This window comes from Sebastes fasciatus, chromosome 15, assembly GCF_043250625.1.
Source record: "Sebastes fasciatus isolate fSebFas1 chromosome 15, fSebFas1.pri, whole genome shotgun sequence".
NCBI lineage: Eukaryota > Metazoa > Chordata > Actinopteri > Perciformes > Sebastidae > Sebastes > Sebastes fasciatus.
Genome location: NC_133809.1, coordinates 31,290,557 through 31,399,107, shown reverse-complemented (window position 1 = coordinate 31,399,107; position 108,551 = coordinate 31,290,557). Strand labels below are relative to the sequence as shown.

Sequence of the window (108,551 nt, the reverse complement as noted above, 5' to 3'; positions counted from 1 at the left end):
GTGCTTTGTGGACGTTATTTACCTTAAACAGGGGAAATAGTGAGAGAGAAGGATGAATGAATCACACACGCAGCTCTTCCCTTCACTCGTCTCTGTATTGAGTGAGGAAGAGGAGCGCGATCCCCCTACTGGAACCCCGAGGCATTACCAACAGATCAATGCAAAATCAACCCACACACACAAGGATCTGCATCACCTATCTGCATTATTCCTCTTTCTGGTTCACTGCATATGTGCTGCAGTCTCTACAGTGACCAGTTTTTATGCATATTTACATCCAAAAATTAAATGACATGTCCTGAAAATGATACAGTAATAACTGAGACAACAAAGAAATTAGCTTTTCTCTAAATAAATGAATTATGCCTGAAAAATTAATTATTCTTGCATTATTCTTGCCTGTCACATCGGCAGACGACAGAGCGAAACAGTTTCCAATCTTTTACGGACAAAGAATCACTCCATGTTTCACCCTCTGTATAACCATCACATGCACGAGTCCGTACAGACAACATAACACGACCATCGTGATATTTAACCGTATAAACATACCCGGTAACCCCCTCCAACTCTTTCTTTAATTCTGACGGCGCCCCTGTTGTCAGACCATTCCCCCGACGTTCCTTTTTGCGAGGAGCCCTGTCCACGGCCACCTCATCGTTGTCTGTCACCCTACAGAACGTATCTAGTGAGTCGTTGGTCTTGGTGGGATCAGGGAAGCCGATGAAAGCCAGAGCCATGGTTATACAACAGTCCTCTCGTGTGTATAGAAAACAAGTGGTGGATAATACTCAGCTGAATGGTGAATATATATAGTAAGCGTAGGTAAACACACCCACACTAGGTGGAGCTAATCTCATGCACCCGCATAGGGGGCGGAGCGGGCGCGCACGTGCACACCCACACACACTTCACATGCACGCGCATGTGCGAAAACCGCAAAGTTATATCTGGTGAAGCCCGTCTTGCAAAACAGTGTCAACTCTTCCTGCTCCAGCCCCCCGACCACGGCCAGAAGACACAGGGGAGACGTAGCTTTGGTCTCCAGGGCTGGAGTCGATGCTCCGCTGCCTGCTTGCCTTCACTCACACACCGCGCGTGTTCTCGCGCTCCACTTTTACGTGCATGCGCGCTCACTCCACACTGCAGAAGAGTTAGTTTAGCTCTGAGAATATCTAGTGAATGTACAGTGGACGTTTGTGCAGAAATAACTGCTGCAGCTCCTCCAGACCAACAGAGGTTTCCCGTATCTTGTGAAGTGACGGGGCTCCGCAGAGAGAAACGTTATCGTCTCCGACCAAAACTCCGGTGTCTCCCCTGTTCCTGGTCGGGAGGCTGAAGCAGGAAAAGCCAACACTAGGATCAGCAGTGATTCATGGAGAGACCTTCGTCTGGTCAGCTGAAATGAGATGAGATGCTCGTAACCTTTAGACTGAAATAGCTCCAGTATTGGCTTGCTTGCTCTAGACAACAGATCTTCATTAAAATCTCCACAAACTAAGATGGGATGATGATCCATTATTTCCAGTGCATCCAAGAGGTTTTGCAGGTTCGATAAGAATGAGAGGACGCTGTAACCTGGAGGTCTGTAGACTGCAGCTATTAGCGCTTCGATTGGAGCTTTGAGCTTGACAACTGTGAACTCAATATCGGTAGCGTTCTGTATGTAGTGCTTCTCATGGACTCTGATATGGTTTTTCACATAGTTTGCAACTCTGCCACCATTTCTGTTGGCCATGTGAAGGTTGTTTGTGTACGAAACGTTTCTATTGCGTTTAAACATGTTGTAGCCCTCTAAATGGAGACTTTCGGAAACAAAAGATCCTCGTAGGTGAGTTTCTGTTAGACACAAGACGTCTGCGAGATGCAGTTTATGGTGACTTTTGATGTCAGTGATATGAGATGGTAGACCTTCTGTGTTATGGTGGACAATTGTTAGAGAGTCTGGCCTGTTTAATGTTGCCGTGACGTGAAGTAGAGGCATTACATGTTCCAATGAAGCGTGTGTCTTATTAGCGAGAGCTGTGTTCATTTCTGGGTTGGCATATATTTTTTTTCTCTTCCATATCGAGAATGTTTAGTCTGCTGAGAGAGGTTACTCTGCTGAGCGCTACATAGGCCATGCCATGTTCAAAGATGTTTTTCAGTGATACTACTGCTGAGGAAGTTGTCATACCTTGAACCTTGTGTGTTGTACATGCAAATGCAACTTTTATGGGAAACTGCCTGCGCACCACTCCCTTTTGTTTTAGATTCTCCTCCTCTCTGTCTATGTAGAAATATTAATGGTTGCACTTGTATTACTTCTACTGACAAGTTCTAGACCAAGTTTACTGACGTGTGGACCACTTTCACCAGTCACTATTTCTGCAATTAGTGCAAAAGTTCTGTTGCACAGACCTGATTGCACGTTAATGTTTACCTTGGAAAGGTATAGCTTGTCTCGCCATTCTACCAGTTTTGGGATCTTTTTTATAGTCATCTGCATCGATATTTTTGATGTCTGAGTGAAACAGAGCTAACGTTGCAGAGTTGTGTGCATCAACCTGTTTATTTGTAGCATAGACATGCAGTACGTCCTTGGGACAGTGTGCCTGTTCAGTGATAACCTGTGAAAGCAAAGCTCTGTCTTCCTCTGACAATGCATCAGACTTTTCTTTGACATGGATTCAATATATCATCTCGGCAAAAGGGACATCATCTTTCTGATGCATTATCTATAATGTTATATATATATATATATATATATATATATATATATATATATACTGGAAAAACAAAGTTTGGAAACTTGTGTTTGGTGGATTATTTCTCTGTTGTTATAATGCTAATGGTCATTGTATTTTACATCGTTGGAAAGCCTGTTTATTGACCTTCGCAATGATGTCCCACTTGTAAGGATCATGCATTTGTGGGATGAGCAGCACAGCTGATTATGTAGGTAGCGCCCAAGAAATATTTGCCAAAATGCTCCGTCAATGGTAAACAGTGAATTCTCCTGTTGGTGTTGACTCTTGTTTTGAGTTGTTTGGTGGATTGGATGATTGAACTCTCTATCAGTAACAAGGAACAAACAAGACATGGCTATTTTACACTTTATTCATTTAATACACCATCAGGAGCCTCAATAGCGGTGGAAGATCCATACGCAGCCACAACAGCCTGGCACCTCCTCCTCATGCTGGTCACCAACCTGGTCACACGTTGCTGTGGGATGGCGTTCCATTCCTCAACCAGGATTCGTTGCAGGTCAGCCAGCGAGGCTGTGTTGGTCACTCTAACACGTACAGCACGCCCAACCTGATCCCACATGTTGAATTGGGTTGAGGTGTGGACTCTTGGCAGGCCGTTCCATTCTCTCTCCTCCCACATTGTGGAGGTAGTCTGTGATAACCCTGGCTCTGTGGGGGGGGGGGCGTTGTCATCTTGGAGGATGAAGTTAGGTGCCAGATTGTGGAGATATGGGATCGCCACTGGCTGCAGAATCTCATCCCGATATCTCCCTGCATTGAGATGGCCTTCAATGATGACAAGCCTTGTTTTGCCAGTGAGGGAGATGCCGCCCCACACCATGACACTGCCCCCACCAAAAGCTGTTACTCCATCGGTGCTACAGTCAGCATAGCGTTCTCCGCGTCGTCTCCATACTTTGACCCTGCCATCCAACTTTCGCAGACAGAACCTGGACTCATCACTGAACATGACATTCCCCCACATGTTCAGGTTCCATTGTCTGTGTTGTCGACACCAGCGCAAACGGGCCTGACGGTGAAGGGTAGTCATTGCAGGCTTCCTGGTAGCCTTATGAGAATACACTGTTTAGAGCATTTTGGCAAATTTTTCTTGGGCGCTACCCACATAATCAGCTGTGCTGCTCATCCCACAAATGCATGATCATTACAAGTTGGACATCATTGCGAAGGTAAATAAACAGGCTTTCCAATGATGTAAAATACAATGCCAATTATCATTGTAACAACAGAGAAATAATCCACCAAACACAAGTTTCCGAACTTTGTTTTTCCCGTTTATATATATACTAAAAAATGCATTTTCTTTTCTTTAGTCAGTCAAGTGAAATATAAATTCTCCAGGCAGTGTGTGCCTCAATCACATTTTAGTAGAAAGTAAACACTTCTTATGCAGCGTGTTATATCATTATAGGAAGAAGCAGAAGTAAAGATTGTCCTGTGGAGGGAGGCCAACTTGACCCAGTTGGCTACGGGCATGTTGATCCGGGTCACCCATGTTAAAGGACGACATTTGGCTGCACAAGGGTTCTCCCTTAATTCAAGTAATTTTACAAAGATTGAAGTAAATTACTTTAGGGTGGGTCTTTTACTGGACATCCAATAGGCTGGTCCAGGCACCAATTAATACATTAATTTTCTATAGGTTCTTTCTGGACTTAAACATATTAAGCTTAAGGGTCTGAGGTTACTCCCCAACGGAGACATAGAGGTCCTGGACACTCTGGAGACTGACTGTGCTGTACCAGCAGATGAGTGGAGCGCAACTTTCCAAGAGCCACTGTCCAAACCCCCGGAATACCTGACCCTCGAATATGAGGAAGAAGAAGTGCGGAGTGTAACAGAGACCCTTGAAGAGGAGGAGTAACCCCCCCCGCACACCCCCACACACACACATTAGTACAGCATGAGTTTAATTAATTAATGATTTCTTGTTCTTAATTACATTTAATTTATATCAATTTTCATTACCAATTGATCAGTTATCTTTTAATCAGTTAAAATACATTTTGTCCAATTGCATTTTTTTTCTAAATCAGTTCAATTAATTAGTTCAAATTACATAATTAGTTAGTTTGTTTAATCGTCCAATTGTTAGGATTACTATTTTCTTACTTAATTTGTTTCTTACTTAATTACTATTCTCTAAACAAGCATCTTATATTACAGTATTTGTTTGTATTTCATTGTCTTGTTCCTTTGTACATATGTTTTTTTTATTATCAAATTATTTGAATAAAAAAAACATTGCTTAATCTGGTGCTCTGGTCATTGGTCATGGGGGCCGGTAACAGTTGGTTTATACATTCCTGCTGGGACACATACATGTATTTCTCCTATACTGTAAAAATGTATTGGTTGATTTATCCTGGGTAAGATAAGTCAGACAGGCAGCTGAAGGATTATGAAGAGTTGGAAAGATAGGATATGGTGATGGTAACTGCTGATGGTGGAATATAGTGGAGGACTGGCCTGTGAAAGAAAAAGCCTTGAAAAAGAGGAGGCCTCTGGTGTTTCCCGTCTAATGGCTGACATCCTGCCTTTAATTGGTAAACAGAACTGCAACTGCTTTTGCAGAACTAAAAAATGTCAAATGCAAGACATGTCAATAGGTCAACATTACATTAGCCTATGCATAAAAATACTTTTTTCATATAATAGCTGACTGGTGCAATTCCAGTTTAGTTCACATTCTCAGTATAAATATCTCTATATATATATAGATATATATATCTATATATCTATATATATAGATATACATAGCCCTTTTTAAAAAAAAAAAAAATTTTAAGTTGTAAAACGCACTAATAGCTGAATCCAGAGTTATTTCCCTTCCTCCGTTCATGTGATAGAGACCGAGACCGAGGCTGGAGCGCCAAGCCGTGACGACGGCGTGACGTTGGGACCCCGTGACCAAGTCATGTGACCGAGCGGACGCCACTCAGCCAAGATCCGGGTACTTTTCCAGACGGAAGTCGAGCCATTTAGGCTTCATGCACCAATGAGCAACTCTCATAGGAATGACTGGGGCACCGCCTCCACCGCTGGATCCAGTTCTTTTAATACATCCATGGTTTAGACGGAGCTCCTGAGGCGACGCTACTTTCAAATTATGCTAGCCTTCCAACATCGTCGACCCTATCTTTAAGTACGGAAGTTGAGTGACAAATAAATCACCTTTGACTTACACCAGTCTCCTGGGCGGAAGTCCAGTGTTTTTTGGCCCACCCATCCACCAAGACCTCCTCCCTACACGGTGTTCGCCGCTCTTCATACTTCTGGGTTCACAATTATGTGGTTTCCATACAAATTGCATTCGTGCTGACCATCAAACAAGACTCGGTCCAAACCGAGTATATAGTTGGACCGGATATGGTCAGTGTGTGAATTTGTGGCTAAATTGTTACACAAATAGTCAGTGGTCATGTCTATCATGTTTTGTGAACAGTTTTTTCCACTTATATCTTAATGTTTGATTGAAAGACAACTTATAATGAAGCAATAATAGTAATAGTAAATGGTAACATTTACTAGTCAGTATATTATACATTTTATACAAGGTGAAAAGGTATTAGCATGACATACAGTATGCAGGGTTAAAAGTATTTCATTATCAATGCAGTATCAATGGCGTTCATCATATAAGTGCTGTGTAACAATATACACATACGTAGCAAAATGTTATCAGCGTTGAGATTCTCCCGCTGTCATCACTGACGTTATTGCTGCCGTATTTATTCCTAGATGGAGTGTTAATAGCAGCTACAATGTTAGCATAGCCTGGCATTGATCGATCCGAACTCCATTCAGAAAACAAGCATTTTAAACGTTGTTTGCTTGTTGTGTTGCAGACAGACTTGACAAAGCATGAATTCGGTCTTTTTATAAATCAGCATCATAATGTTGTTATTTCGGGATCATTTTGATCCGTTTATTGTAATTAAATCACAGCACAGTCTGTTTATTTTGGGTTCATACCGCAGTAGTGACGTGTGGCTTGCTACATACAATCAGTTCAATGGCGCTGTATGTGAATACTACTCGCCGCAGGGTGACGCCAGGAACCCAGACACGACGGCGTTTGGTTTTCTTACATATCTGGGACTTCACCAACATGTACAAAGCAGCAACAGTGGTTATTTCTTCCATGGTTGATGGAGGAAAACGAGGCAAAAATTTGCCTCGCGCTTGGTGTGAATGCACGGTTACCCAAGACGGAGCACAACATAACGTAACTTAAACGAATATAAACAATAGCACATGCACAAGAACAGCACTATGTAATGATACATTGAACCACTGACACGCTCACCAGAAAACCTAAACACAGAACTGTTCCCCCCCGCCTTTTCATTTTGAAAGAGCAACGACCAATGAGGAAACTCCAACAGTCGGCCGACCAATCCTGTAACTTCATCACTCAGTCAGTCACTCGCTCAGTGACAGACTTTTGCGTTTGTAGGGCTGGCCCTCTGCGGTCCAGCAAAAAAGTCACTCACTCCAGCTGCAGCTGACTGTCTTCCTGTCTCCTGTCCTCTCCCCTCACTGATCACCTGTCTCTCTCACCGGCCTCCAAAGATTTACGTACTTTGAGCTGCTGACAGGTGTTTACAAATGCCAAACCACATCAGTGACTGTAATGGACAGCAAGCTGTGAAGGTCCTCCTAATTCGTGATATCATTAACTAACTGCAGTTTTGAAATATATGGCCCCTTTGCCTCTGTCAGCTTCTCTTTATATGGGTATTTGTCTTTCGCACATACTTTATACATTTCTGATGATGAACGGTTGACAGATGACAGATAGACCGGTGACAGATAAGGATAGTCTACCGTAGCTCTGTACGCTACACTTCAAAAATGTCTGCGCCGACCCAGAATGCTCCGCGATTCCCGTTCCCTATAGCAGTGTCCGTTGTTAACGTTCATAATGATAATTTTGTGGGAGTAGCTTTGCAGGGAGGCCTGAACAGACGGACTGTCACTGTTGCCGACATGGCAACTTTCTCACTAGGTTTAGTGACTTTTGGAGCTAGTGCTGCTAGCTACTTTCATTGGAAAAGAGTTGGCAACACTGCCCTTGGTTTTTCAGTTGGATACTTTCAAAATCCAACTTACTCTTGCTGGTTTCTCCAATGCTGCCAACCCCAGCTTTAAATGGGCTTGTTTTGATACCAGTGTCCCCAATATTGTTACCGGTTCATAGAAATGCAATTGATTGCTAATGAGCAAGCTACTCACTAGCTTGCAGGGTATGACTTTTTTAGCTTCGAAAGGGGACAGAAAAGGTTTGAGAACAACTCGTCTAAAATAAGAGTTTAATCTGTCCCATCACTGTGATCTGATTCCATATATACATACATATTTACATAGTAGTAGTAGTAATATAGCCTTTTGACTATAATGAAGAGTTTATTGTCTCTATATGCTCATAATGCTGTCTCAGATATTTCCTTCACCAATAGCAAACTTGAAAAGGAAGCAGTGAATATTATTATTATTTTGGATATTAAAATCCACAACTCTGGCTAGCAAAATATGTCAGCTTCTTTTTTAAATCAGAATTTTGAACCCCCCCTCCTGTCACACATACACATCACTGGCTGTCAGTGGAAGAAGTGAGCTCACCGTAGTCTGGCCAGTCCGTGGTGTACGGCGGTGTACAGTGTCACACGCCAAAACACACAGCTCATAATACATCCACTGCAACTCTAGAGCTGATGCCTGTTGAGTACCCCGTCAACATGTTTAGTGACGTACACGTCCAAACAAACTGAAGGGAGAGTTATTATCTTCATTGAATGTCACTCTGGGTGTAACAGTGTATGGCAGAACATTTGAGACTGACAATGATGTATTACCACCTAACATTTCATAGTTTCTGTCTAAATTGGAGACATTCTAAGATTTCTTCAAAAAAAAAATTATTCATTTATGCTGCAATTGAAGTGCACAGTGTCTGTGGCAGCTGCAAAATAATGCCCTCTTCCCTTTCCCCATTTGAGCAATTAAATGACAAGGAAGTGGATTTAGATGGAGTCACTGAAGAGCTCTTAAGAACGTGACTTGTAACTGAAACCTTAGGCTTAGGTGTGCATTATACACCAGTCATTTCCTGCTCTGACCATATCGTCCTATATATCCACCGTCCCAGATCAGATAGCCTAAGTGGTGAATATTTTACAGGAGGCTTCATCTGACACACATGTTTGGAGGACTGTTGGTCAGATCAGGTCCAGTCAATTGTATTTATGCCCAATCTCACAAATTTGCCTCATACATAGCATACAATACAACGCCCTCTTTAACAGGGAAAGAATGGTAGAAGCCTCAGGAAGAGCAACAGATGAGGAATCCCTCTCCCAGGACGGACAGACATGCAATAGATGTGTGTACAGAACAGACCAACAATAAAATGACAGAATGGACAATCAGGATGACAAAAATGTAGATACATCATAAACATGTGGCGAATGGATCCAAGAGGATGTCGAGGTGTTGCCAGACAGTTAGGAACCGAGCCACACAAAGCTCCCAGGAAGAGCGCTTGTCGTTGAAGCCAATTTTTGTAGATGCCAAAGGGTAGTACTACAACTTCCGTGTCCGTCACATGATGCCATTGGGCCCAAAAATATTTTTTCCCATTGACTTACCATTTAAAAGCTGTAAATTCACTAAAAGCTCAATCCAGAGTTATCTCCCTTCCTCAGTTCATGTGAACCAGAGGACATCATATCATCGGGGGGTACAACACATGAGCAGTAAAATCTGGTCTGCGCCTGCCGAAATTGAGCCAAAAGCAAAGCACCAGCTCCAGTTAAACTGCGCATCTGTCACACCAAATAGTTCAAGACCCTGTCCCAACTTCAGTAAGCTTTGCACATGTCATAACAATGACATGATGGAGTAAGGGTCAGTCCAGCAGATGGCGGTAAAGCAACACTTATGGATGGCAACCATCATAAAACTCCACAGAAAAAGAAGATGAGGTAAGGTAAGGCCCGAAAGATGTCTCATATTATTTTCAGGACCATTTCTGCCAATGTTCTTCTACGTCATCAGCGGAGTCTTGTGATTGGTTCGCTTGCTCGTGAAAGCATCTTTCGTTAGACGGCCTTAACCCTTAAGGCCCAGACACACCAACCCAACATCAAAGTACTAGCGGCGACGAAGGCCACCAATTGCGTCGCCTCAGGTTGCCTTTGTCTTTGCCAAAAAGTTGCACTTGAACACACCGCAAAGACTGCAGCCAACGGCCATCTACCACGTACGTTCTGCACCTGCATGAGAGGAAATAACTCTCAACACCAGCAGGTGGCGGTAGTCTGTATTCGTCATTCAAAAAGTGAATCCGGAAGGCCGAGGACTGTGGATATACAAGCCCTTACAATACGTACATGAAACAAAGCGGCGTTGGCCGACCATTTACACACCACTCTCATTCACCACTTAGCTTCATTCCAGATGTTCATGATGCTGTGAATATATCCGTGTGTTGGAATGATCAGATGAGATGAAGATGAAACATGAGAGGAGCCGTCTGTGTTTTTCCTCTTGACTTTACTCGTTGGCTTGTTTTCCTCACTTCCGTTTCTCTTCTCGTGCACTGATTCGTTTAAGCTGAACAACCAATCAGAGTGATTTCTCTCAACGATGGGCTCCGCTGCAGATTCAACATTCTGAATCGGTCAAAAAAATTCGGACATGGGCAGTCAAGAGCTGACGGTGCGGGACCCAAACTGTCCGACGGTGAACTCTCAACTTGGTGTGTCAGGGCCTTTACGTGCTTGACCCTGCAATGTTAGCGCTTTCATTCACTACACAGCAATACCTGTATTTCCCCTGAAATGTGACGAGGTCTTGAGGTGGGAAATTGGCGGTACAGATTACCCTGAATATCGATCCCTGCTCCCATTCACACATGACCCCATGAAGGGACCGATCCTAAACATTTCAGGGATAGATTGCATATGTAAAAGGGACAGTCAAACCTCAACCTCTCCATAGACATAAGGAACTAACACTGACATCACATGAAGGATTCAAGAATGGTTTTCCTTTGTGGGGTTGTGTGTGTTGCTGATCTACGGCTCTCACCAATAAAGGCTAATGTTACAGATCAAGTGACTGCTCAGGGTTGTGTTGGTCTGTAAGTGTGTGTGTGTGTGTGTGTGTGTGTGTGTGTGTGTGTGTGTGTGTGTGTAGTGGGCGGGGTCTTGAAGGCACAGAGGCAGTATAAAGAAAAGCTGACAGTCAAGTGGGTCCATGTGTGTCAGAGATGGATCCGTTTTCCTGACAGAGGGATGCAACAAGCTGTTTGAAGCTATGAAAAGTTCACACCCAGTTGTCCACAACAAGCAGGATCGGTCCGATTTAAACAGGAGCAGAAGGTCCGGTCGATGGGGATTGAATGGTATTGAAAGAAGAAGTCGAACTTTGGAGATCGGCATCCAAAGGATTGGTATACCAATTGTTGCAGACATTAAAACGCGGCCATCCATTTATCTCCAAGCGGCTGCAAAATTCGCCGACACTGCACACGTCCTTCACGGGACAAAATGTCTCGGGGGTCTGTCTAAACCAAGACCAACGACAAGCATCCCTCTTCCACCTCTCAGCCGATCAAGAACCATCTCTGGCAAAGCGGAACGCACTCATGCTCTACCGGCACGCAGAAAGGAGTCAGCCAAACCAAAAGGATATAGCACCCATTTACCAACTGGTAACATGATGACAGAAAATACAGTGTTTCATGTGTTGGTTACACAATGTGGGAAAGTAAATCAGGAGTCTGACAAATATAGTAAAATCAGAGTTGCTCTTGCAGCAGGAAACAAAGCAGCCGTCCAGGATACAGAGACTAGCAGCAGACTGATTAAACGGACCTTTGATGGTCAGCCAGCTGCAACGTTGACTCCAGCACCGGTGGACCCTCTGGTACGACAAAAGAAGAATGACGTTAGTGATCCCGGTGCCAATGACAGCCGTGCGATGATGCCAGTCACGGTTAAACATGATGCCAGTCTCTGCGAAGCAAGGCAACAAAAGGATTTCCGCTCCGATGACTCAGCTATTGAAACAGAATCTGAGGGCTCTGAAGACAAAGGTCGTCTGGAGAGACTGAAGGAGGACAGTGATGATGAATATTACAATAACCAGAGGATCACAGAATGGGTCCTTAAAGTCAACTCCAGCTTCTTATCAACAGGAAATGATGAGGTGAAAAGCTCAAAACCTGCAGAGGAGCAAGATGTGGCGACTATAAAGATAATCTACAATGGAGACTGAACTGATATGGTATTCGTATTTTTGACAAAATTATCTTAACTCAAGTTCCACTTAGGCCTACTAGCTTTTTGTTTATCTTCCAACCGCATGAACACTATCTTTATCAGTGGATGGAATCTGCTCTTTGTGTTGAACTTCCATCACATGATTATCACGTATATCGGGGAAAATAAACTAGTAAGTGGACCTCAAGTTTTTTGTCAAACTACTGTCTATATTTACACTCAAGTATAATTATTGCTATTGACTGTTCATTGATGCATGGTTGCAATACCACAGTTTTATTAGGACAATATTAATTTAAATAAAAGTATAGAAGACTTTACATGAAGTTGTCACATGGTCGCAATTTTAAACCCGTGGTTAACGCTGTGAATTCAAACCAAGATTCTTGGTAGGTTTAGGAAAAGATCATGGTTTGGGTTAAAATAAGTATGTTTGTTACATAAATTAAGTTGTGTACGTAAGTGAAGTTGATCCGGAAAAAGTAAGTCACGCTTTCATCTTAAAGGTCACATATTATACTCCATTTAAACTAGTTATTATAGGTCTCAGACACCTCCAAACCATGTCTCTGAAGTTTTTTTTTCAAAAAAACAATCAGATCATGCATTCCAGCATGTCTCTATAACCTCTGTTTCAGCCCATTTCCAAAAGTGCTGATTTCTGTGTCTGTAGCCTCTGTCTCCTCCCACTCTGCTCTGATTGGTCAGCGTTTTCTGTCAATCAAACGTCCTCAACAACACAGCGTCACCCTCCCCCTCCCTCCCGGAGAGGCTCTCTCTCTCTCTCTCTCTCTCTAAAACCACTTTAAAGTTTATAAACCAGAAACTTCACCCAGCGCACGTTACCGGAGGAATCTGATCAGAAATCGGCGACACATGATGAACATCTGCGGTCCAGATTCCAGGTTTTCCTGATGGTTTCTCTCAGGTAAATAATGCTATTTATATCTCTGTTAGTTAGCTCAGTGTTTACCTCATGCATCAACTCTGTAAACCGTAAACATACACTCTGTTTTACGTCTGTCTTTACAGATCCATCTGTGAGAAATGACCGACAGAATCATCCCAGAGGAGAGCAGACAGCTGAGAGCAGATGGCTCTGTTTACATGGAGATACAAAGCTAACCCGGTAGCATGTAGCTAACCCGTTAGCATGTAGCTACATGCTAACGGGTTAGCTACATGCTACCGCTATGACACGGTGTGTAAACACAGCGACCATCAGGGTGGAAAATAGAAGATGTGAAACAGTAGTCAATTCATTATTTCTGCTAAAAGATAAATGTATGGAAGATCAGAGTAATGGTATATTATTTACAGTAGTAGCTGTCTCTGTGTTACCATGACTACAGACCACCGGAGCTTAGCTTACCATAGTTTACCAGAGCTGAAGACTTTCTCCTGTACCATGTTAACATAACTAACAGGTGAGATGATTACAAATGCTGTGAATAATTAATATTGTCATCTGTCTACTCAAATAAAGTTTGACTGTGAAACAGAAATGTGTTGTGTTGCTTACAAGTCACTATTTACTACCTGTACTCTGCTACATGCATGACATCAAATATATATAATATATAAATATCATCTGTTTAAACAGTGTAATTACATAAAGCCTTTGTGAAAGAACATGTTATATTTAGATGATGGGAGTACATGAAGCCTGTTCTGCTGGTTCTTGCAGACTAACTGTAGGAGCTACTTTGCTCAAGTTAGGTTGAGGAGGAGAGACAGTGACGCGCTGTGGGCCGGGGTCAGCTACTGAAGGTTCTCTCTGGTTCGACCAGGAAACCCTCACGTGGCTTGCATTCTCTAATGACGTCAGAATACAAGGAAAAAAGCGAATTTTTTTTCTGCACCCATTTCCGGACAAACGGAGGAGGAGAAAAAGAGAGAGGATGGTCTTTTATGATACTATGGTGGCCTGTAGACACACTGGGGACAGATATTGATGTTTAAAAGACATGGAAAAGTGCATTTTGCATAATAGGTGACCTTTAAGATTTGACTACTGTAACTCCCTCCTTTCTGGCATCAACCAAAAATCACTCTCTCGCCTCAAACTAGTTCTGAATGCACAGCCCTACTCACGAAATTGAATGTACTGATTTGTGTACCTACTGTAGGCACACATTTTTTGAGTAAAAAAACACAGGACTTTTGCCCATAAGACCAGTGTTCATGTTACGTGTGAAACCAGAAGTCAAAGTTGATTCATTTGTCATGTAACTTCCGTATTTAAAGGGACTGTTTGTAACTTCTAACACGTACAAGTCATTGCGGGTCGGTGTCCCATGCGCGCTTGCGTGTGTCTACGCTGTTCAGACTCGGACTCCAACAAAAACTCCAGTGAAGCACCAAAACCTCTTGGTTGTATCTTGTGAAGCCCGTCTGTTAAACAGTGTTGGCCGCAGTCGGAGGACGCGGAGGAGACCGTAGCTTTGGTCTCAAGGACCGGAGTTTCTGCTGTACTCTGCTCCTCTGCCTGCCTTCACTCACACACCGCGCTCATTCTCGCATGCATGCGTGCACACTCCACACTGCAGAAGAGTTAGTAGCTCTGAGAATATCTAGTGAATGTACAGTGGACGTTTGTGCAGAAATAACTGCTGCAGCTCCTCCAGACCAACAGAGGTTTCCCGTGTCTTGTGAAGTGACGGGGCTCCGCAGAGAGAAACGTTATCGTCTCCGACCAAAACTCCAGTGTCTCCCCTGTTCCCTCCGGCCGCGGTCGGGAGGCTGAGGCAGGAAAAGCCAACACTAGGATCAGCATTGATTCATGGAGAGACCTTCGTCTGGTCAGCTAACATTACTGCCAAGCAGCTGAACTATAGAGTGATATTGTGCTTTTAGCTGACGTGTGTCTCCTCACTGTGTTGAGTGATGCTCCTTGATGTCTATGTAGAGCGAGCACAAGCGCAAGCAACAGGACGCTGACTTTCGTTGACTTAACGGCCACAGGTGTAGCTGTTAACAAGACATTTCTGATTCTTACAAACAGTCCCTTTAAGTTACAGCACTTCCGGAGTTATCTTAAGCCAAATCACTATCTTTTCCTAAACCTAACTAAGTAGTTTTGTTGCCTAAGCCTAACCGAGTCGATCTATTCCTAAACCTAACCACGTAGTTTTATTTTGAAAAGACTGCAGCGGAAATTGACACATGCTTCACGTGTTGCTGGATATTCATAGGAAAAAGTACAAAAAATATGTCATTGAAAGTCATGCTGAGCGTCACCCAAAAAAAATCTATGTACGCGAATCAGATAGATTAAATTTCATGACTATTTCACAAACTGCCGTGGGACTGTGTTGGAATGCAGCAGTTAGGCTTCTCACTGGTTTTAACAGATGACATCACATCACCCCAATCCTGGCTTCTCTCCATTGGCTCCCTGTTCGTTTGAGAATTGATTTTAATTATTATTATTTTTTTCTGATCCCATGTAGCTGTTTCAAAGTCGAGGCTTGGATCTAAAGGTGACCGGGCTTTTTTTTATCAGGGCCCCACTGCTTTGGAACGACCTGCCTGAGGATATACGGCTCGCGGAATCAGTCATTTCTTTTAAATCACTTCTTAAAACTCATTTTATAGACTTGCTTTATGTGATGTTTTCCTGTTATTGTATTTTTATTGTTTTATTGCTTTTTTTCTTATTTATTAATTGTTTTTATCTATTGTACTGTTTTATCTGTCTTGCTTTTGTTTGGCCTCACAGTTTGGCTTTCTGTTGTCATATTGCCCTGTATCTTGATTTTGCTTGCTTTGTCTGTCACTGTTTTAAAAGGTGGAATATAGGCTAAATAAAGTTATTATTAAGCAGTGAATGTAAATGCACGGTAACAGTTTTAAACACGTGGTTAACACTGTTAATTCAAACAAATCTACTTTGTTATGTTTAGCAAAGGATCATGGTTTGAGTTAAAATAAGTACGTTGCGTAAATTAAGTTACAGAAGCAAGTTAAGTAGTCGATGTAAATAAGTCATCATTGATTTTTGGTTTCTCACGGGACACAAACAGCGACCTCCTGGATGAAAGTCATGTGTTTGTTTGAACCATCCATCCACCCTAACCTCCCCCCTACGCGGACTTTCTTGCTCTTTATACTACGTCACCTGACTTTCTGGAGCACTTGCTCTGAGCGCATATTTTCATAGTGATAACACGTGAAATGACTTAAGAAATTGGCATGTTATTCATAGGCCTACACCATTTGGTGATGCCAGGCTGTAATTGAAGGTATACAACTGTGTGAACATATTGTCCTATTAGCAATTGAGCTAGCTCAAAGAGCTTTCATACCCCTTCAGTTATTGAATGAATGATGTAGAATCCCTAAGAACTAAATACCAAGGGGGACTAAATGGCCCAGTAGCCTACAGAGCAAACAGAAAGAAGCTTGGAGAGCTACTGTGACTGACTGTTCCCAGCTCTGGCTTGCATGCTAGTGGTTAGCTTTCCAGCTACAGGAGTTTACAGGCACCGTGTCATCAAGCTTCTAGAACCTCATATCTCATGAAGTCACATAGTTTCTTCTGTTACTGATCCATTAGAATGACATATGGCTCCTGAAAGTTGATTTGATTTCTTTTCAATATTAAAATGCTTCATGGCTATCATTCTCTTTTTAGTCATTTTCATTAAAGGTGCTAAACAGGGGATTGGGAGAATTTCTATTGCCTCCAGCAGCTCTCAACATGGCGACAGCGAGCTGCAGCTTGCAGCTAACGGTGCTAACAACGCTAAACAGTGCAAACAACAGTGAAAGTGCTGACAGAAATAACCGGAGGGTGGGTGCTATGCTTCCGCGACCGCTGGCATTATCAGCTGTAAGGCAAGGCAAGGCAAGGCAGCTTTATTTGTATAGCACATTTCAGCAACAGGGCAATTCAAAGTGCTTTACACAAACATTCAAGAACATTGACACACAGTGCAAAAGAACATTAAGACATAATTAAAACAGTCATAAAAAACATTAAAAAGTTAAAGATTAGAAAATAAGAACAGGCTAAAAATTAAAGCTAGGATAGAATCTAAAACACACAAGAGTAAAAGTTATAGTGCAGTATAAGATCATTATCTGGTTTAATAAAAGGCAGCAGCAAACAAGAAAGTTTTAAGCTTTGATTTAAAAGAACTAACAGCCCGGACACACCAGGAACGTCAGGAGCGCGTGGCGGCTTCGTGGCGTGGTGGCTGCATGATACACGCGTCGGGCGTTCACACCAGCTGCATTTCAGCTGCGTGTCTGCTGTGTTTCTGCTGCTGCTGTCAGCCCTTTCTTTCTACATAGAGTTTGCCTTTTAATGGCTATTTAATTTCATTATAAATATAATATATATTTATTTTAGATAGAGGTTAGGGAACATGTGGTAATTTGTAAATAATAGTAATAATTCACAATTAAAACTCCGTACTATATTCATTCATGTTCTAGAACACTGTACGGCACATATTTCAGAATATAAGCCTTGTGTTAACAAATGAAGGAATTCTGTCCATAGAAAAAAACGCTTGAGGGCTTTTATTTTGAAATGAAAGCAGGAAGTGTTGATTTAAACCCCATACTTTATCAATTCATGGGGCTCTCCAAGCCACTGCATGTTCCACAGCACTGACTGCTCATTTCAGAATAAAAGCCTTGTGTAAACAAATGAAGGAATTCTGTCCATAGAAAAAACGCTTGAGGGCTTTTATTTATCATCTCCGTAACATATTCTACAGATAGACATTGAAACTGTAGTAATCTTGCTGGTGTGATGTCAATATACAGTCAGTAGATCATTTTCACTGTCTGTTGTTGCTGTGAGACGCGCGCAGCACGGGTCAAAAATAGGCGAGACATCTATTCGCTACACAGCTGAGACGCGCGTCTCACGCGGGCAGTGTGGCTGCTCTAACTTGTTAACACTGACGCCTGCTGACGTTCCTGGTGTCTCCGGGCTGTAAGAGTTGGAGAGGTCCTGCAGTTTTCTGGGAGCTTGTTCCAGATATTTGGTGCATAAAAACTGAACGCTGCTTCTGCATGCTGTAACGTTTTGTCCACACAGGGAACGTCAAGAGCGCGTGGCGGAATGGAAGGTTTTATTGGACTTTATTAGTTGTAATCCACAGAAGACAATCCACAAATGTGTACAATAATCTCCAAATATTTCACTATCCACAAACATGTATTTTTGTATTTGTGTTGTGTAAAGTCACATCCACAAAAATACAGGGCGATTTGCAAATACGCATAACTTACTCTGTAAATATGTATTTTAAGGTTTACATGTAAAGTGATATATACACATTTATGCATCCATTTGTACACGCGGAATGATATTTGTGCATTTGCAGATTGCTTCCTGTGGATTTATGGGCCTTGTGACATTTGTTACTTCAAGGGTAACAAAAGTATTAACTAAAATATTGGGTATTATATATATATATATTAATATTTGAGGTCTCAGAATGGAGACTCACAGCTAAATCTGAAGAGGAAAAAAATGCAGCAGTGTCTCATGAAACCATTCTTGCTCAGTGTGAATGCCCCGCAGAAAAACAACATCAGTGTGTTCAAGTTCAGCCTAAAAGAACAGAACAGATTATATATGGGATACCATTCAGTATATCTAATGCTAAAACAGGGGTGTGTTATTACAGGTAATAATCTAAATCTTTATTTACTGATTGAAGCATGTTAAGTGAGTCACATCTACCTGAGCTGATGCTTGATTCTTCATTAGTGGTTCCTCCAGTTTGAGGTTGAAGAGACTGGACACCCGACACAAGAGAGTTAATCAAAATTCCACTGTATTGCCAAAAATGTCCTTAGAAAGTTCCTCATCCTGATAAACATGCTGAATATCCTTTCTACTTTTCATTAATGTATTTTTTCAGGCAGTAAAATTGCTCTTTTTAGTGACCTCTGTTCTTTCTATTCTTCAACTATTCCATGTTGTTTTGCTGAGCCTCTCTTCTCCTCACTGAGGAGATTAATATGTGCACCCTCCATACCTGCAGAGTCCGTACCCTCCTTTACCAATCCATCTGTTCCAGCTGGATTGACTAGTTTGGCCAGTGGAGGAACAGGTTGGATCTGAAGGATGTAGCAGTCTGCTGCCACCAGGGGGCGTCATGCCACATGAAGCCGAAAGATGGTGTTATGCTTTATGCTGCCGTAAAGTTGTATCAGAGCCATTTTGCGAGTACATGAGCACAGTATCGAACCCGATACTTGTATCGGTGTATCCCTAATGTACGTATCATGACAATGGCTTGTATATCCACAGTCTTCCGGTTTCCCTTTCTGAATGACGAATACAGACTACCGCCCCTGCTGGTGCGGAGAGTTATTTCCTCTCAAGCAGTATCAGAATGGTCGCGCTAACTGGCCGTCAGCGGTGTGTTCAAATGCAACTTGTAGGCTGAGACAAAGGCAACATGTCGGCCTTCATTGCGTCTAGTTCTTTGATGTCAGTTTGGTGTGTCCGGGTCTTAGTTTTCATCAATGCATGAGTGGCTTAAATTTAAGTTCCACTGAGATTTGAACTCGGATCACTGGATTCAAAGTCCAGAGTGCTAACCATTACACCATGGAACCATAGCACAGTTCAGCCAACAACATGATGTCACCATAATACAGCATACAGCAGCGATAGCACATGACAATACAAGTAACAAAATGGAAAACATAATGACCAAGTGACCACACACATGCAGCACATGAACCTAGCTAATGCTACATTCACAAATTAAATTTCCGGAGGACACAGAGGAACATGATTTTTTTCAGATTACCTGTCTCATGCACTACTGTCAGGATATAATGACCGTTTTATAAAAATAACTTTTTTTAATGATATTTGCTCCAATTCTACGCACTGCAGCTTTAACAGACTTATTAATTTAACAGAATACTCGTCAGATATATTCGTCTAGATGGGGCAGTGATAAATAAATAGCTTTCAGAATAGTTTGGATGAATAGATTATATTTCATTATGCCCTTTGACAAAGATGTGGTGTGTATGACTATTTCAACCTTCTCTCAGCTGCGTCCCCGTCTCCGGCGGTGTGAAACTGATTTGAGAGCAAGTAAAAAAATAAATATAAAAACATGATTCAAAGCGGTAAACATCCACAGCACACAGCCAGCTGTCCTTCCTGCATCTGTCAGTTTAAACTGAGTTGTTTTTAGCCTGGATTATGACTTCTTCATATGTGTGTAATATTATCATACGATATGCTCACCGAGCTCTGATTGGTCAGTAGGAGGTGCTTTTATACGAGTTGATCTCTTATCTGGAACATAACCTGCTCCAGAGCAGGTTGGGTGTTCAGCATCAGTCACCATGGCGATCCACCCCTGTAAGAAGTGAACCACCTTTGTAGGACAGAAAAACCCAGGATTATCCCTTAAATAAGGTCGCTAAGCGCAAATCCTGCTTTGTAGTCAACGTCTCATGTTGTGACTGTAGAGACGGACATATAGTTTGCTTGTCAAAGTTTCCCCAATATCATATTAGTGAAAAATACCAACTGTCAGAAGTGGGATTCGAACCCACGCCTCCAGAGGAGACTGCGACCTGAACGCAGCGCCTTACGCCGGGGCCACACAGCGCGCATCATGCTCGCGTGACGGCAGCGTCACGTCGTGGCCGCGTCATGCCCACCTAGGGTGTTCACACTAGACGCGAGTTACCCACGTCTCGGGAGCGTCCCGGAGCTACCTGTCAGCTGTGTTTTTGCTGTTGCTGACAGCCCTTTCTTTCTACATAGAGTTTGCCTTTTAATGGCCATTTAACTTCATAATAAATGTGATTTATATTTATTTAAGACAAAAAAGGGTAAGAACTGTGTGGTAATTTGTAAATATTATTAAAAACAAGCAAATAAATTCATACATAAATATTAATATATAGCCCATATAAATCCCTCTTTTCTGTCAGTGAAGAGGGATTTATATATATACAATGAGGAGGGATTTCTATGGGCTATATATATATATATATATATATATATATATATAAATCCCTCTTCATTGACAGTGAAGAGGGATTTCTGTGGGCTATATATTAATACAAAAAAATAAATAAATACATTAGTAGTAAGAGAGAGCCTACAGCAATCCCTCTTCACTTTGACTGGCACAGTTTTAAACAACATTTCCAGGGGGTTTCGGGTTCCTGTTCTACAGCATTCCAGGTTGCGGCTTTTATCGAAAACGACTTAATTTACATCTGGGGCGGGACAGCAATTTACATTATAAATGCTGATGTTCCGACATCTCAGGCAACTTGGAGCTTTTCACCACCTTGTTGCTGAACTGCGCCTTGATGGAGAAAAACACCTGAAGTATTTCAGAATGATAAATATAAGTAAAGTGTTTTTTTTATTATTATTATAAAACAAAGCAAAATAAACAGTTTCGTTATTTGTTAACCTTTAGAAAACGAAAATTATTATTAAATATCTTTAAAAAAATTAAATAACACCTCTAAAAGAAAGAACAATAAAGTTACGTGGTGTTTGTTGAGAGAGAGAGAGAGAGAGAGAGAGAGAGAGAGAGAGAGAGAGAGAGCGAGAGAGAGCGAGAGAGAGAGCGCATCGGAAAAATACTGCCAACTATCACCTGATGTTCTTATAACCTATTAACCGAGTCTATTATATGTATAGCATATGTAGGGTTTCTGCTATGACTACTACAGTGTTTACATAATTAAAAGCCTGTACTATATTAACTTGATGGAAACCTGCAAGCAGACAACTGCTTTATTTAGAGTATTTCAGAATAAAAGCATTGTGTTAATGAATGAATGATTCTGTGCACTAAAAACGCTAGAGGACTTTTATTTTGAAATCTAGATAGGAAGTGTAAAATATTGATGGTCAGTGACATATTCTACAGATGTCTAGACATGGAAACTGTAGTAATCTTGCTCATATACTGTCAATAGATCACCTTCACTGTCTGTTGCTGCTGGGAGACGCAGCCGAGAGGTAAGCGGCAAGCGTGAAAAATAGGCGAGCCTTCTATTCTATAAAATAGACGCACGTCAGACGTGCGTCTGACGCCCGTCTGACGTGCGTCTCATGCGGGCAGTGTGTCCACTCTAACCTGTTAACATGGACGCCGAAATAAAAAACAACACGCGACGTTGCCGTCACGCGAGCATGATGCGCGCTGTGTGGCCCGGGCTTTAGACCGCTCGGCCATCCTGACTGTTGCTGCTTATGTTGACCACATAATTTTACCCTGGACTGGATGACTTCCGATCCAAAGCAGGAAGGGACATAGATTGGGGTGTAAGTGTAGACTAAATAGATTACATCAAATGTCTGTCTAAATACAGAGCTAAGACATGTGTTGCAGCAGACAGGACGGCACAGATGATCAAGGCAGCACATTTCTGCCCTGTTAGCATTGTGACCCCTACAGACCTCTGCTAGAAAACAAACTTTACCTGCCTAGAAGCTTTCAAACAAATCTTTTCGGCTGTCCACTTGTGTTCAGATCTCTCAGGATGCATGTTAATGCCTGGTCTGAACAGGGCTTTTGTACCGAGCCCCCCTAAACCCCCTAGGAGAAAATAACCCGTTCCTTCGAGTTAGGTATCTCGAGGGAACGAGATACATACTGTAACTCAAGGGGAACGAGTTACCTAACTCGAGGGAACGAGCTACATAACTCGAGGGAACGAGCTACATAACTCGAGGGAACGAGTTACTTCACAGAGCACTTCTTCCAATCATTCCTGACAGTCCACGCATTGCTGATGTACAGAGCCCCCCTTCATGATGTACTTCGGTAAAGTGTGTACAAGTGTGTATCATAACAACGGCTTGTATCCACAGTCTTCGGTCTTTCGGTTTCCCTTTCTGAATGACGAATACAGACTACCGCCCCCTGCTGGTGTGGAGAGTTATTTCCTCTCACGCAGTATCAGAACGTACGTACTAACTGGCCGTTGGCTGTGGTCTTTGCGGTGTGTTCAAATGCAACTTGTCAGTCAAGACAAAGGCGACATGATGCAACGTGACAGTCTGGCTTCATTGCCACTAGTTCTTCGATGCTAGTTTGGTGCGTCCGAGCCTTAGTTTTCACCAATGCTCGATTCACCAATTTAGGTTCCACCGAGATTTTGAACTCGGATCACTGGATTCAAAGTCCAGAGTGCTAACCATTACACCATGGAACCATAGCACAGTTCAGCCAACAACATGATGTAATCATAATACAGCATACAGCAGCGATAGCACATGAACATAACCTGTGGACTGGATGACTTCTGATCCAAAGCAGGAAGGGACATAGACTGGGGTGTACCTGTAGACTAAATAGATTACATCAAATGTCTGTCTAAATACAGAGCTAAGACATGTGTTGCAGCAGACAGGACGGCACAGATGATCAAGGCAGCACATTTCTGCCCTGTTAGCCCTGAACGAGATACATACTGTAACTCAAGGGGAACGAGTTACCTAACTCGAGGGAACGAGTTACTTCATAGAGCACTTCCTCCAATCATTCCTGACAGTCCACGCATTGCTGATGTACGGAGCCCCCCTAGATGATGTACTTCGGTAAAGTGTGAAAGATATTGACAGATTCAAACTTCCTGGATCAATAACTCATAACCAAAACGTTGTTAAAACACCAACCAAGTGAAGGAGCTAGCATACGGCTTGGTCGTTACTCATTCCCCGCCAAATAGGGAAAGAGAAGTTTACGAGGTTGTACAGTATGACTGTGATGATAGAAATCCCTCTGGATGAGAAACCATCCAAAACACCTGATACATGTTGCTCATAGGTATGCCTGACTCCATCACCACAGGTAGAGAAGGAATGTTTTTCATGTCACTTGCAAGTCGCACGGGGGAATGTGGGCTATAGTGTCTGTGATAATGCATAACCGACAATCAATCATGGTATTAAGTAGTTCCAGTAGGACATACTTGCCTTATTCACAACTTACCTTTTGTTTTCACTGCTTATATTCTATAATATCTACATACAATGTTAATTCACTAGCCTGTGCTACTACTCTGTGAGTGTTGTCAAACAACAGGATGGGGTGTGCAGAGATTTTACTTAAAACCCACTTAGAGGCGCTGAAAAACATCTCCAAATATGGCTAAGGGAAAAAAGCTGGTGAAACAATAGTGTATGGAACGGTGATGAACAGGTTTGGGGTCTGGGGCATGTTCTCCCAAACAAACCCCACAGAAAGAGGAGGTATTACATTTTATAAATGTACAGTATGTCGTTAAACACTGGGTTCAGTCTTAGGTGAGAGGGCTGTGTAAATGTTGGTGTCATCAGCATAGCTATGATAAAAAATCGTATTATCATTAATGATTTGTCTAAATGGGAGCATATCAAATTTGATTAATAAAGGCCATAAAATTGACCCCTGGGGGACACCACAGGTCAAGGACAGTGGTGTTGAGGTAAAAAGCTGTCTGATCCCGGGGACTGCCCTAACTCCCCCGCTAGTTCAGCAAACTTTCTATTGCTGCCGTTACACAGGTTAGACCCAACACTCCACCAGCCCGCTGGGACTCCCGGCGCTAGGGTTTGCGCTGGCTGAATTTGAGTTGCTACAGCCGCTAACTGAAGGTCCATCTCCCAGAGCTGCCACCCGCCCGGAAACATGAGCCGTTTTCTCATTTCTGCCACTTTGGATTTAATCCAATAAATAAACCAACAAAACGCATACAGATCCTTTACCTTCAACGTGATTGACAGCCCTTGGGGAGGCTCTACTTCTTCATCTTCTCATGTTGGACTGAGGACAGACTGGACGCTACAGTGACTCACAAGGAAGAAGTGGTATTACAGGACAGGACAGCCGGGGCTAGCTGGTTAGCATGCTCATTTCAGTAGATATCTCTGCAACACAATACATAGACGTCTCTGACATAATGTCAACACTGTAAACCTTCACATTCTGGTGATAATGTTGGTTCATTTGCTGTATGTTTTAAACTAAAATTCTGTTCGGATCTTAGACATCGCACCTTTAAATACCACACAGTTAAAAATCATTCAAAAGATGACATTTGGAACATAAAGATGAGCTCATCCAAATGAACTGTTCCGCTCTATGTAAAACAGAAACATTTATACCTTATATAAATTGTTATAGATTTATAAGTGAATTTAAGAGACTATTGTAATACCATTACATTTTTTAAAAAAGTAACAGGGAAATTATTTAAAATAATGTACTATTAGCTACACACTTGTAGTCTGACTGGTTTATTACATTTTATCGTAAAAAAAGAGTAAACATTGAAAGCATTTTTGAAAGGGTGCGCTTATGTATTCACAACATTACATGCTTACCGGTATACATACTGTACATATAAACAGATTTTATTTGGCACCAACCTATTTTAAGTTTCTGAAACGGTTTTCTTTACACATAAAAAGAATGAAATTCAGAAAATGCCATTATATAGCAGTTCAATAGAAGTGGACAAGGGAAACATATTTCTGCGTGAACTGAACTGAAATGGTTGTCCTTAAATAAAAGATATTTTTCAGACAAAAACAATGGGCTGGACAATGATAAACTGATGAAAAAAAAAACTGCCTTTTACAGTAACTGTGTTCTCTTTACTATGCTAATAAAAATATAACAGTAGGAAACTTATGTGCTATTAAACACAAAACATGTCTTCCAATCAATATTTAAATAGGACGAGGCAATAACTGAGTTTTGGTTATCCGAGTAGAAGATGAATACGGTTTGCATTCAAATATGACATAATGTGTTTTGCAAAAAAGAAGAGTGCTAAAGGAAGACATTCATTTTACAATCCTCAATGCGTCTGTTAACACTGCCAGTTCAAGTAAATCCTACGTGAACTTTTCAGATTTATGTAAAAGTACACATTCTCAGAATTGGAACAAAAACAGATGTTGGCACAAATGAGTTGCATTCTCTTTCCTATCGTTATCAGCTCCACATCATTGTGTAATGAAGACTTTTTTGAAGAACTGAGAACAATGAAGTGTTTTCCTTTGTCTTAAAAGGTGAAAATGTTCAGATCATTAAAGTTGCTTACGGTCGTGATTTTATGACAATTTGAACAATTTAAAATCATTTAAACATCTGAACTTTTCTGAACCTTTTGCTGTCTTTGCTTTGTGGTACTCATCTCATCCATGTACCCCGACTCAGACCGCTGACTGGAGGCATCCTAGCTGGCAGCGGAGGGGGTAGCTGATTGTGTCCAACAGTTGATGGTGGTGGGAACCCACTGCTCAAACTAGGCGCCATCCCCATGACTGAGGGAGGAGGTGCAAGCAGGTAGCTATAGGCTGAGAGTGGTGGAGTGTGGTAGGATGTGGTGCCTGGGGGGTAGTGGTGGTAGCCCAGCAATGGAGCACAGGCCTGGGGTACAGTGGTATAACAAGAGGCCTCTGTCTTCATCATGGACTGGAGCTTCTGGTAGCCTTCGCTGGAGACCAGGGAGCTGGAGGTGGGGAGGTCCATGGGTGGAGGAGGTGGTGGAGGAGGTGGTGGAGGTGGGCAGTGGGGTAAAGGTGGCAGGGGGGGTTTAGATGGGAGATCTGGGGCTGGTGGGTAGGAGGAAGGGGGTTTATAGTCTGTGGGAGAAGAGAAAAATGCAGTGAAAAAAGTCCAGAGAGGCTACTGAGCTGGAACACAAACGGTGCTTGTTGATCACACATCAATCTGTCTGTTAGTTTACATCTTAAAATACAAGACAGACTTTAAATGACCTGCTAGTCTATCTCACACACACAGCATAGCAGTCTAGTTTTCACATTTGAATTATATATTTGAACAATATGCTGAAAGGTTATTATGGAATTTTTTCATAATGATGGCAAAACATTTTTTAGCTTTTTCTCTTAAAACAGCTGCCTTCAGCGGCTGAAAACAACGCTATGAGAGCGGTGAGAGTGAACCTAAACAGCTAAACAATGAGCTGATGCTCAATATAAAGCATCATAACCCCGGGAGGAGCTGCAGATTCAGCTGATATTTCTATGTACGTTCATCACTACCAGAGACACCTTTCATATTGTCACATTATTTTATACATTTTTAATATACAAATATTGATTATACCTGCTTTAAAGGATGCATTTATTCAAGACCACATATGTTTATATATTTTGAAACATTGTTACATTAAGATTTCTTTCAGCACCTGCAGACATGCTGATTTAAATGTCCTACTTGGTTTAACAGATGTTTTAGTAGAGTAGTGTAGAAATGAGTGAGAATCGGGTAGAATGTCACTGTCAAACTGAAGAAGACGTAGGGATAAGTATTTTCTTAATTGTACTGCGTATGTGAAGTACTCTTCTTCACTGTGGCAAGAATACAAATGACCACCTTTTGAACCATGAAAAAGGTGAAAAGTAAATATAAAGAATATGGGCGAAAAATGTTATTACTGTAGTCAACTATTCAGTCATTTCATCTGTTTATTTATTTGATTCCAGTTTTGTTTTTTCAAACAACTGATGCTGTTTTTAATAGCGTTAAGGGCAGAAGACACTGACCTGGGTTTATGGAGACTGGAGGAGGAGGGGGTGGAGGAGGAGGAGGTGGAGGAGGTTCTAGATTTGTGAGCTCTGGAAAACAAAAAGACAAGATAAAGAAAAACAATGTAAAATGACAGTGTATGGATGAATGAGCTTAAACTCTGTGAGTTGTGTGTTTGGTGTCTACTAGTTAGGCAGGATTTTTACTTACTATTGGACTTGCTGTCATCTTTGGGAGAGGGCTAAAAAACAAGACAACCGATATCAGTCAGAGTCAGAAAGAGCATAATTTAAGGCAGAAAATTAGATGGAACAAACACCCACTCACCTGGCCTAGTCTGGGTGGTCTGGGGCTGGTCTGAGGAGAGGCCTTCTTGGCAGGCGTTGGGGCAGCGGTGGGGGGCAGGATGGAAGGTGGTGGGGGGTTTTCATCAGTCCCTATCCCTCCATCAGGTATCGGCTGCTTGGCCTGAGAATACAAGTCCAGGATCTGGTGGCAGATATCTTGTGACGGAGGAGAGTAGGGAAGGAGAAGCAAAGGAAACAGGAGAATAGAAAGATTAGAAAACATTGTACTAAAATATACTATGAATACTGTGACAGTATTCTCATTACCTTCCAGCACCTCCACAGGCACATCATGGACAAACTGCTCCCACCAGCGCCGGGACGATTGCTTGGAAGTCCAGTCCTGGATGTCAAACTTACAGAGACGTCCAGCCAGATACATGACAGCCACAGCTATGATCTGTGGCTCCCACTGCAAGGCCACCATGGTGCAAAGGCTTGGGAGGACCAAAATGGATACTATTATTATTATTACCCTAGTGCAGATCTGTCAATCTGCTAACATCTTGCAGTCAAACAGAGTTTGAAATGATTCTTTTTAGATTAGCCTGCCCTTCAGAGCCAGTACTAGAACTAGAGTTTACTGTCCTATAATCCTTTCTAAGACTTGATCAAATATGTTCTAAATGTTGAGGCTGTTTCACCATGACAAGAATACAATTCTATGGGAAACAATAAAAACCACCTTTTCAAAACACAAAAAAGGTGAAATGAAATACACTGAATATTGGCACAAAATATTATTACCTTGATCAACCTTAAAATTCCTGTTTCAGTCACAAATACTGGTTTCTGAACTCACCTATCATTCACAAAGGTCCAGGCCATCTGGACCAGCTTCTGCACTTTATTCTTGTCACCTGAAAAACAGTAATAGTGTGTCTGTCAGCTTCTTCCCTCCCTCTGAAACTGGATACTGAACTTCCTAACCAACAGATCCCAGTCTGTTAGGTTAGACAACCACCCCCCACTGACCCTCACCCTGAACACCGGCGTCCCACAGGGCTACATTCTGAGTCCTCTACTCCCTCTTCACCTACAACTACATGCCTGCTCATGGTTCCAACTAGGAATGCACCGATACCAGTATCAGGTATCGGGTCCGATACTGTGCTCATGTACTGGTACTCGTACTCGTACTCGCAAAACGGCTCCGATACAACGGCACCGATACCACTTTACAGCAGCGCGATGTTAAACTCTCGTCACCACCTTTCGGGTCCTCAAGCTCCACGTCCCCGACGGTGTGGGCGAGACGGGCCAGTGGTGCGCCTGACCCCACTGGGCAGGGATCCAACCTCAGCCGGCGCGCGCCGGCCCTCACTTTCATTGCTCTACGGGGTTTTGCTTGCACCCTCTGACTCGCGCATATGTTAGACTCCTTGGTCCTTGTTTCAAGATGGGTCGGGTGGGTTGCAGACATCGCCACAGACCCCTTGCGTCTTTTACGTGGGCCGCGGCACGGGGGAGCAGGGAGCCCCGTCACGGTGTGGCGAGGTCCGGGCGGGGAGCCCGAGCCACCTTCGCCCCGAGCCTTTCCATGCCAACCTAGAGCCAGTCGCGGCACACCGCCTCGTATGCGGGACTCCCCAGCCTGCCGTGTGTCGCTCACACCCTCCAGCTGGCTGTTAACCAGGGTCTTTTGGCACAGAGAAGTACTGGTATCGGTACTCGGTATCGGCGAGTACCCAAATGTAAGTACTTGTACTTGTACTCGGTCTGAAAAAAGTGGTATCATCCCTAGTTCCAACACCATTATCAAGTTTGCAGACGACACAACGGTGGTTGACCTCATCAACAACAACGGTGAGTCGGCCTACAAGGAGGAGGTCCAACGCCTGGCAGCATAGTGCGCTGACAACAACCTGGCCCTCAGCACCAAGGAGACCAATGATCTCATCGTAGACTTCAGAAAGACCAAAGGTGGCACACACACACACCCATTTGTGTCAACAGAAGGAGGTTGAGCGTGTCACCAGCTTTAAGTTTCTGAGTATCCACATCTCCAAGGAGCTCTCATGGACCCTCAGCACTTCGACCCAAGTCAAGAAGGCTCACCAGTGTCTCTTCTTATTGAGGAGACAGAAGACCGTCCATCTGTCTCCCCAGATTCTGGTAAATTTCTACCGCTGCACCATAGAGCATCCTCATCAACTGCATCTCAGTATGGAACGGCAACTGCTCTGTCTCTGACCGGAAAGCACTGCAGAGGGTGATGATTACTGCCCAACGCATCACTAGCTCTGCACTTCCTGCCGCAAGCATCGTCATGGACACCTCTCACCCCGGCAACAGACTGTTTTCCCTCCTCCCCTCTGGGAGGCGCAACAGGACTCTCCATTCTGGTACCATCAGCTTCATCCCCTCAGCTGTCACCTTGCTCTGCACCTCGGTGACAGCAACTCTCCCCACCCATGGTACATGGTACTCTGTGCAATGGCAATAAAGTTGAATCTAATCTAATTCATTCTGAAAATGTTTTTGTAATTGTATTTGAGGGGAATATTGTTTCAATCTTGACACAGATTTAGTCAAACTAATTAATCCTGACACACTACAGTCAAGGTCACATGCAAATTTATGTTCTCCATATTTTTCCCAATATATTTGTTTATACTGGATTTTTGTCAAATGCCCCAAAAGCAGACAAAGAGAAACAGAGGTACCTTTGAGTTGCTTGGCATAGCGCAGCAGGAACTGGTAGGGATGCTCCACCTGCAGGTCAAACTTGATGGTCTGCAGCAGGATGCGCTCCAACACCATGACCTCCTCCTGTTAGGAAAAGGGGTTTTCTTTGAGCAAACAGTGACAGACTTTTTTTATAAGAAATACCCAGCACTCCTTAAATAGATAAAGTTACAGTCCGCAGCTCGTCTGTCAAAATTCTGAAGGTAGAAGAAGAGGCTGTCTGTAACGTGGCAGCAGGAAATGCATATTTTCACTAAATGCAGTCATTGCCAACACAGGGCCCCATTTCACTGCAAAGGTAAGATGATCATAAAACACACATCTTCTTACATTTGAGGGGTGGGGAGTTTCCACAAAGCGTTGACCTAAAGACACTTTTAAAAACATTTGTAGATTGATGAGCATTAAAGGTGTCTCAGGAAGTCTATTAGCTTAAGGAGTAAATGCTAACCAAGGTTTTTGTTAATTTAACGTTTTATGCTTTCATCATGACTACTAATGCTTTCTGTAAATGTCCAAGGGAAAGAAAGGGACTGGAGCACACTGATTGATTTGCACCCTTTGATTGTGCGAACAGACTGCTTGTTTGCAAACTAATTTGTGTCCTCCAGTCTCTTTCGTTCCCTTAGAAGTTTGTTCTCAAACTGAGAAGCACCTGATTCAGCTGCATACTGCTGGAAGATGCGCTGAGAACCCTGTTTCAACTAGCTTTCTGCAAACAGTGTATAGGTAAGAAGGATGCGGCATGAATTAAGAGTTTAAAAAAACATTTTAACCCTTGCGCTTTCCCTTTTTTTCCAAACACTGGTAACACTGGAAGAGAGAGGGGCTTACAAGCCGGAAATGGACATTATGGCTACATCCTGGACCTCTGGCTCAGTACTACAGCCCATGAATTATCCTTACATTATAAAATACACCAGAAAAAAGATATACATATTACTCTGAAGCACATCAAATATATTCACAACTTAATTGTTTTTTCATATTTAAAACAAACTTACAAGAGTAAGGAAATGTGAAATTGATGCAATAACTTTGGAGGATCATGCTCCAATAATACTAACAATGGGATTGGAAATAGAAAGAGGGAAAACATTATGGCGATTAAATAACTCCCTGCTTGAAGATAAGGGATTCAGGGATAAAGTTCAACAAGTTACAAAAAGCTACCTTCAGAACAATGACAATGGAGAAGTGACAGCGGTTGTACTATGGGAAGCAGCAAAAGCAATGATGCGTGGAGAGATAATATCATTTCAACCTGGAAAAAGAAAAACTCACAAAAGGAAAGAAATGCAATCAAAATGGAAGTAGGGAGGCTACAAGGAAACATGAGAATACAGGTGATGAAAATATAAATTAAATATATCGTTAACAGATGAAATAGAAAAAGCTCTCGCCTTCACGAGACAAAAATATTATGATAATAGCCAAAAAGCTTTAAAGCTTCTGGCGTTAAGGTTAAAAAAGCAAAAGGAACGAGTCATGATTTCTAGAATACAAGAGGAATACTCTAGTTACCACATTGAAAAATCAAAAATAGCAGAAAGTTTTTTTTATTAAATATTATCAAAATGTATAAAAGGAAATAGAAAGTAATAATAATGAAAGTAAACTATATCTGACCTCATTGAACTTACCCCAGGTGAATGAGGATCAAAACTCACAACTGACTCAAACAATAACTCCTCAAGACATTCTATCAGCGATTCAGAAAAGTAAGCGGGATAAAAGCCCGAGAAGTGATGGATATAAAAATTAATTTTATATAACATTAAAAGAAGATCTCATGCCAATTTTGTATAATTTATTCAACTGGATTTTGGAGTATGGCCTCCCACATGGAACTCCTCTATTATCACTGTAATACCAAAAGAAGGGAAGGACTTTACTGAATGTAGTTCATACAGACCTATCTCTATTAAATGTGGACCAAAAATAGTTTACATCAATCGTAGCCAATAGGTTATCCAAAATAACTCCTCTTCTATTAAATTCAGATCAGACAGGTTTTATTCAGAATAGATTACTTTCAGATAATGTCCGACGAACCCTGAATCTACTAGATCACTCGATAAGGTTGGAGATCTACATCTGGACGTCGACAGCTGTTCTTTCTCCCCATCCTCGGAAGTCCGCAACCTGGGTGTCATCCTGGACCCAACTCTTTCATTCCAGTCTCACATCAAGTCCATCACCAAATCTGCTTTCTTCCACCTAAAAAACATCCCTCGACACCGGCAATCACTCTCTGACTCCGTGGCAGAAACCCTCACCACGCCTTCGTCACCTCCCATTTGGACTACTGCAATGGAGTTCTGTCCGGGGTTCCTAGCGAAGCCCTGGACAGGCTCCAGTATGTGCAAAACTCAGCTGCCAGGGTTCTGACCCTTACGAAGCCCTGGCAGCACATCACCCCCACCCTCATCCACCTCCACTGGCTCCCAGTCAAGTCCCGCATCACCTACAAAATCCTCCTCCTCACCTACAAATCCCTCAATGCCCTGGCTCCTCAGTACTTATCTGACCTCCTCCACCCATACACACAGTCCTGGTACCTGAGATCCTCAGGCCCGGGTCAGCTCTCCATCCCCCACACAAACCTACCAACTTTTGGGGACAGAGCTTTCAGTGTGACAGCCCCCCCACCCTCTGGAACTCTCTCCCCATAGAGCTCCGCAACGCCCCATCTCTGGACAGCTTCAAAAGACTTCTTAAAACCCACCTCTTCAACAAGGCCTATGGCCTCTAGCTACTGCTATGTTCCGTTTGTTGTGTCTATTTATGTCTATGTTAAGTGTCCTTGGGTTTCTTGAAAGGCGCTATATAAATCCAAGTTATTATTATTATAAATATTATTAAGGTCCAGAGAGCAACTATGACTGTTAACCCTAGATGCTGAAAAAGCTTTCGATCGACTGTCATGGCAATTTATATTTGATACATGTGAAGCTTTTGGATTTGATCACAAGTTTATAAAAATTTTACAAATAATGTACAATCAACTAAATGCAAGAGTCAGTCAATGGGACATTATCTGAAGTATTCAGTCTTAGGAGAGGTACAAGACAAGGTGATCCTCTATCACCACAAATATTTGCACTATGTATGGAACCTTTAGCTGAAAGTATAAGAATAAATAAATCAATAACTGGAATAAAAATGGGAGAAAATGAACATAAATTAACACTGATGATGTGATAGTTTACCTAACAAACATTCAAAAATCTCTATCAGTATTAATAGAAGAAATTGGAAAATGTAGCTTATATCTGGATACAAAATAAAATATTAATAAAACAGAAGCAATGTCAATCGAGAGAGCAAATTAATAAAGAGCTTAAGAGAAAATATAATTTTAAGTGGGAATGCAGTAAATTAAAATATCTAGGGATAAGAATTCCCAGAAATGTGGAGGACCTGTTCTCAATAAACTACTCAAGATTAATAGATCAAGTTAGAGAAGAGTTGAATAGATGGAAAATATTAAATGTATCCATCCTTGAAAATATTAATTAAAATGACCACACTTCCAAAATGTACCTACTTATATAGAACCAAAATATTTTAAGGAATGGGCCAACACCCTTAGAAAATCTATATTGGAAGACAAAAAAACAAGAGTAAAATTGAAAAACTTAAAGCAATTAAAATCCAATAGGGGGTTGGCACTGCCAGATCTAAATACTGTATATATTTCTAGGCAGCCCAGATAAAGCACTTAATGACATGAATGAGTGAAACAGAAAAAACTAAATGGAAAATTATAGAAAAGAGCTCAGTTCAATCATTAGATGCAGTAATATTTGGTAGGAGTAAAGGAAAAAATAGTGGAATAAATAACTATTGCATTTCAAACACAGTAAAAACATGGAGGAGGATTGTTAAGGTAATGAATATAACAGAAAATGAAATGTTTTATTTGAAGGAAATAGCTGGAGATCCAGAATTTGAACCAAATGCAACAGACATGGTCTTTAACATAAAATGGGAAAAGGAGTTTGGAACACAAATAACTGATGAAGAATGGAAACAGATGTCGAGTGAAATACATAACACAACCAGTTCCTTGTTCTGGAGAGAATTCACTTGGAAAATAAATATGACATATTTCTTGACACCTGAAATAACTTCCAAATATAAAAGAAGACCAAGCTCTCAGTGCTGGAGAAACTGGGGTGAAAGTAACGTAAATCATTCACACATTTTCTACACATGCAGTCAATAGAATTTGTTTTGGTCAGAAGTTTTTAAGTTTATAGAAGACATTTTCAAAAACAATGTAAGAGCACGTTACTTATTTAGAAAACTCAGAATCACAGCACTGAAGCAAATAACAAAAGGGTGGAAAAAAAACAAACCCCCTGATTTTATAAAATGGAAAAGTTTAATTCAAGAAGTAAAAGTTATGGAAAAGGGAACTCACAGAATAAGGATGTTTTTTGAGAAGAAATGGAGTCTAACAGAAGGAAAAATATAGCTACATGGGTTAACACGCATGCACATATACTGTACACATGCCTGGAGGTGACCTGATGTGAAGGCGGACGCATGTGTGTGCCCATGTAAATGATATTGCTATATCTCTGCACCCCCCCCCCCCCCCCCCCCCCTTTTTGTTTTCAATTAACTTATTTATTTAATGTATTATTTTTCTCTTTGTATTATTATTATTACATTTTTTATTTTTATTTTATTCTATTTTTTTTTTTTATTTCAATTTTGAATGCTGAAGTTGTTTTCTCTAGTGTACTTATTGTGTTTGTCTCTAAGCGCTCAACTACTTAAAAATTGGTTTATAAACTATTGTAATTACGAACTGTAAATTGCATATACGAAAACAACCTTGATAAAAGGGGTAAAAAAGAAAGTATATAAAAAAAAAAAAAAAAAAAAAATAATAAAATACATTATCACAAACTGTAAACACATATATGATCCTATCCAAGCTAAATAAACAAGAGAACAAGAGAAGGGAAACCACAGGCAAGAACATATTTCTGTGTAAAGGACATCTTAAAGCTAGGGTTGGTAGTGTTCTTCAAAAACATTTGTTATATTTGTTGAATTTCTCTTTACATCCCAAAAGCAACCAATAACTCAAATGCTCTGACAAAGAAAAGAAAAGAATCCAGTATCTGTGGCTGCTGCAGGACTGTAAATAATAAGCCCGTCCAATCATTCTCCTGCCTGCCCGTGCGCACTCTGCCCGTGCACTCATCACGTCGCCAGAGTCTTCCACAAGCTGCTAGCTTGACAGCTGTGAGTACTAACAGCAGCCATGTTGTATATATTCATAATGATAATGTTGGGGGAGTGGCGTTGGAGTGAGGCCTGAAGGGACGGACTGTCAGTGTTGATGACTTGGTGTCTTTCTCTCTAGATAGAGGGACTGTTGGAGCTAATGCTGCTAGCTACGTCCACTGGACAAGAGTTGTCAACACTGGGCTGGGGTTTTTCGCTTTGATAACTTTTAAAATCTAGCGTACTTCTGCTAGTTTCTCAACATTACCAATCCTTGCTTTAAGTAACTTGGTCATGTGCTCCAAATGGGCTTGTTTTGTGTTTAAGTGTATTTTTTTTATATAATTCATGCATGTACAATAATTCTATTGTTTTGTTAACGTAATTTCTGCTAAATATTTTAAAAATATTTGATAATTTTCACATATAATCTGGCTTGTACAGCCAATTAAATTACCCAATTGCTCCAATGGAAGTTTTTCCAGCACCATGGACAGTGACTTTAAGGCACTCTTGACAACATGTGCTGTTTTTGAAGATGCATGTACAAATTTAAGGTTTGCAGAATTTCACTTACAGTCAGAAACACTGTGTACCTCTGGGGTGAAGCGCCCAGAAAAGAGAAAACTAAAGGCTGCTGATTAAAATCATTTCTGCATTATTCTCTTGACTTTTTTGAGTCTCTGGCTACATTCCAAAATCGCATACTTTTTCTATTTACTTTTAGTACATACTGCAGCTGCAAAATAAAAAAAAAAAAAAAGCTTACAAAATATGTATTGTTGTATTGTATGCAGTATGCATACAACTGGGCATTCTACTTCATAACACATACATAACATTGTGCCTTGAACTTTTACCCTCTTGCTTATATATCCGCTTCACAGAGGATTGTGGGTCACAATGTCCAGACAGTCATGCAGGCTTGCATACTGCAAAATGCCATCGGATGTAGTAGGACATCCTGGTATTTTTGGCATACTTCATTTGATATACTATGTATTGGGACATACTAAATCTTTCTCTGGCATATGGTAGTATGGGTATTGGAATGCACAGTGAGTCTCAATTTGGGATCATCTCCAAATTGTGCAAACTGGATGTCGTTGAGCAGACTGCGAGCTGTCTTGATGATATCTTTGCACTTCTTTGGGGTTTCCTCCACTTTGCCTGCTAGGAAAAGGCAGCATCCTCCTGTCACCTACAGGTACATGAACCAGGTTAGAAACTAAATGTATTCCTTCAAAATGTACAGAAGCTTCTGTTGCCACTGCACTGGTTGAGAAATGTATAGATGATGCTATGGAAGATTTAAATAATATGAAAAAGATTAGAGGAGTCAGCCGAAGTGATCTCGTCTAACCAGGGTTGTGTCCAGTGCTTCCAAAACACAGTGCAGCAGTTCATTATTGCAGTCCTGTATTTCCTCTATAATTAATTCTCAGAAAACAACAAAAGCTCCAGTTTAAATGTAGGCTACAGTATGTCTTATGGTGCAAAACAGCTCCAAAGTGCACTAATGGCATTGAGAAACCCTCTAGTGTTGCCATACAGTATATCATAGTGGAGAGATTGAGTTTCATCATACACCCACCATATGGTAGTACAAAGAACTCCAGAAAGAATTCCATACTTACATATCTGGGAAACTGCTTGAAGGAGTGGAACATGTAGAAGCGATGGAAGTAAACAATTCCAGTAGCCAGTGTGTCATAGTGCCTGCAGTCATAGAGGTTAAGAAGACTGACAGGTATTTCGACAATTTAAACAGTTCATTACAGCACATCAATCAGTCTCAAGAAGAACTGCTTCCTTCACAGTGCATAGAACTCCCATACAGCCAATTTTATTACACCCTGTAAGCAGCACCACTCGGTCTTGCTGGACATGATAGTGGTCTGAGTGGATTACTGCTGATGATCACAAGCTGCAGTAGAACTTTAATACATATTCATATTCATTATTCATATTTTGCCAAATTATACATTAGTTTACTCTGTAAGTTTATTTGTTTCTTCTGCATTGAAGGTGACATGTGCACAATGTAGCCTACAGCCTGTAGTAGAACACAACCTAGTCACATGGACCAAGAGGAGCTGGATGTTTCACACACCAGCTCATTAGTGAGACAACAGTGGAGGCTCTGTTACCAGCTGATGGTCAGGACTCAACCAGCCAGTAACCGTATCTGTCATCTCGCTATGGTTCCCAGTAGGTTAACTAGCCATGTGTCCCACTAAAAGGATACAGCCCGAGCCGTGTGCCCACATCAAAGATGAAGCGAGCCCCCTCTCTGCGGTACCGAGCCTCAGTGGCCGGGTCCAGTCCCTCGGACTGGGACGGACTGTGGGCCAGGTCCTGTTTGTCCCAGTACCAGCATGGTTTGATGTGTTCCAGGCTGGCCGCGTCCTTCCTGTCCCAGATTAACAGAGGTCTGATGAGGTCCAGGGTGGACGGACCGGCTTTGTCCCGCTAGTAGCAGGACCTAAAGCTGGGCTGGAATGTTCTTCTACTTTTGTGGATGAAATGTGCATCTAACCTGCTAGCAGCTGGTCCAGCCAGACGGAGAACAACAGAAGAGCTCCTCAATACTATTCCACCTAACAGTAACAGTACCAGTACGTTACTAAGGGACACAACCAGTTACTCAGAACCGAGACACAACATGTTCAACCTGAGCTCTCTGCTGCTTCTACACAATCATGACAGGAATCAGCACGTGTGAAAGGTCTACGAGAGGAATCTCAGTGATGTATAAACAGTTCAATATCCTTCATGTGGAGTTGGAGCCGTTCTGTACTCTAGTTGTGCTGCAAGCGAGCCAAGCCAAGCCACTCCAACCAGACAAAGAGCACTGGACTACACCGGAGCGATATTCATGATTGACACGTCTTTCAACCAATCAGTGGAGCTCAAATATGACCATTTATGGCCATTTTAATCTTTCTAAAAGTAAACGTCCAATTGTAAGGCGTGGTGGGAGCAGGGTGGGAGGGGTATAGTGACATTTACATAAATCAGCTGTTTGGTTTCTGCTTTCAACCAAGGAGGCTGAAAAGAGGAGACGTCACGCGTCATATCATCAGGGTTAAACACATGCGCAGTCAAATCTGATCTGCACTCTAGTTACACTGCGCATGCGTCACATCCCTGAGCTCCGCACCGTGTCCCATCCTCTTTCAATAGGCCCTGGGTTGAACCAGAGCAGCTGTCATGTGCTCATGCCCCGTTAGTTTGCTGCCCTACAACCAATCAGAACGCCAGAATCCAGTGTTGTTTTTGAGGGCGTATTTCACCACTGCTCCAATCACAGCAGCGATCCAGTCAAGGTTGGTTTCAGTGCAGAACCAGAGGAGCTGCTGCTGTCACTTCAACAAGGTAGGAGTGATCAGAGAAAAGGCTGACGGGTTAGGTTTAGTAAAGTTCTGACCTGGTGCTGAGTGGTACTCTGGATGAACGCGTGCATCTGGTTATAGATGCGGGTGTATGTTAGCAGACAAGGCTAGCCAGCCAGTCCAGCAGATTAGCCCCTCTAACACAGAGGCTGAGCCTTTAGCACTGACAGCTAGCAGCTAACAGATAGCAGCTAACAGCTAGCAGCTAGCAACTAACAGCTAGCCTTGTAGCGCTCAGTCAGTGTGGATGAATGGGCTCTGGGCTCTGTTCGCTCCCCTGCCCCGCTCTGCGCTCCATTACCGTCTCTGCTTGGATTAGATGGTTGTGATTCGTCCATGCTAGTGAGCTACCGTTAGCAGCTGGCCTAGTGGGGAACGCTCCCAATGACTGGAGGGCTAACAAGTAACGGTTAGTAAGCCTGAGTCAGTTAGAGGATCAAACCTGGCTGATAGCTCACTTCTGCTCTGTTCTAAATGAAGCCCCGACTCTAACGTTACCTTGCTACAGATATCACGTTACAATGTGTTGACTGTTTAAACCAGTGGTCAGTGTGCTGCCATGTACCGTTAGTTAGCTGTGAGATGTGCCAGAGAGCAGCTGATAAGGGCTACTGGTGACAAACCAGGCTGCTAACTGTGTCATCAGCCTACTGGGTGTGTGGGGTAGAGCCACGTTAAAAAGCGTTATTCTATTTATTCTACTCTCTTGTTATCTCCTGCTAGTTTAGCTATCTCATGAATTGTATTCAGTTAGGTTTGGACAGGAACACAAAGGTTGGAGTGCATGACTACAACCAGTTAACTGCATTTTTAAGAAATAATCTTCTACTTTGTACATATCTGACTGATTTTACAGGTTTCAGAAAAGTAGAGTTGGTTCTGCATCTGCAACCATCTGTGGTTGTCTTCATAACCACATGTTCAACACCGTGTCATTATTGATTTCCTTCCAGTCAGTTCATTTCAATCATTGATGACAGAGCCCAGAATACAAACCTTCTTGAAGCTACTCAAGCTACTTCACTTTTCTGTGAACAAAGCGGTAGTGTTTCCCAACACCAGATTCCCTTCAGAAACCTTCGAGCCCCCAGGAAGAGTGCTTGGCAAATATGAAGCAAATATATTTATTTAATTTTTGCCTTGAAAACTTCCTTTTATTTACAACAAAGAGGTATACAACTAAAACATAATAAAAAAAACAACTACAGGCCAGGGAGTCTGAATTCCATTCATTTAAAGTCCTTTCAGAGTTCAAATAAAATGTATTTCCTTTAAAATATTGAAAGTCTTCTCAGCTTTTTTGTTCTTAACATTTTCGAGTAAGATGCCATATTGCTTCAGCTGTTCAACAATAAAATGATAAAAGCAGGGTTTAAGTCAAACCATTTAGATTTCTGGATGTGGAATTAGTAGCAATAGAAGTCCCTTCCCTTTTGGTGGACCCCATGGACCTTATTTTGAAAAAATATATGTACGGTAGTCAACGGAGAAAGAAAATATTGTTTTGATCCCATTTGAATTTCACCATGAATCACACAAATGTTTGTCAAATAATTATATTTGATACCATAACATCATTTTGTAAGTCAAGAAAGTCACAGTTTGTTGTAATATCATTTAGTTTTGTGTGAAACTGCTCAGTGAACTACATCTCTGCACTACGTCACCAACACAAGCTATCTAGCTAAGATAGCTTATCTATGTTCCACGCACAAATTAAACATTGTCTGACCTGATGTGTTTTATCCAGCGACTCCTGGGGTCTCATTTATAACCGTTGCGTACGGACAAAACAGGGCCTGAAATATGCGTATGCCACTTACCACTCAACAGTTGTGATCTATAAAAACAAACCTGAGAAATTGGCTACACAGATGGTGAGTTGGTGAAGTGAAGCCAGATTGTAGAAATTAAATCTATCATAAATATTCAAACCAGCAGTGTTATTTGTGTTCATGCTAATGAGCCATAACTATTCCATAAGCACCTTTCAATTGTAAAAGATATAAGCCGACTGAATTCTCGAATCAAATTCTGCTCAATATCTCATCAGCGCTGTCTCACCATCACGTTCCCCACCTCCGGAGCTCAGAGGAGAGGGCCGGACTAACGACACTCACAGTCAGCTATGGAGCAGCTGTTGAAATCATCATCGGTTGTAGAAATCCAATATTACATCAAATAGCATAAAAAAATGGAAGAACAGTAGGGGTGTGACGATTCACTCAGCTCTGGATATGATATGATACACGATAATTGGGTTCTCGATACGATACGATATTATAACAATAATTTCAACAAAACTTGAATGTTGAAAATATATGACTGAAAAAATAACCTTTTATTCAAAAGACATACAATGCAAAACAATGCTGTTGTTTCCCCTATAGTTCCATTTTCTATGGTATCAGTCCTTCCTCCGCCATTCCGTTTTTTGTCTCGACGATGCATATCGTCACGTTTTTATATCACGATATTTCGTCACACCCCTACAGAACAGAGAGTAAGTCGTTTTAATAATATCTTCTAATACTGTGCAGATATCCCCAAGTATGATTTTAGTTTTCATAAAGTTGTGTGATAAATCGCTGCAGTGAACACGACTTTATTCATTTATTTCTGGTTTATTAGATAGTGACCGATACAGTATACATAGACAAAATGAAAACCGCTATGTGATGCAAGTATCAGAAGGTCTCTAGTGCGCCACAAAGCACACTGGAGACACCGCGGTGGTTGTCACACACACTCTGCTTCCTCCAGTCACTTCCACCCGGCACATCTTCACCACGTGCACGTGCAGCGTGAATTGAGTGAAGTGTGGAAATAAAGTCAGTGACAGCTCTCGCACAATCGTTACACTCCATATCCTCATTATCATTATCAGTTCTAATCATAATGCAGGACAAGTTCAGCATAAAAAACTTCAATAAATACATAAACTGTGTTCACCTATCAAACTTACATTTTCAAATATCCAGGGTGGGGGATAGAGACCACCTCACCCACAGGCACCGCGATTTCTTTGTCAGAAAACTTGTCTTTCTTGGTCTTCCTTTCGGTAGATGCTGTGATTGACTGTAAAGATCCATTGATCAGCAGGCTCATTACTAGGCAGAAACATTCATGGGGTGCTTTACATCGATCATTCATGGTTGAATGTGGACATGTAAAGGGCAGAATATGAGGCCGATGCAAGTGCGTGGACATTTCCAAGTTGATTGGGATTTATAAAAGGATATTGCATCTTACTTGTAAACTCATCAGCTTGCTAAGACAAAGCAGCTCCTCCTCCCTCTACCACCCCTAACGGTACCTGCAGGCAGTGAATCGCATCAGCAGAGGGAGCAGGACAGAGGACATGAGTAAGGACTGATACTGACTGATGGAGGACAGAGAACAGGAGAAAGGACTGTTACTGACTGATGGAGGACAGGAGGAAGGACTGATACTGACTGATGGAGGACAGGAGGAAGGACTGATACTGACTGATGGAGGAAGGACTGTTACTGACTGATGGAGGACAGAGAACAGGAGGAAGGACTGTTACTGACTGATGGAGGACAGGAGGAAGGACTGATACTGACTGATGGAGGACAGGAGGAAGGACTGATACTGACTGATGGAGGACAGGAGGAAGGACTGTTACTGACTGATGGAGAACAGGAGGAAGGACTGTTACTGACTGATGGAGAACAGGAGGAAGGACTGTTACTGACTGATGGAGGACAGGAGGAAGGACTGTTACTGACTGATGGAGGACAGGAGGAAGGACTGATACTGACTGATGGAGGACAGGAGGAAGGACTGTTACTGACTGATGGAGAACAGGAGGAAGGACTGATACTGACTGATGGAGGACAGGAGGAAGGACTGTTACTGACTGATGGAGGACAGAGAACAGGAGGAAGGACTGTTACTGGCTGATGGAGGACAGGAGGAAGGACTGATACTGACTGATGGAGGCAGGGTCTGAAATGAACTTTTTTCACTTCCTGCCACTGTGGCAGAGAAGTATTTTTTTTTGTCTGCCACTTTTGAAATCTTGAAATGCTAACGCTGCTAACAGCTAATGTTACTAACTCTCCTGTTGATCTCTACACGGGTTTGTTGTTCACAGTGTCGCATTATCAGGGAAAAATAGGATGCGTCCCCTCAGGTATAATAGCCCCACGTTGTTTAGTGCTTTTTTTTTCTCTCCACAGTGTCTCCGGTCCCAAACAAACTGAAACATGATACAGCGTGGGTGCTCGTCATTGTGCAGCGTAACTGTCTGAGCATCAATAAGAGAAATCAATTGTCACGGTGACATGAGATGCCAAGAAAGCGGACAACTACGGTTCTCTATTCCCATCACTAGCGTTTATCCTGCCTGCCAAAGTGGCGGATGTCCTGATAATTTCACCCGCCACTGCCAACAATTTACCCGCATTTGGCGGGTGGCGGGTGCTAATTTCAGACCCTGGATGGAGGACAGAGGACAGGAGGAAGGACTGATACTAACTGATGTTTGTGTTCTCCAGTCTTTATAAACTTCCCTCTGTTGTAAACAATACTGTTGCTGCTCTAGAAACAATATTTAGCCCAGTTATATTTAAAATATTCAATTCTAATCCGTTTCTGAATTTAAAGACAACCAGGCTGACATAAGTATAGCTAATATCCACACTTCAATATTTGTTTATTTATTGCAAGTCATATCGTCATCGCAATATTGAACGACGTTATCGCACATCATAGATTTTCCTCATATTGTGTAGGCCTAGTGTCCCATGCATGGATGTATAAAGAGAACTGGATACAGCGTTGGAGGCGGCCTCCTGTTCATTCCAATGAGAGTTGCTCAGTGGAGCATGAAGCCAAAGCTGCAGAGTTCCAGACGTCTCTTTCCCAGTCTATGGGAAAAAGTATTTTTGGGCCCAATGGCATCACGTGATGGACACGGAAGTTATAGTACCGCTGTTTGGCCACTATGAAAATTTACCTGGAAAGCAAATATCAGTCAAATTCAACCACAGCATTTGCATATAGGAAAGCGTTTATTGCATGGAATCGTAAATTGGTAGGCATTTTGGAGTGGCATTGATTCAATATCAGTGCACGGTTTTCAGAGAACCAAGCCAGTTTTTTGCTAATTGCAAGGTCCATCTTGGCCAAAATAAGCCGCTGTAGTCTGTTTCTCAGATAGTAGTGTGTGACAGCATTTTTTTATGGATTACTTCACTCACTCAAATTACAAAAAACATTATCACTCATTCACTAATTATAGTTTTATTAATCCAGATTTTGAGATTTGTGGTGCCCACAATATTGAAAAATAGTATATCTTTGGTTCAAAGTAGTTCCAATGACAGTTAACAGTGATGTCTGCTCTATATCCAGAATGCTGTTCCTGGAAATAAAAGCTCCTGTTAAATGCACGAACCCCATAGGATGTCACACGTTACACGCGTTTTCTGATAGATAGAGCAGGAGAAAATAAAGAGAAAGATGGTCTGGACACACCAGGGACAAAAGCCATGAAAAAGTGCAATTTTCATAATATGTCACTTGTAAGATGCCGTGTTAACTTTTCTATTCTGTCCTCTCAGCTTTTCTCCATTTTCCACTACACAGCTAATGTTAATAATGGTGTGTCTTCTCAGCCCAGTTGTCCATCTAACACCATGGGAAAGAAGAGTCGAGTGAAGATTCAGAAGTCGGGCTCAGGAGCCAGCACCGTGGTTTCCCCCAAGGAGATGATGAACCTCATCTCTGAACTGCTGCAAAGTATGTTGACCTTGTCTCATGTGCATCCAGTATTTATTTTATAGGCGTGTTGTGACCTAGAAGATGTGGAGCATATATAGAATGTCGAGTTAAAGCCCCCCTCCAGTGTATTTTGGCTTTTCTATGATATTCCATATTTATTTGAGTCATTTCCTGACTAAGTTGATTAGCCACACTGTTTGCCATTTTATTTTTTTGACAAATAACTTCATTTTGTGCTCAAAGTAAAAAAAAAAAGAAAAAAGAAGGTGGTTGGTGAAATGGGGATATGACGTATGACTATAGTAAAAGCTGTAGGTCATACGTCATCCTCCAAGCTTGCACAGGCACACTCATACTCGTTGGCGTCTGAGCAGCAAACCGATAAATCTGTTTATCTATCTGTCAGTTTGTCTTTCTAGTTAGTTAGCTAGTTATCTGCAGTTAGCTAGTTATCTGCAGTTAGCTAGTTATCTGCAGTTAGCTAGTTATCTGTAGTTAGCTAGTTATCTGTAGTCGGCTAGTTATCTCTAGTTAGCTAGTTATCTGTAGTTGGCTAGTTATCTGTAGTTAGCTAGTTATCTGTAGTCGGCTAGTTATCTGTAGTTAGCTAGTTATCTGTAGTCGGCTAGTTATCTGTAGTTGGCTAGTTATCTGTAGTTAGCTAGTTATCTGTAGTTAGCTAGTTATCTGTAGTCGGCTAGTTATCTGTAGTTAGCTAGTTATCTGTAGTTAGCTAGTTATCTGTAGTCGGCTAGTTATCTGTAGTTAGCTAGTTATCTGTAGTTGGCTAGTTATCTGTAGTCGGCTAGTTATCTGTAGTCGGCTAGTTATCTGTAGTTAGCTAGTTATCTGTAGTTAGCTAGTTATCTGTAGTTATCTGTAGTTAGCTAGTTATCTGTAGTTAGCTAGTTAGCTGCAGTTAGCTAGTTATCTGTAGTTAGCTAGTTATCTGTAGTTAGCTAGTTAGCTAGTTATCTGTAGTTAGCTAGTTATCTGTAGTTAGCTAGTTATCTGTAGTTAGCTAGTTATCTGTAGCTAGCTAGTTATATGTAGTTAGCTAGTTATCTGTAGTTAGCTAGTTATCTGCAGTTAGCTAGTTATCTGCAGTTAGCTAGTTATCTGCAGCTAGCTAGTTATCTGTAGTTAGCTAGTTATCTGTAGTCGGCTAGTTATCTCTAGTTGGCTAGTTATCTGTAGTTGGCTAGTTATCTGTAGTCGGCTAGTTATCTGTAGTCGGCTAGTTATCTGTAGTCGGCTAGTTATATGTAGTCGGCTAGTTATCTGTAGTCGGCTAGTTATCTGTAGTTGGCTAGTTATTTGTAGTTATCTGTAGTTAGCTAGTTATCTGTAGTTAGCTAGTTATCTGTAGTTAGCTAGTTAGCTGCAGTTAGCTAGTTATATGTAGTTAGCTAGTTATCTGTAGTCAGCTAGTTATCTGTAGTCAGCTAGTTATCTGTAGTTAGCTAGTTATCTGTAGTTATCTGTAGTTATCTGTAGTTAGCTAGTTATCTGTAGTTAGCTAGTTATCTGTAGTCAGCTAGTTATCTGTAGTTAGCTAGTTATCTGTAGTCAGCTAGTTATCTGTAGTTAGCTAGTTAGCTGTAGTTAGCTAGTTATCTGTAGTTAGCTCGCCCAACTTGTTGCATTAGCTAACTGAGGGTTTCATTTTATTTTGAGTTTCCTCCACCTTACTTTAGTGTGTTTATTTTCATCATCATTAGTGTGTGTGGTGAACGGGTGCAGTCAACTCAGTGAATTACACAAAATCCCACCAGCAGAATGAACACAACACACTGACTGTCTCTCTCACTCGCTCTCTTCTTTACCGTCTCCTCCTGCTGGAGATAAATTAACGGAAAGCAGACGATACCGGAGGTTTGCGGGCCTCTAACAGGTCCGAGCGACGGGGAGCACAACTTTCAGCCCAAGAGAAAAGCATAGAAAAGTCCCGTTAGAGAAATAAATGAATCCCAGTGCAGCCCGGTGCGGTGTCGGTGCTGGAGCTGAGGAGAGAGCGGCCGGTGCTGGTGGACGGTGCACCTCCAAAACGTCCCAAAACGGTATATCAAACGGCGGACAACGGCAACATGTCTATCCCTCCTCCGGTGCGATGTGGCCGGCGTGTGGCGGTGCGACTCCTCGGTTCAGCCCAGCAGCAGGCAGACGGCCGCCTCGCCAGGAGGAGACGGCGAAGAAGAGAGAGAGAGAGAGAGAGTCGGTGTGGTGCGATAATTCTTGTCTCATTTGTGGTCTGATGAACTTAAATTCATCTAAACTGGGTTCATCTAAAATCGGTTGGAAAACGATGCAATCTGGTTGCCATGGTAATGAATTGCGTCTGACTATTAACCACACCCCCATTCTCTGTTTGAGAAAGAACGTTAACCAAAAAACAGGAAGTGAAACTGGCTGCAGGGGGGCTTTAAGTCCAATTCCTCATTTCTTCTGGGAGAATGTATTTGTTTTTACAAACCTAACTGAATTGCAACATGTTTTTCATATGAGATATTTTTTGCTGAACACATTAATAAGGTTGTCTGGCTTCAGTGCTACTGTATGTGTGGTTACGTGCTGCAGTAAAGGAGTGCTATAGGCTAATGAACTTATAGGGTTGTGGTGCTATTAAAGGAGCAATATGCAGAAAACCTTGCTGTAGCATTGTTGTCACAGACACCAGTATTTCAACCTAACCTGTTTGTTTAATATCTAATGACATGGTAATTTTATGATTTAATACAGCAAATATATTACTGCGAGTGTAGGCAGCTAAGCAGCGCTTATCAAATATGAATTAATATTCTGTTACTCTAATGCCTACAGTTAAACAGTACACTAAAATATGTTTCTGAAAACATTTTATGTGAGAAATAGGCATCACAGTAACAGAATATTGATTCATATTTGATCAGCGCTGCCTAGTTTGACCGTTTGATCAGAGTTCGTGAGTGATTGACAGCTGCTCAGAGACGGCAGACTCCAGATCAGCTCTTACTGCTTGTTTTCCTCCGGTCTGTGAAATCTTGCAGATGCCGTTAGGAGCACCGGAGGACACCGGAGGACACAGAGGCACATGATTTTTTTCAGTTTACCTGTCTCATGCACTACTGTCAGGATATAGTGACCGTTTTATAGAAATAACTTTTTTTTAATCATATTTGCTCCATTCTAACCTACTGCTGCTTTAAGATGTGTTTTACTGTGTGTTTTCTTTGAGCCAGAGGTCATTCTTGAATCCCTCTTTCGTGAGAGCAGTAAGATTATGTCCAGACCAACATCAGCCCCCTTATTTATTTCACTGAGGTCACTGCATTGACACAAGTGGGGTGCCCTTACAGAGGGCTGGAGCTAAAAAAAAACAAAGACAATTGTAGAAAAGGGGAAAATAAGCCCAGCCATGTGGCTGGGATGATCAAAATGACTTAAAGTTCACCACCTGCCCATGTCCACAGGGACCGTGCATGAATGCATGTATCCAATAGTAAAAGTCTGTGTGTGCGTTTGCTATTCATGTCTGCAACCTGAAATACCAGAGATGAGGGAAGCAGGAAACATGACAGATAAAGATCCTGGTAGCTGAAAGCACACAGTCTCTCAAGCTAAAAGAACGAAACCCGAGATGTTCTGCACCCTTAACGCAGTTTTACAGTCGGAGATGTCCAAGTATTGTGCATCGGTCGTCAAAGACAATGTAACTGATGTTACATCACACTGAGTTGGCGTTCACCAGAAGTGCAATATACTTCAAAATTTGAAGCAGTAGAAATCAGTGCAGCAACAGTTTTCTGCACTATATGATTTAATATGGATGGTTTAGAAATGTTTTGTGTGTTATTTTCAGGTTAACATGCTATGGTTAAGGTGTGAGTTGTCTGTACAGTTAATTGAAAGTGATGGAGTTGAAGTGTTTATGGTCAGCATGTGCTTCTCCAGAATGCAGCAGTGCAGCACCCTCTGCTGGTAAAGAGTGGGAGGAGCACATCCAGATCAGAGGCCTGGTGGAGAAGATTCGCAAGAAACAGAAGGGTGAGTACATGCAGCTATGCACACAATATGTTTACCCTTTCAGATGAATGATTTTAACCTTTTTATTCCACAGTATTTAAGAAATATTATGTGATAAGCAATATTAGATTTTATGTAATTTAAAGTCAGGGATCAGTTTAGTGGTGAAAATAAAAGTTTTTTCCATTGTTGCTGTGTGTGTGTTGTGTGTGTGTGTGTGTGTGTGTGTGTGTGTGTGTGTGTGTTTTCAGGTATGTCGATAGTGTTTGAGGGCAGCAGAGAGGACTACCTCCCAGACTTGATGTCCTGGGCTCATGAAAGCGGGGCCTCCTGTGACAGCTTCACAGTGACTAACTTTGGAACGGAGGGCTACGGCCTGCAGGCCACCAGAGACATCAAGGTGAGCTCAACCCAGTGATGGTCACTTTTATTTATATAATATATAAGTTTCTACAGTACTTAAACCACTTAATTGAGTCCCAGTGCAATACAGAATCAACCTCATCATTTTACTTAATCCCTTTTTGGGACTGTTTGTAACTTCTTACACGTATAAATCATTCCTGGTCGGTGTCCCATGTGCGCTCGTGTGTGGCTATGCTGTTCAGACTCAGACTCCAACACAAACTACACGGAAGCACAAAAACCTCTTGGTTGTATCTAGTGAAGCCCGTCTGTTAAACAGTGTTGGCCGCGGTCGGAGGACGCGGGGGAGACCGTAGCTTTGGTCTCCAGGACCGGAGTCTCTGCTGTACTCTACTCTGCCTGCCTTCACTCACACACTGCGCTCGTTCTCGCTCTTTTGCTCCACTCTCACATGCATGCGTGCACACTACACACTGCAGGAGAGTTATTAGCTCTGAGAATATCTAGTGAATGTACAGTGGACGTTTGTGCAGAAATAACTGCTGCAGCTCCTCCAGACCAACAGAGGTTTCCCGTGTCTTGTGAAGTGACAGGGCTCCGCAGAGAGAAACGTTATCGTCTCCGACCAAAACTCCGGCGTCTCCCCTGTTCCCTCCGGCCGCGGTCGGGAGGCTGAGGCAGGAAAAGCCAACACTAGGATCAGCATTGATTCATGGAGAGACCTTCGTCTGGTCAGCTAACATTACTGCCAAGCAGCTGAGTGTTCAGTAGTGCGTAAAGGCACTGCCCTGGGCACTGCCTGACTGAAACGGGGGCGATGGAGACAGACAGACAGAAGAACATGTCAGTCTACTGCACCACGCTGTACCGCGAAGCTTCGAATACCTTTGAATATTTCTCACCGAAGTTTCGAAGCCCAAAAAATTGTTTTCGGGACAGCCCTACCATAAACTGAACAGGAAGACGGCCATTTTTAATTTTGACCCTTTTCTCTTTTTTTTTTTTACCATTTCCAGGCACTGTACTTTAACAAACTCCAAGAGATTTAACCCAATCGATTTCAAATTCGGTCAGCATGATGTTAAGACATTCATGATGCCAGACCTCAGAGCTTTTGAGCTTTCGTTGAACGAACTTGCGTGAAACAGTTAGTTGTTTTTGAAGGGCTAGAGATGCTTGCAATCTCGGGGTCTTGTTCGCGAGTGAGGGGACGATGGAACGTGAGATTGGTCGGAGAATCGGAGCAGCAGGGGCGGTATTGCATTCGCTTTACCGCACCGTTGTGACGAAAAGAGAGCTGAGCCGGAAGGCAAAGCTCTCGATCTACCGTTCAATCTTCGTTCCTACTCTCACCTATGGTCATGAGGGTTGGGTCATGACCGAAAGAACGAGGTCGCGGGTGCAAGCGGCCGAAATGGGTTTCCTCAGGAGGGTGGCTGGCGTCTCCCTTAGAGATAGGGTAAGAAGCTCAGTCATCCGTGAGGGACTCGGAGTAGAGTCCTTGCTCCTTTGCGTCGAAAGGAGCCAGTTGAGGTGGTTCGGGCATCTAGCACGGATGCCTCCTGGGCGCCTCCCTTGGGAGGTGTTACAGGCACGACTAGCTGGGAGGAGACCACGGGGAAGACCCAGGACTAGGTGGAGAGATTATATCTCTACTCTGGCCTGGGAACGCCTCGGGATCCCCCAGTCAGAGCTGGTTAATGTGGCCCGGGAAAGGGAAGTTTGGGGTCCCCTGCTGGAGCTGTTGCCCCCGCGACCCGATCCCGGATAAGCGGTTGAAGATGGATGGATGGATGGATAGAGATGCTTGCAAACAAAAAACTTGGCACAAGCATTTTAAGTGCTAAAATCTATTATCTGATATGTTTTTTGTGCTGGGTGTGGCAAGGGGGCTCGATAGCAACCCACAGGGGGTGCGACAAATATCAAAAACCTGTACCTCAAAACCTAGAAGACAGAATCTCATCAAATTTGGTGTAATCTGCGGGCAAGTATTAACCAAGATCTGAAGTGTCATATTGATCGGCGCATGTGGCCGTGGCTTATTAAGCATTATAAGCTATATTATGCCTTCGCTCAATTTGCTGAGCGGGAACGAGCTAGAGACATGAAACTTGGTACCATAACTGGAAATGATGTCATAATGCTTCACATAAAATATGATCCCAATTGGCCTTCTTGTATATGTATTTTGCCTTATTTTTATTTGGCTAATAAAAAATAAGTTCTTAACTGAATACATATCACCATTCAAGTACTGCTATTTTAACATTGTGACCATTCATTTTTATTTTTATAATCATTGATGTGATAGTCATTGTCACGGTTATATTGTGTTTATGAAGACTGCTGTTCATATTGTTGTTAGAGGTAGTTGAGATTAGAAATGGCTGAAGTTCACTGGTCAAATAACTACATAGTGTACTGTACATTCATGAAACAACAGGGAAAGGACAACACAATGCTTTTTGACCTTTTATTTTGTTGGGATCACTTGTCTGCTGGGATCTTGGAGGGAGAAACAAATAGCAACGATTAATACATTGTGTTACAGACATGCTTACAGTGAACATTGAAATGATCACTTACTTCTCTTTCTAATCCCCTCAGTTTGTTTTTAAGTGTGTGCTGTACAGACATCTGACAGTTTGTGAATTCTGTAAAACACATATCAATTAGCACAGCAGGAATTCTGCATGGTGTGGATGTCCTACAGGTAATACTCATTACGTTGCCAGGCTGGCTCTCGGGCTGTACAGTGTCTGGGTCCTGTTAAAAATTATGTTTTCCATGAGCACCACATCACTGACTTCTTATCCATTATGGACTAAATAAGTATTAAAACAAGATTAACAAGTACATCCAGCCTTCCTTCCTTCAAACATACTTATTTCCCTCTGAGATGTAATTGAGCAGATGTTTAAAGTTACATCAAATGGAAATCCTCAAGTTAAGCACAAGTACTACCTTAACATTGTACTTATATACTGTAGGCTGTTTGAGTAGCCTAAATGTACTTAGTAACATTCCACCACTGCTACAGCACAACCTTGTTTACTGGAGCTTCATAGAGTTCTTCATAGATCTAGCTTCTTCGTTTTGCTCTCAAAGTGCACCAGATTGATTCATTTAACTTTAACATGCAGGCTACAACATTTTCTTTTGAAATGCATGATGTTTCCAAAGACGATGAGTAATTATGTTTAATAATCATGATCTCAATATTGGCCAAAATAATCGGGATTATGATTTTTTTCATAATCAAGCAGCCCTAATTACCCCTAGATGATCTGAGATCCACCCACCACAGTCTCACAAAATCCTGAGGGAAACACTTCCATTTCCATTGTGTTGAGTAATGCTTACACTGTTTCTCTCTCTCTGTGTGTGTGTGTGTGTGTGTGTGTGTGTATATGCAGGCAGAGGAACTATTCCTGTGGATTCCCAGGAAGATGCTAATGACTGTGGAGTCGGCCCAGAACTCGGTACTGGGTAAGGACTTAAGATGATAAGTATACATCAAACAACATCAAACTATTTGGGCCCCAATGAGGGAATGGTGCCATTCCAGGAGCAACTAGAAAAGTACATTCAGTAGAGTACAGATCTCCACAGGGATTAATTCCTCTCGTATCGTGCCTATCTTTACTGGCCGGTTAAGAGGAGTGAGGAGTCAGCAGTCAATGATGGAATAAAACAGTCCATAAAATAGCTGCAACCACGAGAGGTCCTTGAGCATACACGTCATAAATGAGCGCAGAAGATATCAGGCTGATGGTTCCAGTAGTATGCAAGATTAGCCGTGGACAGAAAGACAGATACACACATGTACGCACACTAACACATCCGACCAAAAGCCTGGCAGAGATAATTACGCATGATTTAAATCAGGAATAAAACGTCATGTTAAAGGGACTGTTTGTAACTTCTTACACGTATAAATCAATCCGGGTCGGTGTCCCATGCACGCTCACGTGTGGCTACGTTGTTCAGACTCAGACTCCAACACAAACTACACGGAAGCACCAAAACCGCAAAGTTCTATCTGGTGAAGCAGTGTTGGCCGTGGTCGGAGGACACGGGGGAGACCGTAGCTTTGGTCTCCAGGGCCGGAGTCTCTGCTCCTCTGCTCCTCTGCTCCTCTGCTCCTCTGCCTGCCTTCACTCACACACCGCGCTCGTTCTCACTCAGCTCGCTCCATCTCTACACGTGCATGCGCGCACACTCCACACTGCAGAAGAGTTAGTTTAGCTCTGAGAATATCTAGTGAATGTACGGTGGACGTTTGTGCAGAAATAACTGCTGCAGCTCCTCCAGACCAACAGAGGTTTCCCGTGTCTTGTGAAGTGACGGGGCTCCGCAGCGAGTTACTTTATCGTCTCTGACCAGGTGCCGGTGTCTCCACTGTTCCCTCCGGCCGCGGTCGGGAGGCTGAAGCAGGAAAAGCCAACACCAGGATCAGCATTGGATCATGGAGAGACCTTCGTCTGGTCAGCTAACATTACTGCCAAGCAGCTGAAATATAGAGTGATAGCGCGAGCAACAGGACGCTGACTTTCTATGACTGGCCACAAGTTGTCGCTCTGAACAAGACATTTCTGATTCTTACAAACAGTCCCTTTAAGGATATCTGTTGTGGCATATTGTAACTTACTGTTTTAGATGTCTAGGTTACGTATACAGTAAATATTGTTTCAATAGCATTTCAATGAATATTTCAATGTGAAGACTGTCCTAACCACATGTGGAAATATACTGTTGCAAGTTCTAACAGTACGTAGGAGGCTGTTGCATGTCTAATCTCTTCCACCACAGATGTTCTGTGAGATTACCATTTCTTCACTTTCAGAGTGTGCTAATTTCAACCTGTATGACATCAGTAACACAAGATATTCATTCTACTCAAAGTAGCGTTCAGCTAACTGATTGTAACCTCTGTCTCAGGTCCTCTGTATAGCCAGGACAGGATCCTTCAGGCCATGGGCAATGTGACGCTGGCCTTCCACCTGCTGTGTGAGCGAGCCAACCCTGCTTCATCCTGGTTGCCGTACATCCGTAGTCTTCCTCAGGAGTACGACACGCCACTTTTCTACCAGCAGGAAGAGGTGCAGGTGCTGCTGGGCACGCAGGCAGTGCAGGACGTCCTAAGCCAGTATAAAAACACTGCACGCCAGTACGCTTACTTCTACAAACTGATACAGGTAGGCAGACACACAGACACATACATACTGTGCATATAGATATTGTAAATTCATGATTTGTAGATAATACACGGTAAAAATGTGCCAAATATTGAGTGAGCGTTCCTTTGGAAGCCCAGAAAACATGCATAGACGAAAAGAGAAATCCAAAAGTAGACAATTACCAGTTCATACCCCTTCCTGTAGACCTTTTTCATAGAAGACATTTTGACTTGTCACAGCAGGAAAAGCGCTGGTGTTACTAATAATGTCAACGAGCCATGACAGTGATCAATTCAAGGTAAATCTAAATGGAATGAAGCCATTATTACTGTAAGTAATTTCACCTGTTGACTTTTGAACCTTTGTTTTGAAAAATATCTATTACTGTACATAGTTATAGCTTTGAGGTAGGGGTCATTTACTTGTATTTCCATTGTTAGAGACTTCATTCTTTTACCCCAGTGATGGTTGTAGTTACTACAACCGGCTGTGGCTCAGAGGTAGAGCGGGTCATCCACTAATCGAATGATCGGCGGGTCAATCCAGTCTGCATGTCGAAGTGACCCCGGGCAAGATACTGAACCCCAAATTGCTCCCAAAAGCTGAGCCATCGGTGTGTGAATGAGTATCTGGATTAGATCCTGATGGGCAGGTTGGCTCCTTGCATGGCAGCCTCTGATATCAGTGTGTGAATGTGTGAATGCTGACATGTAGTGTAAAGAGCTTTGAGTGGTCGGAAGACTAGAAAGGATCTCTATAAATGCAAGTCCACTTACCATTTACATTCAATATGAGATGGCAGGATAAGCGGTAGATGGATGGAATATGAGATGACATAAAATGTGATTGACATTTAAATGGCATAACGGCACCTAAGGTAGTTAAGACCAGTTGGACTAATTACAGCAAAAAGTAATACTAATAAATAACACTTTGATGTTAAAGGCCCTACACACCCATACGGGCGTTTTCACTTCACTTCTTCACAGCTACAGTATAACGTAATGGTTACTGCTAACTTCACAGGCTACTCACCGTCTCATACACGCTCTCTCTCTCTCTTTCTCTCTCTATTATCTCTATCTCTATTATCTCTCTCTCTCACTAACATTAAGCACACAACCTACACACTTTATTCCTTTAAGGAGTTCTCTACTTGTATAACACATTTTAGTTTAAAAAACATCTTAATAATACGTAATTCCCCATTGCTTAGGCCCGGCGGGGAGTCAACCTAGGGCCGACGGGCCACTTGCAACACACTGGTGGAAATCCTGGTGTGGAATCAATACTTTGAAACAAGACTTCTTGGTTCCAAAAAGCATTCAGGAACCAATTTCCTGAAGCAAGACTATATTTGCAACACCTTTTGCTCTTTATCCTATTTTTCCTTCATTTAATTTAAAGGGAAAATTCGCCGTCTTTTATGTGGATGTCCAATCAGTGCTGATGGTAAATGTAGTCCCCTGAAGAAATCAATTCCCCAGTCCGTGCCGAGAAAGCTGATTTCTCCTGCTGCGGAGCCATGCCGGCTGTGCATAAATGTACCAGGATGCATTGCATGCGAGCGGTGAGTTTGCTACGTTACACAAGCTCTCTTAACTTTTTTAGTCTGTTAGATAAACAAAATAAACTCGCAAAAAGTTCATCATCATCATCTGCAACCGCTTATACCGTTAGGGGTCGTAGAGAGGCTGGAGCCGGGATCTCGCAAAAAGTCAATAACGGAAATATTCTTACACCTAAATAGAAAAATAAAACTACAGTAGGGCTGTCCCCAATACAAAGTCTTGGGCTTCGAAACTTCGGTGAGAAACATTCAAATGTATTCAAAGCTTCGCAGTGCAGCGTGGTGCAGCAGGCTGACATGTCTTTCTGTCTGTCTGTCTCCATTGCCCCCGTTCCATCGCCGGCTGACATGTTTCTACAGTGGCCCTTATGTCTGCACAAACTGAAACTTCCACTGAACATTTACTTGATATTCTCAGAGATAAACTAACTCTGTCTTCTGCTCCACTAGATCACTTGTTCGCTCATACACATTAGCTACCACACAGAGGCCCTGTTCAGACCTGGTATTAACATGCGTCCTCAGTGATCGGATCACAAGTGGACAGCTTTAAGTACGTCTGTTCACACCTGGCATTACAATGCGTCTCCACATGCATCTCCAGTGACCACTTGTGATCCGATCTCACTTCCCCGCTCTATATGTAAATAAACACGTAGTAAACACACGGCTAGTACAGCAGCCGTTGTGACGTAATACTACAGGAATGTCAGTAGTAATATCCTACATATTCATGAATTTTGGTACATTGTATTAACATCAAAATAAAAAGTTATTGAACCGGTGGTACCGGGGCTTCGCGTTGCCAGCACCGCTGCTTTTGCCAGACAACAGCGGGTACAGCGCTCCAGAGAGCCGGGGAGGACAGAGAACAGGCGGTTGGGTGTCAGCTCCGCGCAAAGCAGCGGAACAAAAACACCGACACGTCTCCGACAGTATGATAATAATACACTTCCTGTTCCCAGTCTGATAGTCTATAGATATGTACCCTATAAACAAGATAATAATTTAATAAAATGCAGTTGTGCCGACAGGATACAGTAGAGCAAAGAGGCCGTTTCCATGCTGACAAGCGCCCGTGTCTGCCTGTTTATTCACCTGAGGGGTGCGGTGATCCCAGCTGGACATCAGATGAGTAGGCGGTCCGTAATGTGGCCAGGACGCATTCACTACACACTGCTAAAAGAATGTGGTCATATGTGGCCCAGACCACCTCTGAATGTGGTCTGAAAGATCCGATCTCAATGCGTCCTCAATGCGTCTTTAGTGTGTTCACACCTGTACTTAGAGCTGTCCACTGGTGATCACAGAGGACACATGTTAATACCAGGTGTGAACAGGGCCACTGACTCTGCTATTCTCCAAACGACCTACACTACTCTTACAACAACTCTAGATAGAGCCATTCACGTTTTAGTTCTCCTACACGCTTGGCACACAGGAGAGGTTTCAATCTGCAACCTCACCGCTAGATGTTGCTAAATCCTACACACTGTTCCTCGGTAGAGGAAGTGAAAGCAAAGCTGAACAAACAGATGGTCTGATCTCTTGTCATTGTTGAGCTAAGGATTACGTTTACTGATATTTTTCCTCCTTTTGAATTTTGTCTGGCGTATAAACATCTTCTAATCATAATTTGATGTATGATAGAGTATTTCTATTTAATTTTTTGCATTATGTAATGCTTTAAATGGAAAGTGCTCTTAGTTTTATATGATGTCATGTTTATCCTCTGTACCACGGTCTGAATTCAAATGTAGCTTTCTAGCTAACTCTGGGACAGTTTCTTTCAACTTTTCAGATGATCACAGAAAGACGTTTTCAGTCCAGTGTCCATGTGCCACAAATGGAATCAAATATAAAGACAGTGATTATGGTATATGATGAAACAATGGTTACCAGGCCCAGACAACAGAAAGTGGGAGAGTAATCTCAAAATATGCTAATGTCCCATTATTAATCTGAAGCATGGTGAAATGACAGCTCAGCTTTGATCACAACTCATCACAGTCCTTCTCTCTGAAGTCCCCTTCTATCAAAGAAGCACTGAAAGAAATCATTTTCTAAGAATTCATTCTATTAGCCAGGTGTTTGTTTTAATTAGGGGATTGAATGTTTTGCAGGCATGATGATATCTGTATTTGGCGGAATCTTTTCATTTAGACACACATTTATTAGCCCATCTCACATAGTGTGTTTGATTAGTTTTAACAGAGAAATGCTTTGGTTACTCTTCTTTGAAAATTACTTTACAAAGCAATTTCAGTAGAATCCACTAGGTGGCAGTGTTGTGTTCTAAATGACTTAATGTCAGTGAGATAGAAGAAGAATCCCAGTGCTGGAGGAGCCTTTAGGTACTGGTCATAGTCTCATGCTGTCCATTTGGTTGATGTTGATTGTAGTGTTAATCCACATTCTCTGGATGCCGTGGAGACTCTGACACATGGTCTCTGCTGCTCATTTTCTCAGTGTTGTGGTCCTGAAGGGTTTTCATGTTTCCATACTATCCCATTACGCAAATGTGGAATTTTCTTGGTGTCTTATGTGTATGTTAAATGGACTTGTATTTATATAGTGCTTTTCTAGTCTAAATAGTCATTCACACACCGATGGCACAGCCTTCGGAGCAATTTGGGGTTCAAGGACACTTCAACATGTTGACTAGAGGAGGCGGGGATCGAACTGATGATCCTCCGATTAGTGGACAACACACTCTACCTCTGAGCCACAGCCTGAACTACTAGCGGCCCACCAATTAGCCACAGTGACTTTTGGTTGTGTATGTATCACATACAGCTGACATCCTGCTATAAGGATTAATGATATTTTATAAGTCAAAATACTGATGGGCAGAGATTTGAGCTGGATATGCTAGTGTGTTCTGTGATTTTGTGTGTTCCATTATGTATTGATATACATTGATTGAATGTTGAAGCTGAGTCTTAAACAGGTAAAACAAGTGGAAGACCCAGCTATGTACAAGTTTAAAGGTACCACAGGTTACAACGTAGAGTTCATTGCAAACTAAAAAAGTTGACCTTTCTGACGCAGGTGTCTTTATTAACTTTTGCCGTGGCTAAAGTGTTAGGAAGATGAGAAAAGCTAACCGTTTCTTATTACAGATATTTACACCGGGTGCATTAGTTTTTCATGGTCTGGTATGATGACACCGACATGCATGCTCCGGGTGCTGTACAGTTCCGGTTATTTGGATTATACGAGAGCACACGTGTGATTTTTAGCCTGCATTCACCTAATATGCCAATTGTTGCTGGCACTGCTTGGTTGTTTATCACCAAAAGTTCAAACTACTAAGGTGTGGACAGAGTCGTGTGGACAAATTTTGTGGTAAGCGACTCAATGTGCTGGGCGAAGCTCTACGGTGAAGTATGTTTTTTAAATATAAAAAAACATAGAAAATCAATATGTGGCAGTCGGTGTTGATATTGTGGCGGGCTGCCACAAATACATCAATGTATAGGAAACACTGGTATCAGTCTGTGTTGAACTGTGATATCTGGATGGTAGAGTGCTGTTTTGCTGTATTTGCCCCCCCCCCCCCCCCACACACACACACACACACACACACAGCTCTGTGTTGCACTTGGCTTGAGATGGAGACTGAGCAAGGAGGGCTCGTGGAGGTGTGTGTGTCCTGCCCTCTCATCTTTGATACATCTCCTTTCTTACACACACACACACACACACACACACACACACACACACACACACACACACACACACTCTTCCCTCCTCGTGTAGCCCCTCGCTCCGCCCCGCCCTCCCTCCTCCTCAGATGACCGGGCTGGAAAATTAGCTTGTCACATTGGCTTTGAATTGAATTGACCTGAATGTACCTTCCTCAAAAAACCCTCTCGCTCTCTTTTTCCACCCCCATCCTCGCCTCCCTGTCCTCTGTCTGTCCGTAGTGTTGGATGTATGATCAGCCACACAGACTGATATATTCTGATGTATACTGATGTATACAGACAGGCACAACCACTACTGACATTCCCCCAAACACAGAGCTGTACCTCTTGCATGTAAGCACTTCTCAACCTACAGTACATTAGCGTATGGGTAGCGGGGTGGGCTGTTTAAGTAAAAAAATGTTATCTGTATTTCAGATCTTTAGTGTTATCACTTCAGTTTTCTACCAGAGAATACCCAACCTGGCTTCGTTGTTACTTTATCGTGGCAGTTGCCTTTATTTCTATTTTCCTTTGGTTTGCAAAGTGGGGGGGAGTTATTTTGTCTGTCTTGGGTTCTAGAAATAAGTCATATTCTGCTTAGACCAGGTGTTTTTAAAGTGTGAGACTGTGGGCTTTACTTCTACGACCCTGATTAAAAAAACCTTCGGGACTGTATTAAAAAGCAAATAAAACAGAATGCGATAATTTTCAAATCCTTTTTGACATATATTAAATTGAAAACTGTACAATGACGAGATATTTAATGTTCCAACTGAAAAACTTAAAGGTACTGTTTGTAACTTCTTACGCTACACTGATCCAACACAAACTACACGGAAGCACCAAAACCGCAAAGTTCACATGTTCACATGTTGCTCCAAAACCTGTATGTACATCAGTGTTTCCCACACCATTTTATGAGGGTGGATATCGGACCCTCTAGATTGATGCACACAATGCAGAACCAAAATTCTCAAGCGTGAGTTCCACTCAGAAACTTATAGCCATACACCGCTAGGAACAAGTGCTGAGGTTAGCACAAGAGGATTGGCGTGCGAGTCTAAATGCTGGAGCTGGAAGACCAGCCAGCAGGTTCCCGCCGGTCAGCTACAACAGCAATGGAGAGAGAGAGTTGTGTATAAGACGATGATGGCATCGCTCCACTGTTGTAGGGGATGTGAATGGAAAGTTAACGCATTAAACATCCTAACGCACATTCGATGGCATCTTCCGGATGAGCTGATCACCGGGACGAAGAAAAAACAACCCGGAGCCCGACTCCTTATCCCCGCTGCTTTCAAGCAGCCTTTAGACATAAAAGCAGACCGGGATAAAACAATTAACATTATAGAAGTAATTGGCATTTACATTAGCATACAGCCAATGTGGAACTAATTGAAACACTCCTCTTAATGCCCAAGTTTTATTTTGTATCATTTTATTTATTTAGTCCATTTTGCCTATTTTCCATTACATAGCATTATGGATGCTTTTCAGTTTTATGACCTACTGTGAGTCACCTGTTGTCTTATTGGGAAAATGTTTGTTCAGTGTCTGTACAGTGTCCGTACAGTGTAATACAGACGTGTCAGGAATGTTATTTTTATAAGTTTACCAAAGTTACCAGTGGGCAGAATGCTACCTCAGTCCCAGTAACCTCAGCAGGAGAACTCTGTCTGTCTTTGACACTTGAACTACTGTACTGGGGTATTAGTAATGACAGTGTGCAGTCGGAAGAAGAGACAGTGTACCAATGAAAGTGACAAGAAGTTGAACTTTTTTCTTTTGACTGATGTAGATTCTGGCTGTCTTTTAAAGTTGATAAAGATAATACGTATAATAATAAGTACAGATATTTGTATTATTTTTATTCCCAAAAATATAGTTGGATTGTTAAATAAGTATAAGTATTTGTTCAGTAAGGAGAGAAATTGGACTCCATAACTAGTAGCATACTTTTTGAAGGTAAAATGTTTTATTTTAATTTATTAAATTGTTTTCATATCTTTGTTTCCCTTTTCATCCCTGATGAATCTGCATGCCTATCATTTACTTAGAGCTGATTTACAGCTTATACTCTTTCTCATAGACTCTTATCACTGAACAGTGGTCTCCCTCACCTCTCCTCTACTCCTCCTTACTCTGCCTTCCCTTCCTACTTTTACTTTTGTCTCTCTTTACTCAGTTCTCACTCTTTTCCCCCTCCTTCTATTTCATTTCATTCTCTGTCTCCTCCTTCTCTTCATTATGCAATCCACTGAACTCCTTTCCTCTTTCTCTCTCTCTCTCTCTCTTTCTCTCTTTCATCTCTCTCATCTCTCTCCTGTAAATGGCTCTGGTAGGTGGTGGCTGTGGCTTTATACGGAGAAACCGGTGGCATTGACAGACACGCACTCTCCATCTCACACACACACACACACACACACACACACATACACACACACACACACACACACACACACTCACACTCACACACACCGTTTCAGGCCCAAATTGTTGAGGCAGATTTATGACGGCTACTGGCCACAACAAATTAAGTTGACAGTGATGTATGTGAGTGGCGACTTTACTAACGGACCAAGCACACACACACACACTCACACACACACACATACATGCGGCCCCAGTGGTGGCCCCCTACTCCCAGTCCTTCTTGTTAGGCGTCCCTGTCAGGCAGCCCCCCTCCAGCATACCTGCATAATGTAATTCCTCATTCTGATTTGTGTTTTTTCCTTTTCTCTCCCTCTTTCCTCTCGTCCACCTTCTTCCTTCCATCCCCAGACTCATCCCGCCGCCAGCAAACTGCCCCTGAAGGACAGCTTCACATTTGATGACTACAGGTCAGTGTGTGTGTATAAGTGTGTGTGCAAAATGGGCTTGTATTCAGATTGTCATATCATCTTCTACATGTTTGTGTGTGTCGTTCCTCTAAGAATATGTTCCTAGAATAATTCAAGCAATCGCACAATAAACCAGAATTTATTGTGTGATGGAAGAAGAGTGTTGTTTCCATCCCCCGATCTGCTCAGACGTCCATCTTGGCCACACCGATTTCAAATCGTAAATATTTAAAGCTGAAGTAGGCGAGATTGGAGCAAATATGATTAGAAAAAGTTATTTTTATAAAACGGTCGCTATATGGTGACAGTAGTAGATGAAACAGGTAACCTGAAAAAAATCATGTTCCTCTGTGCTCCTAACGGCATCGGCAAGATTTCACAGACCGGAGGAAAACAAGCAGTGAAAAAAAACGAGAGATTTTACGAGATTTCCCTTTTTTTTTAGTGGGGACTCTTGTTGTTCATGAATGAATCTGTTAGTGTGTGGTGTGCTGTTTTGGCCAGATCGTTGCTCTCCACACACTATAGGAACCAAACTGTTAGATTTAACACACGTTATGTGTGGGCTCTCACATTTTACACATCTGTTAAGATCTGAAACATCTTTTAGTGTGAGCCAGCCTTAACTGAATCGTTTTCCCCCTCACCCCTAGCTTAGATAACCTACATGTCAGCGATAACTCAGATTTCACCAACTAACTTAGTAAGTGCAATGTTCCTATAGCTGATGGAGATAATGGCCAAAACTCCAAAACACAACACCCAAGTAGTAATAAACTGGAATTCTTCACGATGCTAAGTTCTTGCATGCTAAAGGAGGAGAGAAAGTGGGCTGCTGATGAATTATTACTTTAATCTCTTCTCCTCCCTGCATTTCTCTCTCCATCTTCCTTCCTCTTCTTTTCCTCCTTTTCTGCTCTGTTCGCCCTCCACTCTTCTACTCATCCTCCCTCCATCCTCCTTCCTTCTCCCTCCATCCTCATCTGATGCAAGGCTTCTCTCTGCTCGGCAATACCAATGTCAATGAACTTCCTTCTCCTTTATGAAGCAAGAACTGCTATTGTCCAGGATGTCAGTGGAGTAAATGTAACAAGCAGTGATTGGTTGATCGTATGTGGCAGGTGGGCAGTGTCCTCGGTGATGACCCGCCAGAACCAGATCCCTACAGAGGACGGCAGCCGGATCACTCTGGCCCTAATCCCCCTCTGGGACATGTGTAACCACACAAATGGACTGGTAAAATCTTTATCTCACACTCACACACTTGCACACAATATTGTTGTTTTGATGAACATCATCATGTTTAACATGAACAACATGAAGATTGAATTAGTAACAAGTTGTTGATGTGCAGATCACCACCGGCTACAACCTGGAGGATGATCGCTGTGAGTGTGTGGCACTGCAGGACTACAAGGAGAACGAACAGGTGAAGACACTATTACTACTCATATTTAGGTCTGCATTGTCTGTCTTGCTTCTCTCTGTCCGCACTCACACAGACCTTATCAATGCTGTTGATGTTAGCAGAAAAGTAAAAGAAGGAGAGGTAGAGGTAGAAGTAGGGAGGTGAGAGAAACAACAGGAAGGATTTAGATAAGATTCAGCTAGACAGCGAGGTGATCCTGCTGCGAGTGTTGGACCAGTGGAGGAGTTTCCTCCCCCCTGGTCTTATCCCTCTTCTCAGAGGACACATTAGAGAGGACACATTCGAGAGGACACACTTTAAAGTGCCTTTTTATGCTTTAAATGGCAGATTCATTTATTTCTTTGTTTTACAATACGTGTCTTATTTTACAGATTTACATACACTGTGTCTCCTTTTGAGTCAGAAATAACAGCCGTTCTTCACCAAAGCATTATGGGAACTCTGGTGGAAAAAACTAAAATCATACTTAAATAGAAATAAGTAATAGATAAACAGTAGGAGTGACAAAATACAGAACATTTCATTTTTTATTTCATTTTTTCTTATTTTGTTACTTCACTACATACAGTATTCACTACATATTTTTGAGGTTTACAATGTCCCATCAACATGGTCCATTCAGGTCATGAAGTCTCTGACTTTATTTGTGTTTTTCATACAGTATGTAGCTAAGCAAAGTTTTATTTAAAAGAAGCATCTCTTTCATATTTTCTGCAAGTTTTCTTTAAATGGGACATTTCTTTCAGAGAAATCCCTCTGAAAATCAACAACTGCTTATAATCCGTCTTAGAACTTTGTTTCTATTTTCACTTTTATTTGTAGCAGATTTCATAGATGGTTCACACTGCCAGGTATACAATTCTGGTGGAGAAATACTGAATCTTGCTGGAAAGTTATTGGACCTAAAAGTAAAGGAATCAGCCTAAATATCTGAGTTTTTAAAAGTAAAATGTAAACTCTCCCAAGGTTGCTTAAACACTGACGTCAGTGTCTTCAGTTGACAGTTGAAGACTACTACATAGAACATACTCCAGCCCTAACACTCCCCTCCATCCAATCACATCCAGATATTTGCTAAAAAAAGAAAAAAATGTTGGCACATACAGGCAACACATTTCCCCCTCAGCACGTGTTTTCAGGTGTTGGGGAGTGCTACTGCATATGTGAAAAAGTGTCTCCAGAGGGAGCTGTGTTAAGTTGGACAAATGTCCTCAAGTGATTGTCTTCAAAATGTGGAGGTGTGGAGTTAGAAAGAAGTGAGCTTACCAGAGCTCTATAGCCTGCTGCTCATCTCTGCTGCAGGCTAGAGGCTACAGGACACAACAGCTGCTAACTAGAATAACAATTGCATTGTGGGTAATGTAGGTGCCAGGTTTGGACAAGGAAGAGGAATATGTGGAATAAAAAAGATGATATATCTGGTTCTACTACTTACATACTAATTGGTGACATTTTTGAGAAGTTAAATGTATTCTGAAAAAACAACAACAGTAGCATGCTTAGCTAACTCACATTGTGACAACGCCATGAGCCCGCAAATAAAAGGAGTGAAAAGTGAGCGAAGGCAGTCTGTGGTTCGAAGGGTTAACATGCTGTGTATTATTTGGATCTAAAAAGAAACTGTCATCCACACAGGTGATGATAATGGTGTCGAGGCTGATGATTTTTTCTTTCTGTAGATCTACATCTTCTACGGCACGAGATCCAATGCTGAGTTTGTCATCCACAATGGCTTCTTCTTCAAAGACAACGCCCACGACCGAGTAAAGATCAAGCTGGGCGTCAGTAAGAGCGAACGCCTCTACGCCATGAAGGCCGAAGTGCTGGCAAGAGCTGGAATCCCAGCGTATGTCCTACTCCTCTTTTTCTCACAAGGATGTCAAAGACAAACATTCCTCCTCTTTTCTTTCTACTTCTCCACAAATCCAGTGTCTCCTCTCATAGGTGACTGAATCTGCAAACTCAGCTGGAGGCGTTTTACTCTAAAGATTTTAATATGGGTCAAGGAGAGCTTCAGGCTCATGACTAACTCCGTACACCTTTCATATCAGCGCGGTGCAATTTTGTCTTCCAACAGTAGATATTTCAACCAATTAGGCCCCCCCTTTGGCATAATTGAAACACATAATATAAATGTTGCAGCAGGTTTCTTTTCTTCTTTTCCTCCACCCCCCCACCCCACCAAGTATCAATTTATCATCCGCCCCAACACTTTCATCACCAAGAAGCTTAATCATTTTATCATTAGCCCCTTAATTGTATGCAGCATTCTCTGCTTGGCATTTTTAATCAGATGCCTTTTAATCTCTTATTGATGACAGTCTAAATCTCAACAGTGGAAATTAAATGAAACAATCCCCGTTGTTGCCGCGGTGCTCTATTAAACTGACAGATATGCTCGTAGATCATTTTCAAAGGAAACAGCAACAGATTTAGTGTCAGGCCTCACTGAGATGTTGAGCGGCTGCTATCATCAGACTCTCTCTACAACGTGACAATCTCCTTTTTTCTCTCTACTTCGTTTCTGTCTGATAAGTGGAATTAAATGAGCACATTTGACTATTCATTTGCAAATTTGTAATTAGCTCTTCTTGCTACAAAAACACACAGCAGATTAGAGAACAGCATTCTTCTACAAAGAGTTCCCTTCCCTGACCTGGATGCTCTGTAGCTGGAGCAGTGGACAGAGGGGTAATCTAATAGGAGCGGGGAGGCAGCTCTAATGCATTTGTGCGGTGTAATAATGTCGACCCTGTGCTACATCGATCACTTTGCTGAAATACGAGGAAAATATTGTCTTCTTCCAAATTACCTCGGTGTGTAATGTTATGATGGGGAATGAATTCTGCTGAGTCCTGGATCACACTTGTTTTATTTCATATATTTTCGGACACACTGCTGACTTTCACAATCCTGAGGAACACTTCAAACAGCAATAGTATTATTCATGTAGAGACAGAAGACAAGAGTTTGATTTGATAGAATCAGTTGACTTGCAGGCAGAGGTGGTGTCATCAGTCGTACCTTTTATACTTGCTGTAGTGGAATTCAGGTTTATTTGTGTGTAAAGCTTCAGATTTCAGATTTGTTGTTTCTTCTGTTTTTAAAGATCCCTGTACCCCAAAGTACAAAATATAAACTAACTAAAGAAACCAAAAGATGGAATTGGTTTAGGGAATATGTTCAAGTATACAGTTGTTATTGTATAGTATTTGTTTTTCATATCTTCATCCTTCTCATTTCAGACAAAGATAATTTAAAGAAACAGATCAGCGTTTTGAGAAATAACCTCGTCTGCTTTCTTTCTGAGATTTGGATGAGAAGAATGATGCCCATCTCATGCTGGAGTTTAGTCTGCTTTAGCATAAAGACTGTAAGCAGTGGGAAACGGCTAGCCTGGATCTGTTAAAAATGAAAGGAAGGCATACCAACAACTCTATGTTGTCTTGTTAGTTCAACCCATACATGAACAGAAATATCAAAATAAACAGCTTGTAGTTTTCGGAGAAGTTACATTCTGGAATTATTTCTTGGTGGCAGTCTATTAATCCGTCCAGCCCTTAAATGTAGCGTCTCTAGAGTGCCAGGTTCATTGATCTCAATCTTCTCATAAGCCCATTTCCCACAATGTTGATTTATTCCTTTAAAGGGGACATATGAAAAAGGGAGACAGGCGCTAAAACGGAGCGTTTCAGACAGAGGCTGTAAGTATATTCAGACAGACAGGATGAGAAAAAGATTGTGTTTTTGAACATTACAGCATGTAAACATGTTCTAGTAGAAACCCAAAATACAAGTATGAACCTGTGAATGAGCACGATATGGGACCTCTAAGGTCTGTCTGCAGGTTTTTGCTGCTGTCAGTTCAGAATGTTTATTACAGGCTTATTGTATGATTAGTCCTTTATAATACAATCAGATATGTTTTACATGTGAACAATGCACATATTTTCTTTTTGATTCTTGGATGTGTTTATTGATGTATTACTAATACATTGGTTTGTATGTTTTGTTTTCAGGTCCTGTATCTTTGCTCTGCACTGTAATGAACCCCCCATTTCAGCCCAGCTCCTAGCCTTCCTCAGAGTCTTCTGCATGACAGAAGGTAAGACACTGACAGATACACCAATACATACACACACACACACACACTGTGAAATATCAGCAGCAGGACATTCCCTGTGGAACCTCGAAGCCACAAACCTGGCAGCACACCCTAAAACAAAACATGTCACAGTTTCCGACGCGCCTCAGAGAGCGTTGTCAAGCGACAGCTTCCTCCGCACATCGGCAGAGGGTAAGAGACGGAAAGGAGGTGGAGGTAGAGGAGAAAGAGTGGGGAAGAGCAAGGCCTGTCCATTTCTGAGCTGGTTAATTGATCAAGGCAGGCCACCAGATGTGTGGAGGGAGCAATCTCACCAGGGGATTTACAATATTCATCGGCATATATGCAGAATGGCACCGGTGTCATAAATCCCCAACCACACAAGGCCACATCATCTCGTGTGTGTGTGTGTGTGTGTGTGTGTGTGTGTGTGTGTGTGTGTGTGTGTGTGTGTGTGTGTGTGTGTGTGTGTGTGTGTGTGTGTGTGTGTGTGTGTGTGTGTGTGTGTGTGTGTGTTGACATTTCTTAACAGATGTGACATGATGGAATAGTGTGCGCACACAACCAGGGAGCTGCAGTTCTCCTCTTTCACCTTCCCATGTATCGAAGCCATGTTTAAAGGGAATTTTCAACCTTATCTCTATCTGAGTTAGGTATATAGTGTGATGTTCTCTGTGCCTCAGGGGGGCAGCTGCAAAACCTGTTGTTGTTCCGTACCACAGTGACAAGACACTGATGTACTCGGGGTACGGAAGAACTATGAGCTACTTCAGCTTGGATGTGGTCTCCACCTCTGGGTAAACACAGCTGTGAGCCGGGGAGTGTGTTGTAGATGCCGCTTCAGAGCGAAACTTGGACTAGCGGTTTTCTCAACATGTTCGTACTGATTACACTTCCATAGTATATTTCCCCAGTATCACTAAATGTCCCGTTACCAACAATGCCCTATAATATTGGCCAAAAAGATGTCCAGTGTATCGCCACCTGGACTGTATTTGTTTTCTTCCTTAGCAACTTGCAATGATGTAGCAACTCATAACGTAATAACTTCAATATAATAAAAGCTCATAACGTAATAACAGCTTTGTTCGTAATGTAATAACTTATTACATTATGAGAACATCATTACATTATAAACTTAGCAAAGTAAAAAGTAGAATAATGTCATAAATTCAGCGTATAATATAATCATTTTAAAAAGGAGTGCTCTCCTTGTCTCTTACAGCAGAGGAACGTTCTAGTTTTACATGACACAAGTGGAGGAGTTCATTTAAAGCAACTGGACTTTGTCTGTTTGGTCAAGAGGACATTTTCATCAATCGGTTCCATATTGATGAAGCCTCTTGGATGTGAGACTACAAGATATCCAGTGACCTGGACCAATGAGAACCTCTACAGAGATTAATAAACTGCTGATTCTCAGCATGTGAAATAAGAATTCCATACATAATTATTCAGCGAACAGCACTCCGTGCACCTTCCCCGCTGGTGCACGGAGTGCTGTTCGCTGGTTTACTCAGTTTATTATTACTGAACGTGTGGCAGTGTTTCCATGAGCTCCACCATGGGTTTAAGAAACTAGCTGCCTTCCTGTAGGTTCACGTCTCACGGACACATTACCTTTTATAGTCAGTGTCGCTCGCCTTCACTACTTTTCTCTAACGGCTTGCAGTTGTGCTCCGGTTTCTTTTGAAGACATGCTAACATTTGGTTTGATTTCAGAGGAACTGAAGGACTACCTGCTTGGAGATCGTGCCATCAATAAGATCTTCACCCTGGGCAACAGCGAGTTCCCTGTCAGCTGGGAGAACGAGATCAAGTTGTGGACTTTCCTAGAGACCCGAGCTGCTCTGCTGCTCAAGACCTACAAGACCACATCACAGGTCAGTCTGCTGGAATTTGATGTTATGTTGAATGTTGTCATAGGCCGGGTGTCAAGGGTTCAGGATGGTTCAGATGAACTGGATTGTACAAAGGTTCGTCCAAACAAAAGTGTTCATTCTTCTTCTGAATGGCTCCAATCAAATAATCAAATGTGTGATTGTTGGACTGACGATTCCAGAAAGTTACGAAAACTGTAGGATGCAGCTTCCCCAATTCTGAATACAGAAATGTGTGGGGGGAGAGCTTTTTGAAGATCTGACGAGCACTTTGGAGTTGAATATGTCTAGTTTAATTTGTTTGACCTTCTAATGACCTTTAGTCATCTGTCCCTCCCTCTTTATTCTTCTATTCTATTCTTCTATTAACTCTGGCCTGGTCTCTTCTAGGAGGACTGCTCCATGCTTGAGAAACCTGATCTGTCTCTCCATTCCCGCGTGGCGATCCAGCTCCGCCTGGCCGAGAAGCAGATCCTAGAGAAGGCGTCGGCCAGTGGACGGGCCAAACGTCTTCACTTCGAGGAGAAGCTGGAAGAGGGCGCTCCGTTGCCTCGGTACGAGGAAAACGATATCGCTTTGCTGGAGAACACTGACACAGATGCAAAGCTTCCTATTATCCTACGCAACCTGGAGGAGGTGGAAGAAGGCCAGGAGATCCAGGTGGAGGAACACAGTCACCTCCTGAATGGAGAGAAGGCTGTGTATGGTATGGATATGGAGGCTAACGGAGAGCCGGTGCAGGAGGAGACTCAGGAGAAGGTCAGCAAAAATGTTAATTCAGCTTTGGACTCGATTGGAAGTTCAACCCAAAAGGGCCAAAGGGAAGTGGCCGACCTAAGTGCCAGTCGAACTGAAGATAATCCCAAAGAGAACAGTGACTAAATTAATTTCACTTACTGCCACAGCCCATGCTATTTATTTATTTTTGTGTCTGCTAAATGACACAGAAATATAGAAGCTGAAAACAAAATTGAATTGAAAGTGGCAGAACCTTTCTGACTGGACGTTCATCTAGCGTGGCTTTTCTTAGTTGTCCGCAGCTGAACCTGTTTTAAAATGCTGTCAGTGTGTCCCTCAGCCTTCTGCGCAGAACAGCTCTAAAATTAGTTGTTTTTTTAAGTTTGAAACGTAGGTTTACATCATAACAGTTGGAGGCTTACGGCATAGGAAGAAAGCAAAGGGGGACACCACAAACTGATTCCAGCAAATTGTTAGGTGAAGAGAAAAAAAAGAAAATGGAGTTAGGTGAATGTTATTTCCACAAAGCCAAAATGTCTCCCTAATCTCGTGAATTGCTTGATTTATTACTGCGGTTTGCCCCATATATGTCCAGTATGCTTTGGGTTGACAATCATACTCTCTAGTGCATTTTGGGGTGTGCTACTGAGTTAAGACCATCACTGCCCTCTAGTCCTTGTTTTCTGGTTCAAATTATTTCAAGCAAAACATCAAATTATTCGCCCAAGAGAACACTTGTTTTAAATCGCTGGTCACTGTTATGGTTTTGGTATGACAGGTCAAAATGGAAGATGGTTTTTGCTTTCTTAATGAAGAACTTTTTTTTTTTTTTTTTTTACCATCAAGTTGTACATTTCCCGTCATTACGTCGTTACGGCCCTTATTAAGAAACAATGATTTTTGTTTTATTGTGTTTTCAAACGTATCTTTATGAATGTACTCCGTTTACATTGCAGTAATAATTATCTTCAGATGTCTCCAAAAGGAGTGCTGAGTGACCCAGTGATCACTGAGAAAGCCATACGCGCACCACTGAGGACTCAATGAGACAGAAGACGATGACATTATGTGAGTTCTCCTGTTGGGAGCTTTTTGCTCCACTGATTTTCAACATGACACTTTTTGTATGAAAACCACGGAAGCGCCGTCATCACGGTTCTTGCACTCTTTAGCTTGTGTTGACTGTAGGGGTGGGCCCCAATAACTCTGTGCACTGATACAAAGAGCCACTACTGACCGAGTCCCTGATAGTCAATACTACAATCATTTGGCCAAGATTCTTATCAGTTACAACATTTGACCTTATTGTGGTTGTGGGTACTTCCAGTTTAACCCATTTACCTAAACTACCTATTTGGTCGTGAATAAGTGAAGTGAAATTCAAACATCATAACCTAAAATGTCCATTAACTCACTCATGACTTTGTGTAGCTACTTTGTGCTTCAACTCTACTACAGTAAAGGACTTTACACACCGGTAGCGTGACTAATAAACAACATGAAAATGTGTTATACTCGCCTGCGAATATCATATGTCTAGGGCTTTTATTGTGAAAGGTAAGAACGGAAGGAGTGGATCTGGTCAGAGCTGCTTTTGTCAAGCTTGAAAGTAATAATAAAGTTTGTAATGGATCGGACTACGGAGCCTCCATGTTGTTGTTCTAGAAATATCGGCGTAACTCAACCCGTTCCGCACAACATGTTTGCCTTTATTGGCTATGCTAAAGCACCGAAAATCAACCTTGTTCTGGAAAAAAAATGATGATGCTTTTTTGCGTTGTAATATTCACGTTCTGTGTGAAAGTACTCATGACAAAAAGAACAGTTCGAAAAAATATATTGATGTGCAGATTGATCGCACGAAAAAAGCGCTGCCCGTGTGTAAAGGCCTTGATGCAGGGACAGATTGGTTTATGGTGGAACTGGATGTGCCTCAATAGCAGAACAACAACAGTTGCAATGGCCACTATATCAATCATTGATAAAGTTCAGCAAAATCTCAAGTCAAGGTCCACCTACAAGTTGTTGTTTTTTTGAGCTTATAACCACATTTCACGGTCTCCATGGGAACATGTAGTTGTTGGTTAAGGTGTCATCACGTAACCTGGGTCAGGTGATAACAGATGGTTGTATATAGGGCTGCCCCCTAAACGTCCATGATCCTAATCATCAGTCGAGAAGCCCCCCGAGTCCACTCGCATTTAATCCAATCACTTTTTGTTTAGTGGCGTCATTGTTGACGGAGCAACGCGGCAACACAGCATGGCAGACTGTAAACTTTGACAGAGTTTTGTCTCAATGTGACTTAGATACAAAGCTGTGATGGACGTAGAGAGGGGTGATGGAAGCGTTTCTGGTTGCTGCTCTGACGCTCTCAGCTCCTGCGCTGGATGCAGCCAGGTCAGCTAAATGACCTCTGAACCAGACGCTGGTCCACGCTGCTCTTCTGCTGCCGTCCAGTGTGACTGAGTGTTTTGCTGACTGAGCTGTCGGCAGCCAATCAGGAGAGACGCACACTTTTTATTTCTTTGACTGTGTTGAGATACGATGTTCTTGCGGTACAGATGATCAACACAGGCATTCAAATAAGAGTGGTACTGTTAAAACATGAGATTCATGTAGGCTGATGGAGGAGTTTATTGTGGAACTGTACTGTAAGTGGGCGAGGCCATAAATGATATATTTCGGAGACTTATATGTAAGGTGTATTGGATAAGAACAATCTAATAATATATAAAGTATATATAAAATGTCACCTGAGTCTGTGTCGGCCTGAAGTGCAGACTCTCATTCTGACTCTGGCAGGTCTCAGTCGTATATGGGGGAGAAGTCGTAACGTCTTCTGCATTGGATGTCCTCCATCTTTCTCCCGACGTCCACTGACTCCATGACTTTGGCCCCTTCCCAGTCCTCTTCCCAATCAGGGTCAAAGTCAGTGGACGTCTGGAGAAAGATCAATCCCATCTGACACCAGAGGTTACCATCTCCAACCATATGCAACCACCTCGTATCATGCCAATGCCATATTTACTGTAGGTCACATGATGACATCTAAACCAACTTTAGGAAAACTGACCAAACTCCATTTACTGATGAAGACCGTGAGATGTGGTTGAAAGCCCCAGAAAACACTAGTAAGTGTAGTTTAGTTCAGATTATCTTGACAAACGACTGTTCTCAAAGTTAAGAATGAGCTTTAATGCTCCCGACTGATACTCTGGTAAATACTGCACAACCACAGTAGAATAAACATGTTTCACTCTAGTTTCCTTCCAGTTGAACTGGAGTTCAATAGTTCAATAGTTAAATAGGAAGTACGGAGGCCAAACTCACACCAGGAATTAGCTCTGGTACAAAATGGGCTATCTTTCCTGGTTCTGCCCTCCTCTTATCTTAAAGGCGACATATCATGAAAAGGCTTAAAGAGACATGCGCTAAAACGGAGCGTTTCAGACGGAGAGTGAATACAGGTATATTCAGTATGAGAAAAAAATGTAAAAGTGATTTTTGAACATTACAACATGTAAACATGTTTCTAGTAGAGACCCAAAATACAAGTATGGACCTGAAAATGAGCATGATATGTCCCCTTTAAGTAATTCCTTAGATAAATAGGTTAAATGTGCCTTGTTGTCCACTATCTCTACAGTGGAGCAGGTGGGTAATACGTTATCGCTGAAAGAAATTATAGCCAAAACTATGAAAATAAGACAGAAGACTTTCCTAATTCCACGCTTAGTGGGGGAGAAAAGGGACAGTTGTATTCCTCCAATCAGAAACAAGCTGTGATGACACTGACTCTGCATACATATATGCCCTGTTAGCTTGTCGTTCTGCTTTCAAATGACAGAATAAGTCTGCAGAAACGGCTTTAAGGCAGTCTATTTGCATTTTTCCTTCATCTTGCTTGTGCGCATCTTGCAAATATCAAACCGTGACAGAAGCTTGTTTGCAAATGATTGACAGCTTCTTGTTCTCAATGATCAATTACCTTTATCGGCTCAAGTAGTCATTTTCTGTTTTATAGACTGAATGGGAATGAATACACCCAACACATTTAGCAGAGTCTATTTAAATGTATTTTTAATTATAGCAAAATTAACATTTAAAAGATTTTTGTTAATTAAAAAGAAATTAAAAAAAACTTGCAGTAGAGTCATTCTTTGAGAGTGTGAAGAGGTTTATCTTTCTTTTTATTTTGATAATTAATAACATTTATCTACACTGGTTAAATTCATTTCATTTTAAAATCTTGCTTTGTTAAATGTTCTAATTTAGGTTTTACATCTTTTGACACAATACGGCGATCAGTTTGGTAACCTGTTTGCGATCAATTTCAATATTTACATACAATATTACAGTTATAGACATACTTACAGAACATTTTAAGAAAATACAGTACACTTATTCTCTGTATATCCGAGAGTGAGACAAATCCATTGATATTAATCTCCTGCCTGTGCATAAAGTCAGGAGAGAAACCACCTCCAGAGCTCACTAATTCACACGCTGTAACTTGTTTGTTGGATCTGTACTAAATAGTTTTCATTACCAATTCTCTGCCAATATCAGAAAATAGTCTCCCAGAGCTCAAGGTAATGTCTACAAATTGCTCTTGTTTAGTTTTTTTACCTAAATCCTAAAGATATTCATTTTACTATAAAAGACTAAGAAAACCAATGTTGAATGTCAAAAATTGCTTAAGTGGTTAATCGATTATCAATAACTTTACCGATTCATTTTATGTTGATCGACTTATCAATCAATCAACAATAGTCTCATACGAAATGGGAATTTTGGTTTTAGGGGGAGTTACGTGGTGGAATCTAGCCTAGCTTTTTGCTAAGCTAGGCTAGTCACCTCCTGGTTCCAGGTCTATAGTTCTAGTGCATAAACAGGAGAGCGGTATTGATCTTCACATCTAATTCTTAATAAGGAAGTAAATAAGTGCACACAGTGTTGAACTGTTTCTTTAAAGTTATAGCATGACCCCTCGGTAGTTCTGCGCCACATGGTTTTGGAACTTCTCGACAAATTGAAATAAAGCGTTACAACTGTCCCTGGTCTCCCCTACTTGATATTTGCTCTCGCTGGATTTTTGTATTACTTTTGACACATTTCAGCTCGTTATCTGCTCTGACTGTCAGTGAACCTTGACTTTGGCCTGGTAATTTCGACTCAACCACGTATATTGTGAGTTGGGCTCACAGTAGTGGTAGTGAATAATCACTGCCACGGTGTTCCCTCTCCAAGTGGTATGACCAAAACTAGGATCCGTTTACCTTAGGTCAGATGTTTATGACCTCTTTGTACCGCATGATGCTCTTGTTTGGTATCACGTTTGATGTGTCACTTGTCTTTCTGTGACTCTAGCACTTTTCCATCACAAATCTCTATTTTTTATGCAATCATGTAATTTTAACAACCTTATTGGAAACATCTAGTCTGTTTGCTGCTTTTCTAAAAACCTCTGTACCATTGTTGTGTGTGTGTGTGTGTGTGTGTGTGTGTGTGTGTGTGTGTGTGTGCGTGTGTGTGTGTGTGTGCGCTTCCCACACATAGTCTGCTGTCTAGGAGCTCTATGGTTAGAGCTCCTAGCTTTAACCATAGACTCAACAAGTCCTGGGCGGGTACGTTGCTATCCAGCTGAACCACACTCCTCACCATTTCACCGTATGCAGTAGTTGTGGGTTGAAGACCTGGAGTGTACAGTAACGGTAGAGCTGATGAGGAAACTTGTCCTGAAGCTGTCAGATTAAACTTCATCTCACTTCTCACCTCTTGTGTGTAATGTTGTTTTTAAACCTTTTTTTTTTTTTTAGATCAAGCCATCTCCTCCAGAGACACGAGGTCATCAACCATGTATTATTCCTCTTCTTTCTCCTTTTGTTGGGGGGGAAAGGGTTTATTTAATGTATTTTCCCCTACTTTGCCCCCTGGCCCTATTACCAATTTATAAAAGAAACATTATCTTGAATCATTTAATTCGGGGCAATTAAATTTTGAAATGCCCCATTCATAATTCATGGGTCTCTAAGATAAAACCCCTTTAATCCTTGAATATATTATTATAATGGGCATTGGGGTGGGCAGCGGAGAGCGAGGCATGTCCAGTATTGTTAGTACTCGCTGTGTCAGTGCTGGGAGCAGGCCTGGGACCAGCACTCCCAAGTAATCCTGCCCTATGAATTATAAACTGCCATCCATATTAATATACAATGGCAGCAGCCAGGGCCGAGCCCAGCTCATTGTGGGACGGCACCATTGTCATGCAAGTGTTTACCAGTGTCACGCTGGTGATGCTGGGCGGTCGGGGGTCAGGTGAAAGCGTGAAAGGAGAGAGAGCGAGGAATTGAAGATGATGGACAGACAAGTGCATTGTTCTCTTTCTGCCATCTGCTAGTTCACTGCATCAAGGCCAATGTTTATTTCTTAGAAGTGAACTCAACATGAAGTTTAGTCCCAGTATGGTTTAGGTTACTTATTCCAGGACTTTGCAAAAAAAAAAATTTTTGTAGTTATGCATTTATGCATATTTCTAAAAACCTAATCTGGCAATGTTCTGTGCAGTGCATAATTTAGTGCGAGCCACAGTTTCCTCAAAATATTTTGAGAAAAAAAGCTTCAATTTTCAGGTAGAAGCCATAATATTATAAAATATATTACAAAAATAAGATCTGAATATTTTGAGGGAAAAGTCTTAATACTGTGTTTTGAGAAAAAGACAAAAGCTTACTACATAAGTTATATCAGAAAAGGTCATAATATTGTCACAAAAATAGTTATATTTACAGAATGAAGTCCCAAATTTTCAGGAGAAATCAGAACATTTAAAGAAAAAGATGGAATATAAAGTTTGAATTTTGAAGAAAGTCACAGTATTTTGAGGTCATAGACTTTCAGAATAAAAGTCATGTTTTGAGAATTAAGTTGTAATATTTCAAGAACCAAGTCAAGAGAAAGTCTTGATATGACACAGTGTTTCCCACACATAGACTTTACCTGGTATATTAACGGCTGCCAAAGTAGATTTGGCAATGTTTTTTAGCATTTTATTTTTTATTTTTAATCCGTCTGTGAGAACAACACCATCCGCGAAGAATGAACTAGTGGACAATCTCCCCTCATTCCTCCCCTACCTCACCTGTTTGTTCTGCTATCGTGAAAAGGGTCTGCTGTCTATCGCACATTCTCCACGAAGAAACACAGAGAAGAAGACGGCTGGCCCAATTCCCAGTTAGCAAATGGTTCGGATCAAGAACACCTCTTGTCCAAAACTGATGCATTCAAGTTAACTCTGATAAGTTAGTCTGTCTATGTTCTTAACACAACGCTGTCAATCTCGGAGACCCAACCCTTCAGTCCTCTGAAAGCCGGACTGGCTGCATTCATCACGGAGCCAGATCTGAAATCTATGAGTGAAATCTGAGATTTACGTAGTATGTCATGAATTCTCCAAATTAGACATGGACACCATGGACACCCTTCAGAGACCCTTGGACATAAAACCAAATTGTAGGAACCTCATTTAAACCATACAATAGTTGTGTGTTGGGCTTGTCCTGTTTGGAGCCCCTGAACCAGACTGAGAGCCTCTTCTGAAGTTCTTTAACAACTCTTTTACACATCATAATAAAACCAGTCAGGAAGGCAGTGTTAGCAACTGGTGAATCCAGCACGTGTGCACATATTAACACAGAGCTTTACTTGAACTCTGTCCCACCCATCTGTACTCCTGAAAGGACACCTGCAGTAAGCTAACCGGAACCACACGTACTGTAGTTTAATGCCTGTGGTTTGGCATTTAGCGCTTGTGTGACAGGCCCAGCTGTCCACAAATAGGAAGCGTTAGCGTAGAGGTTAACAGACAAAGTTACATACTTGCTTCAGAATGGCCTATGTGGTTTAAACCTCAGCTGATGGCCAGCTCTATTGAAGAACTGTACTTAGACAGTCACTACAGCTGCATATAGCACTTGTATATTTAAAATCCGTCCATGTCTGTAATGCTAGTGCTACACAGGTGATGCTGATCTGGTCGTATTTAGCCTTTCAGTTAACAGCTGCCTGACCTTTTCTTAGACCCCCAAATTCACCCATCTCACTAATGTTCTCACGGTTTACATCAATTCCAAAAACGTTCAATAAAATGTATCTGAATTGTACAAATATCCCGTTGGTATTCACGCTCGTAGTACTAGTATGTCGGCTTGACTTATCTGCAGAAATGCCCCAGTGCCATCCCGTACAGTCCCCCCTCTCTCCAGAGCAGATTGACTAGGATTCAATGCTCTAAGCAGCTCATAATGGAGGCATCCATTTATTATTGAAGAGGTGGGTGGATGGGAGAGAAATAGAGGAGTGTCTGGTCTGGCGTGAGAGGTCGTCATCACAGAAGAAATGAGGAATGAAGGGACAAAAGATGACTGGCAGAGAAGAGTGAATAAAGATGGAGAAGAGGACTGGAGGAGGAAGAGGAGGAGGGACACAGCCTCCCCCCCTCTCCCTGAACAAACTCAAGTGTGTGCAAGTAGCAACTGGCAGTGGTGGCTCTTTAACATTTAAAAAGGAGAAATGATACGTACAACAGCAGCAGCACTCACAGAGGAAGGTAAAAGCAAGGCTACTGGGGACAGACAAAGAGACATTTGATGATTAACTTTATTATCTGTGATGATGATATGCAATAGTTCAGAATGGCTGCTACAAGACAATAAACATGCTTGTGTGACCATGATTGTGAGCAGCTTCCTTTGCTTTCATTTATTTTACACCCTTAAAGGGAAATTAAGTATTTGTTAACCTTAATCATGTATTTTTGTCCGATGTGACTTGATCTTGACAATATTTTACTCACCGTGCCTGAGCTAGAGATTTGGGACACAGATTTAGGAAAGAACGTGGTGCAGGAGCCTCCAACAGCTTTTTAGAAAATTGACATTTAACAAATCATCTTGAAACTGCATTTTCCCCAATACTGTCCTGCAAATATTTCAGAATAAAAGCCTTGTGTTAACAAATGAAGGAATTCTATTCATAGAAAAAACGCTAGAGGGGTTTTATTAAACAGGAAGTGTTGAGTTAAGATAAATCTGATTTATTTTTATGTCCATGAGTTGTTCTACAGATACAGACATTGAAACTGCAGTAGCCTAATGTTGCTGGTATGATGTCAATATACAGTCAAAAGATCATTTTCACTGTCTGTGACATATTCTACAGATGTAGACATTGAAACTGTAGTAATGTTGCTGATCAATATACGGACGTTGTCCGTTGTCCGTTGTCCGTTGTCCGTTGTCCATGGTCCATGAAAGGCTGAACCGGTTCATGCACACCCATCAACTCTTCTCTCCTGCTAGTCACCGAACTCTTCTCCAATCTACACCCCTGTCCCCAAACCTCCATTGTGCTTCCCAGCCTGCTAGTCACCAGTCTCCACTCACTCTATTTGCTTTGGGTTCTCGCCTCAGCGCCAGCTCCAGCTCCAGCCCCCACACCTACTCCACGTATACTGTCGGGGGTGCAACCATCTCCTGTCCCGACTGGGCCGCAGCAACCCAAAGGCCCTGTCCCGGGTCTCTGAGGGTTAAAATGACTTTTGTTGAATTGAGTTGTTTTTTTTAGGGAGGTACCCTGTGGAGTTTCTAACCACTAGTAAAGCTACAAAGCAATGTTTTTATTGTTGTGGTCTGTTGTACTTGCATGAGAAGGCACATGTACGTGAATGAGCAGCTGACGGTGCGATGCATATCCAATGGTTTCACACTATTCCTGATTAATTGACTGTTTGATTGACTGTTGGTGGAATTAAAGCGCTAGGAAACGTAGCAATGCACTAGCAAAGAAAAGGAAAAGTACTAGCTCACAAACATGAATGTTACAGTATAACATATGTTATGAATGTAACCATAGCTTTGTTTGTTTACAAGAAAACTCCATCTTTAAACTTGATTCTGTTTCTAATCATATTTTGAACTCATTTAATCCTAAACATTTAACCCAATTCTTGTCTAAACCCTAATCCTGAACTATCTTTGATCTTGAAGGCTCGTCTTAATTTCATTTTAGTCCTAAACCCCCAACCCTAATCCTGACTTTCCCCATACTTGACTGCAATTGTGATCTTAATCTTACACCTAAATCCTAATTCAAGTGAAGACTTTGAAGAAGAGAGGAGCAGCCTCCGGTGGACGTCTAAGGCTGGCCCAGTAGTTCAATAACACACACATGAACATACAGCACACTGCAGCGCTGCATCCCAGCCCCCCCAATCCAGGCTGAATCTGCTCCTCCGCCTCTACAAGCAACATTTCATTTGGAATCAACCTTTAGCCGACTGGAACACTATTTTGCAACAGTAAAACTGCCGCATGTATAATGGATGTCGTCTCTTTGCTAATGCACAGGAAGCATAGCAGCAGAGTGGCTGGATGGGGTCGGAGGTCACAAGGGAGCCCAGTATAGACACCTTCAATGGGAATTCATCTTGGGTTGTTGATTTAGTGAAGAAAAAATTAAATTTTCTATTTATTTTCTTTCTTTTTTATTTTAAACTGCATAAAGCATCTACTGTATGCTGGAGTAAAGTCTGTAAAGTACCACCACCCAAATACTGATAATTAGGGAAACAAATCACTTCCAAATGTGATTTTGATCACATTGTAAGGCACAATAGGACATCAAATAACATTATAACATAATAAGAAAGGAGAGACAAAGCATGAATAGAGAGATGAGAGGAACTGAATGAAGAATAGAAAGACGGAATTAAGAAGACAGATTCAGGAATGGAGAACAATACAAGAAGAAAGCAAGGGAAGATAAAGGGACACGTTCTCAACCCGGCTGAACACAGATGCAAATGGCATGCTGATAAGGGTGCATAAATCCTGCGTGTGTGTGTGTGTGTGTGTGTGTGTGTGTGCATGCATGCATGCATATATGTGTCTATATGGTGTACTGCTCCCCCCATACCCTCACACCCGCTCTGAGGCCTTTATATTAAATATACTATAATGGACTGGCAGTTATGAACCAGGATTTCACATCTTTCCTCCTCTTCTCTACTTGTCTCCTTTGCTTTCCTTTCTTCTTCTCTCTGCTTGTAATCTGACCCAGAAACTCAGAGAAAGGGAAGAGAAGAGAAAAAGAGGGAAACAGAAATGGAAAGAGAGAGGAGAGTGACCAGCATTGGTCCTCTTTCTTTCTTTCCTTCTTTCTCCATCTCTTTTTCTCAGGGAGAGGGTGAACATCATTGTCTATTCTCCAGGTCAGAGAGGGAACAATTAAGTGTGGAGGGCGCTGGGAGTCTCAGACAGGTGATGAATGGCTGGGCCGGCTACAACTGACAATATGCAGACAAGCCAGATCATTTGCAAATGGATGCTGGGAGATGGGGAGCCAGAGTGAGAGTGGGGCACGGATGGGGGGGGGTTAACCCTTTCCAGGATCATTTCTCACCAAAAAGAAGAGGGATGAGGTGCAGGAGATGCAGCCAGAGACGCTCATTTGTTAAAGCTGATGGAGGCTTCCAGACAGCACGCTGCTCTGGGGAATACGCTGCAGCCCGGCGAGCATGGTGGCATCATCACATCACCACATCATATCATCATCACATCACTGGGTTGACCAACAGCCTCGTACACAGAGTCAAAGTTGCTCCTCATGCCCACACTCTTTCAGCTCAGCTTATTATAACACAGCTCTCTTCAATAATACATTCTGATTGGTGGGTTATAAAATCTATGAACACGTTTTGCTCTGTTATGTTTTTATTTATTTAAAAAAAAAGGTTTGGACACATCTGGTTATGCTGTGTATGCCGTTGGAGTTGCTCCTAATAATATTGTGCTCCACAGCAGCATTTACTCTGGAAATCAAATATACAAAACACCTGCTAAGCAAAGGTAACGCCACATTCACATGATGTCAGCGGGAAGGTCAACTTCCTGTTAGTGAGATGTTTCACAGCAGACATTTTGACTTGTCATAGCAGGAAAGAAAAGGTGTAGCCAATAGAATGAAAGATTACTTTGATCCATTTAATACCCTAGCTTAGCTATTATTATTGTGCGTATTCATACAGAGGTTCATTTATGGTTATTATGGACAAAAAAATGCTATATAGCTCCTTTTTAATGGCTGAATTGACTGATTTAGACTTACATGTAATATTGGATTTTATTTTGATGCCAGTCATGCTCCAATATGTAATACTGTGATGTGGGAACTTGAAGCCTCCAGTACACAGACACTGTGAATGGACTTTGGAGAAGGAGACAGCTTGAGTCCAGCTGTTAAACTTTTGAAATGAACAATATTTACATATTCCTACATTGTGGATTTGATGAGGGAGAAGGGGTAGGTGCAATTTTAGGAATTGTTAACGAGGTAATTGAACTTTTTTACGACAATAAAAATCACATCAGATATAAATAAATGGATGCATATGTGCCTAAGGCCTATTATGATTATGATCGCAGTGTTCTCGCTGGTGTGTAGTTTGTAAGGGAGTTAGCAATGTAGCTAGGTCCTTGTCCATTTAGTGCTTTGTATGTGAGGAGGAGGACCTTGAAGTCCATGTAGCTAAAGAGCATTAGCCCAATTATCCACGTGAGACTGGACTTGAACTTACTCCACTGTAAACCCATACACAGTATTAGACGCTCAGAGCAGACAGATCTGATGTCATGAATGAGATCATAGGGTGGGTAGGAGGGGAGGATGGATGGGTCAAACAAACACAGGACTTTCACCCAGGAGACCATTGTTTGTGTCCTGTGTGATACGCCAATGTTGACTTAGTTTAGCTTAGTTTTGTTATGTAACTTGCGTAGCCTACTTAACGGCAGTTACGTGGAGGCTGTGGCTCAGAGGGAGAGCGGGTTGACCACCAATCGGAAAGTCGGCGGTTAAATCCCCAGCTCCTCCAGTCCACATGAACTAAACTGAACCCCAAATGTCTCCTGAAGGCTGAGCCATCGGTGTGTGAATGAGTATTTAGATTATATCCTGATGGGCAGGTTGGCTCCTTGCATGGCAGCCTCTGCCATCAGTGTATGAATGTGTGTATGAATGGGTGAATGCTGACATGTAGTGTAAAGAGCTTTGAGTGGTCGGAAGACTAGAAAGGCACTGTATAAATGCAAGTCTGTAAAAGAGACTGTATGCATGTAAGGAATGGAAACTGACAAGCCGTTCCTGACACATCCAACACCGGTGCTAGAGGGGAACCTAGAGCGTCAGAGTTTGAAGCGTGAGGCCACTGACCAAGCGTCAGTATCTGACGAGTTGGAGGTGAGAATGTGTTGCCCCAACACATTCTCACCACACATTCTCCTTTACAATTGTCATGGCTCTCTCAGCAATCTTTCTTCTCCTCTCACCTTATTCACCTCTCTCCTTCCCTCTCTTACACACACACGCACGCACGCACGCACGCACGCACGCAAGCACGCACACACGCACGCACGTACGCACGCACACGCACACACACACACACACACATTTCTTAATTGACCTGTAGTGTGGACAGAAGCACCACTTAGTCACCTGACATGTAGATCAATCACTTACTTGATCTCTAATACCCTTAACAAGGTGTGTCTGCACTGGAGGACATCTGAGTCATTCACACACGTGCACACATGCACACATACACGCAACCACACACAAAGGTGGTGTCCTTGTTTTGCATGTGGCAGGCGTTGACTGTCTGCTTGATGGATCTGCCGTGCTGCTGGGGATGGAAGCCAGGAGAATGTACACTGTATATATATGTGTGTGTGTGTGTGTGTGTGTGTGTGTGTGTGTGTGTGTGTGTGTGTGTAATGGCGAAATAAATGTGTTGATCTCTGTTTGGCTCAGGAGGTAGTATGACTTGATTTAAGCCAGACTATATACAGTATACAGTCTGGGTAATGTTGGTGACCTTCTCTCATAGGGCTGTTTTTGTGACTCTAGGTGTGAATGTATGTGGAAGTGCTCTAGCAAGTGCATATTTTTGCTGCAATCATCCTATTGGCCTATGTGATTTAGTGATTGGAGATTCTTTCCCTCTACTACTGCTGAATTCTTCCAGTTATATACACTATTCCTACAGATTGTGACAAAAAATGGGATTCTGATGCAAATTGCAAATTTGTGTTTGGTCGTGCACAACAGATCATGAAAGTGATTAAGATCCACAGCAGTCTAAAGGGACTGAATAGACACATTTCCAATTAATGGAATAGGTCAACATTTATGGAACAACAACATTTATTTGGTTTCTGTCCGAGAGTTTTAATTGATATCAATCTCATTTTTGTGTGTTATCTTAGCATAAAGACTGGGAGCAAGGAAAACCCGCCTGGCTTTGTTCAAAGTACAAGCTCCCTAAATAATGTGTTGTATCTCATGTGTTGAAGCCAGAACAGAAATATAAAAATGACAAGGTCTTGTTTTTGAGGGCATTCTGTGCCATCAGATTTGTGTTTTTTCCCCCTGCGTCCGATCTTAAATGATGAAAGTGGCATCATCAATGTGTACAAACAAGTAAAATGTCACAGAATGGTGCTGTAAATATAGTACACAGTATTTTTACCTTCGTAAAATGTTAAACTATGTTATGTGTATGTATCTACAGTACCCATTTATCTTATATTAGACTACATTGTGCTATCTAATATGATAATATACATTTACAAAAGGATTACAGAAATGTATGAAGATCAAAATGTATATTACATTCAAATATTTGCTACATATAGTACTATCAGCTGGGCATATGGTAACTGTTGGATAATGTAAGCTCTTGAGCTTATCCAAATGATTAATGGGTTTATATTTCATGACATTTCCTAATTGCTGCATAATGTAATAGCATTTCTATTTGGGACTGCGTTTGGTACTTAATAACAGATGGGGCAGGAATAGATGTATATTTTTGCACGTTTATTTGAAAAACTAAAAAAGTTTAAAAGGTACAAATAGAAAATGTGCAAACTTAATTGATCTCTTTAAATTCCCCTTCACAGAACCCTTGAACATCCTCGGAATCCTTCCTGAAATGTGTATATATGTGTATAAAATAATGAATAAGAGTGGAGGTTCTGGAGACAGTGTTGGGCATAGATCACTTTGAGAGGAAAGAGTCAACAACCAAAAAGGTGCACCTCACTGAGTTCCTCTGTCTGTCATAAAGTGGGAGAAGAGGCAGTAAAAAGTTGAGTACTATGATTGTAAATAGTTCCTTGTAGTATATATTTATGATGTTTCTTTAACATCTCACATTCTTGGTTTTGTACCCTTGACCCCAAAGTCCGGTCGGTGACATTAGTCTCAAAGCTGCAGTAATGAGCTATCTTGTTTGACACATTCAGAATTCTAATAAATGCATTTTTACCTATAAAACATGCAAACTCCACACAGCGAAAGGCCCTGCTTCTGAACTCAAACCCATAAGCCTTTTAATGTAATGCTCATATTAGAAAAAAAAGAGTTGCTGGGGGCTGGGCTCAGTTCCAGAATTTTAGTCTCATGCCAGAAGAAACTGCATCTATTCTTAACAGAATTGACAGAGTTTATCAGCAGGCCATAGAGTCACACACTTTCCTTTTCCTTCAACCTGATACTTTCCACCCCCACCCCCCACCTCCCACCTCCCCGACCATCCTGCACCTCTCTCTGGTCCTTCTCCTGGTTATGTGGTGTGATGACCTGTCAGAAGATGCTGCTGAGAGGGCCGAGAGACGACAAAATCACCTCAGATCAGACCTGATCCCCTCACACACACACACACACACACACACACACACACACACACACGCACCGCGGTGTGCTGACCAGTGAGCGGTGAAGAGGCCCAGTGTCTGTGTCCCACCTCATCTTCATCAGACCTCCCAGCCCTGACCCAGAATCCTCCAGACCTGCCGCCCGGCTCCTTGTGTGTGTGTGTGTGTGTGTGTGTGTGTGTGTGTGTGTGTGTGTGTGCGCGCGCGCATGTGTGTTTCAGAGTGTGTCTGTGTTTCCTCTGACCACATCCATGATTTTTGTGGTTGTGGGCCTGGCTGCTCAGGTGGACTGTGTGTGTGTGTGTGTGTGTGTGTGTGTGTGTGTGTGTGTGTGTGTGTGTGAGTGTGACATGATGGCTTTTGGCACAGTGGGCTCTCCTGCCCAGTAGCCTGACTGTCAGGCCAAATATCCGAGGAGAGGGGGAGAATGGAGGGATGGAAAGAAGACGGAATGATGGAGGAGAAAGTAAGGGGTGATGAAAAAGAATGAGTTCACTATAAAGCCATAGAGGGCATTACGCTCCTTCCTTCCATCCCTTACTGTCTAAGCTCCAGGATCAGAGCCTGAAGACCCCCAAGCTTTCATATTCACTAGAAACTATTGTTGTTCTTCTTCTTCTTCTTCTTTCTTCATCTTCTTTCCCCTCCTCCTCTTCTTCTCCCCCATCTCACTTGGTTTGTTGGTGACATGATGTGTCATTGTCTTATTTCATCACTTTAATAAGTTCATGTTATATTCATGTTATCCACTCAAGCCCTGTGATAGAGAGTGATCCTTAAAGTGGATTCTATTTTCCCATGTTTTGTGTCTAAGTGACTAACTGGCAGCTGCGAAACAAGCTGTGAGCAGCGTCAATGTATTGTTACGTCCACTAAAAGTCCTTGTTTTTGCCACTGACAGGCTCAGATTGTTATTATGAGTGTCTGACAACATTATGGAAAGAACCCTACAGAGACATAAAAGCTTTTTCTTACCTTTTACTTGACCTGGTCTGTTTGTTATTGTGTCCGAGTCCCGCTCAGGGAGAATATCTGGGGGGCGGACATCCAATTCCAAGACCGCATCCACATTGTCGAAATCCTCGACATTTTCAGCCATGACATTGAAATTCATTTAGTTATTTGTGATAACTCTTAGCTACGCTTTCTGTACTCCGACACAACAAACTTTGACCGGCTGGCTCTCACGTCTCCACCATGGATGTATTCCACTATTCTACTGTTGTCTTCAGCAACACGTTCAGAACTGCAGAAGACTTCTCCTTGAGAAAGACTCTCTCATAATGTCAGACACTTATAAGAACAATCAGAGCATGTCATGGTAAAAACAAGCACTTTTAGTGGACATAATTGACAGTGCCAGTTTGCCTCAATAAGATTACATTGCAGCTCATGAGCGCCTGCCGTCTACAGCATTCTCCCTCAATACTGGACCATCCATCCATCCATCTGCAACCGCTTATCCCGTTAGGGGTCGCGGGGGGGGCTGGAGCCGATCCCAGCCGACATTGGGCGAAGGCGGGGTACACCCTGGACAGGTCGCCAGTCCATCACAGGGCTGACACATAGAGACAGACAACCATTCACACCTACGGGCAATTTAGAGTCAACAATTAACCTAACCTGCATGTCTTTGGACTGTGGGAGGAAATCGGAGTACCCGGAGAAAACCCACGCTAACACAGGGAGAACATGCAAACTCCACACAGAAGGGCCCCAAGCCAGATTTGAACCTGCAACCCTCTAGCTGTGAGGCGCCAGTGCTAACCACTGCACCACCGTGCAGCCCCTGGACCAATTTCAGAAATTGTTGTCCCTATTAGTCAGTTCTAACATCTGGACGTACCTGCAGGATTTTGTGACATCACAACTAGTTTAGAGGCCAATTAGGGACCAGTATGAAACTTCTGAAATGACAAACATTTGCATATTCATAGATTGTTCATATTTTTGTTTAGTGATTCAGGTCTGAGTGCTAGTGGATTTCAAAACTCCAGGATGATCTGACAGTACATGATATCCATCCATTCATCCATCCATCCATCCATTATCTGTAACCGTTTATCCTGTTCAGGGTGGGGGTGCTGGAGCTGATCCCAGCTGACATTGGGTGAAGGCGGGGTACACCCTGGACAGGTCTCCAGACTATCACAGGGCTGACACATAGAGACAGACAACCATTCCACTATGGACAATTTGGAGTCAACAGTTTGCTGCTTTGCTGCTTGTCATTTTATAATTTGCTTTTCTCTACAGTTCCCCCTCTGCAGCAGAGAAACACACTCTTCCCATCGCTGAATGTGATGGTCTCCGGAGAGGGTGAAGGATTTGTAAGTATTTATTAACTATTAAAGATGCAGAGTATACCATTTTCTCATTTTATTTCTCTGTGTTAAGAACTGTGATGACACCATTTTCTGCTTATGAATTTTCACTATTCCATAAACATTTTGAATTTCTTATTTGATTGAGATGTGTGATACATATGAGAGGGAATTATCAAATCTACTAGTAGATGGCTCTGAGTACTCATTCATGTTTAAATGTAGTTATATATTTTTTGGTTTTCTTCAGTAGGAACATTTCTATGATACTGTATCCCAACGACGGATTCATAGCAATGAAACTACGAAATATTAGACAGAATCTAGAAGAGGGCCAGCGGCGCTACCAGAAGAGGAAGTTGCCTTGTAGTGAAGCATCAGCAGCTCAGCAGCTCAGCCTTCAGCAGATGAAGACACAAGTGAATGGATGACTGTTATCAAAAGAATGAAGCCATCACCAGAGAATATGGGCCCAATCAAGACGGCAATAGAAAAGACTTGTGTGAGGTTGTTGGTGGCGTTCTAGCTGTGAACGTAGGAGTAGCAGTGTGTGTACAGTTTATTTGTCAGTGAATAAATGCTGCGAGGCTACAGCTCCTCCGCTCAAGCGAGCTCAAGACCCGAGCCAACTTCCTGTATCTGCAACTCCGGCTCAGACTCTCTTAATGTGGGCTCTTAAGGTGGACCAGCTTTTCTCCTTTAAGTGACGAGCCTCTCCTCTGAGTTTTGCTCAGTTTTTTAATTAATTATTAATATCTTTTTTAACTGTTTAACCAATAGCGTGAATTGGTTAAAATGCTTGATGTCGGTTAAACGGTTAATTATTAACATCCCTATCAAATAGTTTTAATTTTATGAATCATTTGCTATCCTAATTTTGTGCAAAATTGTGTGGTTGATTACCAGTACTTTAATAATTAAAATATCCACTAAATGTAGTAATTTTACATTTACAAAATCATTTACTTGTGCTCTTTTGAAATAGATGAGCCGAGCCACACCATGCTGCAGGTTCTCACACACCTGCTTCCACCAACGGCTTCAGGAAGGGGTGCAGCAGCCTCGACCCGATGTAGCATGAAGTCTATGTCATACTTGCTTTTTTTTAAACCGTTATGGGATCTCTCTTAAAGAGATAGTTTGGATCTTTTGAAGTGGGGATGTATGAGGCACTATCTCTAGTTAATATATAGCAGTTGGTCACACCCCCAGTTCGGAAAAGCAGACAGGAGTCCCTGCACGAATGCTAAGCAGCTGTACAGCTGTGGACGGGCTCTCTATTTTCATCACTTTACATTGCCATCAGACAGCCCTTTCAATGAGGAACTGAAGCCATTGAATCGCTTTATATGTGCTTTTCAAAGCTGTCAGACAAAAACAACAATTTTAGTTCACTGAATACGGGAGTTTGCTGGTCTACCGCTGCCTGATCAAGTTTGGACCTGAAATAATCAATTAAAACATCAAGTCACAAAATGACACAAACTAACCGATAAATGCATCGGTAGATCAGCAAACTCCTGTGCTCCAGGAGTTCAAATTGTAGTTTTTGTCAATAGAGTAACCTGATGAATGAAAGTCCAATATTCTCTCTCTTTTAGTTCTGTTTTTGGTCTCCACCACCTCCTGAGGGAAATATCTGTCTCTTTAGCTGCTCCACTATGTTCACCAGCTAGTCTGTAACTGTGTCTGTCTGCAGTTTGCTGCTGAGCAGGTAGTGGACAGTGGGCTTTGAAAACAAAGAACGGTGACAGTGAACCTAAACAGTAAGTTAGCCTGACAGCTAAACAATGAGCTGAAAAGTCGCTATAACGCTCTGTAACGTCAAGTGGAGCTGCCGATTCAGCTGATAATTCTCTGTAGATTCATCACTACTAGAGACATCTTCCACATTACACATTGTTTTCACATCACATTTCATTGATTGTTAAAAATATAGATTATAGCCACTTTAACAGAAGAAGCAAGCATACAGTAGTGCATGGTTGGTTATCTGACACTTTGACTGCAGACATCGAAACGTTAAAATAAACTTCACAATCACTATATGCGGCATTATTTTTTATTATTACTTTGTTATAGATTGAATGGAGAAAGTTATGAATATCAGTTTCAAAGATTATGTTTTTGTGCTTTAATGGAAAGAGAGACAGTGATAGTTATGGATGGGGGAGAGAGAGGGAACGACATGCAGCAAAGGGTCGCAGGTCAGATTCTAACCCCAGGCCGCTGCAGTAGGGACTCAGCCTGCTCCTCCAAGTGAGCTACCAGGGCCCCTGAATATCAGTTTAGGAAGAGGATTTCTTCAAGCAAAGATCCCCTTCTGGAGTAGGATTTTATGTTCAGGCCTGAGATGCATATGACACCTGACGAAGGGTGAACCGAACCAACCACAACAAACACACAACAAACTACTTCCTGATGTATGTGTGTTTATGCACTTTGCATCCTGCAGAGACCACTTTTATGGGATGTACACTAAAAAAGAAACAACAGCCATCAAAGGTAAGAGTACCAGACAGGTCAAATTGGGCAATAAAGTCAATGTGACAAGCGAAACATGAACAGTAACAAAAGGGATTATATATAAGAATAGCCTATGTGAAGACATCAAAATATGGAATATAAAAATAATAGTATCACTATAGAAGTATAAAATTTAGTATAAAAACAGTACTACTGCAGACTACCAATATTGTCTGGGACATCAAGTAAGTAATATTGTAAAGTATTGTAGAAAATTAAATGTAATATTAACGTAAATCACAATAATGGGACATAATGGTGAATAGTAACCGTGCACCAGCAGCAGCAGCATAACAGTATCATCATTAGCACTAACCATCACAAACTGATACCAAACCATTTAACACTAGTAGGACACATAAAGAACAGAAAACTCAAAATGTGGAGCTGCAAGAGCAGAATAGTCAGCAGATGTTCAATATGATGACAGAATGACCAGGAGAGGGCAGTGGAGGACAGTTAACGAAGCACAGCTGCTTAATGAACCCACACTGAGAGAGGAAGTGGGAGAGAGAGAGGGTGGGGGGGGCTCAGATAGTTGGTCCTTCCTCAGACTGTCTCTGAGAACACTTAATAGGTCCTGACCAATCACGGGCCGGAAAAACTGTGCAGGTAAGCTGTCTATCCCCAGGGCCTTGCCCTCCAGGCTCTGCAGCACGGTGTGCAGCTCCTCAGCAGAGATCTGCACCTCCAACTCTGTATCGGCCTCCAAAGGGACTTTCAGACCATTCTTATTGACGCTTTGTATTACCATCGGCAATTGAAACCACCGCACAAGGCACCCTTTAAAACTTAAACTTTACTAGATTTGTCATATACGTACAAACAGGTACATATTTGAATTTTGACCTCTGCATTTAACACGCCTTTAAGAGCATTGGGCTGCTGTAAAGGGAGCAACTTGGGGTTCATTGTCGCACTCAATGACACTTCAACATGCAAACAGTGAGAGCCGGGATCGAACCGCAAACATTACGGTTAAAGGACGACCCGCTATATCCACTGAGCTACAGCCACCCCTTTAGGGCCAGTATGAGATGCACCGGGTTTTCCATTAACTACAATGTAATCCCATCCACAGCAACAGTAAACGCTCTGGTGAAGTGCTGTGGTGACGTAGTTTAAAGAGCTAAAGAAACACACAGGGTGGGCAGGAGGGGAGGTGGATGGGTCCAACAAACACAGGGCTTTCATCCAGGGGACCGCTGTTTGTGTCCCGTGCGCTACATTTCATTTTCACTTTACAATCAGCTGTCTGTTTGTGTCCCATGTTCACAACGTCAAGTCACATTTTCACTGCAAACATTTTAAGTCCAACCATGTTGTTTTTTCCTAAAACTACCCAAGTGGCTTTGTTGCCGAAACCTAAGTAAGTGTTTTTGTTTAATTCCCAACATTAAGCACGTGTTTACTGTGACCGAGAAGAGATGCAGAGGAGTCTGACAAACTGTCAGTATGTGACGAATTGGGATGAGAATGTGTTGGGACTTTGGGGAGGTCTTCGTAGGAGGTCTGTGTCACATATGGCTTCTCTCAAAAGTCTTGAACTCTTGAACAGCTTCTCGTAGAAAGCAACTGCACACTGATCTCTGTAGGCTCTTGCAGCAGTTGTCTGGTGTCAGATCACAGAGAATGTGCGAGCCTAGCTCCTCTGCGCTCAGGACCAAAGAAAAAGTGAGAGGGAGCATCCATTTTGGGGACATTTTGAGATCGAGAGTGAACCAGAGGACTTGACTTTTTGCTTTTGAGGAATCACTTTGTCCTAGAGTATTGATCTGATCCAACTGGATGTATTGAACAATTTTAAACTGAATCAACCTGATGCTTCAAACAGTAAAATTGGTAGTCTGGCCAAAGACACTGACTTTTCTTTGGAGTGAGCCCAAGTGTAATGATGCTGGGTTGGATCAATGAATTTTATGAAGCAACTCGTGGAAGCCTCATGTGGTTGCTAGTGGTTTCTATCTAGAGCTGCTTGATCTAGTCTCTAGAAAACAGAATGCCAACTCAACCACTGTTGTTGCTGTTGTGACTTAGAAAGCTCTGGCGAAGGAATAACCACTTCCTACATCTGTTTGCATGTTTCCAGTCAGTTCACTGTCACTTTCCTGTGTGTTTATTGTATTTTCCTCAGTTTTTCTTAACTTTGACCCTTGAGGGTACTTTTTCTTTAAATGATAATTTTGAGACATCATCATCAATCACGATGCCCTCTTCATCATCAAACACAAATTTTGCTACTCTTGTTGCCGTCTGTCCAATGTGTTACTTTTACCCAGCCTGGTCTTCCTGCTCAAATCCTGCTGACTCAGCACACTTTCCACATGATCGTGTTCTTGTTGGCTCTCTGCTCTGTGTTTCTCCTGTGAGTTCTGTGTTGTCTCATCTCAGACGTCATAAAGCAAACATGCAGGGGGCTGAGCCGAAATGGCGGTGGCTAGCGGTACTAGCCACACTAGCGATTCTGACAGTGTTTACAACGGCAACAGTGCCGATGTAAACACCCGGGTAGTGTGCAGTACAGAGCGGCGGCTAGCTAGCCATTGGGACATGAACACGAAGAGAGGGAGGGGAAGAAACGGGGAGGGCCAACTGTTTCAAAGGGAGGGACTCACATGCACCAACACGTACGCACGGTCGGCCCGGCTACCAAAACAAAACACAGAGAAGCTTGGATTACAACATACACAGAGGGAGAGGGACTTCATTCTCTGCTCAGGTACATATTACTCTATACATATTTGTATAGAGAACCTTTAAAGACCAGATTAAGCTCCTCTGTTCTCTTTTTAAGATCATGTAGGCTACACAGTCATGACATATTTGAGATGAGGAGACAGCTGAGGGGAATCATTTTGATTGGAGGTCTGGCCAATTCTTTTTCAAGTAGGCTAGGACTTCTCTTTAATAAATGCGGCACATTTGAAATGATAACTTTCTTTGTTGGGTTCACTAGCGACAACATGGGAGTGAAAGTGCCCTGAATCACTACTCCATTTTTGACTTTTCCATCTTCACTTTTTCTTCACTATTCAAAAAGATTACAACAGCACTGTTCATCCTAGCTGCAGATTTCACATTATCATAGCCAACAATTTCACCTACCGCTCCCCTCCTGAACAACTTAAAGGGGACATATCATGCTCATTTCCAGGTTCATACTTATGACATATACTAAGTCCTATATATGATATACTTACATATTTGGGGTTTCTACTAGAGCATGTTTGCATGCTTTAATGTTAAAAAAACACATTATTTTTCTCATACTGTCTGTATAAATACCTGTATTCACCCTCTGTCTGAAATGCTCCATTTTAGCGCCTATCTCTTTAAGACCCCCTCCCAAAAAAGCCCAGTCTGCTCTGATTGGCTTGTGAGAAAAATGTGGTGCACCTTTGAAAAGGTAGCTCTCAAGCTGATGTCGGAATATTTTAATGGGCCTGCATGTGACATAGGAAGGGGAGCCAAATCTACATGGCTTGTTTCATGTTGTCTGATAGGCAACCCACATAAAACTGACTGGGTTATTGCTCAGTTTGTTGGTTGGTGGCCATGAGTTTTTCATGATATGTCCCCTTTAATTGCAAGCCAGCATGTCAGTTTTTCCAAGTGAAATAAAACAAGCAAAAAGCGATAACTCACATACTCGGACACACGCTCACCACGCTCACTTCCAGCATGCACTCAAAGGGAGAGAGGACGTTTTCTTGATTTAATTAACTGTACCTTTTTCTTTTTAATCTCATTTTTTACTTGACACTTTGGCAATATTGTCTTTGTTACACTAACACCTATAAAGTAAGGAGCTTTTTGAGGAAAATCATTACAAAATCTGACCTTGAAATCAATAAGTCATGCTCTCAAATTGAAAGACTATGCTCTTGAATAAAGATAGGAAAAAAGAACCATAATAAAGCACATTGAATTGAAATTGAAAGGGGGAGAGAGAGAGAGAGAGAGAGAGAGAGAGAGAGAGAGAGAGAGAGAGAGAGAGAGACAGAGGGAAAGAGTGATGGATGGGCTTGGCTCAGGAGTCAGTCGCGGTTCAGCCTGATAACAGCTGAACACCAGTGACTGTGAGTGTGTGTGTGTGTGTGTGTGTGTGTGTATGCGTGAGTGTGTGCGTGTGTAACGTGTTTTCCAACATTGTGACAACTCCTTTTTTTGATCACTTCAGCTCTTATTCATGACTGTGTGTCTCACCTTGACTTCCTCTCACCGCTGTGTGTTAAACTGCGTGCTTCGCTCACTTACTGACAAAATAATGTCATTATGTTATATAATGTTTTCCAAAGTAGAACCCCAAAGTCTTGCAGTGTCGGTGCAATAGTTTAAGCTAGGGACCGATGATTTCCGCGATGCAGAAAACACGGACAGAATCGCGGAATCAGTTGATAAAAATGTAATCTGCTGTAAAACGTGGAATAGCGTGGGATTTGCCAAAATGTTGATGCAATTTATGAAAATCTGGGTTTTTCCTGCCATTATAAGTATTTTTTCACAGCACCTAAGCCAAGTAACAGAAAAGACTATGCTGCTGTTTTGGTTTCATTTACGGGCACGCTGCCTCTCTTCCCTGCTCTGTATCTGTGTTTCACTGAGAGCCAGCTCAGCTGCTGCTCACACACATTCACGTCAAAGAGGCCCTCTCAGACGACTAGCGTAGTTCACAACAGTCCCCAGGAACAGCGCCGGCTTTGAAGCAAATTTTCGTAGTGGCCAAATGGTGGTACTACAACTTCTGTGTCCGTCATGCAATGCTATTGGGCCCAAAGACTTTTTCCCATACATTGGTAGAGACGTCTGTAGATTAGCGGATTTCTTTTTTTTTTAGGTAAACACACTCTAATAGTCCTTATTTAAATAATTAGGTCCTAAAAGTTGTAAAATGCACTAATAGCTGAATCCAGAGTTATTTCCCTTCCTCCGTTCATGTGAATGAGACCCAGACCGAGGCTGGAGCGAGGGCTGGGAGGAGGAGTTAAAGGAAACGCTACCTCCTGCTCTATGGACCCAATGGATGAGGGAGATCGCTGGATGATCCGGGTACTTTATCACTCGGCAGTCGAGCCATTTTGGCTTCATGCACCACTGAGCAGCTCTCATAGAAATGAATGGGAACCCGCTTCCAACGCTGTATCCAGTTCTCTTTATACATCCATGAGTTCACACATTTTTGGAGCTTCCCGACAAAAGCCCCAGATAATAAGCAAATTGGCGTTGGCTCGGAGCTCGCTGTTCAAAAACATGAGCCGAGAGGTTCGACAATGCATCACCTAGCAGGCTTAATGTGTGACCTGTCCAGGAGCTACAGCCAATGAAAGTACAAGACACGGGTTGAGGGGAGACCTGGGGGAGCGGTCACCTGCACTTTCATTGATAAAAAAAATTGTGCAATGTTGTATAACATCAAATTCATTGATATTCATTTAATTTTGAATATTTTCTTATGAATTGTTGACATTTTATTAATTTGCGATTAGACACTTTTTCTGATGACGAAATGTGCTTCAATCCTAAAACACAGAATTCAGAAAAAATAAAACGGAAAACATGGAATCTGGAAAAAAAAGAAAGGTATTTCAGAGGGTCTTCGGTTTAAGCTGTGCTGCCTTCCTCGCCTAAATGGAATCTGTATTTCAGTTATCTCCTGAAAATGTGTCATCTTTGTGAGATTGTGCATCTTTGTTGTTCCACCGTGATCTACTGACTCAAAAGAACAAGCTTGTATGAGTTTACATATTGAGTTTGGGCCTGCTCATAGCCTGGACACTTTGACAGCCAAATCATATCCTGCTATCATCTTTCATCAATCAACCTCATTAAGCCTCTTCCTCAGAAAATGGGAGTTGGCTTGTTTGTGTGATTTGGCCCTGAATATTCAGTGCATTGCTGTTTTTTGTCCACAAAAGCAGAGAGTGTGGGGTGAGACGGCCAAAAGTCATGTCAGCACTGGAAAAAAAAGGACATGAGAGCTTTTTTAAAACAAAAACGTGGACTTGGCTCACCACCTCTGGGTTTAGGATGAGCGTCTGAGGACGGAGCTAATTGCGGTGAACAGAGCTTTGGCAGCGCCGGGTTCCTCTTTCAGATGCCAGCGTTTCCATGTGTGTTTGTGTGTGTGTTCTGGGCCATGCATTCCCTCACTCGTTTGTTTGCTCACTCTCCCCATTCCTCCTGGGACTCTGATGGAAGTAGGCCTGCCGTCCTGCTGCCAAGCTAACCTGATTTAGTCATACTCAGCTGCCATTTTTCTTTGACACAACAATTGTGTTTGGTCCGGTGGCCAGTGGCCGGTGGCTGGTGGCTGGTCGTCTCCGGGCTCATAAACCGGTCCGGGTGAACAACCTGCTTTAGATCTCATTTAGCCTGCAGGCGACACACCGCTGCCCATCGCTGGGCTCCTCAGTGTTTTAGCTGTTTGTGTGTGTTTGGAAGTGGTGGACTTCAATGTGTCTGATGGAGCTTCCAATTCAGTGCTCAGATTTTTGCTCTTAATGTCAAGAATATACTCATACGGTATGTTTGTACCCTCTGAAGTTTTGAATCGCTGTATTAGCATATAGAATGTGTTAAAGTTGGTCTGATACTGAGGACAACAGAATTTGACCATTGACCTTTAAACCTGCAATTGGGCAAATTCTGAATGCCTCTGCAAATGCCATTATAACTCACTTGATCTGATCTGCACATGGATAGTTTCACCATAAAGAACACAAAATAAGCTTTGAAATGATATATTACATGAATGACAACAATAATAACATTTCTCAGCAGAATAAACGTAACTTTGTGAAGTTTGTTTCTGAGAGAATGTTCAGAACTTTGCATCGGATTCTGTTATTGGGGCAGCTGTAAATAAACAGCAGAAACACAAAGTAAGGCTCACTGCCTGAAACATTACGACAAGCTACTATATCACTTATTCTGAAAAAAGGCAAAAATCAACAGGAATGTGGTTCCTACCGTCCTATTTCCTTGATCAATGTGGACAGCAAAATCCTGGCAAAAATGATTGCTCGCCGTCTTGAAACAGTCCTCCCAACCATAATCTCTCCTGACCAGACGGGCTTTGTAAAAAATCGACTGTCCTCTTTCAACATCAGGCGCTTATACGATATAATTTATGGTCCCTCTCCACCCGACGAACCGGAAGTGGTGATATCTCTAGATGCCGAAAAGGCTTTTGATCGGGTGGAGTGGGACTATTTATTTTGTACTCTTGAGAGATTCGGATTTGGACCAAATTTTTTGTCGTGGATTAAAATTCTATATAGTTCACCAATGGCAGCAGTGCGTACTAATAATAATATATCACCTCCTTTTCAACTAACACGAGGGACGAGACAGGGGTGTCCTCTGTCCCCCCTTCTTTTTGTGATTACGATTGAGCCGTTGGCTATAGCTTTGCGTAATAATAAGGATATTAAAGGTATTACAAGGGCAGGGTTGGAACATAACGTCTCGCTATACGCAGACGATATGCTACTCTACCTGTCTGACCCACCCTCCTCTCTTCCTGCAGCTCTTAATCTCTTAATTGAATTTGGCAAAGTTTCTGGCTATAAAGTAAATACACAAAAAAGTGAATTGATGCCCATAAATTTGGCAGCAAGAGACTCCCTGTTTATTCGTACTGTGCCGTTTAAAGTGTGCATGGACAAAATTAAATATCTTGGTGTGTGGGTCACATCCAATTTTAAAGACCTCTTCTCAGCAAATTTCCCTCCTTTTCTGTCCTCTCTCAAGGAGGATATTAATCGTTGGGATCTGCTACCCTTATCTCTGGCAGGTAGAATTAACGCTATAAAGATGAACTTATTGCCTAAACTTCTTTATATGTTTCAGTCTATACCAGTCTTCTTAACTAAAACATTTTTCATTTCCCTGGACAGAAAGCTTTCTTCTTTCATTTGGAGTAGGAAGAATCCACGTATACGCAAAGCTATACTACAGAGACCTCGGCAGCAGGGAGGGCTTAGTCTGCCAAACTTTCAGTTCTACTATTGGGCAGCAAATATCAAATTTATTTCCTATTGGATGGAAGGAACTGAAGTAACAGCTGTGCCTGAATGGCTAATACTAGAGAGAGACTCTTGTAAGAACACCTCATTACTTGCCTTATTATGCTCTAGCCTGCCATACTCAGAGCCTATTACTAAATATACTTCTAACCCAGTTGTTATTCATTCTTTAAAAATTTGGAAACAATTCAGACAATCCTTCGAGATCTGTAAATTTTCAATACTGGCTCCCATTGTAAATAACCATGCATTCCTGCCGCCTTTGACGGATGCCTTATTCAGTGGTTGGCAGAGAAATGGGATTTGTTCATTTAAAGACATGTTCATAAATGGCTCATTTGCCTCTTTTGAGCAGATTGTTCAGAAATTCAATATTCCCAGGTTACACTTTTTCAGATACCTACAAACTCGCAGCTTCATGTCTTCAAATATCATTCAATTCCCTACACAGCCGCTAAACACGCTCCTAGACTCAATCAATGACATCACATCATCCAGAAAGGGAAAGATAGGTGACATATATTCCTTATTAATGAGAGAAAATATGACAAGTCTTAACTCCCTTAAAAATCAGTGGGAGGGGGACCTTGGTGTTGTTATTTCAGATACTATCTGGTCAAAAATGATGAGGGGAATATACTCATCTTCCATATGTATGAGACATACTGTCATGCAGTTTAAAATTTTTCATCGACTGCACTGGACCAAAGTTAAACTATCCCAATTCAAATCCGATATAGACACCATGTGTGACCGCTGCAAGCAGAACCAGGCCACTCTAATTCACATGTTTTGGGATTGTCCTAAACTATCTAATTTTTGGCAATTAATTTTCAATATGCTTTCCAAAACTACCGACAGATTCTTAGAACCATCAGCTTGTCTTGCTTTGTTTGGGGTGGTACCACAACATTTTACGTTAAACAACAATAAACTAAACCTTCTATCTTTTGCTACGCTGGTGGCCAGACGACAAATTTTGATTAGATGGAAGGATTGCAACCCTCCAACATTTGCACAATGGCTCAAGACATGTTATATTTTATTAAGTTGGAGAAAATTAGGTATACTATTAAAGGGTCAGCCGAGAAGTTTTCATTGATCTGGCAACCTTTTCTTAGTCACGTTGACTCTTTAGACTCAGATAACTTTGTGGCTGATTAAAGTTTGATGTATGTGTGTGTATGTATGTGTATATGTATGTACGTATATGTATGTACATATATGTATGTGTATGTATATGTATGTGTATGTATATGTATATGGATATTTGACCAGGAACATTTCAAAGGAAAAGTGCCCTAAATGACAGGGTGTAACACCCTAGACCTCTATCAATTTATCATGATTTATGTTTATTTATTATTATTATTATTATTTATTTATTTTTATTTATTTATCTATGTATTTATATTCATTCTTGTACACTTTATATATATATATATATTTTTTTTTTTTTTTTTTTTTTCTGAGTGCCCTCCGGGTATTGTCATGGGTGGGGGGTGGGGGGTGGAGGGGTTATATACCAGTCCAAACATGTTTGTGCAATGGATTGTAAGAGTTGTATTAGCAAAATGTATAAATAAACTCTGTTTAAAAAAAAAAAAAAGAAACACAAAGTAATACAAACACATTCCTAAGAAATGAATTCTCTACCAGTTTTATCCATTATTATATATTTTCCTACTCTTACCCCATTGCCAATATAAACATGTTACAACTGATGAGGCCCCTACTCAGCAGAAATGGGTTGCAGTCCAGCTGATGTGGGAAAATGGTGTTCACTTTTTCACAAAAGCATGACACTCCTCGTGGCGGAGATTTTACTTTCCACCTTAACCAAATTGTGTATTTAGCATCATATCTCCTGAACAAAACATGATAACACAGAAAAGGTGATGTCTGCCACTATGATTTGATGGTCAGTGATTAGAATGATACCATATACACTATCATAAACTGTTGATGTGAATAGTTAATGGTGAATTCAGTGACGTTGTGAGAACCAAGACTAGACTTCATAATATCATGTCTGTTGCATGTATGAGTTTTAAAAGCTTAATCCTTTAGTTCATTAACCCTGACAATGAGTGTAAAGAGTAGAACAATATTCAATTTGAGCTTAATAACCTACCTTTCTCTAGAAGGCAGTATATTTTTGGCATCATTCGGCAAAGGTTCCATTATAATCTTTCAGCATATTGTAATTCAAGTGTTCTGAGAGAAAACTAGACTTCTGCTCCTCCTCATGGCTCTGTTTTCAGGCTTTAGAACATCTAGCCCGTGACGGGAGACTTTGACCAATCACAGGTCATTTCAGAGAGAGAGCGTTCCTATTGGCTGTTCATTCAACAGGCAGCTGTCAATCACTCGCAAACTCTGCTCAAACGGTCAAAGTAGGCAGCGCAGATCAAATATGAATCAATATTCATTATTCTACTATAATGCCTATTTCTCTCCTCAGATGTTTCCAGAAACATCTTGTAATGCACGGTTTAGCTGTAAAATGAGAAAGTTTGCTCCGGCTGGTGGGCTGTACTTGGTATTTCCTCAGCTGATCTCAACATGGCTGCCGGGTCACAAACTTTCTCAGAATATGTTTATTTTATAATATTATAATATGTTTATTATTACTTATTATTACTTATTATTATTACTTCACGCACAATACATGATCCTTTTTGTGCACTCTAGCGACGGGGACACTACGGCGAGCAAAAACACGGCTTTGGGAGTTTTCTTTTTGAGTTTGCAATGCCCCGGCAGCCTTTCTTGCAACCACAACTTAAAGGTATAATATGCTGGAATTTTCTAAAAAACAATGTATAGACTGATAAAAAAAAAAAACCCTCTCAATCATCACTTCTGACCCACTAGAAGTGTGTGGTGGTGCCTGTATCTGCAGAGAACCTGCGGCCCTCTGCCTGGATTTCCTCTTTTCTTATTATTTTGCTGTGTTCGGGGGATATTTCTGGGCTTCAGCAACATTTTATTTCTCTGAATCACTGCTTTGTTTTCACTGACGCCGCTCCCTCTCTTCATTCATTCTATAACTTGCTCGACCATCGCCGCTCTCTCTCTCCCTCGCTAGTTGAGCTGTAAGGGGGGGGGGGGGGATTTGCTCCATTCCTCTTCCTATCTTTGTCAACAACTCAAGACAATCATGATCAATGTTGAGTTGGCTGCAGGTGCGAACGTAGAGGAGATTTGTGAAGCGCTCATTTCCACACATCACCTGGACTATAACTACTCAGTAGGGGCCTCATCAGTTGTAACATGTTTATATTGACAATGGGGTAAGAGAAGGAACATATATAAAAATGGATCAACCTAGAAGAGAATTCATTTCGAAGGAAAGTTTTTGTATTATTTTGTGTTTCTGCTGTTTAGAAAGTTATTTACAGCTGCCCCAATAACAGAATCCCATGCAAAGTTCTGAACATTCTATCAGAAACAAACTGCACAAAATTAAGTTTATACTGATAAGTAATTTTATTATTGTTGTTATTCATGTAATATATCATTTTAAAGCTTGTTTTTTGCTATTTATGGTGGAACTCTCCATGGGCATATGAGATCAATATGAAGTTAGTTATAATGGCATTTGCAGAGGCATTCAGAATGTGCCCTTATGCAGCTTTAGAGGCCAAAGGACAAATTCTCTTGTCCCTAGTGTCATGAAAATGTGACTGGTCGATAGATTATAGTCTAAGCTTTACAATGATGTATGACTTCAGGATATTCTGTGTAGGTTACCCTCTTTTATACTGGATCTATGTGTAACATGGCAAAAAAAAACATGGACAAAACATTTTTTTGTCTTTAATCTTTATCTTCCCAAACTTAGTGTAACAATAATAATAGGTGTAGTTACTGTATATTTCATGGCTCACCTAATCTCTGCAAAGATACAGCCTGATCTAAAAACAATTACGTGAAATGACCACAACCTCTTAACAGCGCATTATGTGGTGGTGGCACCATGAAAACAATGCCAATGGAAAGTCAATTACAATCCGTTGTCATGGTGGACACACACATTCCCAGGTTCAGCGGAAATACGTTTTAATCAAAGTCTGCTCAGGGAAGACGTCAGGGTGGATGGGTGGGTCAAACCCAAGAGACTGGTGTTCATGTCCTGCATGAAAGTCAACGTTGACTTATTTTAAATTACATACATAAGTTATTTAAACCCAAACCATGATCTTTTCTGTCCTAAACCTACCCAAGTAGTTTCGTTGCCTAATCCTAAATTGTCTCTGCGGTGAGAGAACAGCACATTACGTGCCACCACCACCACATCATGTACTGTTAAGAGGTTGTGGTCATGTCACGCATTACTGTGAGATCATGTTGCAAAGATATTACAATAAGACACACTGGCTTGACTTACAAAGATAGGAAAAGATTCAAAATTCAAGTTTGCTTACTTTACTTTTACAAATGTATTCAGACTTAATGTCTTGAGAACGAACTCATGAACTATTTCAGTTGCCTTTTTTTCTCCACAATTTAAGCCTCGATACACTTTTTTACGGTAGACTAATGCCATTATGTAAGTGTGGCTCCAGGTTTCATTCAGTATATGAAAACTAACATGAAGGTATCGTAGGGCTGGTCTTCTCATCTATAGCTGCTAATTGAAGGCAAAGCTAATTAGGACGCTTTGACTTGAGAACACATCCTTTTTTCTTGTTTCCACCCTCTGCCTCATTATATGAGACTCTGAATAATGACCAACATATACATTAACCACTGCTATAATTGTGGTGGAATTAATTATTCTGAAAATAAATCTCTTTGAAAAGAGAGGAGGAAGGGAAAAAAAATAGTGTGAGAGTAAAAGGTCTTGAAGTGAGAGTGCACACGTGTTTGTGTGTGAGACTGTGTGTGCTGGTAATGAGAGCTCAGTGCTGCTGCTAACTTGCTCTAAATAAATCTATGATTAGCATTTTCCCCTTTAAAAGGAATAATTTCAACTTTGATATCCGTAATTGTGCTTAAGGGCTTCTGCGCTTCTCCGCTAGCCCTCAAACGCTCGCTCTTCAACCCATGCAGAGACTTATCACGGCAGCGTTTTATTCACTTAACACTTCATTCAGAACCTGTAATAATGAGCCTCGCTGAATACTATTTTTAATAAACCATTACAACCCCCAAAGAGAAGCGTATTCCAGGTATGCAAAGTGTTGAAATCAGCCTGTAGGCTACAGCATGCAACAGTGTGTGCAGACAGAACACACAGCAGAGCAGACGCTGGGAGTGATCAATCATCTGGAACACACACTTTCAAACAGGCTCGGACACCAAGAATAGAAAAATCTGCTAATCCCCTTCTCTCCATACACATACACATACACATAGAATAATGCACAGAGGTATACACACACACACACACACACACACACACACACACACACACACACTCCCAGTGACACTAAGGGGCTTGTTATTTGCATGTGGCAGTGGCTAACCAATAGAGGGTGGTGTTGCATTGCGGGTCTGAGTACAGAGGGTCATCATTTTGAGCTGGGAGTGAGCGCAGAGCTCATCACATCAACACCTGCCTTTCTAATCTGGTTTTCATTACTGATGACTGGATAAAAAAAGAAATCACCCCTTTAATGGATGATGCTGACATTAAGACTTTATGGTTGCTGTTAAAGAGGACTTGTCAGCTGCTCATTGATAAACAGGAGTGTTTTAAATGTAAAGGAGCCGGTAACGCTTCGTATAATGACTAGATTTTTTTTTTCCAACTTTGATCCATCTTAAAACAGCTAAATATTGCAGTGTTTCAAATATAATGTTCAAGTTTAAATACATTTTGCATGTAATTCTGTTTTAAATATACTCTGACTTTGGGCAAAAACGAATTTTCTTCATTTTGAGAAACCCACAAGGTCCATTTTATAGCTATTCTGGAGCTTTTGACGTTATCATATGATCTTTATTAGCTACTAAATGTTGTTTTCAAGGTCAAGAATGAACTTTGAGTAGAAAAGACCTTGAAGTGCTCAGAAAAAGAACTCCACCTGCTGATGAAGATCATGTGATATGATTGTAAGACCTGGAACAGCTACTAAATAGACCTTGTGGTCCTGTTTCCAAGGTCAACAATGAACTTTTTAACCTCAGATAATATTCTGCCTGATTTGACAGAAAAAAAAGTTCCACTTACTTATTCTTCATCAACATATGGGATTTGCTAAGAACTTGCAAATAAAAGCATCTTGATTAAAAGTGTATTTATCAGATTCATCTTTCCCCAGAAATCTCGTTTCTTATTGGCTGACGACCTCGCTGTGGTCTAACAAATGTCAATATGCTTAGAAATAGACTAAATTTAGCATTCCCATCATAGCCTCTCTTTAAAGTAGTGTGTGAAGTCATTGTGCAGATTTGTTTCTCCCCGCATCCTGCTTTATCTCCCAGCATGCATCTGAACACATAAACATCAATATTAGCAGTTTAGTGGTGAACAGTTGTTGGGAAAGTGATCTTAAAACTCTAAAGGACACCTCCATGTCCCTCTAATTAAAACTTACCCGCCCAGCCGAGGCGATGTGCGATAGGAGGGGGGAGAAAAAAAGGCTTATTTAGCATTAACATAAAAACAAACAGCCGCATATATATATGCAAATGAAGGAAGGGCAAAAGCAGGATGCCGGGAGCCATCCGCCATAACTCACACTGATGGCCTTTAAGTGAGAAATCGCCTTCGAAAAATGTCCAATAAGAAAGTGGGAATGATGCACCTGTCGCCCATCTGACTAATGAGCCAATCAGGTTGCAAGGACAAGGAGCACATCCGGGTAGTGATGTTGGCCTGGAGTGTCACTTGGCACAGAATGCACTCATGATTCCACGACAGTGAGGATTTAGGAGCCTGCGATGACATAAAAATGGTCCAAAAAGGCAACAGTACATCTTAAAAACATTAAAGCTGCAATAAGAAATGATTTACAACTTGTTGTAACATTAGCAGGGCTCAAACCGACAACAGTGTGAACCTGAAAATGTGTGTTTGAGGCATCCCTGATTGTGTGTGTGAATTGAATATGAGCGACAATGAAGACAGCTTCTTCTTCTTCTCTCCCTCCGTCCGTCCACCGAGCCGCTCAAAGCAGCTTTAATCCCATATCTTCATGAAAGAAAATACTGGCACTCAGTCGCGCCTTAAAAATGACAATGATTTACATTTCAACATAATGCTCTCTGTCGGCTGTTATTGTGACAAAGTGCTGCATGTATCCCTCCCAAATGAAAGTGGGTGTTCTGTTATGCGTGCAACAAAGACATTTGGGCGAACCTGCCATCCTCTCCTTTTTTCTTGTAAATGAGCATGGGAAATCTATTTATGTCCTCCTATACAGTATTTCGCTGAAATAAGGAGAGGCTTTTGGCTTATTGGGAGACAGCTGAGCAGCCAAGATGAGCCCCCGTGAAGATATATAGAAAGAAAGACAGAATGAAAGAAGAAGAAGGACGGAGGAGAGAAGCCGCAGCACTCGAGGCGATGCAGGAAAAGTAGCGAGAAGTCCAAACACAAAGCTGGGCGAATGAGGGATGGGGAAAGGCGTTCTTGCCGGATGATCTGCCGCTCTGACAACACCTGGCCCAGGAACAAACTAGAGGCTTGTCTAGATGCGAGGTAGGGAGGGATAAAAAGAAAAAACCCTGAGGCCTGTATCCCCCCCTGTTCTACTGCGAGTCATGGGGTTGAGGATAGAGATGGAGCGACCAAGTTGAGACGCAGACATTCAGATGAAGAAAGAAAAAAAAATAAGGAGTGTTTTTGGAATGTGATAGCAGCTAATCCAGCTCAGATGCGGCGCTGTAGGGATGAAGGGGTTGGCAGGCGTAGTTTCTAGTCAAGGCTGACTGGCCACTAGTTCACACCTCTGCTTTAAAAACACTGATGTTCCTCTAATCTAAATCTGAGCTAGGTGGGGTTTCATCATAGAGATGCCGCTGTTCAGCTACTGCAACTTACACATTCACTCTCACCCACTTTCTGCTTGCAGATGCACATACACACACTCCCTAAGTCACCAATTTTTACTTTTGCTTTTGAGTCTTCCCCTCCTCTTCCAAAGGGATGTGTGAGGATGAAATCATTGTATCTGCCTCTCCTTTAAACAGTGGGTGCTGCTGGGGAGGCAGTCAGCAGCCAGCGTGCACACACGCTGCGTTCTGCCACCAAACCAGTTATCCATCATCAGCCCGCATCCACACACTAACACACACTTACTGTAAAAGCATGCGCACGCACACACACACACACACACACACACACACACACACACACACACACACACACACACACACACACACACACTCTGTGCCAACTGGGACACTATAGCTACATCACCTACATTTGATGGTGGTGATGTGTAGCACAGTTTTTCTCTTATGCTCTGTTAATTTTAAGTTTAATTTTGAAACTCCTTTAATTAGTAGAATGTCAAGTCTTTCTAACAGGAAATCACTGTTAATTCATATTTGTATCTTCTGCTTCCCCAAAGGTCACCATAAGGTCACAAACCTGCCCTGTTAATACCAAACATCCTTTCCTTGAACACCTAAATTGATTATTAATTCTCCACATTCATTCCACCTACTAATTAATATAACAATTCAAATAGAACCATGTGTGTATTCATAAATGCTCCACACACACAGGTTATTATTAAATGATTTGAATATGAATGAATATGGGTGAAATGTGATCTAGAAATGTGTGTGCATATAGGCCACACAATGCATCAGTGAGAACATGTCATATAAAAATACAGCCAGCAATATGAATTCAAGATGGGATGAATTATATTATATGGTGCACTTGTCAAATAATGTAGATTTCATCAGTGGGTCAAATCCAAAAATCATAAAATAATTTAGCATTTTAAAGAGTAAATGATTTAGGAGTGTAGTGTGTGACAGGCCTTTATTGTGGTAAAGGTGTCTGCACAGCAAATGTAACTAAGTGGTTTAAAAAGGTCAAATGCGAATTGAATGTTGACCTAAAACAATATTTCATAATCAGATCATTTTAAGCCCACTATCCACCAAATGGGAAAAGAGTAAAAAAAGAACGGCAT

General features: G+C 41.8%; 2 protein-coding genes, 1 long non-coding RNA gene and 2 other non-coding genes across 5 annotated transcripts; 2 read left to right on the top strand and 3 right to left on the bottom strand.

Moving 5' to 3' along the window:
* The first annotated feature begins 12,841 nt into the window (after positions 1-12,841).
* Positions 12,842-13,722, top strand: LOC141751998 (uncharacterized). Its single transcript, XR_012590159.1, has 3 exons — positions 12,842-12,971; positions 13,076-13,144; positions 13,184-13,722. It is a non-coding gene; the product is annotated as an uncharacterized LOC141751998 (long non-coding RNA).
* Positions 13,723-19,561: 5,839 nt separating this feature from the next.
* Positions 19,562-19,633, bottom strand: trnaq-uug (transfer RNA glutamine (anticodon UUG)). Its single transcript has one exon. It is a non-coding gene; the product is annotated as a tRNA-Gln (tRNA).
* Positions 19,634-23,157: 3,524 nt separating this feature from the next.
* trnaq-uug (transfer RNA glutamine (anticodon UUG)) lies at positions 23,158-23,230 on the bottom strand. The gene has a single exon. It is a non-coding gene; the product is annotated as a tRNA-Gln (tRNA).
* Positions 23,231-26,067: 2,837 nt separating this feature from the next.
* LOC141783046 (cyclin-K-like) lies at positions 26,068-38,993 on the bottom strand. The gene is made up of 11 exons (XM_074659968.1): positions 38,383-38,993; positions 38,092-38,256; positions 37,481-37,562; positions 36,915-37,044; positions 30,575-30,682; positions 28,711-28,768; positions 28,176-28,345; positions 27,889-28,064; positions 27,772-27,802; positions 27,579-27,650; positions 26,068-26,651 (listed from the first exon to the last, which is right to left on the bottom strand). Exons 3-11 carry the CDS (start codon positions 37,511-37,513, stop codon positions 26,197-26,199), a joined length of 1,233 nt encoding a protein of 410 aa, XP_074516069.1. The 5' UTR covers positions 37,514-37,562; positions 38,092-38,256; positions 38,383-38,993; the 3' UTR covers positions 26,068-26,196.
* A 70-nt stretch (positions 38,994-39,063) lies between these two features.
* Positions 39,064-76,571, top strand: setd3 (SET domain containing 3, actin histidine methyltransferase). The gene is made up of 14 exons (XM_074659962.1): positions 39,064-39,221; positions 44,884-45,007; positions 48,920-49,012; positions 49,243-49,391; positions 52,777-52,849; positions 54,302-54,558; positions 62,584-62,642; positions 63,764-63,878; positions 63,997-64,071; positions 65,751-65,917; positions 68,091-68,176; positions 69,899-70,059; positions 70,447-76,335; positions 76,384-76,571. The coding sequence occupies exons 2-13, from the start codon at positions 44,905-44,907 to the stop codon at positions 70,936-70,938; spliced, it is 1,830 nt and encodes a 609-aa protein (XP_074516063.1). The 5' UTR covers positions 39,064-39,221; positions 44,884-44,904; the 3' UTR covers positions 70,939-76,335; positions 76,384-76,571.
* Positions 76,572-108,551: the final 31,980 nt, after the last annotated feature.

Excerpts from the sequence above, each read along its gene's own strand:
- LOC141783046 (XM_074659968.1), bottom strand. The coding sequence starts at position 37,513 with ATGTTCCACTCCTTCAAGCAGTTTCCCAGATAT. Across the intron at positions 28,346-28,710 it reads TGGACCTTTGTGAATGATAG|CCTTTGCACCATGGTGGCCT; the intron begins GTGAGTTCAGAA and ends GGTCCTCCCAAG. Across the intron at positions 27,803-27,888 it reads GACCACCCAGACTAGGCCAG|CCCTCTCCCAAAGATGACAG; the intron begins GTGAGTGGGTGT and ends CTTGTTTTTTAG.
- setd3 (XM_074659962.1), top strand. The coding sequence starts at position 44,905 with ATGGGAAAGAAGAGTCGAGTGAAGATTCAGAAGTCGGGCTCAGGAGCC. Across the intron at positions 45,008-48,919 it reads CATCTCTGAACTGCTGCAAA|AATGCAGCAGTGCAGCACCC; the intron begins GTATGTTGACCT and ends GTGCTTCTCCAG. Across the intron at positions 49,013-49,242 it reads GATTCGCAAGAAACAGAAGG|GTATGTCGATAGTGTTTGAG; the intron begins GTGAGTACATGC and ends GTGTGTTTTCAG.